General features: G+C 41.6%; 8 protein-coding genes and 1 long non-coding RNA gene across 21 annotated transcripts; 4 read left to right on the top strand and 5 right to left on the bottom strand.

The window, feature by feature from the left end:
• Positions 1-23,126: 23,126 nt before the first annotated feature.
• Positions 23,127-30,391, top strand: ercc1 (excision repair cross-complementation group 1). Of its 2 annotated transcripts, none has more exons than XM_083681364.1 (9): positions 23,127-23,287; positions 24,280-24,726; positions 24,925-25,028; positions 25,522-25,621; positions 25,869-25,945; positions 26,278-26,377; positions 26,724-26,795; positions 29,258-29,340; positions 29,619-30,391. In XM_083681364.1, exons 1-9 carry the CDS (start codon positions 23,225-23,227, stop codon positions 29,725-29,727), a joined length of 1,155 nt encoding a protein of 384 aa, XP_083537490.1. In that variant the 5' UTR covers positions 23,127-23,224; the 3' UTR covers positions 29,728-30,391. The 2 variants fall into 2 exon arrangements, with proteins under 2 accessions (XP_083537490.1, XP_083537491.1); XM_083681365.1 differs by having other exon boundaries at positions 29,258-29,326.
• Positions 30,392-30,528: 137 nt separating this feature from the next.
• On the top strand, positions 30,529-42,100 carry LOC310812629 (guanylate-binding protein 1-like; the record flags this gene model as incomplete). Of its 3 annotated transcripts, XM_083681259.1 has the most annotated exons (12): positions 30,529-30,648; positions 30,940-31,139; positions 34,237-34,364; positions 35,241-35,350; positions 36,214-36,407; positions 37,323-37,565; positions 38,996-39,150; positions 39,366-39,506; positions 39,675-39,887; positions 40,224-40,326; positions 40,763-40,956; positions 41,966-42,100. In XM_083681259.1, the coding sequence occupies exons 2-12, from the start codon at positions 30,944-30,946 to the stop codon at positions 42,098-42,100; spliced, it is 1,812 nt and encodes a 603-aa protein (XP_083537385.1). In that variant the 5' UTR covers positions 30,529-30,648; positions 30,940-30,943. The 3 variants fall into 3 exon arrangements, with proteins under 3 accessions (XP_083537385.1, XP_083537384.1, XP_083537386.1); XM_083681258.1 differs by having other exon boundaries at positions 39,366-39,887; XM_083681260.1 differs by lacking the exons at positions 30,529-30,648; positions 30,940-31,139; positions 34,237-34,364; positions 35,241-35,350 and adding an exon at positions 35,444-35,698 and having other exon boundaries at positions 39,366-39,887.
• Positions 42,101-42,123: 23 nt separating this feature from the next.
• On the bottom strand, positions 42,124-52,513 carry LOC310812630 (guanylate-binding protein 1-like). 3 transcript variants are annotated; one of them, XM_083681261.1, is made up of 12 exons: positions 52,429-52,513; positions 52,136-52,177; positions 51,708-51,907; positions 51,482-51,609; positions 50,896-51,005; positions 47,091-47,284; positions 46,617-46,877; positions 45,211-45,491; positions 44,837-45,049; positions 44,505-44,607; positions 43,865-44,058; positions 42,124-43,532 (listed from the first exon to the last, which is right to left on the bottom strand). In XM_083681261.1, the coding sequence occupies exons 3-12, from the start codon at positions 51,901-51,903 to the stop codon at positions 43,281-43,283; spliced, it is 1,932 nt and encodes a 643-aa protein (XP_083537387.1). In that variant the 5' UTR covers positions 51,904-51,907; positions 52,136-52,177; positions 52,429-52,513; the 3' UTR covers positions 42,124-43,280. The 3 variants fall into 3 exon arrangements, with proteins under 3 accessions (XP_083537387.1, XP_083537388.1, XP_083537389.1); XM_083681262.1 differs by having other exon boundaries at positions 52,136-52,180; positions 52,429-52,512; XM_083681263.1 differs by having other exon boundaries at positions 52,445-52,463.
• Positions 47,850-50,517, bottom strand: LOC310812634. Its single transcript, XR_014554524.1, has 2 exons — positions 50,287-50,517; positions 47,850-49,345 (listed from the first exon to the last, which is right to left on the bottom strand). It is a non-coding gene; the product is annotated as an uncharacterized lncRNA (long non-coding RNA).
• Positions 52,514-58,010: 5,497 nt separating the features above from the next.
• LOC310812631 (guanylate-binding protein 1-like) lies at positions 58,011-66,052 on the top strand. Its single transcript, XM_083681264.1, has 11 exons — positions 58,011-58,141; positions 59,116-59,315; positions 59,422-59,549; positions 60,495-60,604; positions 61,486-61,679; positions 62,600-62,842; positions 63,337-63,617; positions 63,778-63,990; positions 64,235-64,337; positions 64,495-64,688; positions 65,397-66,052. The coding sequence occupies exons 2-11, from the start codon at positions 59,141-59,143 to the stop codon at positions 65,526-65,528; spliced, it is 1,773 nt and encodes a 590-aa protein (XP_083537390.1). The 5' UTR covers positions 58,011-58,141; positions 59,116-59,140; the 3' UTR covers positions 65,529-66,052.
• A 647-nt stretch (positions 66,053-66,699) lies between these two features.
• On the bottom strand, positions 66,700-74,102 carry LOC310812632 (guanylate-binding protein 1-like). Its single transcript, XM_083681265.1, has 8 exons — positions 74,031-74,102; positions 72,741-72,940; positions 72,497-72,624; positions 71,286-71,687; positions 70,737-70,997; positions 68,176-68,373; positions 66,992-68,021; positions 66,700-66,837 (listed from the first exon to the last, which is right to left on the bottom strand). Exons 2-4 carry the CDS (start codon positions 72,934-72,936, stop codon positions 71,508-71,510), a joined length of 504 nt encoding a protein of 167 aa, XP_083537391.1. The 5' UTR covers positions 72,937-72,940; positions 74,031-74,102; the 3' UTR covers positions 66,700-66,837; positions 66,992-68,021; positions 68,176-68,373; positions 70,737-70,997; positions 71,286-71,507.
• A 4,442-nt stretch (positions 74,103-78,544) lies between these two features.
• LOC310813431 (guanylate-binding protein 1-like) lies at positions 78,545-86,677 on the top strand. Of its 2 annotated transcripts, none has more exons than XM_083682439.1 (11): positions 78,545-78,610; positions 79,784-79,983; positions 80,098-80,225; positions 81,057-81,166; positions 81,289-81,482; positions 81,744-82,004; positions 83,816-84,096; positions 84,223-84,435; positions 84,680-84,782; positions 85,182-85,375; positions 85,524-86,677. In XM_083682439.1, exons 2-11 carry the CDS (start codon positions 79,788-79,790, stop codon positions 85,773-85,775), a joined length of 1,932 nt encoding a protein of 643 aa, XP_083538565.1. In that variant the 5' UTR covers positions 78,545-78,610; positions 79,784-79,787; the 3' UTR covers positions 85,776-86,677. The 2 variants fall into 2 exon arrangements, with proteins under 2 accessions (XP_083538565.1, XP_083538566.1); XM_083682440.1 differs by having other exon boundaries at positions 78,582-78,610; positions 79,795-79,983.
• A 118-nt stretch (positions 86,678-86,795) lies between these two features.
• Positions 86,796-95,257, bottom strand: LOC310813432 (guanylate-binding protein 6-like). 2 transcript variants are annotated; one of them, XM_083682441.1, is made up of 11 exons: positions 95,128-95,257; positions 93,778-93,977; positions 93,544-93,671; positions 92,483-92,592; positions 91,508-91,701; positions 90,351-90,593; positions 89,610-89,890; positions 89,231-89,443; positions 88,768-88,870; positions 88,216-88,409; positions 86,796-87,537 (listed from the first exon to the last, which is right to left on the bottom strand). In XM_083682441.1, the coding sequence occupies exons 2-11, from the start codon at positions 93,950-93,952 to the stop codon at positions 87,412-87,414; spliced, it is 1,767 nt and encodes a 588-aa protein (XP_083538567.1). In that variant the 5' UTR covers positions 93,953-93,977; positions 95,128-95,257; the 3' UTR covers positions 86,796-87,411. The 2 variants fall into 2 exon arrangements, with proteins under 2 accessions (XP_083538567.1, XP_083538568.1); XM_083682442.1 differs by lacking the exons at positions 92,483-92,592; positions 93,544-93,671; positions 93,778-93,977; positions 95,128-95,257 and adding an exon at positions 92,143-92,411.
• Positions 95,258-98,653: 3,396 nt separating this feature from the next.
• LOC310812881 (guanylate-binding protein 1-like) lies at positions 98,654-113,078 on the bottom strand. Of its 6 annotated transcripts, none has more exons than XM_083681620.1 (16): positions 110,804-112,975; positions 110,123-110,322; positions 109,874-110,001; positions 107,757-107,866; positions 107,253-107,446; positions 106,690-106,950; positions 105,658-105,938; positions 105,320-105,532; positions 104,137-104,239; positions 103,563-103,629; positions 103,326-103,465; positions 101,481-101,583; positions 101,244-101,383; positions 100,629-100,728; positions 100,392-100,531; positions 98,654-99,585 (listed from the first exon to the last, which is right to left on the bottom strand). In XM_083681620.1, exons 2-16 carry the CDS (start codon positions 110,316-110,318, stop codon positions 99,509-99,511), a joined length of 2,253 nt encoding a protein of 750 aa, XP_083537746.1. In that variant the 5' UTR covers positions 110,319-110,322; positions 110,804-112,975; the 3' UTR covers positions 98,654-99,508. The 6 variants fall into 6 exon arrangements, with proteins under 6 accessions (XP_083537746.1, XP_083537747.1, XP_083537748.1 ...); XM_083681619.1 differs by lacking the exon at positions 110,804-112,975 and adding an exon at positions 112,991-113,078 and having other exon boundaries at positions 98,655-99,585; XM_083681621.1 differs by having other exon boundaries at positions 98,654-99,741; positions 110,123-112,975.
• Between the last annotated feature and the right edge of the window lie 29,987 nt (positions 113,079-143,065).

The raw sequence follows: 143,065 nt of genomic DNA on the forward strand, positions 1-143,065 counted from the left end.
AATAATGGTCTGTAATGAGTTACAGATTCACACAAAACAATCTCAAGCAGTAGTCAGTCACCATTTCAAGTTATATTTAATAGTCTAGGACAGTTCAGATTAAAATACATGTTCATCTGGGTTTAAAGGTGAGAGCATAAAACCTCTTCTGATAGAGAGGGACTTCAAAAATGTAATTGGATATAGGGCCATTGCAGATTTTGTCCACAGCCACTCCCATGGCAGTCATAAAAAACAATTCAAAAAAACATTGCTAATGCTTATATGTGAAACACCAAATTTCCTGATTCATGGCTTATTCTGAGAATTGGAATCATATACCAGCTATATACTAACTATGTATAACTTTGGTTTGTGGTCTCACTGAGGTCCAGCTCTCCACCCAGGGCACTGCAGAGGGACACAGCACGCCTCACCGCCCCCCTCTCACCTCCCACAGGGACCAGGTACAGGAGCTGCAGGAGCAGGGCTTTGCTGGAGCTGAGGGGAGACAGAGGAGGGAGCATACATTGTACAATGACAAATCCTCCTCATCAGAGATCAGTGTGTCTGTCCTTACGCCAGACGGATTGTGTCTAAGTGGAATAACTGGTCTAGTCTGGCCTCCTCCACCTCACAGTCTTAGTTAAAGCTAAAGCTAACAATTCTACCACCGTTGCTACTGACGGACTAAGTCATGCCATTACACAGATGCATTTGTTTACTGTGTGTCTACTGTAAAATGTAATTAAACGTGACATACCTACCACCGAGGCATTTCTCAGTACCTTTCGTTGCTAATGCAAATGGCGTAGTAATGCTAGCGCTCAGAAGACCATATCTGAACGATAGTTAGGCAACCACTCGATACGTGTTGCTAAAACAACACAGCACAAGTCGAACATGCATGTTGGTGACGAGCAAGCGAGCTAGTTCAAGCTAAAGCTAACAATGCTACCACCGTGACAATTAAACGTGACATACCTGCTTCGAAGTCGCTGTACTCTCAAAAAGAAAACAAGAACAACAACCTGTCGTATAAATGGCAGTCCGCTATCCATGCACTCCCGCAGCCAAACCTGAAAAACACCGAGGCATTTCTCAGTACCTTTCGTTGCTAATGCTAATGGCGTAGTAATGCTAGCGCTCAGAAGACCAGCTGGGCCTAGTCAATGTCAACATTGCAGTCGCTGCCGCATGCACTCCCGCAGCCAATCGTGAAAAACACCGAGGCATTTTTCAGTACCTTTCGTTGCTAATGCTCATGGCTTAGTTATGCTAGCTCTCAGAAAACCAGCGGGTTCTCCTCAATGTAAACATCAACAGAAGTGTGTTCCTGCGTAGCGCTGGATCAACCATTCCATAGAATGCTGCTCATGTTCTATTTCTAGAGGTCACATGGTAACGCATTTTTGAAAAGTCTTTATGATACATGTCATCTATGATTATTATGAATTATTTTCAAAATGGTGTGTTGCTATGCAACCTTTCAATATAGAACATTAGCAGCATTCTATGGAATGTTCAATCCGCTCCAGATAACAACAAACTTGAGTTGATGTTTACATCGACACAAACCAGCTGATTTTCGGAGCAAAACGGGCTGAAAAATGCCTGTTTTTCAGGTTTTGACTGCGACCTGCCGTTTTTACTCCCGTGTTCTTTTTTGCTGGGTCCGCGATCGTGAAGAGGGAAGCGACAGCAGCGACTTCGGAGAGGGTATGTGACGATAGTTGGACCATATCTGAACGATAGTTAGACAACCACTCGATACGTGTTGCTAAAACAACACAGCACAAGTCGAACATGCATGTTGGTGACGAGCAAGCGAGCTAGTTCAAGCTAAAGCTAACAATGCTACCACCGTTGCTACTGACGGACTAACAGTCATGCCATTACACAGATGCATTTGTTTACCACGTGTCTACTGTAAAATGTAATTAAACGTGACATACCTGCTTCGAAGTCGCTGTACTCTCAAAAAGAAAACAGGAACAACAACCTGTCGTAGAAATGGCAGTCCGCTATCCATGTGTGTGGTCATTCATGTATGTTCCTATCCCTCAGACTGCGTTCAGAGGCTCTGCAGCAGCTGGCTGTAGTTGTGTAAGAAGCTCAGGACAAGGACTTGACTAAGTTGTTCCGAGAGAAGATTGGTGGTGACCTGACCTCCTGCACTCTGAACTGGGAAGTGCTTCTCTATCTGCTGCAGTGTTTAACCCAGAGCATCACTGTGGACCTCAGGAAGATCAGGCTTCAACAACATCACAGATCTTCTACCCTTTCTGCGTAGAGTCATTATCAAGAGGTTGGAGAAGTATAATTTGCTATTCATTTCAACAGTCTATTAATTTAAATGTTGTTTATTGTTGTCTAAAACACATGATAATACAATCGTATAGAGGTAGTTTATGCTGTAAAACCATGATAATACAATCATATAGAGGTAGTCTATACTGTAAAACCATGATAATACAGTCATAATATGACTGCCCTCAGGCACAGTCCCGGCTTCATGATGTCAGCCATCAGAGAGATATACGAGAGTCGTGCCAGTTGCTGTGTGTTTGTTGAGGTCATCAGACCATGTGATCAACCTGAACACCAGAGAGCTGGACAGAGTGGACTGTGCTGCTTTGCACTTCACCCTCCAGCAAAGAGAGTCCAACCCAACCTGCTGTGGACCTCCATACCACCTGGGGAGATGGAGAGCACCCTGCCTCTCCTGGACAAAGTCTCCCAACTCAGGTCAGTTAGCACTATCTGGCCGTGTGTGGTCAGAAGTACTGCCCTCTATGTATACTACTAAACCTAACCCATACAAACTACTAATCCTAACCCTAACTATGTTTTAATTCCTATGATATTGCCCTATTTCTCACTCTCTGACTACACATTAACAACAAAAAACCTCAACAGTGTAAAGCTGACTGATCGCTTATAATATACTTGCATTTTTGCCCCCACCTGACTCAACGTTGCCCTTTTATCACTGACGCTGCACTTTATAACAATTATTATGATTGTGTACCTGCATATTTGATTGTGTGTTTTTTATGTTGTGTTTTGTAATGTTTGATGTGTATTTTATACAGCTGCAAAACAAATGGTCCAAGAGGGGACCAATAAAGTTTTCAGAATCTGAATCTGATCTCCGAGTAATAAACCTTACCCTAACTTTACACCTAACCCCTTACTTACAACCAGTGCATAGTGAATGATGATTTATTGTTATGAATGGGTTGTTATGTAGTATTTTACTCCCCCTGCTCTGTGAATGACTCTGCTGTCTCTCTGTATCCCCTGCTGCAGTGTTGACAGGAGGCTGCTGCTGAGGTTCCTCCACTGCTGCACTGCCTCACACATCCAGCAGTAGGCAGCAGCAGAGCAACTCAGGGCTCTGCAGCACAGGCTGGATTTCTCCTCCTCCTCCTCCTCTGTGGACCTGTCAGCACAGGAGCAGAGGGACACAGCACAGAGCTCATCCTACGAGACTGTGGTGGAGGAGGACGGACTAGACCAGCTATTCCACTTAGACACTGTCCGTCTGGGGTGAGGACAGACAACACTGATTTCTGAGGAGGAGGGTGGAGGATTTCTCATTGTACAATGTATGCTCCCTTCTCTGTCTCCCCTCAGCTCCAGCAAAGCCCTCCTCCTGCAGCTCATGTACCTGGTCCCTGTGGGAGGTGAGAGGGGGTGGTGAGGCATGCTGTGTCCCTCAGTGAGACCACAAACGAAAGTTATACATAGTTAGTATGTAGCTGGTATATGATTCCAGTTCTCCAATTATAGTTTTGAAGTCCCTCTCTATCAGAATAGGTTTTATACTCTCGTCTTTAAGACACTTTCCTAAATTTCCATTTATATCTCTCCACTGGACGAAAATCATTCCTATGGGATTTCCCATAGAGTGAAATGTACAGGGCAGATTTCTTGTCATATGTCTTGACGCTAACATCATCTGAGGAGTCGTGCATATAATTTATTTAGTAGATACTAGAGTACCGATATACAGTATCGATACTAGAGAATAATAATATATAATTTTCTTCTTGTTTACATGTTACATATTGAAACTACCAAGAAAGCATGTCTATGTTTAGCACTATGCAGGCTGTGAATCGAACATTCTTAATTATGGTGAGCATTCTTCGGTCATCCACTGTAGTCTTCCTTGCCCTACCAGACTGTTTGTGATTGCTAAACTCAGAGGTACTTTTTTTTCTTTTTAATGATGTTCTTAACTGTTGATTTTGGGAAGCCTAAGGTATTGGCTAGATTTTCAGATTTTTCAATCATGGCTTCCTTGACTTTCATTGACACCTCCTTGGTCCTCATGTTGACACATCAATAGCAGACTCCAAAAGGCTAATGCAAAGCCTAGAATCAATAATAGACATCGCAGGTCTCCTGTGCCTGCACAAATGATGTGACAGAACACACCTGACTAACCAGAAACCACTGGCAAGCCAATTGTCACATTACTTTTGGTGCCCTGAAATAGGGGGACTACGTATACAAAGTGTTGGCATTTCTAAATTATTGAACCATTATGGACACATTAAATCTGAGAATCTCTACTTTAACCTTACAGTAATAGTTTGATTTCAAATGCAAACATTTGGAGTATAGAGCCAAAAGAAGAAAACATGCTGTAACATGGGAATCTTTTTCTCAGAGGGCCTCCATCGGTAATACATCATGAAAAGTGTGTCTCGTAACTATCTCCAGCTGCTCCTTTGCCAACCAGCGGTTATACATCGGCACTACATATGCCAGCTCCTGTTGTTTTTGAGTGTCATGGCCCATCATGCTTTGCGGCTGTACATTTTGTGATGTTACCTTGTTGTTATAACTGTTTTGGGTAACTAGGTTGGCTCATGGAGACTTAATGTTAATGTTGCTGACTGCGATTGGTGCCTCTTTGTGATGTGTTGATTGTGCCTACTGTGGTTGAGGAGAGACCGTTTATGTTGGGTTTTCTGTTAGCATTGTATTTCAGGTATGCATGCTCTGCCAGATTGCAGTCTCGTTGAAAACTGACTGAAGCGCAAGACATGAGTGTCCTGCATCTGTCTTCATGGAATATATGGCTTACCAGTTGTAACATTTCTCATTCTGTATCTGTTGCCATTTGGCTTGAAAGCCTGTATAGGTTTGCAATAAAAAAGTTGTCAATAAGTTAGTTTAGCAGTTTAGTATTCCGAGACTAGTAGGAACTGAGCATTGGTAACACGGAATATGTGGGCAATTGACATACATCAGGGTAACAGGAAATATGTGGGCAATTGACATCGGCACATGGTAGGATAAACAGTGCCTCTGTAGAAGAAAAAACTAGAACATTGGTAAGGGAGCTGGTATATGGAGTGCTGATGTTTAACTGATGGTCAGCAAAGGAGCGGCTGGAGATAGTTTTGAAACTACTTTTCCTGATGTATTACAGACAGACGCCCTTTCAGAAAAAGATCTCCATGCTACATCTATGCGACTGAAGTGCATCAGACATTACTCATCGATTAGATGTAGTGGCGATGTATCTCTCAGAGTATACTGTATTTGGGTAGCAGGATTTTGTGTGAGGACTGAAAAACAGACTTTATGGGAAGCTGTTGAGGCATATTTATGCTTACACAGTATAATTTCATAACAACAGTTTGTGTTCTCATCTACCCATCATGCTTCGACCACATCTCATGCACTGGGAATACCCCAAGTGCCTGTACCCTTTAATGCTGCTCTAAAGAAAGACTACTACTACTACATGACTGCTCGACAAGACAACTACTACACAGCCTTATTTGTAGCTGTGTATTCTATGTTGTCCTTACCACATAGACCTGTGATACCTGAATGTACAAAGTTGCACACTGTGTTCTCATGGAAATGGACTCCACCTAGTCAGAGCCATACAATAACTCGAGCATGCAGACTCAAGGGAGGCTGCTGTCTAAAATCTGTAAATGGTAGTGTGTCCGTTGGTCAGAGTGAGTGTAATCACACAGTCACAACTACGTCTCAACTACCCAGCTTAAGCATATTGAACAACACTTATTGGTTTTGTGGTCTAATGGCCTACTCTGTTACTGTCGTAGAATTTAAGTAATGGTATTTTGAAATAACATACCGTTAACCAGAGCTGTTGATTCATCCAAAGACTTTATTCACAGAGAACAAAGCCGTGTCAGATTTGCAAAGTTGACCCCCTTCCACTTTCGTTACCTGTCTTTTTATAGCCATCACATAGGTCAATGCCCTTCATTCAACTAACTTCTAGTTCCTGTCTACATACACCAATAACATTCAAGAACTACATTTCGTTATCCAGGGAGCTACTCCCACCTGACCTAGCGTCAGTCAGTCTGATGAAAGATCAATTGGCCCTGGCTGTTTACAACTGTGTTAATTACTCATCTATCCTGTTTCCGCAGTTGCTAATCCATTGTACTCATTGTATTTACACCCTCTAGTGGACTTCTCACTTTAACCTCACCCCTCATTTATTGCACGCTTCAACTATTCTAAGACTATCTGTTGTCCTTTGATCTCTTCACTGGGTGTGGAATTGCTAACCTTGCAATTGTCTTTAAATGTACCATATTACCTAGTGACTGGTTTGGGAATTGTTATCTGGGTTTTGTTCTTCCTGGGATTGTGGTCCACTTCTCTCTAGAATCAGTTATAGCTGTACATCATCTAGGACTACCTTCTGACTATGTGCAACACTCACACACGTGCTAGAAATTCTGCCCTATGGGAGGGCAGGACAGTGATGTCAGGTTTGTGTGGTCATTTGATCGTTGTTGTTGTAATGGCTTAAAAAAAGACACCTTATTTGGCTCTGTAACCTACCACTCTAGTCTTACACACGTTGCTAGGGAAACGACACAAGAAAGACGCAATCCTAGTAACGACAATGGTCAGTAACACTAATTATTCTGCTCTGCGTTTAATGCGTTGTTTTAGCGCTCCTCTGGCCAATGTTATATTTATTTTGTGTTTGTGGCTGTCTAATTTTGGTTAGATACACCATAAGGAGGACAGTACACTAGACGTTCACTTAAGACTGATGTAATATCCAAACTGTCTCTCATTGCAGGTATTGAAAATTTTCTTCTCTCTGTTGTAGCTTCTGTAGGTGTTTACTATGCCCTGACTGATATCAGGACTTTGGGAGAGGAGATAGATAAATTGACTAATGGTACTGCGTTATCACTAGAAATGTTGGGAAACGAGACTAGTAAAATGAGGAAAGTGGTACTTCAAAATTGAATGGGCCTAGATATGCTTTATGCTCAACAAGGAGGACAAATAAAAGATGTTGTGTCTGCCCTGCACATTCCACTGACCTCTGAGTGGGACCCCTGTTCTTGGGTCTCTCCTTTGCTACGGGGCCTACTGAAACTGTTCACTCATTTCGGTTGGTCTGTTGGTAATCTGTCATATTCATGTTCCTGAAATGTGTGATGCTCAAAATGTTTGCCTCAATGATTCAGCACAGTAAACTGTGAGTCATCAAAACTGACATGACGCATGCTTGGTAAGAGCTTGGTATGCCTTAAGTTTGAGAACCCTGGTATTTGTTAGAAGTATCAGTGATTAATTTTGATATGACATTGCTTGCTGTTTTTGTATTTTTTATTATTCATTTCTGTATTTTCTTATTTTCTATTATTATACCTTGTTTCCCACTGAAGAATAATCAACTGTCATAACTAGCTGAAGTGGCCTCTACTCCTCCCTGGGTTTAATGGTATTAAGTCCAGAATCTAACGGCGATTCTGTTTGAGGATGTTGTCCTAGAGACAAAAGGGGGGTGTCAAGTAAATGAAAGAATGTAATCACTTGTTATTCTTGCTGGTTTTATATTTCCTGTTGTTACTTTTATATTTGTTCATGTTTTTATTATTCATTTAGGTAATTCTTGATTATTATACTTTGTTTAAAATAAACAAAGAGGGGACTGTTGGAATTGTACAATATTCTGTGCCTCTCGACCTTTTACCTAGTGGTAAAAGGCTGTAATCAGTACACAATGCAGAGACATGACATCAGATGCTAGGGAAAGGGGGGCCTAGGGCCTGTAGCCCTCCAAGGCCAAATTCCATTGCAAGCCTATATATTCTAGTAGTAGTATTATTACACTGGTATAGGATACACAGTACACAATGTATCTTTATTCTTGATGTAAAGTTGGAGGATATTACATATGAATTAGTTTAGTTGTGTTTGCTTAATGTGGGGATGAAATATGTTCCTCTGACACTAGACACGAAAATCACTACTATAGAGAGTGAAATATTTGATTCTGTTTGAGATTCTTATAGCCCAATGTTGTGCAATAATATCTATTTACTCAAATCTGATCTTAAAGAAAGATGTTTTTCTCCCTCTTGATGCAGTTTTGGATATTGCTCTCTTAAAGAGGAACAATGTTTCTTCTGGAACTTGTTTTTCAAGTTTAATTGTGAATATGATTAAATATTTAAGGATTTCTGAGTAGTTTCTTGACTATTAAAGTGATGCTACAAGATAATTTCTATAATCTCAGCCTACAGTTCTCAACGTAGTGCTAATGAGCTGGAAACGGGTCCCTGTTACATGCCCTCTGTGGTGCGTATGTGTGTGGATTCCACGAAGACCAATGACATCGACACACAAAACAAAATGAAAGTGACACTTAACAGTAATGCTCCTTCTAAAGTTTGCGATGATAAACTAGGGAATCTGTGGCTGAATGAGATAAAACAGTGATTCAATTGATTATATTTGTACAAACTATGCATTGATAATTCAGACACAAAACAAGAGGTTAAATAATACAGAAATAGTTGTTGCCATATCCCGTAGCTTCTCTTTCATAATTCATTTGTAGATAGTGACAATTCAAATAGTTTGAAAATATGTGGCTGCACTGTTACTAATGCTATAAATGCAACACATGCGTATAATGTGCAAACTGAATTATAAACCCATTATAAAAGGAAACCTTGGTTTTAAGTGTCACCAAAAGAAAAGAAAACACATTAAATCAATTTGAGCTACTCTATCACTCATTTATTTGCAAATATATATAATAAGTGTCTGTAGGATCAAAGTAAAGACAGTGAGACTCCTGTGGCCCTGCATTTCAGAGAGAGAGAGAGAGAGGGGAAAGGGAGAGAGGGGGGAGACATAACAAGAAGGCATGTGAGGTTATTGTTTAAACTAGAATACTTATTGGGTTTCACTGAAGTACTTCCCATCTTTTGCGATAACCGATGGAGTCTGACCCTGTGGAATTCCTAAAAAAGAAAGGGAGAAAAAAAGAGAAATACAGAAAGAGGGGAGGGGGAAGTGCAACATTAGTGGTAAGAATAAAATTACTTCCAATCATTTAAAAATGACTTATTCCGATTACTTAATAGCAAGCGTGCGTGTGTGTGTGTGGACCCTCAGAAGGACGCCATGAGGAGCTGGAGGTGGTGCTCCAAGGAGGCTCGAGACTCCAACGACCAGAGACTCTGTGTTGAAGTACCAGGGAACCAAACATGTCGTCCAGAAGCATCATCAGCCCTACAATTATTTTCTTTTCAAAAATCTACCTCAAGGATGCTCTGCACATCGTGGACCTCATCAAGGATGCTCTGCACATCGTGGACATCCTCAAGGATGAGTGGCATATCCTCCACGACCACACCCTGCTCAACGTCCACCAACAGCACAACTAAGGCCTCCACCTGGACCCGTCAGTCCTCTCTACATAAGGACAATAATGACATAGAACCACTCAACATGTGTTGCTAGAATACAAAACAACATAGCACAAGCCCAAAATGTACATGCCTTGCCAAAATGCATGGAGGTGGCTAGCAAGCTAGCTAGTTCAAGCTAAAGGTAACTCTTAGCTTCTAACTGGCAAAATAATCATTGTACACACAATTTGTGAGATATGTGTGTAGCGCCCCTTTGCTGTTCTGGGCAATTAATAGGGGTGGCTAACCTGAATTCTTTAAATAAAATGTTATCTCTAACTATTATTGTATCCTTTCTTTGTCTGTTCACTACAGGTATCAGTAATAACTATCTTGCAATACTTTTATAACGTACAGTCCATAAGTCATCTAACCATATGGATTCCCACTTAATCTACCGTATCATGCAATTAAATGTTTACCCTCTATGTAGAAGCCATAGCTATGTGTTCAAGCTTAAATGCAAATAATCATTCACATTAACAGTCCCACCAATTCCATGTCTTTTGTTAATTTATTTAAATCAGTCTTCTTTCACTGATCTTCAATCCCCAAAATAGCTTGCATGAAATGAAAATACAATACCACTCAAAGTGCACATTCAAATATCCAAATTCAAATGGTAAACACTGTAAACCTCAATGAAATGAAATAAAACCTATTCTAAAGCCGGCAATGATAACTATGATAACTATACCAAAGTCCAGTGCGTTGCAGGCCTGGCGCGTGTAGCTTGCGTGCGTTGTAGCTCACCTAAAATGGCGGCTCCTTCACTCTCACGAGCTACAAGACAAAAACGAAACTCCCAGTTCCTTGAGCAGGCAGCCGCGCGAAGCTCCTCTCTCGGCAACTGGTGCAGTTTTCTCGAACGGCAGGAATCTTGTGTGCTACTGTCTCTCCCGGTTGCTATAGACGTCTTGAGCTCCCGTGTTGGTCGATCACAGTCCATAAGCACTCCGAAAAAAGCTAGCTATCTCACTGTTGAGCTAGGCTAGGCTAAGCAAGGTGGCTGACCGTCTGAACGGTTACTCCTCTGCAGAGAAATTGTTCCAAAACAGTTCATCCGCCGAACGTAATAACTTTTGTTTAACGGGTTGTGCACTCGCATTATTACCTTGTTCTAAACACAGAAATAAGTGGGCTACGTATTTCCACATTATTAACCTTCACTAGACAGCACAGCAGCACATTCCATGCGCTCTCCTCGTTCGCCTTCCCCAATCTAACTAACTTCTCATCCACCTGACACCTGACCTTCAACTCACATTTTCATTGGCTCATGAAAATAAACAAAATGCACAAACTTTACATTTGAATCTTTTCTCACAGAAATCAAAAGTAAATTCCTTTACAATATTGCCAGCATTGTGAACATGCTGGCAAGAAAACAAAATACATTTTACATCATGTAAATAATTCAATACATGAACTTAACCCATGAAACTCTATTCAATATCAAACATAGTAATAGTTTTACTCTTTTAAGTCCTATGTATTCTATTAATGAACTTATTCTATTTATACTTCTATTTATTAATCAATGAACTTTTAATAGTTAGGCCTAATTTTCCATAGGGCTACATGTGTTTACTGTAAAATGTAATTAAATGTCACATACCCTCTTCGAAGTCGCTGTCGCTTTCCTCTTCACGATCGCGAACCCTGCAAAAAAGAAAACACGAACAACCCCAATTTTTCAGTCCGTTTTGCTCAGAAAATCAGCAGGTTTGTGTCGATGTAACATTTTTGATATTTTTTTTGAAAATAATTAGTAATAAAGACAATTGACGTGTATTTTCAACACTTTTCAAAAATACGTCACCTCTAGAAATAGATCATGAGCAGCATTCTATGGAATGTTTCATCCAGCGCTACACAGCAACACACTTGATGTTGATGTTTACATTGAGACCAGCTGGTTTTCTGAGAGTTAGCATTGCTAAGCCATTAGCATTAGCAAAGAAGGACTGAAAAATGCCTTCGTGTTTTTCAGGATTGGCTGCGCGAGTGCGTGGACTGGGGCAGCCGTTTCTACGACAGGTTGTTGTTCTTGTTTTCTTTTTTGCAGGGCTCCCGTTGGGAGGACAGCGACTTCGAAGCGGGGATGTCACGTTTGCTTACATTTTACAGTAGTAGGCACATAGTCAACAAATGTATCTGGGTAATGGCATGACTATTTGTCAGTTAGTAGCAATGGTAGCATTGTTAGCTAGCTTGCTAGTCACCTACATGCATTTTGGACTTGTGCAGTGTTGTTTCACAACAAATATTGAGTGGTTCTCTAACTGTCGTTCAGAGAGAGTCTAACTATTGTTATTGCTCATACTTATTCTTCTTTTTCTTATCATTATTATTCCAATTCTTCCGATTTTTTGGTATGCTACTCCCAGGGCCGTATCTAGGCTTAGGCAGACTAGGCAGCTGCCTAGGGCCCTCTCGCCACTAGGGGGCCCAGACAGCGAGCAGTAAGAACATCAACATCTGCCAAAATAATGTTAAACATATATTTATGTTTATTTAAAGTGTATACTTTAAAAAGATATAAAAATCCGATCTTAAACTTGAAATCAATGTTTATCTATTTATTAATTCATTTATTTTTTAAAACATGCACAACGTTAAATCAGCGCCAATAGGCGGGAAAAAAAATATTTTCGGTCGAGTGGAGATAACGGTCATCAGCTAGCAACATCAACACATCTTTTCATGTACATTTACATTCATATTTCCAAAATGCTTTCGGGTGCAGCAAAGCGCAAAAAAAGGAAGAATATAGAGGAGGGCTGTATTTAACAGCCAATCAGAAGGCTATATTTAACAGCCAATCAAAGGGCTCTATTTAACAGCCAATCAGAGGGCTCTATTTAACAGCCAATCAGAGGGCTCGATATTATAGCCAATCAGAGGGCTCAGTATTAACAGCCAATCAGAGGGCTGTATTTAACAGCCAATCAGAGGGCTGTATTTAACAGCCAATCAGAGGGCAGTATTTAACAGCCAATCAGAGGGCTCTATTTAACAGCCAATCAGAGGGCAGTATTTAACAGCCAATCAAAGGGATCTATTTAACAGCCAATCAGAATGCTCTATTTAACAGCCAATCAGAGGGCAGTATTTAACAGCCAATCAGAAGGCTCGATATTACAGCCAATCAGAGGGCTGTATTTAACAGCTAATCAAAGGGCTCTATTTAACAGCCAATCAGAGGGCAGGATTTAACAGCCAATCAGAGGGCAGTATTTAACCTTTAAGAATGTAGTTTTTTTTTTTACCATTGTATTCAACTGGGTGGGTTTTTTTAGGCCGTTTCACGAGTGTTCTATAGTAGCATTCTATAGTCATTGTTAGAGCAGCCGACTGGGGATATGCAGAGCTAGCATGGACTGATTTGCTGTCTTTTCAATTTAATCATTAATTTTCATCCAAAATATGTTACAATATTTGTTTAGCAAGCCTACTAATTAACAAGTGGTTCTGTCAAGACAGTATGACGTCATGGTAACAACGTAACGTGTACTGATTATTGCCGCAAAGATCAAAGAGAGACACTGAGAGGACGGCTGCACGTGAATTTGTCCTTACCTCAGTCAGATTTCTCACCCAACAAATGTTTGTCGCCGACTATTCCCCCCTTCACATGGTCCATGGATTTTACAAATGGTAAGTGAACTTATTTATATATCAAATAGTAGAAAACATCAGAGTTGTAATTTATACCAATCGATGTTTTATGCCTACAGACTTTACATAGCGTTAGCCTATAGCCCCTGCCTGTTCACGGTGTATTCAAGACAAAACAACAGGATTTGTTGACAAATTGGTATCTGTAAAGTAGTCTGAGTTAGTACCCTATATCTATTTCAGAGCTTGGTGGAAAACACACTCCTAAAAATAAACGTGAATTTCATATCCCATCTACTCAGTAAACAAGCCCACAGCCAGGCAGATGATGAAGTAGTCCACTTTTTTAATTATCTGAATAAGGCTTGAAGTGTTAGCCTGTTTTGACTGCACAGATAATATCACATAGCCTACGTATCAGAATTTTACTTTGTGTAGGTTGTCAATCTCAGATAGACTCAGTTTAGGTTTTGGGAAAAAAGGTAAATGGCAAAAAAGTAATGTCTGAAACTGTGAGTGTTAAGATTTTTAATCCAAATCATTTGCGTGCATGTGAACTATGCATATGAACTGAACAGATGAAAACATTATGATAATTGCACTCTTATTGATAATGAATGACAAAGAGTTTCAGAAAACATTAGTATTTTCAACAGCAAAATATTTCATTCATGGACCCATTACTATTGGTAGGATCAAGATGCAAATAATGACATGTACTGATGTGGGCATGGACACACACACACACACACACACACACACACACTTGCTCATGCACACCTGCACAGACATACTGGAACAGAAACAATAGAATGAGTTTTGATTTGCGTACTTTGAATCGCAGATTTCTTGAATTAAATTGTACTTTTATGTCTTTTCCAGACAGGAACAGTCAGAAGTGCTTGAGGGTGTGGTATTCCTCAAAGCAGGGAGTCACGCACAGTGGTACGTCACAGGGGACACACATGTACTTTGTGGCCTGCCGCAGCTGTGGACGCCTGGTTGTTGTCTGGCAGACCCTGCAACGGCGCCTTGTTCGACCACCTTGCTGAGCTGTCTGGGGCACAAGTGATGGGAAGTGGCGAGCCGAGAGACGGACTGGGTTGTCCAGCGTTGGACGTCGACCACAGGAAGGCCTTCTGGCAGTGTGGAATTCCTCAATCAACTGTTGCGCCAAGTTCTCCCTGAACCTAGCATATGTCATCTCCTCTCGTGTGAGCTGACGGTGGACCACATAGCTGTTGAATACAGCCACATCCAACACATAAAAAAAGAGCTTTTTGTACCATTTGAAGGTTTTCCGCGCACACTTAACAAAGGTGTTGCGTCTGTCCAAATTGTCCACAGAGCCCATATTTTTGTTGTAATCCCGCACACAGAGGGGTTTGATGACACTTTCCCCTGTGGCATAGTTGACTTTGCCAGTCGGTACCATGCCCTCACAATGCACAGTGGACAAAGTATGGACGTCCCGCTTATCGTGCCATTTTGTGGCCAGAATTTCCCCGTTGTTGAAAGACTCAACCTCACCCTTCTGCATTTTGTCCCTAAATTTTGGCATTCCTTTCCTGTTCGACCTCACTGTACCACAGGCACCCGTTCCATGTCGTTGTAGATGGGAAAAAAGGGAAGGGCTGCTATACCAATTATCTATGTACAAAACATGGCCCTTGCCAAGAAAAGGCTTCATCAGTGCATGCACTACTGACCCTGACATTCCCAGACCCCTGATTGTGGTGACATCAGTTGATTTCCCTGTATATATTATGAGGTCCTGGACATATCCCGTTGTTACATCACATAATACAAACAGTTTGATGCCAAAGCGATGACGTTTTGATGGTATAAACTGTTTAAAGGACAGCCTTCCTTTCCACGTCACCATTGACTCATCAATGCATACATTTTGGTGGGGATAAAAAATTTGATAAAAAGCCTGAATAATTGGGGTCAAAACCGAACGGATTTTCTGGAGGGGGTCAGTAGACGTTGTAGGCGTGAAATGCAGGGCTCTCATTAGCAGGAGGAAGCGGTCCTGGGAGAAGATGGTACCAAAGAAGGGGGTCGATAGCATTGGATTGGTGGTAAAGTAGTCTCTAACATTCTGTTTTCATGAGACCTATGAGAAAAAGTATAGAGAAAAAGACATACAACTCTGCCACAGTTGTATCCACCCATTTAGCTAGCTTCCCAGCATTATTGAAACGTTCCCTCAGTGACTGGGCATAGCAGTTTGTTTCAGTCACTATAGACTGAATACTGGAGGGGGTGATAAACATTTTGAAGCATTCTGCATCTGTGCTATTTCCTGGCTGCCTCCTTAACCCTGACAACCCCCTTGAAAGCCTGATGGCCTTTGGCCTGAAATCCCCCTTCCTCCAAGAAAACACCTCACTGTCCTCTGGCTCTGGCGCTTCATCAAGGGCCGTCAGGTTCTCTGGCAGCTCCTCATCGTCCGATGACTGCTCGTCTGGTTCAACTTCATTTAGCGCAGGTTCGTCAGCAGTATCTTCAGCATCCACGTCCAAAAATATCTCCCTTATTTCCTCGTCGGTAAGCTGACGTCTTTTTGTTCGCCCGGACATGTTCCCTTTCTATACTTTATTCTACGTTTTTATTATTACCTTAGATTACGTTCGCTACTTGTGTTTATTCTGTATCACCGAATGAATGAATGAGATGCCGGGTATGTGACAGCCGCTATGTGTTTCAAACTGTGGATGCGCTGATATTGCGCAAATAAAGTTGCAATTATAATGGGACAAGTTGGAGGTGTCTGCGCAGTTATTGTGCATGAATGATACGGAGGATGTAGCGAGTGACGTTTACCGAGCCCTCAGTTTTTGCCATGCATAGTCGAGTATCACACAAGCATAAGACAAACTAGACCAAGTAAACAAAATGATAACGACAAGATCATATGGAGAGAGTCAATTATTGACGGAAGGAGAACAATGTTAGCTTGTGTTAGCAATCGAGCCATAGTGCTAGCCCACACAGCGTCATTGTTGCGCTGCGATTGGAATACTCAGGTAGCGACATTCTAAACACACCCGTGTACGGTACGGTACGCTTTTATGGAAAAGCAGGGGCCATCACACCAGTGTGACGCTACGTTCTTAAAGGTTAACAGCCAATCAAAGGGATCTATTTCACAGCCAATCAGAGGGCTCGATATTACAGCCAATCAGAAGGCTGTATTTAACAGCCAATCAGAGGGCTCTATTTAACAGCCAATCAGAGGGCAGTATTTAACAGCCAATCAGAGGGCTCTATTTAACAGCCAATCAGAGGGCAGTATTTAACAGCCAATCAAAGGGATCTATTTAACAGCCAATCAGAGGGCTCTATTTAACAGCCAATCAGAGGGCAGTATTTAACAGCCAATCAGAAGGCTCGATATTACAGCCAATCAGAGGGCAGTATTTAACAGCCAATCAGAGGGCTGTATTTAACAGCCAATCAAAGCGATCTATTTAACAGCCAATTAGAAGGCTCGATATTACAGCCAATCAGAAGGCTGTTTTTAACAGCCAATCAGAAGGCTCGATATTACAGCCAATCAGAAGGCTGTATTTAACAGCCAATCAGAGGGCTGTATTTAACAGCCAATCAGAGGGCAGTATTTAACAGCCAATCAAAGCGATCTATTTAACAGCAAATCAGAGGGCAGTATTTAAGAGCCAATCAGAGTGCTCTATTTAACAGCCAATCAGAGGGCTGTATTTAACAGCCAATCAGAAGGCTCGATATTACAGCCAATCAGAAGGCTGTATTTAACAGCCAATCAGAGGGCTCTATTTAACAGCCAATCAGAGGGCAGTATTTAACAGGCAATCAAAGCGATCTATTTAACAGCCAATCAGAAGGCTCGATATTACAGCCAATCAGAGGGCTCTATGTAACAGCCAATCAGAGGGCAGTATTTAAGAGCCAATCAGAGGGCTCTATTTAACAGCCAATCAGAGGGCTGTATTTAACAGCCAATCAGAAGGCTCGATATTACAGCCAATCAGAAGGCTGTATTTAACAGCCAATCAGAGGGCTCTATTTAACAGCCAATCAAAGCGATCTATTTAACAGCCAATCAGAAGGCTCGATATTACAGCCAATCAGAAGGCTGTATTTAACAGCCAATCAGAGGGCTATATTTAACAGCCAATCAGAAGGCTCGATATTACAGCCAATCAGAAGGTTGTATTTAACAGCCAATCAGAGGGCTCTATTTAACAGCCAATCAGAGGACAGTATTAAATAGCCAATCAAAGGGATCTATTAAACAGCCAATCAGAGGGCTGTATTTAACAGCCAATCAAAGGGAATTTGAAACCCACCGTATTTAGACCGACAGTAATTACTTATCATCCTTCTTTCTATAGTATTTTTATTCTTTTACTATTAAATCATTTTATTGATATCATGTATTATCCTGCTGACCTGTTTTATGCTTGAATAAAGAACAACTCTGAAAACCAAGTTAAAGTTTTTGCAGATTTATATTGTTTGTGACCTTTTTTTTTGCTGTTTTGACAACATTCTCATGACTATAAAGAACACAAGGCTGTCTGCTGAAGGACGCTTGACTGTTGATTTTCGCTTCGTGTCAAAAGTCCCTGACGCACACTTTTTCAATGTAAGTGAATTCATCAGATCTGTTTGAAACATTGCATTTTATCCATTCACGATGACTGTTTAGATACTCACAGCACAGTTGGTTCATATAAATTGCTGATGAGTGCAGAACTTATCTTTGTATATGTAACAACTTTGCTCCATCGGGGGAGACGCCGTTTCGAGTCCCCTGTAGGCACATGTTTCTCCAATTCCTTTGTGTTTCAGGCATGCCACTGTGACATATGACGCCTTTACGCATACAGCTTTTCAAAGCTTAGACAGTAATGACATAATTCATGTTTACATTTCATTCATTTTTGACGCATCAATTGATTACAGGCAATGCAATGAAAAATGTGCGTGGAAACAGCCGTTAATGATAGATTTGAGAAACACATTTCTTCAATGGTGGCCGCATGGCATTTCTGTGCAGGTAACAATGGTCATTTTTCAAAACGACAAGGATATTTAAACACCTGATGATTTGTTTGGTGTGCTGTATGGCCTCGGCTACAGACCTCATCGAAATGACACTTAGATCTTAGGGTGCAGATATCACATCTTCCCAAATGGTCTAGCGGATAGAAGTCTGCCTTCTTACCCTGGCGACCCCGGTTCGATTCCCGTCATGGCAAATGATTCTTCTAGAAAAATAAAATGAGTCCCAACGTGTGCAACAGAACAGTTCGAAATCTCTTTAGATTTGCATCACCATGAACATTAGTTATATGACGTATGATGCCTTTACGCATACAGCTTTTCAAAGCTTAGACAGTAATGACATGATTCATGTTGACATTTCTTTAATTTTTGATGCATTATCGTTATTCGTGACGCATCAATAGCCAATTGATTACATGGCAATGCAATAAACAAAGCGTTTCAAAATAGCCGTTGATGAATGATTTCAGAAACACATTTCTTCAATAGCAGACGCATGGCATTTCTGTGCAGGTCACAATGGTCATTTTTCATTCTCATGACGATGAAGAACACAAGGCTGTCTGCTGAAAGACGCTTTACTGTAGATTTTGGCTTCGTGTCAATAGGACTCCCTGACGCACACTTTTTCAAAGTAATAGTATTCGTCAGATCTGTTTAGAACATTACATTACATTTACATTCATGGCATTTAGCAGACGCCTTTATCCAAAGTGATTTACAACACATACATTTGTTTAAGTAAGTGAATCATCTATCTGTCAGTCTTCATAAGATAAAGTAATCAATGCTCAGACCGCAGGCCATTGGCAGTCACAATGCTAGAAGAAAATGCGAGCTGCTACCGGGAGCCAGTGGAGGGTGCGGAGGAGGGGAGTGACATGGGAGAATTTAGGGAGATTGAACACCAGGCGGGTGGCAGCGTTCTGGATGAGCTGCAGAGGCCTGATGGTGGAGGTGGGGAGTCCGGCCAAGAGTGCGTTGCAGTAGTCAAAGCGAGAGAGGAATGGATGTGTCCTTCTGATGTTGTAGAGCAGGGGTTCTCAACCTTTTGCAAGCTGGGCCCCCCCAAAGCTGGTTCATTGCAGTTGGGGCCCCCCCTCCTCCCGGCGCCACCCCCTTCCCGGCGCCACCCCCACTACACCACCTTGCATAGATAGATAGATAGATAGATAGATAGATAGATAGATAGATAGATAGATAGATAGATAGATAGATAGATAGATAGATAGATAGATAGATAGATAGCCCTAGGCTAGGTTATTATTGTTAGGCCCACACTATTATTATTATTATTATTATCATCATCAGTAGCGGTAGGTAGGCCTATTATTATCATTACTAGGCTAATTGTTATAATTGGCAGTAGCACCAGACTTCTAATGTGAGCTTGCAGACATTATTATTATTATTATGAGTAGTGGTAGGCCTATTATCATTGCTATATAATTATATGAGGTTACATGCTTTATTGTTGTTGTTGTTGTTGTTGTTGTTATTATTATTATTATTATTATTATTATTATTATTATTATTATTATTATTATTATTATTATTATTATTATTATTATCATCATCATTATCATCATCAGTAGGCCTATTATCATTACTAGGCTATTGCTATAATTGGGAATTGGCACCAGACCTCTGATATGAATTTATGCTTTATTATTGTTATTATTACTAGGCCTAATAGTAGGCATATCATCTGCATTTTTTACAGAAGCTTGCAGGTAGGCGATGTTAATGTGAGACCTGAGCCTGCTTTGCCTTGCAAAGATCCTCAATTCTTGGCGCAATGTCTGATAAACATAGCCTCAAATCATCCTCGATTTGTGCACGATTGCGGTATTTCGTTTTGAGTGCAGTAATTTTTGAGAATCCTGCCTCACACAAATATGTAGACGCGAAAGGGAGGAGAATCTTCAAGGCGACGTCACAGAGTTGAGGGTATTCCTGCATCAATGCCCGTTTGCTGTGCACACAAATGGATCTCGAACCCACGCAAAAGCGCGATAATCCTCTTTAAAGTACGTCGCAAATTATTTTCTCATTGCTGACAGGTGCTCAGACGCTGATCGAAATAGAGAGGAGAAATCGTGTGACGTGCCTGCATCAGTGATAAAGTCTGCAAGGCTGGGGAACATGTCGCAGTTCCCTCGACTGATGCGGCCATGCCAGAGGTCAAGTTTTTGTGTGAAGGCGTCCACTCTGTCTGCGAGGATCAGAATATGAGTTTCGCGGCCTTGCAAAGACAGGTTGAGGCCATTCAAGCGGTCAAATATATCGACCAAATAGGACAGAGACGCAAGCCACATAGTGTCATCCAGATGCTTCGCCAGATCTGATTTCTGTCAAAAACCACTTCACCTCCTCTCGCAGCTCATACAACCGCTGTAACACCCGCCCCCTGGAGAGCCAGCGAACTTCAGTGTGCAGAAGCGGCTGTTCGTGCCCTGACCCCATCTCCTGGCAGAGGACCCCAAACAAGCGAGAGTTTAGCGGCCGTGATTTGATGAGATTTATCATTTTCACGGATTGGTTCAGCACAGAGTCAAAGAGAACCGGCATTTTTTTAGCAGCTAGTGCTTCGCGATGGACCATGCAATGTGTCCATTTCACAAGTGGAGCTACTTGCTGAACGCGAGCAGCTAGGCCACGCTCACGGCCCGTCATTGCCCGCGCACCATCCGTGCATAGGCCAACGCATCGGTCCCAAGCCAAACCATTTTCATGGATAAATATATCGAGGACATTGAAGATGACTTCTCCTGTAGTGTGCGACTGAAGAGGCCGGCAAAACAGGACATCATCCTCAATCGCCTTGTCCCGCAGATACCTGACATAGGTGAGGAGCTGGACCTGCCCAGCAATATCAGTGGATTCGTCCAGCTGCAGCGCGTAGTAAGGACTCTTTTTTATGAACTCTATCAGTTGCTCTCTGATATCATTAGACATGTCTGAAATTCTCCTAGCAACTGTGTCATTGGACAGTGGTACTGTACCGAGTTTGGCTGCTGCACTATCTCCTATCATTATTCTGCACATGTCTTGCGCGGCCGGCAAAATGAGAGTCTCGGCAATTGTATGCGGTTTACCCAGTTTACCTATTCTTTTGGCCACTGCATACGATGCCTCGAAACACTGTTTAGACACAGTGCTGTGCACTGAAATGGTTGCCTGTTGCTGATGGAGGCCATCAAGCTTTCTTTTAAAATATTCAGCCGGTTTATCCTTAATGCCAGCATGCTTTGTTTCGAGGTGCCTTTTTAGTTTGCAGGGCTTCATGCTGTCGTTTGCCAGCACCTCGGCACACACGACACACTGAGGTCTCAGATCAGCCGTGACTGTAAACCCAAACTGCAGGTATGCTTCATCGTACCTTCGAATCTTTTTTGCAGCTGGTGGTGCGTCGGTTGCCTTGTTGGTCCTCACTAGAAATCTCTCCATTTTTGTTTGGTTTTGAAATAATTTGGATGTGGATTAGTTGTGTTTTCAATAAAGTTTAGGCTATGATGTAACGATGTGTGCGTGTGTGGCTATGTTGAGAGACTAGTATCGGGGGCTAATCAGTCGGGACTTAGGCACGATCTTTAATACAACAGTACACAATAACGATTTTGCAGGCAATGCAGATTTTATTTTAAGACTTAACAATTGTAGTCCTTTGTGAGTGGGTGAGTGTGTGTGTGTCTTAGTCGCGTGGGTCGTATAGTTGTGTTGCAACACGGTGAAAAAGTTGTTAGCTAAGTGCACGCCTAGCAGTTAAAAAATTACTGGCTAGGGCTGAGATGGGGATAATCTTTAAAAAGACTGTTTGTGCGGTTAGTCTTTAAAAAGACTGTTTGGGTTTTGAAGTATAGGCCTAAGTAAATCGATATCGAGATTGATAACAGATAGACTAGCGAGAGCTGGCACAAGCGAACTTGGCAAGAGACTAGACTAGAGTGAATGGAGCTACGACGCGTGTGCGGACGCTTATATAGTAGCACTTACGTGACGTCGCGTCACAGGCTCAAAATACTACCCCCTGTATTGGTAGATTTGAAATGAAACTGTGTGGTTGATTTGTTTGTGTTATAATAGTCCAACCACTTGCATTTTGACATGGGGGGGGAATCAGTTGCATCTCCTTTGTAGGTCTACTAATAGCCAGTGAGTCCGTGATTTTTCTTTTTTTTCTTTTCCCTCCCATCCTGTAGCCTACTCGCGCCCCCCCCCAGAGAGTGTCCTGCTCTCATGGATTTAAATGAAAGGAATGGTGTGAGAAGTGTGATAGAAGTCTGGGAGAGCAGAGATTCCCTCTAAGTTGCCTCCAATAGAGCATACTGATCATGACAAAACGTTACTGCTCTCTTATGGCAAGGCACAGCTTCAGAATGGTAATGGTCCCATACATTGACACACCAGAGAGATACTTCAAGCTCAGATTCCTTACACATTTGTGAGAATTAGTGAAGAGTTGGTATCGACTGCCCTCTAGTGGCAGAGCTGCATCATCACAGTTACCGCTATATTACACTTTTCTTAGTCAGATCAGAGATTGTGTATATTGAGGAGATATTCGACTTCAAGTACACTATGTTGGACAGCAATGAAAACAGTCAGTATTTAGGATCTTGTAGCATTGGTTTGGCATGCATGACGTGCATCTGACGGACATAATATTAGAATCGATTACTCCATGATCATTTTTTTATGCCTGATTGCGAGATCTCGACATTCCCGGTTCAAAACAAAGCGGCAGTGAGTGTTCAAATTGGCTCCATGAACCCTCTGCAATATCAGCTAACTTTTATTTGGATATTCTAAGAGCAAGCCTTTATTCAGAAATGGAAAAGAAGAGGTTTAACATCAACTTAGACGATTCTGCCTTCACAAGAGAGAGAGCCCCGGTTGGTAATTGTATCACATGTTAGCCAGCTGTGAGTGATACTAGGTAGCTAGCTAGAATAGAATCTGGACGCGGAGTTGAGCCGCTAAAGGTGTGTGTGTGTGTGTGTGTGTGTGTGTGTGTGTGTGTGTGTGTGTGTGTGTGTGTGTGTGTGTGTGTGTGTGTGTGTGTGTGTGTGTGTGTGTGTGTGTGTGTGTGTGTGCGCGCGCGCGCGGGCCAGCCAGACAGCTAGCTAACGTTGTGATGAATTCAACTCGTTGATAACGGTTTAGCTACAACCTCCCCATGGTCTCTAGCTGACCTACTACTCACTACTACAGTAACTAACTTCTGTCGTGGAAATCTATTACTTATCAATAAAGAGAGTACTGACAAATGACTTCAAACTTCTATAAGCTTTATTTTAATGTTGCCGCAGAGAACACAGTTAAAACACGCTATGTAAGCATACCCCAAATGACCCCCTGAACATCAGTGAGAGGCCTCTTTTTATAGTTAGTTCTGCTCATACATTATTTTGAGATACAACAGGGTCAGGTTAGATGATTCCCAGCGTTACATGGCCCTTAATGCCAGCAGTTTATGATCAAACGTATCTGGTTGCACAGTATCTTGTTTTGGTTGGACAGTCTCCAAATATTAATTAAGGAGTACAGTAGGACAGTAAGCACTTCAAAGACCATCTTTTGCACACGACTCTTGCATTCAGCACGCTCTGCATATAATGGAAATTACAGCAGTTCTACATTACAGTATTTTAAGTTAACCTTTCCTACAATCTATCATCTAACATTCATTTTTCTATCACACTTAGCTTTGATTATATAAGTATGTGGAATTACACCATATCAGTCTGAAACAGCCCAATCTGTGACAAGGAGTATATTCATATTAACATTAAATATGACTATAGTCCTAGTCACAGATGGGGTATTTGAAACACACCATGTTCATGAACCTCACCAGTATTCATGTCACTGAATTCTCTTGCAGGCAAAGCCCCTGTTCCAGCCCTCCTCGAAGACAGACCAAAGTATCTCCTCCACCTCCACCTCCACCCCAGCATCCTCTTCAGCTCAGCCTGCACCTCAGTCTACCGGTCAGCCATTATCCTATGCACAGTTCATTGTCCAGAGCAAAGGACATGACGCGCCCCCACAACGGCTCCCCTCGGCTCCACAGACAGAGGGTCCCTCTAGGGTGGCTGCTGGGACTGGGGCAGGGTCTGGGACTGGTACAGGAGCTGGGAATGGGTCTGGGACAGGGACAGAGACTGGGTCAGAGGTCAGGGACAGAGACTGGGAGGTGGAGGAGCAACATGAGGGGCGGAGGACTGTGAATGTGAGTGAGCAGAAGCAGGAAGGTCAGAGGTCAGAGGGCGGAATCAGCCTGCCTAAAGCAGTGGGCTCAGGGAGCAGCATCGTAGTCAACCCCCGCCAGGTAAGGATGAAGGATATTGAACATGTCATGATGTGTCTTGTAAACTCATTAATGCCTAGGCCTTGTTAGCCTAGGCCTTGTTTTTTTACAATGTTCGATAAAAAAAGTACAATAATGGATTTTATCCATAATCCAATTATGGATTTAAAAAGGGACTACAGCAAGCATCACATGATCATTTTGTCCTTTTCTGTGCAGAGGGGCAACCCCATTCTGAAGTTTGTGAGGAGTGTACCATGGGAGTTTGGAGAGGTGGTCCCTGACTACGTTCTGGGACAGACCACTTGTGCTCTCTTCCTCAGGTGTGTGTGTGTGTGTGTGTGTGTGTGTGTGTGTGTGTGTGTGTGTGTGTGTGTGTGTGTGTGTGTGTGTGTGTGTATGTCTTCATTGGTGGTTGCATGGACTTTTGACTCCATTTGTCTGCATTTCTCTGTTCCATTTCTCACCTATCAGGCAAGTTATCTAAAACCATCCCCCTCAACCCCCCGCCCTCGTGTCGCTTCTCTGTGAATGTCTGTGTGTGCCTTCTCAAAACAGGATAGGATCTCAAAACCATAAAGCTGCACCTCATGGTCTCTGTTTCTATACAAAGTGTAGTGTCAACCTTACAATGTGGTGACACTTGCTGGTTTGTAATGTACCAAAGAAAGACTTTCTCACACCAATCCTCTCTCTCTTTATCTCTCTCTTTATCTCTCTCTCTCTCTCTCTCTCTCTCTCTCTCTCTCCTATCCCTCTCTCTCCCATCCTCCCTCTCCCTTTCTCTTTCTCTGGGTACTGGTTGTGGCCTGTTAGTCTGAGGTACCACAACCTGAACCCCAACTACGTCCACGACCGTCTGAAGCACCTGGGACAGACCTTCACTCTTAGGGTTCTACTGGTGCAGGTTGATGTGGTGAGAAAACAGACACACACACACACACACACACACACACACACACACACACACACACACACACACACACACACACACCTGAGGAAGAGAGCACAGGTTGTCTATCCCAGAACATAGTCAGGGATAATAATTTAAATAATAGTGATAATATGGCAGACTCTCTCTGTGGTTGCATGAGAAACCTTGCCACTCGGCTTCATACTCTCACCTTCTCCTAATTTGCTCCCTCATTGGCTGCGCCTTGTAGAAAGACCCCCACCATTCGCTGAAAGAGCTGGCTCGTATCTGCATCATGGCCGACTGCACTCTGATCCTGGCCTGGAGGTAAGACTGGTATTATGTGGTGACGGCAGCGTCAGAGAATGATGCCAATGATCAGGTGCCATCTTGGCCATTGGCATAAAACACACATACAGCAATAGGCAATACAGTGACATCAGCGTATTCAGCAGGTGGTGATGATGATGATGTCTTTGTCAACTAGCATTCAGTTGCATGTGTTCAATTGGACATACATACATCCAACACATCAATACAATACAACAGAGTTCACAGACGTGATAGTCAGGTCAACAGCACAATAATACAGAGTGAATTAGCAGTGATTTGGGTTGCATCCTATTTGATCAGATCTCTCTCTCTCTCTCTCCTGACAGTCCAGAAGAGGCGGGACGTTACCTGGAGACGTACAAGTCCTATGAGAAGAAACCAGCGGACCTCCTGAAGGAGCACGTAGAGAAAGACTACCTGTCTAAGGTATGACACGAAAGGCAGGACAGGAGACGGACCACCTGTCTAAGGTATGTCCTATAGTCACTAAGGTCTGGGACAGGACAGGAGACGGACCACCTGTCTAAGGTATGTCCTATAGTCACTAAGTTCTGGGGTAGATACATGGGAAACTTTAAACAGACACATTAGATAACCATGTGTGATATTTCCACAACACCTCAACTGTCAGTATTAATCATTTGATACCACCTGTGTGTGTGTGTGTGTGTGTGTGTGTGTGTGTGTGTGTGTGTGTGTGTGTGTGTGTGTGTCACGAACACTGTTTCTGTGACCTGAACTGTGACCTAAGTGTGTCTCTGTCGCTCTACAGGTGACTGACTGTCTGACCACAGTCAAGTCTGTCAACAAGACCGACGCAATCACTCTACTCTCCACCTTCTCAGTAAGAACCCTAACCCTAAACATACCCCTTCAGACACTCTACTCTCCACCTCCTCAGTAAGAACCCTAGCCCTAACCCTAACCCTTCAATCACTTTACTCTCCACCTCAGTAAGAACCCTAACCCTAACCCTTCAGTCACTCTACTGTCCACTTTCTCAGTCAAGACCCTAACCCTAACCCGTCAGTGACTCTACTGTCCACCCCTCCAGTCAGGCCTTCCTTCAATCACGGGGAGGCTGTGGAGTATCACGTATCATGTGTCTGAAAAATTCCATGCAGGAAATACAATGACAAAGAAAAAATGGAAGTGCCACAGGGAATTACCCAGCTCAAAAAAAGAGGGAATATTACACAATACAACTGTTCTCCATGTGCAAACCCATGAGTGCTATCCCATTCTCTGTCATTGTGTTTCTTGCATGGACATTTTTTTATCATATTGGGGGAATTTTTCAGTCACTGTTACTGATTTCAATCATATGGATCCATGGTTACTCATAAGGGGAACATCACACAGCGCTTTTTAAATAAATTGGCAAACATTTCTACAAACCTGTTTTCGCTTTATCATTATGGGGTATTGTGTGTAGATTGGTGAGGGAAAAAATTAATTGAATCCATTTTGGAATAAGGCTGTAACATAATGTGGAAAAAGTGAAGAGGTCTGAATACTTTCCAAATGTACTGTACAGTCATGAGAAAAAATTAGGACACCCTATGAAAACCTTTGTCTTCTTCAACATATTCAAACATATGGACATTTGATATTCATTTGAACAATATTGAAAAATTGAGGTAATATAACTAAACAAATACAACTGAAACAAATTATTTAAAAAATTATTGGTAAAATGTAATTAATAGAAATGCAATCTTCTTGTGAGGAAAAAGTTAGGACACCCCTACATTTAGTTCCACTTAAAATGCCTAAAATTATAATAAAGAGCACCACATCAGGTGCAAATGATTAGAACATCGTTACAGAGGAGTTTGGAGGAGCCTGTCCTATTTAAACCTCAGATATTTAGTTTGGTTTGCTCTTGATTGTTGAAGTGAGTTGCATCACCATGGCGAGATCAAAAGAGCTCTCTGAGGCCTTCAGAAGAAAAATTGTAGATGCATATGAGTCTGGGAAGGGATATAAAAAGATCTCCAAACTATTCGAAATTGGCCATTCCACTGTCCGGAAAATAATTTACAAGTGGAGAACATTTAAAACCACCACCAACATGGCCAGGTCAGGCCGCCCAAGCAAGTTCAGCCTAAGAGCTGACCGAAAGATGCTTAAAGAAGTCTCCAACAATCCCAGAATGTCATCACGAGACCTACAGGTATCTCTTGCCACAATTGATGTCAAAGTACATGCATCCACCATAAGAAAGAGACTGAACAAGTTTGCATTACATGGGAGGTGTGCAAGGAGGAAACCCCTGCTGTCAGGGCAAGACTAAAGTTTGCCAGAGAACACCTAGAGAAAGACCAGAACTTCTGGAACAATGTGCTTTGGACAGATGAATCCAAAGTTGAACTATTTGGGCACAGTAAGAGTAGACATGTTTGGCGCAAAACCAAGACAGCATTTGAGAACAAGAACCTCATACCAACTGTGAAGCATGGGGGTGGAAATGTCATGGTTTGGGGCTGCTTTTCTGCAGCAGGGCCTGGTCAGCTCACCATCATAGAATCCACTATGAATTTTGTATTGTATCAGAGGGTGCTTGAGGAAAATGTGAGACCATCTGTTCGAAAGTTGAAGCTGAAGCAGATGTGGACCATGCAACATGACAATGACCCAAAACATTCCAGTAAATCTACCAAGGAATGACTCAAGAAAAATAAATTGAGAGTTCTGGAATGGTCAAGTCAAAGCCCGGATCTTAATCTTATTGAGATGCTGTGGATTGATTTGAAACTGGCTGTGCATGCAAGACACCCCTCGAACATCACACAGCTGAAAGAATTCTGCAAGGAGGAGTGGGAAAAACTTTCTCCCAATTGATGTCAGAGACCTGTAGACAGTTATAAGAAACGTCTAATTGAGGTTATTTCAGCCAAGGGGGGCAATACTAGCTATTAGGGCATAGGGTGTCCTAACTTTTTCCTCAGTAGGAATTGGCATTATTGTTAATTTTTCGTTAAATAAATGATTACAAAGTTACATTTTCATAGTTTTTTGTTCAATTACATCCCCTTTATCTATAGACATTGTTAGAAAGAAGATAACATATTGATATGTCCATATTTTTAAGAGAATAACTTAATATTTTGGGGGGTGTCCTAACTTTTTCTCATGACTGTATATGAGTATGTCTACTGAACGTGTGATTTAGTCCAGAACTCTACTTAATTTGTGTCTGGGAAACCACTCCCTATTGTATAATAACACTCTGACATGATGGATAGTATTGTCATTAGTAGGATGAGATGGTGATGAAGTGTGCTGTTGTCTTTTCTGTTTCAGTCCCTAGAGGGGATCATCAACGCATCTAAAGAAGACCTGGTTCTGTGTCCAGGGCTGGGGCCACAGAAGGTGGGTGTGGGTGTGTAAGTAACTTGTTGTAAGTTGCTTTGGATAAAAGCGTCGGCTAAATGTAAAAAATGTAAAAATGGTGTGTGTCACGGATAATACACATTACAATAATATTCAAAATATACTTATACTGTATATATTTCAGTACTACACATGACTACTATCATTGTCCATTTTTGACAAAAGATGACCTTGCATTGTCCTGGCATCATTGAGAGCTTGTGTGTGTGTGTGTGTGTGTGTGTGTGTGTGTCGTCTTGCTGTCGTGTATGTGTTTGTCATGACCCTACAGGCGAGGCGCCTCCACGATGTGCTACACCAGCCTTTCCTCAAGTCCAGGAAGAAAGACAGTTGACACACACACAAATAATATCAAATACATACAATTAATCAAACAGTAAGGCCAAACAGTAACATTTTTAATCCTATGGCTGATTGATATTTCAAAACCTAGAGAGAGCATACATACCCTATAACATTCCTCAGTATGTCACATGCTTAGTTGTTATTGTCCACAGAGTTGTAACTTTTACCCTTGATGTGTGTCAATTTAAGTCCAAAAGTTGGGTACCTAATGTATGGTCTTAATCAATACTTCAATTCTTCACCTTAATCAATCAATGCTTGGACAACCATGCTAGAGATGTGTCAGTTGGAAACATCAAGGTCTCACAAGTGGGTTATTGTGTACAGTATGTATTTAAATGTGCCACTGTCTTGAGTGCTGTACTTTGGGTCCCAATTTGATTCAGCAAAGAGTGCTGAGCAGAGAAAAAACATACAGTACTTTACAACTCAGAAAGCATGATTTGTTCTATTGGAGCATAATTTTATGTCCAAAAAAGGTAGTTATTTAATCAGAGTTTTTGTAAACAGTTTGAACATGCATTGCATGTCATGGAAACCCTATATTCAGTATTAAAAAAAATCCATTTTCTCATTGCGTCTATTAGAAATATTATGGTAAGGGTGGAGCAAGTGAAAGAGAAACTCACAGTGAAATTGCTACTTTTACTGTATTGCTCAATCCAGTACTATTCTACATGGTGAAATAAAGAAACAAATGCTGAGGTTACAGTAGAACATGTGTTGTGTTTTATGCAAACTGGCATTTGAACCTATAGCTACTGATAAGCCTGTTTATTTTTTCATCGATCGTTACGAAAATGAAAGTGAAATCATTTGTCTGTACTTTCCGGGACAAGAAAGGTACTTTCCAGTATTTCTCTTTCCTTTTGCTTTGTCTTTGCTCTCAGTTAGAGATGCTTAAATCAACAGCTCCATTTTATTCAACCTTCTTACTGAAATAATCTGATCTCAAGGTAGGTCTCTGCATGTGTAATCGACTACATTCGTACCTCTATTGGAACATTCTGATTTGACTAAATAGTAGCTTTATGTCGAGAAGGAGAATCAAAATGTATGTAAGCACTGTACATTTGTGTGAATTATTACAGATTATGAAGTCAACGTAACATAGTAATTGGGTTTAGAACCTCTATTGAAGTAACTACTGGTCATGACATGTATTTGTATACTAACTAAATTAATTGTAGTTATCAGTAATCAGATCTGTCCTGTAGTCATGTGTTCGTGGTGATTTTGCTGGCCAGGGTAATGGCAGCTTCTACAGTGAAGATGGAGGAACCAGTGTGTCTGATTGAGAACGACCCAGAGGGAAACCTCAGAGTCGTGTCTGACTCTGTGACGATTCTGAAGCGGATCCAGCAGCCTGTTGTGGTTGTGGCGGTAGTCGGGATGTATCGCACCGGCAAATCCTACCTCATGAACAAACTCGCTTTAAAGCAAAAAGGTGAGATTGTCTAACTAGACAATTTTTTTTTTTTTACATTTATGGCATTTAGCAGACGCCTTTATCCAAAGCGACGTACAACAATACATTTGTTTAAGTAAGTGAATCATCTATCCAACAGTCATCATAAGACAAAGTAATCAATGCTCACACCAGGGGCCATTGGCAGTCGTAATGCCAGTAGGCTAAAACAATTGTTTTATTATTATTTTATTTTTTTTAAATATATTTTATTAGCAGGAGAGAACTTGTACAGGGGGGTAGCAGGGGAGAAGAGGTCTCGGGTTTAGGCTTAGTATAGGGGGGGTAGTGAGGGTGAAGCGGTCTTTAGGAGGGACAGTTCAAGATTCAAGATTCTTTATTTGTCACGTGCATACAAGAATACAGTGAAATGCAAAAGTGATAGTGCCACAGAGTAGTGCAACAATAAGTTTTAAAATAGAATAAAATAAAATAGAAGTACTAAAAAATATAAACAGTATAAGCAGTATAAACAGTGGTGAAGCAATGTACGCAATGGAATGGCAATATACAATGCCAATGACAGGTTGACAGTACAGATAATTACAGTGGAGGATGAGTCTGCAATGGATGATTATGTGTGTGCATATGTGTTATGATGTCAATGAGTGTGTGAGTGACTTGAGGGGGGCACTGGTGGGGTCATCGTTGATGATCCTGATGGCATGGGGGAAGAAACTCAGTCTTAGTCTCTCTGTTCTTGCTGCATGACAGGGAAGGCGTTTGCCTGACCGCGGCAGCTGGAACAGTCCATTTTTCGGGTGGTGAGGGTCCTTCATTATCCTGTAGGCTCTGGTCCTACACCTCCTGGTGTACAGGACATGGAGAGGGGGGGTTGGAGCTCCCATGGTCTTTTCTGCCAGGCGTACCACCCTTTGCAGAGCTCGCCTGTCCTGGGCCGTGCTGTTACCGTACCAGACGGTGATGTTGCCAGCCAGGATGCTCTCTACAGCTCCAGAGTAGAAGGACTGAAGGATTCTCCGGGAGACTTTGAATTTCCTCAGCTGCCTGAGATGGAACAGGCGTTGCCTTGCCTTTCCCACCAGTGTACTGATGTGGGTAGTCCAGGTCAGGTCTTCTGTGGTGTGAACTCCCAGGTATTTAAAACTGCTCACCCTGTCCACAGCAGTCCCACCGATGTCCAGCGGCATGTAGATCCTTGGATGTTGTGCTCTCCTGAAGTCCACAATCAGCTCCTTTGTCTTGGAGACATTCAGGATGAGGCTATTCTCCTGACACCAGAGTGACAGGTCCGCCACCTCGTCCAGATAGGCTTCCTCATTGTTATCTGAGATCAGCCCCACCACAACTGTGTCGTCCACAAACTTGATGATGGAGTTGTTGCTGGATTTAGCCACACAGTCATGGGTGTACAGGGAGTAGAGGAGGGGGCTAAGGACGCAGCCCTGGGGGGACCCTGTGCTCAGGATGAGTATGCAGTTAAGATGTAGCCTGAAGAGGCAGGCAGGCAGGCAGCCGAGGTGGACGAGCGGAGTGATCTTGCAGGGGTTTGGTGGCTAACCATTGCTTGCAAGTAGGGAGGGGCTGTTACCTTTGCCGCCCGGTAAGCAAGCACCAGGGTCTTGAATTTGATGCAAGCTGCTACCGGGAGCCAGTGGAGGGTGCGGAGGAGGGGCGTGACATGGGAGAATTTGGGGAGGTGCGGCACCACCAGAGGAGCAGCAGCGTTCTGGATGAGCTGCAGAGGCCTGATGGAGGAGGCGGGGAGTCCGGCCAAGAGTGCATTGCAGTAGTCAAGGCGAGAGATTTCAAGTGCTTGGACCAAAAGTTGTGCTGCTTCTCTGGTGAGGAATGGACGTATCCTTTTGATGTTGTAGAGGAAGAATCTACAGGAGCGTGCTGTCGCTGTGATGTTCGCCACACAGGATAGGCGGTTGTCAAGGATCACTCCAAGGTTCTTGCCTGTATGGGAGGAGGTCACAGTAGAGTTTTCTACTGTGATGGAGAAGTCTTGGAGAGGGCAGGCTTTCCCTGGGAGGAAGAGCAGCTCAGTCTTGTCAAGGTTGAGCTTTAGGTGGTGGGCTGACATCCAAGCAGAGATGTCTGCAAGACATGCCGAGACACGTGTTGCCACCTGTGAGTCAGAAGGGGGGAAGGAGTCACTTTTGCATTTCACTGTATACTTGTATGCACGTGACAAATAAAGAATCTTGAATCTTGAGAGAAAAAGTTGAGTGTCATCTGCGTAGGTGTGGTAGGAGAAACCATGTGAAGAAATTACATAGCCGAGAGATTTGATATAGAGAGAGAACAGTAAAGGCCCAAGGACAGAGCCCTGGGGCACACCAGTGGTGAGGGGTCGTGGAGAGGACAGCGATCCTCTCCACGTCACCTGGTAGGAGCGATCGGCCAGGTAGGATGCAAACCAGTAGAGTGCAGAGCCAGAGATGCCCAATTCTGAGAGGGTGGTTTACTGTGTCAAATGCAGCAGACAGGTCCAGAAGAATGAGAACAGAGGAGAGCGAGGAAGCTTGAGCGGAGTGGAGAGCCTCCGTGACAGCGAGGAGAGCAGTTTCAGTAGTGCCCAGCTTTAAAGCCGGATTGGTGAGGGTCAAGGAAGTTGTTTTGAAGGAGGTAGTTAGACAGTTGGTTAGAGACAGCACGTTCAAAGGTTTTAGATAAGAAGGAGAGAAGGGATACCGGTCTGTAGTTATGGACAGCAGACGGGTCAAGAGTTGGTTTCTTTAGAAGAGGCTTGACTCTGGCTGTCTTGAAGGCAGCTGGGACAGATCCTGTGGATAGAGAGGAATTTATTAAGGTGGTAAGGAACGGAAGGAGGTCTTTGCAGAGGGATTGGAGAAAGGGGAGGGGATAGGATCGAGGGGGCAGGTGGTTGCCCACTTGGATGTGACCAGCTTTAGAACATCCTCAGGGGAGAGGGGGGAGAAATCTGATAAACCAGGGACTGGGAGTTGCACAGCGGGTTTGGGAGGAGAGGTAGCATTGTTGGTGAGAGCTAGAGGGAAGGAGCTGCTAATGTCTAGACATTGTCGGCCAATTGTTTTTAAAGAAATGTTTTCTAGATTTTCTTTAAGACTTATTTGTCTCTATTTAGGTTTTGCCCTGGGAAGCACCATACAGTCTAAAACTAAAGGTATCTGGATGTGGTGTGTGCCTCACCCCTCTAAACGTGGACACACTCTGGTGCTGCTGGACACTGAAGAACTGGGGGATGTTATGAAGGTAGTAGGGTCAGCACACTGCAATATACACCATATACATCCTTCAGAAACACAACCAAGGCAATCTCAAAACCACCCAATAGCAACATGTGTGTTCACACAATAGGTTTATGTATCTACACTGAACAACTCAAGCAATGCAACCTACACAACTGCTGAACAGTGCAAATACACAACACACCATTACAGTAGTTGCAACAACACAGTGCCTACCCAATATACGTAACACTTAACATTAGATGCCCTTTATAAAGTGTTTATAGATCATTCATAACTTGTTAAACAATATTGAGTATTTGTTTTTAGATCCTTTTAAACAATTAACAGGCAGTTATAAAACGTTAAAGCGATGCTCCACTATAAGTACATGTTATACTGTTAGTTGTCTAGTATTAGATTGGTACCCCACCAAAGACAGTTTTTACGTGAATTGATCGTATTTTCGCAATACGATTTTCTCAATGAGTAAATGTTATTATTACAATTACTCTTCAGAATCGCCATAATCCAAAATCAACTCAGAAATACTTGTCCAACTGTACTGTAAAATGTGTCCGTTTTAGTTTCCAGATAACATGCCACGTTCTGTTTTAACTGTAGTAAATACATTGGGGATCTAAATAACGATAGAGGCGAGACATGCACCTAAAAACTACCTGAGGTGATCACATCATATCTTAATGCAAAACAACTATCAGATGTAAATATAGCGGAACATGATTTGAATAAATATGTAAGCTCACCACAGTATTTGGTAGTAGTGTGATTGAGCACATACCTTATACGCCATTTGATCCATTTCATAAATGAATTACCAAAAAAAAAATACAGTACAGTATATATAATTACTTCCCAAACACATTGGTGTGTGTTTCAGGGAGATGAAAAGAACGACACCTGGATCTTCTGCCTAGCTGTGTTACTGAGTAGCGTCCTTGTGTACAACAGTATGGGGACTATTGATAACAAGGCCTTGGAAAACATAAAGTATCCTTTGGTGTGTGTGTGTGTGTGTGTGTCTGTGTCTGTGTGTGTGTGTGTGTGTGTGTGTCTGTGTCTGTGTGTGTGTGTCTAGTTGTGTATGTGTGTGTATGTGTTAAGGCAAGCATGATTAAACAATTTCATTAGTCAACCATCAGTACTTTTCAGAAAATGTATCAACTGATGGATTAAATAATGTGTCTAACAAAATATACAGAGGCTACATACAACCCAAGGCGGTACTTGCTGTATCAACTGATCGATTAACATTTGATATCCCTCGTGTTTGTGTATGTGTACTAGTGTATGTCGTTCATTTGGAAATAGTTTTCCTCCTGAACAGCACCCCCTTAAGTATCCTTTGGAGTGTGTGTGTGCTCGGGCATGCACAATTACAGTGATGTGACAGGATGTTGGTATATTTCCAGCCACTCGTTCTAAAATTAGCACTCATAAGCAAAAACTGGTCCCTGTGATAAAAAAACAAAAAATGTGTCAAGAAATTACCTGATTGGACAGAGAGGGGCACACCTCCACACTACCTTGAGCAAAAGCCTATTTTGCAAAGGTTTGTTGGCCTTAAACTGAGGACTGCGAAACAAGATAAGAAATTGATAAAACATTATATGAACCATGTAATCAACACTTAAGCCAGAATTTGATATATAGAGAATTTACGACAGTAATAGCATCTCTTTAAGCAATTTCATAAAACAATTGATGCATTAATTGTATGAAATATCCATAGGACGCAAATGTTTTGAGACAGCCCTAGTGAATGCTACCTCTAGTGTGTGTGTACATGTACAGTGTCTGTTAGCTTTATGTCATTTGGGAACAGTTTAAATCCTGAACAGCGCCCCCTACAGCTATGTGACTGAACTGACAGAGCACATCAAGGTGAAGACTAAGGCCAAGGGAGAGGAGGCCAAGTCCAATGAGTTCATGAAGATCTTCCCTTCCTTCATCTGGACCGTCAGAGATTTCTACCTGGATCTAGAGATTGACGGACAGCCCATCACGGCAGATGAGTACCTGGAGCGTTCGCTCCAACTGGAGAAAGGTCAGAATGAGAGAGGTTTGATCATGACTTGCAGACAGGGGTGAAAGTAGTTCTATATCTAATTGGAAAACCCAGCCCACTCCTCTTCTAGATCAGCAAAGTTCTTAATTTAACAAATTTCATTCGCACAGAAGATTGACCTGGATTGATTTTACAATTGTAATTCTCTCAGCTTTGCGGCTAGGGGCCATACTTTAGGGAGACTGACCCCTGTTCAAAACTCCAAAGCTTCCTGTTAGTGTCTCAGCACTCTAATTTGTTCATGATCAGCAGCTAAAACATGATACAGCAAAAAGGGTGAATGGTAATGTCAGGATTACAACAACCTGAAGTAATCATTAAACTGTGTTGTTCGATCAATCTCAAACATTTTACATGAATAAAATAGCAGTTATTTCATTGTCAGCTTAACTTTCTTGTAGGACATTTAACATTTACTAAACATCGCTCTTTTCTCTATTGCTTACCCAAATTACAAAATCACATATTTGGTTACTTACCTTAGTAGGAGTCTATGGACAAGGACAGATTTCAATCCGCACTTTGGTCTTGTTCATTTGGGGCGCTGACCACTAACAGTTTGCAGGTTTTTACCAAAAACCAATGGTACCTAAATTAGCATGTTTGAAATGTCATGCCTGAATCATCTTAAATCATTTAAATGGAGTCATAGAGTCTATTCATAGAATCTGGGATGATTGAGGTATGGCATTTTAAACATGCTATTTTAGGTACTATTGACTTCCACTGTTGTTTTGGTTAAAAATGCTAACTGTTAGCGGTTAGTGACAGCAATAAACAGTAAACAGAACGTGTGGATTGAAGTCTGTTCTTGTCCAGAGACTTCTTTCAGGGTAAGGAACCAAATATGTAACTTTTGGGTGAACTATTTCTTTAACTTGCTGATTTCAAAAGGAACATCACCAAAGATTGAGCAACACAACCACCCTCGGCTGTGTCTGAGGAAATTCTTCCCGGTAAGGAAGTGCTTCGTGTTCGAGCGTCCAGCCAACACAAAGAAGATGAAAAGGATGGAGGAGCTGATGGATGCAGACCTGGATCCCAGTTTTGTCGAGCAGGCCAAGGAGTTCTGTGATTACATCTTCACCAGTGCTCAGATCAAGACCATGATAGGAGGCCTGATGGTCACTGGCAGCAGTGAGTAACCTGCATCTATCAAAATACATTGATAGAACTGTTTAGAAGAATATTGGCAGCATGTTTTGATTGCTTTTACATGGTTTATATAGCTGATTCTTTGTCTTGGTGGTGGGTAGATCAGGGCCAGATGTATCCTGCAAAAGCTAAACAGGAAGGCGAGCTAAGTGTGCAGAGGTGGGGTGCATAAGCGTAAACTTCCGACTACCAAAGTGTTGATTGATGTCTGTCCTTGTCCATAGACTCATTTCAAGGTAAAGAACCAAATAAAGTTAATGCCTAATGTTCTAGAAAATACATTGATAGAACTGTTTAGAAGAATATTGCCAGCATGTTTTGATTGCTTTTACATGGTTTATACTGCTTATGTGTGTTAATGGACATTTTGAAGGCCCATAGCTGTTGTGGTTACCATAGATAACACTATAAGAATTACTGTGTGTCACCGTATTACTGAATTATAGCTGATTCTTTGTCTTGGTGGTGGGTAGATCAGGGCCAGATGTATCCTGCAAAAGCTAAACAGGAAGGCGAGTTAAGTGTGTGTGCAGAGGTGGGGTACATAAGCGTAAACTTCCGACTTCCGAAGAAAACGGTTTGCGATCGGTTTCTCAGACACCGCTCCGTCTCGCCCCGTATGTGGTACTTGGTGTTCTAACCACAAGACCAGTTGATGAACTATGTTGGACCTTTTATTGTTTTCTTCCCTTATAAGATGGGAGCTCTGAAGCTGCGTCTTTAGACATGCGCAGAATTACTGCTCAGACCTTTACTGGGTTACTGTTCTGTGTTTGTCTCTCACTTGCAAGTGATAATAATTACTCAACCAATATTGTGGCGTTGCAAGACTTTATTTCTTGAATCTCATCTCCAAAGTACAGAGTGGTTACCCTAGACTTCAACCACAGTAATACCTTTAATAATTGACAAGATACACATGTGGGCATTCTCAATGGGAATCATTGTCCGCCAACATGGACGGGGTAGGCTAATGAATATTAACAGTATTCATGAGCAGGAGCCAGTCAGTGAGCTTATTCAACATGCATCCAATTTCCTACATCACAAAGTTTGCATGATAAGGGGCATGCACTGCACTTATAGCCTCTTCTGTAATGGGGCACATTGTATTGTGAATGAAGCTGTTTGAGTTGGAAGGTTTCCAGTCATGGGATCATCTGCAGGTCTAGAATAGAGATTGTATTGGTCTATAGACCAGTAGTTGGATAACAGAGGAGGCTGGTGGATGTACATAGATATCAGAGGACAGGCTCATTGTAATACATGGAATGGAATGAGGAATGGTATCAAACACCCGATACCATTCCTCATTCCATTTCATGCATTTCAATGAGCATCTACCTCCACCAGCCTTCACTGTTGAATATATATCATTGTGTAAGGTCTACCATGTCTTCTGTCTCTGTCAGTGTTGGCGAACCTGGCTGTCATGTACACCGAGGCGATCAGCAGTGGTCAGATTCCCTGTCTGGACAGTGCGGTGGAGGCTCTAGCCAAGACCCAGAATCGTACTGCTGTAACCAAAGCAGTGAAGCACTACCAGACAGAGACCCACCTCTTGAGGGTACACCTGAGCTCTTCCTCCTCAGACCTCTGCACCCCCTACATTACCAGAACTTGGAATAAAAAGTACTGTAACTTGTTCTTATCGTAGGTTAAGTAATTACGATGGCTGTTGTATGCTTGATTCACTTACTTAGTCATATGTACTGTACTTATTGTAAGTCGCTTTGGATAAAGGCGTCTGCTAAATTGCTTAAATGTTAAATGTAAATGTAGATGGTCAGACAAGCTACCTTCCCTACGGAGACGCAGAATGTGCTGTATGATATCCATGGAGCCGCGGAGAAAGAAGCTATCAAGACCTTCATGAGTCTCAGCTTCAAGGACGAGAATCAGAGTCACCAGAAGGAGCTCAATGTATTGTACTATTTTATTTGGCAATTAACAAATCACAGGCAAACTGTTTTCTCTTGCTACCGCTCTCTATATATGTATAGCTGCCCATCTCTCTTTCTTGCACTCTTTCTCCCTCTGTCTCTCTCTCCCTATCTTCATCTCTCTCTCCACCCCCTCTTTCTTCTACAGAGTCAGCTGCAGACTATGTATGACCAGATATGTAAGAAGAACATTGGGGAGTCTCGGAGGGTGAGCAGAGCTGTTATCGCTTGTGTGTTTGGGCCCCTGGAGAATGCTGTGAGTCAGGGCTCCTACACATGTCGAGGAGGCTACACATACTACCGTGAAAACCTCAAGACGCTGACCCAGCAGTACAGATCTGTGAGAGGCAAAGGATTTATGGTACGCATCAGAAGATGGGGAGAAACGTTTAAAGAAAATAAACTGTTGTATTGAGAGTTGAAACGGAAGGAATGGCTGCGGTTCTGTTTACTTGCAATGGCCACTCATTTACATACATATGCTTGATAAAATAGAATGCAAAATGTAGGCTATAGCTGTAGTGCTCACTATGATCACTAGTTCATTAGCGGCCTCAAATGCGATGTTTGGGTGTATTAAGGTCTGTGTGTGTGTGTGTGTGTGTGTGTGTGTGTGTGTGTGTGTGTTTGTGTGTCTGTGTGTGTGTGTGTGTGTCTGTGTGCGTGTGTTCCCAAATACATGCTTGTGTGTTTTCAGAGTGAGGAGGTATTGAGGGAGTATCTGGATGGGAAGGCTAACGTAGGAGATTCTATCCTGGCAGCAGACCAGTCTCTCAGCAAAGAAGAACAGATGAGGGAAGGTAATGTCCCCTGTATCATTCCACTATGTCTAGGCAATGTCCTATTTCGTCAAAATAGAAGGTGTATATAGAAATTAAATACTGCATAGAAGTAACATGGTGGCATTAACTTAGAGTGTTTATGGTTACAGCTGGGCATTAACTGTATGTGCGTGCGCATGTGCGTGCGCATGTGCGTGCGCATGCGCGTGTGCGTGAGAGTGAGAGTGAGAAAGAATCGGGATAGCTTTGAGTGAGGTGCCTCAAAAGTGCCCCAAACCCATGTTTAAGGCCACATTAAAATAAATTGTTTGAGAACTTTTTTTTTTTTTATGATTCTAACAAGATTAAGACGTCAATGATTTGTATTTATTTTCCAAAATTGAATTTTTATCTCATTGCTCCGAGATCACCTGAGAGCCCTTTATTGACCCCCTCTCTCTCTCTCTCTCTACAGTGGAAAGGGTGAAGAGGGGGGCAGCAGAACAGGCTCAGAATGTGGCACAACAGCAGTATGCGTGGCAGCAACAGCAGAATGAGGACCTGAAGAAATCATATGACGAGCATGTGAAACAGCTGATGAAGAAGTCGGTGGAAGAACGACAGATCGCCAAACAAGAGAATGAACGAGTGCTGGAAGCCATGATGATGGTAAGGAGATAGAGAAAGAGAGTGAAAGCAACTTAAAGCTGCGTTCAAATTGGCTTCCTCATCCCAAACCCAAGAGTCCACCATTCCACCAAGAGGACATACTCTGTGGTTGTGTGGTGGAATACCATGTTAAAAATACAACAATGATAAAACAATGCCAATAACCAGAGCTGATGGTTTATCCAGAGACCTTTATTCACAAGTAATAAAAGTGAACAAGTTTGCAAAGAAGTTACTGTTATCATTTCAGTCCGCCATTTTATACTTTCAAATATAAGTGACCTCCCTCATATGCAAATCACTTATATCCACCAATATAATTAGTCTCCTACATCTCGTCACGTCCTGGTTTCCCCTCCCATTTCTAAAGACAGTTCTTGCGTTACTTCATATTGGTGATGAGCACATTGTGTTTATTACTGTGATTCTGGTGCCTGGCACGGTTGGCTTTATCTTCACCTACCAATCACACTGTTTATTCTATCCATGCATATCTGGTTTCCATAATCTGCTCTCAGCTTCTTTGTCCTGTCCACTTAGAATGTTCACAACTGGTTAAATTTATATCTGCTTCTCTTTTCTGTTTACCATTTCCTGCTTTCCCATGCCCTGGTCACCTGTTTTCTCCAAACTTTGCTCCCTCCTCGTAACCTTTAAAACATCTTCACTACTCTCCTCTCACAAATCAACCACTGGCCATCCTGGTCTTAATCCTCTCTCTACCTTTCCTTTGTGGAATTAGGAATCTTTATTTTCTATACAAATTTACCATAGTTGAGGGTGAAGGTTGAGCTTACAAGTCTCCAGGGAGTGAAGATAGTATCAGCAACACTGCCTCACTGATGAACATCTGCAACCATAGCAGTCACAATGCAAGAGAAAATCACTTTATTCACCACACAACCTCAAAATAATGATCCAAAAACATAAAAACAAAAGTTACATTTTAACTTTCCTGAAAAAAAAGCTTTAATAACAAACATATTTGTTTTTTATTATTCCGTTTCAGAACCAGAAGGATTTAATGGAGTGCAATGAGAAGAGAGCATATGAAATGCAGGCAAACATAAACAATCTCCAAAGACAGATTGTGGAGCTGTCACAGCCCCCACTAAGCCGCGGCAGCAACTGCACCATATCATAAATGAAGTCTACGAAAGTCCAGACGAGCACTTTAAGGAGAGTCTGCAGGGGACAGACAGCTGTTCCCATCATATCACATGTTCTTGGGACGAGGCTTTATAAGGCAAATTTTGTAGCACTCTTTCATGGCTAAGCAGTTCTCGCCACCGGCTATGAGAGGTGTATTCTTTGGTCTGTGTGTGTGTGTATATCGATGTTGTATATGGTACTGATGGCTCATAACATGAACCTGGCACTCCCATTTAGGATTTTGTTGTCTTTGTCATGAATACTATTTTTGTTACAGAATGAATGATTTATGTACTGTAACACAGTAGGTTCCAGTACAGGGGTCCTGAAAACAAATTGTAGTGCAACATGGAATTCTTCTACTGGAGGAGCCCGTCCTAGATCATCAAAGGAAGTCACTGAGGAAAGGTTCTGAACACTTGTGGTTCAATTCCTGCTGTGACAGGCCCCCATATAGCCCTGCAGTCAAAGGACAGTTGTTGCTGGTATAACAAGTGATACTGTTAGTGTTACTCTGAAAAATGTAGATAATTCATGGTGTTTTGATGGGATTGTTTACTTTATTAATACTCAAAAAATAGATGTGCTTAGGGAAATATGCATTTTGTGAAATGTGATCATAGAAAGTAGCTAAATGACATTTTAATCAAACACATTTTATTCTAAAGAAAGAAAGCCTTCTCTGTCTGTCAAGAGCTTGATGAAAACATGATCATTTTTAAAACAAACAAGAAAGTGTAAGCATGGGCTCATCATCAATATTATGCTTTTAAATATGTGTAGGGGAGTGGACACTTCAGTGATGGAGAATTATGGCACAAAGTTCAATAGTTTTAACAAACACTTCAGTATAAGGAGTGCATATAGAATATGTGGTTTACATAGTCATGAGGTTCCAACACAAACAATGTCATGTATCCTGGCACTATCAACAGACAGATATTTGCCTCTTCATTGCAATACAGCTGCAAAAAAATCTTGCTCCATTGATTACTTTAAATGTTGAATGAGGTATAGAAAGTGTGACTTTAAGGTAGTATATTTCATTAGTTAGTATGACTGAAAATGTATTTACAAGCTGTGGTAATAAAGCTGCACAGTCTAGAAAAACACTCAACAAAGTTTTCATCTTTGTCTTTTCAAACAATGTCAATGTACATGAAAGACACATTTTACCCAAACATCCACTTCCAAGCCTTGGGTCCATACTCCATAACTTTGGACGTGGCTAATAGACCGCCCCCAACCATTGTGCCATAAACAGGGACAGCCAATGCCCCTGTGCCTGCGACATCCATCCATTTGCAGATGGTCGGCTGTTGGGACTCCTGTTGTTCCTTAATCTCATCTTTGATGGTATTTATGTTATCCTCCATACCCTTTGCCTTCTTGTCAAAGCCCTCGTCCATGAGGGCCCTCTGCTCCTGAAATCAATAAAAAACAAATACATATTAACTCACCAACTGCCAAAGAATTCCGGAACACTCACCACCCAGAGTGTCGAGTGTTCTATGTGGTATTTTCCTAGTAACAATACTTTGATTGGCTACAAAACGAAGCATCGTAATAATTTATTTTTTATTAATAAAGTCACCCTTGGCACTCTAGCATGTTGACCACTGGGCGACTTTCTTTACCCTCGGCACTAGATGAGTTAAATGGAGATTCCAAAGAATCTGAATGGATTAACCCTAGCCAATTTGGTTCTCAGAGAATACTGTAACTAGAATTCTCTCTCTCCCTCGATACTACATACTGCAAGTTTGGCCTCCAGCAATTGTTGATTCTCCAGCCTGGCGATCTCTCGTTCTTCCTGTATCTTCTCTGCCAGTTGTTTCAAATGCTCTTTATTTGATTTCTCCTGGTCCTCAATCAGCTGTTTCTGGATCAACATCTGTTCCTCTGCCACTCTCTGAGCCTGTTCTGCTGCCTCCCTCTTCACCTTCTCCACTGCAGAGAGAGAGAGAGAGAGAGAGAGAAAGCATAACAGAGGCAGTTGGTCAATTAAGGGCTTTTGGTTGATTTTAAATTGGGTTTAATTATAATAATTTACAAAAATTACCAAAATACCTTCATAAGTAGAACAAGTGTTGTACCTCTTCATAACCAAATAAATAATGACTTATTACTGCATGTACTGTATGAATGCTGCATTACAGCCTCACAGTTATCCAAATGATAAATGTATATTTACTTCCTGGAAAAGTATTTGCATCATAAAATCATTGTTCCAGGAAGTAAATATAAGTTTGTCATCTATGAGGCACACAAAACAATGATATATACATTATATCCACATACTTTGAGTGAAGTACTCCTTTAATGCTGTCTTAATTGTGGTCAAGGGGCACTTTTTGAGGTGCCTCGTTGGGAGGAGGCATCTCTCCATCTCTTACCTTCCCTCTTCTGTTCTTCTTTGCTGAGAGACTCGTCTGCTGCCTGGATAGTTTCTCCTACGTTAGCCTTCCTATCCAGATACTCGCTCAATACCTCCTCACTCTGAAAACACACATTAAAGTGAATGAGCAAACATGAAACTTAGATAGACGTTCACAAATATGAGTTTGTCTCCATTAAAATGGGTAATTCTAAATCATGCTATTAGCCCGGTGGTTCAGTGAAAAATGATTCCATTTAAATGCATTTTTATTTTTGAATTTAAAAAATAAACTGTAAAAACAGTGATTTTACTATGCACTGAAAATGTTAAATGTCTCCACATGCATACCATAAATCCTTTGCCTTTCTCAGATTTGAATTGTTGGATCAGCTTCTTGAGGTTTTCACGGTAGTGTTTGTAGCCTCCTGAGCGCATGTAGGAGCCCTGACCCACAGCCTTCTCCAGGGGCCCAAACACACGTGTGATGACAGCTCTGCACACCCTCCGAGACTCCTCAATGTTCTTCTTACATATCTCATTATACTCAGTCCGCAGATCACTCTGTATAAAAGAGAGGGATTGGAGAGAGAGATAAAAGATTGAGAGAGAGAGAGACAGAGGGATCAACAGAATAAGAGAAAGGGATATATTTAAATGGAGAAGGAGAGAAAAGGATTTTTTTCTGTTATCTGATAAAGCAGGCCACATAAAGAATACAATACCATGAGCTTCTTCTGGTGACTTTCTTCCTCATCTTTGAAGCTGAGACTCATGAAGGTTTTGAGAGCTTCTTTCTCCACGTCCCCATGCATATCAGACAGCACCTTCTGGGTCTCCGTAGGGAAGGTAACTTTTCTGGCCATCTCTGTCTGGTACTGCTCCAGTGCTTTGGTTACAGCTGTACAATTCTGGATCTTGGCTAGAGCCTCTACCGCACTGTCCAGACAGGGAATCTGGTCACTGCTGATCGCCTTTGTGTACATGACAGCCAGGTTCGCCAACACTGACAGAGACAGAAGACATGATAGACCTTACACAGCAGCTTGTACATACACCAACATCATCCATCTACGGGTCATAAATCACTCATAATATCAAACCACCATTCTCTCCTAAAATATGAAACAAAGACTTTGACAATAATTGCAGATGTACATATGCCCATGAGAACATTTTTAGAATTATATCTTTATTTCTGGACTATCTGCATTTCACTGCAGCCAGTCCTAAATGAGAGGTGAGATTTCCCCTCACCCAATCATGATTGCGGCTGGGACCAGCGCGCATTTCAAACACGCCCAATCTCCTGCTGGCATGAGAAAGGCATAAAGAGCTGACTTAAAGGCATAAAGAGCAACTAAAACAAACCTTGGAAACTGATCAATTCCGTAAATATTGACAACAATCGTTTTCTTCCTCCTTGAACTATTATGGCATTGCAATGTTTCTCCAAACCATAACAATTAGGATTGAAGTCATCTTTATTAATTTTTCCAATCAAATTCCTGTGTGTTTCTTAGAATAGTAATAAAATTCCATCTTTATAAATAAGTGTTGTTTCTCTTGTTTTGACAAATGCTGGCTCTATGAACAATTAACAAACTTACGAAGATAGACATCAAATACCCTTCAGATTATTGATATGAGACTGACTGTTGAAGTAATTATTCTGTAAAAGAACAAATCCAGAGTTTTACTTAAGAATCTCTGCTTAAAATTGTTTGTAGTGCACTCAGGTAATTAAGTATTAATTTGAAATAATAGCCAAATTAATAATTCCAAGTAATTAATCAACAGTATTTAGATCCCTGTACCTGCTACAGGTCTAGAGACCAACACAATCTCTAGTTTAGATCTACAACAACAACTTCATGCACAATACCACAACACAATTCTGTGCTCTACACACAAGGTGAATAGCCATGGGTGATGTGTATGCCCCTAATCATACAAACTAATTTGTGAACGCATGGGAAATTAGATGTGTCAGGAAAACATATCCTTGCACTGCATAATTATGCATAAGAGAAAGGACAAAAAGTAGGCTAGTAAAGGCTGCATCAACAGTTGAATAGTAAACCAGTGCTTAAATAAAGGCTGTAGATGCTTAGTAGGTGAGGTTACTTACTGCTGCCAGTGACCTTCAGGCCTCCTATCATGGTCTTGGTCTCAGCTCTGGTGTAGATGTAATCACAGAACTCCTTAGACTGCTGGACAAACTTGGGTTCCAGGTCTGCATCTGTCAGCTCCTCCATTCTTTGCAAGTCCTCAGTAGTGGCCGGACGCTCAAACACAAAGCACTTCCTTAGCTGAAAGAATTTCCGTAGGCACTCCCGAGGGCGGTTGTATTCCTCAATCTTCTTGTATTGCTTAATCTTCTGGGGGTCTCCTGTTTAATCAGTAAATGAAGTATATAGACATTCAACTATAGTACATGTGAAATGTTCACAAGAAAGTTAAGCTAAGTGAAATCACTGCTATTTCATTAATAAACGATGTTGGAGACTGATGTGACGTTGTGTCCCACAATCCTGAAGTTTATTCTTTAGGACAATATGTAAAATGCTTATCATCATCTGCAAGTCATGATTCCACCTCTCACCTTTCAACAGTTTGAGGGAATTCTCCAGGTACTCATCTGCAGTGATGGCCTGTCCGTCAAGCTGTAGAAGCAGAGTGAAATCTCTGACAGTCCAAATGAAGGAAGGGAAGACCTTCATGAACTCATTGGACATGGCGTCCTCTCCCTTTGCCTTTGTCTTCACCTTGATGTGCTCTGTCAGTTCAGTCACGTAGCTGCAGGGGGCGGTGTTCAGGAGGAAAACCTCTTTCCAAATGAATAACATACACTAGTACAGTGTTTTTCAACCTTTTTTGAGCCACGGCACATTTTTTACATTGGAAGAATCTTGCGGCACACCACCAACCAAAAATGTTACAAAATGACACTCTGTAGCCTGATACAGTATATATAATTACAATATTATATACATTTCCTCTCCTGTTGTTTTTTCTGGCAGTGCCTTGCAAAATAGGAAGTTTTCTCTAATGGCGTTTAAGCTGCTTGGCACCATGGCGCTGTTGGAAGATAGCTTTCGCTGTATTGCCTCGAGCTCACCGTCTTTGCTTTCTTGTTACCACCACTCATACTAGGGCCTGCTACTTCACCTGGGTCAGAATCTTGTCCAGGGCCCAGTTCGGAGTTTACATTTTTTCCTTTTTAAAAACTTCTCCATCACTGTCACCACGACCTGTCGCATGCGTCACTAATTCTCTTGTCTCTAAGAAGGAACGAGGCAATTAGCCTGCTGCCACCCGGACGAATATTACATTACTCTGCCAGTCACTATATTACAGCACAGACACTCGACAATGGCATTTTATTTGCAGATAATAATTAATAAATGTTAATTTAAAAAAAAGTGAAATTGGATAATTTCTCACGGCACACCCAACGATCTTTCACGGCACACTAGTGTGCCGCGGCACAGCGGTTGGGAAACGCTGCACTAGTACACATATGCAAAAACTCTAACAAAGGTTAATCGATCAATTGATTAAGCTAATACTTATTCTTTAAGACTCACACACACACAAACATTTACATTTTACACATTTAGCAGACGCCTTTATCTACAGCAACTTACAACAGATAGATTTGTCTAAGTAAGTGAATCATCTATTCATCAGTCATCACAAGAAAAACTAATCTATGATAGGACCAGGGGCTATTGGCAGTCACAATGCTAGAAGATGAAGAAGAATTAACTTTTTTTTTTATTTTATTTTTTTTTATTTACAGTAGAGAAACTGTACAGGGGGGTAGTGGGGATGATATAATGTTTATTTTCCTGAGAGACCCTTGGAATGTTGTTTTACCACTCAAGGTACCCCAGCCCCACAGTCCCGGGTGACACAGGCCAGACTCACTTGCATAGACTGATGTGAACCATGTATCCTGGTTTGCAAACTCTTTGTGGGTGCCACTTCCCTGCTGCCAGTTCTCCTGGACAGTCATTTATTGTCCCAATTTGACTTAACTAATAAATTGTCTGTATTCAACTTTAAATTTGAGTATCCACTTTCTTCTACACATCACTGACTTTTCATCTTCAATATCGGAAACAGGGGATAATCATCATTACAGGGGATGAAGAGGTCTTTTGGAGGGACAGTCAAGATATATCCTGAAGAGATGGGTCTTCAGTCTACAGTGGAAGATAGGTAGTGACTCAGTCCTGACAGCAGTGGGAAGCTTGTTCCACCAGCAGGGTGCCAGGACAGTGAAAAGTCATGACTAAAAAGCACAACTGCTGCATCCACGTAGAGGCGGAGGTGCCAGGCGGCCAGCCGAGGTGGAAGAGTGGAGTGATTGGGCAGAGGTTTGGAAGTAGGGAGTGGCTGTTCCCTTTGCCACCCTTTAAGCGAGCACCAGGGTTTTGAATCTGATGCGAGCTGCTACCGGGAGCCAGTGAAGGGTGCGAAGGAGGGGGGTGACATAGGAGAATTTGGGGAGACTGAACACCAGACGAGTGAGGAGCCTGGCCAAGAGTGCGTTGCAGTAGTCATGGCGAGAGATCACAAATGACTGGACCAAGAGTTGTGCTGCTTCTCTTGTGAGGAAGGGACATATCCTTCTGATGTTGTAGAGGAAGAATCTTCAGAAGTGTGCTGTCGCTGTGATGGGTCGCCGCACAGGATATGTGGTTGTCAAGGATCGTGAGACAATTGGTTAGAGACAGCACGTTTAAGGGTTTTAGATAAGAATGAGAGAAGGGATACGGGTCTGTAGTTATGGAGTTGGTTTCTTGAGAAGAGGCTTGACTTTGGCTGTCTTAAAGGCAGCTGGGACAGATCCTGTGGATAGAGAGGAATTGATTATGGTGGTAAGGAATGGAAGGAGGTTTTGGAAATGGATTGGAGAAAAGGGGAGGGGATAGGATCGAGAGGCAGGTGGTTGCCCGCTTGGATGTGACCAGTTTTAGAATATCATCAGGGGAGCGGGGGGAAATAGCTGATAAACCAGAGACCGAGTGTAGCGCAGTGGGTTTGGGAGAAGTGGTAGCAGTGTTGGCGAGAGGTAAAGAGAAAGAGCTGCTAATGTCATCAACCTTCTTTTCAAAGGTGACAAAGTCATCTGCAGACAGTGAGGAGGGAGGAAGGGGAGGAGGTGGGTTGAGGAGTGAGGAAAATGTGGAGAACAGTTTCCTTTGGTCAGAGGCAGAGGATTGAATTTTGGAATGGTAGTAAGAAGCTTTAGCAGCTGATGCAGAGGTGGTGTAGTTGAGGAGAGAGAGATAAGGATTTAGGTCATCAGGGAGGCTGGTTTTTCTCCATTTCCTCTCAGCTGCCCGGAGCCCTATTCTACAAGCTTGCAGGGTTTCAGACAGCCAATGAGCGCGTGGAGAGGATCATGCTGGCCTTGAGGTCAGTGGACAAAGAGAGTCGAAGGATGAGGAAAGAGTGGACAGGAGGGTGGAAGAGGCTACATCAGTGGATAGAAGTGAGAAGGATTTAGAGGGTAGGGAGGATAAGACAGAGGAAGAGAGAGCGGTGAGGGAGAGGGTACGCAGGTTGCGACGAGAGGAAACAGTGTGGGTAGAGTCTGACTGGGAGGGGGTGGATTTGAGGGGAAGGGAGAAGGATACAAAATGATGATCAGAAACTGGAAGAGGGTTAACAGTAAGGTTGGAGGTATGGGAGGATCTGGTGAAAACAAGGTCGAGCTGATTGCCCGCTTTATGAGTCGGAAGAGAGTGGGACAGGGTAAGGTCGAAGGAGGAGAGAAGGTCAAGTACTCCGGACGATTGAAGCTTCTCTGAGTGGATGTTGAAGTCACCCAGTAGTCAGAGCAGTGTGCCGTCTTCAGGGTAGAAGCTGAGAAGGACATCCACCTCTTCCAAGAAGTCGCCAAGCTGGCCTGAGGGACGATTGATAACAACAATGTGAAGTTTGACAGGTGAGGTAACAGAAACAGCATTGGATTCAAAGGTGGATATGGACAGGTGTGACAGGGGAAGAACATTATGTGACCACTTAGATGAGATGAGGAGTCCTGTGCCTCCCTCTCAACCAGAGTCTAGGGGAATGAGAAAAGGAGTAGGCATCAGAGAGGCTTGCTGGAGTAGTTGTGTTTTCCGGTGAAATCCATGTCTCTGTGAGAGCAAGGAAATGGATGGAAGCAGGCGTAAGCTGAGATAGCATCCGCTTTCCACAACGCTGACTGGCAGTCTTCCTGTGACAATGAGGTCATGGTCAATTGAGCATGATGGGTAGATTAGATTTGATAGGTTGCGGTATAGAGATAGAGGGTTTGTGGGCAATACAAGGTGTAGGTCGGGCCTAATCACTCAGAGTAGTGAAAAAATAAATACTTAGTAGTTTGACACACATACACCAAAGGATACTTTATGTTTTCTAAGGCCTTGTTGTCAATAGTCCCCATACTGTTGTACACCAGGACGCTACTCAGTAACACAGCCAGGCAGAAGATCCAGGTGTCGTTCTTCTCATCTCCCTGAATAATACAAAAACAATAAGCAATCAATGTGATACTATAGAGGCAGCTGCCATAGCCCACTAAGCTAAAGCCTAGGCATTACCTCAGGGAGCCAAATAATAATAAAATAAAAAATAATACAACTACATTTATATTTTCCCCTATTACAACTGGGTCATGCCACCAATATGCTCTACATGGTTCGAGGAATGTGTAACAGAGGTGGTTTGGAGACGATGCTCACATGATGAGAAGCCTTGCCTGAGACCTGTACACTTGCATGTGCTCCATGGGCTTATAGTAAGGTTTAGCATTTGTGGTGTAAAGAGGACACAGGGTTAGGGTTAGGGTTAGGGTTCAACACCTGTCAGTCACATGTGCATCAAAAGATTGTGTTTGCCCACTGTGTCAGGCCTGTCAAATAAAGATGTCTAAATATTCAAAAGTAATTAAATATGTTCAAATATGCCCATGCCCAATGCCAGTTTTCCTACCTTCATAACATCCCCCAGTCCCTCAGTGTCCAGCAGCACCAGAGTGTGTCCAGGTTTAGAGGGGTGAGGCACACACCACATCCAGATACCTTTAGTCTCCGACTCTATAGTGGCTCCCAGGGCAAAACCTGAACACAATGAAACATGACAGAAAATTTCACTAAAAATAATATTTATTCAATGAAAACGATAGAAAACATAGTAATGTCTGCTTAGACAATCTCACCTTTTTGCTGTAAAGCGAGTTTGTTCATGAGGTAGGATTTGCCGGTGCGATACAGCCCGGCCACCGCCACAACCACAACAGGCTGCTGGATCCCTTCCAGAATCGTCAGAGCGTCAGACACGACTCGGAAGTTTCCCTCTGGGTCGTTCTCAATCAGACACACTGGTTTCTCCATCCTCACTGTAGAACCTGCCATTACCCTGGTCAGCAAAATCACCACAAACACATGACGACAGGACAGATCTGATTACTGCATGATAACTACAATCAAGTTATTTGGTTAGTTAGTATAATAACTTAATCTGTATCAAAACAGAATTACTTGTTTATTATTCAATCGTATTACCATTGTGGTTTGATAAAAGAAACATATAAAACGAAGAATGACAGAGGTGCTCCAATACCCTCCTACACATGCAGCGACCTACCTTGAAATCACAGACTGTCAGACGAGCGGGTTTTCGGTTCTGCTACTGGCACAATGAAGAACAGGTTGAGCCGCACAACTTTTACACGTGCTCTATCTTGACATAGTTTACGTATGTTTATGTCACTGTACAACTTAATCTGTACCGACTGTCTTGTTTATTATTCAATCTGATTCCCCTTCTGGTTTGATAAAATAAACATATATTACCGAGGATTTATGAAGCAGAAAGTTAGATGGTTTTCAATGCACCTTTACAGAGTTGTTTCAATAAAGATCTACAGATGTACTTACACAGACGGAGAACTACCTTAATATCACAGATTCTTTCGTTTGGGTTGGAGCCGTTTCAGTTGCTGCTTCTGAGATGGCTCACGATCCGACAATTACACCTTCGGTTTCGCGACTTCAAAATAAAAGCGCGAGGAAAGCGATCACTGGAAAGTGTTGGGATAACAATATTATATTTATCATCAAATAAGGAAATATTACGTAACAGGAAGTATGTACAATTTCAAAAAAAGTTATTTTTATCATAATAATGTACATATTTGTGCAATTGCATGTCATTTTACATAGGGCATATACAATTAGATTAGATTCAACTTTCATTGACTGTACACACATAATATTTAAAAGCTAAACTTGATTTTTAGTACCAGTCTACTCTGCAACACTTCTATAATATGAATCAAGTGAGTTTCAACCATGAGCGGTGTCATAAAGTGTTTTTTTTTTTTTTTTTTACGATGGCCAGCAGTTCAAAGTGCCCCATCTGGACTGCATAGGGCACACATAATGGATTTGATAAAACTAAGATTCTTAGAAGATAAAATCATTTTACCAAATAAAGAGTCCAAAACTGTGAGTGAAGTTCCAATTGTTTAATCCCAAAATGCATCAGCTGTATACACGATTCAAGATTCAAGATTCTTTATTTGTCACATACATTTGTCACATGCATACAGTGACAGTGCCACAGAGGAGTGCAACAATAAATTTTAAATAAATAGAATATAAACAGCAGTATAAACAGCAATGTAAGTAATGTACACAATGGAATGACTATATACAATGGCATTGACAGGTTGTCAGTACAGTTAATTACAGTGAAAGATGAGTCTGCAATGGGTAATTATGTGTGTGCAACCCATTATGTGTTCTCTATGCAGTCTAGATGGGGCACTTTGAACTGGTGGGTCACAGTAAAAAACTGTCAACACTTTGTATGACACCGCTCATGGTTGAAACTCACTTAATTCATATTCAAGAAGTGTTGCTGTGTAGAGTGGTAGTAAGAATCAAGTTTAGCCTTGGACATCTTCTTTGTACATTCCATTACATGTGTCCTATGCAATCTTTTATCGGGGGAATTCGGATATTAGACGAATTACAAACCCTTTAAAATACAAATAGACCTAATACATTGAGAGGATTAAATGTTTATTTTCTGAGATAAGTTAAACATAATTTGTGGTTCCTTGAGCCACATTGTTTATTTCTAAATGTTTAAAAAGTTTAACGTGGTGCTTTTATTTTGAAGAAATCCGTATTCACATACACCCGAGGTAGGCGGGCGTAAAAGTGAAAGTGAAACAGTTTATGTGAGGGTGTAACCAGCTGTGTTTCGCACGCATATTTTCAAACGAGCTTTATGTCTGAATTCACTGTTTTTTTCCCTTGTCCCACACCCTGAGTTTGAATCTTTCTGCAATGTATTTCAATACAAAGGTCAATGCATAGATAGTTTCCACCTTTCGAGAAGGACCCAATGATCAAGTATAATAGCTTAGTGATGGACTTTCATATAAAGCATTCATTGTGGTGACTTTATTGTAGGAACCATAATGTGGCTTATGCATTATTGAAGAGAAGTAATCACAAGTCATCTGTATTGTGTGACTATTTCAGAAAACTGAAGATTACCAACTATTGGGACACACATCCTATTTGGGTGTAGCAGTCTTTGCACACTTATAACACATGCTATGTTACTGAAAGGACATGGTTACTGTAAATGAAAATGAAAATGAAAGAGTTTGATCGTCCGTTCTGGGAAAGACTCCAAAATAGATTTCCTAGAATAGACAGTTAAACTCTTTCATTAAAGTGATAAACTCGTGACATTGAATGATATGCTGTTTGTATTCCATCGTGGTTCAGGCTTATAGGCCAATACTCAGTTGCCACTTTAGGGAATTTGCTACGGTTCGCCCTCCTAACCAACCCTCTGGCACCACCTCGAGGCCGCGGCGGTCATCACTGGAGCGTCCTCCTTCGAGTCGACGGCGCACATGGACCCGATCCCCAATCAACGTACCTACAACCCATCCCCAATCAACGCCCTACTTAAACACTGCTTGAGCTTCAGTCCAGTGCCAGAACGTACTGTGACCATACGGTAACTTTTGTGTATCTTCGCAACTACGCTTCAGCCCTCCAGTGAAATAAATATATGTTCTAATAAATAATATGAATGAATGAATGAATGACCTTGTATTTGTTTGGTCTCTACCTGTATTTTGTTCAGCCTTCAATGCCAGGACTGGACTGCTGTCTGAGATGGACCCTGGTGCCCAGTGTTCACAAAAGAGTTTGGTATGGTGAAAATAATTTGAATTCTGCTAACCAAGAACACTATGTTTTTCCTATGTTGCTAATTCTGCTAACCAAGAACACTATGTTTTTCCTATGTTGCTGCTTCCACAGCAGTTTCTGAAGAAATGCCATCTCTGCCAGTGCAGACAGCACATTATGCAGCTTCCTCTGCGCATGTAAGCATGTTGGGATGGATTGCATTCTCACATACAATGAATAGGGGGGGGGATGCATTGCAAAACAATGGTAGTTGGTATTGCATGTGTATTTCAAATGCTGGCCATTCTCTATAAGGTGTTTTGAATAACTGTATTCCATTCTTTGTTGTAATATTGTTTTAGTATAGTGTGAATAGCTACTATTAATTCATGTATGTGCTGACATATTTTGGCATACAGGCTAAAGGAGGACACCATGTATGTGGAGGGATGCTCATCAGGGAGGACTTTGTCCTGACTTCAGCACACTGCTTAGAGTGAGTCTTTGTCTTGAAGAGTCAAAATGAGCAATGATGCACTACAACGTTACAGTACGGTATGTCTCATGAGACTACAGTACTTTCTTCAAAACTATTCAATCTCAATGCCGACCATTCCTTTGGACCTGGATAACTGTTTATATTTAATTCCATGTCTTATCTTCAAACTCCATATGCAACCCTATTTGACCTGGTTTATTCCATAAGTAGGCATGAAACTGAAATTCTTATTTTTTTCATGTTGAATTCTTGTTTTGTGAACATTTAGAAATGATTATTGAATAAAATGGTATATGTAAACTATTATAATGGATTGATATGACGCGAAATCCATCTACTGTGTTTCTAAATTAATTATTGTCAGTAAAGGTTATAATATATAATATATGCCATTTAGCTGACGCTTTAATCCAAAACAACTTACATTGCAGTGAGTGCATACATTTCAGTATATATGGTCCCAGTGGGAGTCAAACCCACAACCTAAGCGTTGTTAGCACCATGCTCTACCAACTGAGCCACAGAGGACCAAATTTCAATGTTGAGGACCACCTGTTCACATTCTAAAAATATTCATATTCATTCATGGTATCGTCTATATTCACTTCATATATTCACTAGGTTCTTAACCAAACCTGAAACTAAAACGAAAACTGGCCATGAAAATACATATTCATAAAGGATAAAGCAGCAGGGCATAAGTTTGTCGGATATCTGCCAACTCTGGCCATCGCAGTGAAATTCAGTTCCAAGTTCCAAACAACAATATCCTCCCTCATAATAATATAAACCCCCGAAATGGACATTCAGTGTGGGACATTAGCTGTTGTGTTTTCCACTCCCCTAGAACACTCCTTGCCATATCAACATGTTTGTATATGTTACAGTGTAACTAGGGTGTAACAGTTACACCCTAGAGTGCAAGCTGACTCAAGGGGTGACATATTTTAGAAATTATTTATTCTGAAAAAATAAACGGAAAACACAATAGTGGTCCTCAGTGGCTTTACTGGTTCAGGTATTAACTGCCAACTGAGCTTAGTTGGAACAATACAAATGACAATGTAAAACAATAACAGTATTATATCAAAATCACAGTGTTATATCAAAATCTCAATATTTAAAAAATATGGTACAACCTGTGAGCTGCCTGGTTGCCTTGGCAACGGTAAACTTACAGCGCTGCTCATCAGCGGTTCGGGCTCTGGCTCTAACCGTCTACCTTCTCTTAACCGTTAGGAGAAAACGAATAAAAACAAAGAAAATGTAAACTACAAAACACTCTAACATTAAATCCTACCCATATATATGTATCAGTGGAGTCGTCCCAGTTTAGCATACCAAGCTAGCGCAAATACCGCTAACAAACTACAAACTACATATGCTACAATACATAACGGTACATTAATTAGAAAGGCAACATTACCGAAACACTGTATCAATGCCTATGTGACATTTGGGTAAATGTCACATACACCTGAAAGAATGAACGGAAAACACAATAGTGAGTCGGCTGGTCCACAGCGGCTTCTCTGGTTCAGGTATTAACCGCCAACTGAAGAACGCAGCGCAAGCCCACAGCTTATATACCCACACGAGATCTCGTGCCTTTTATACTCCAAGTAGAAATGCTTGAAATTGAATGGGGGATGTCTGTAAACATGCAAGATAAAGTACATACATATAAAGGAACATATATGTTTGCTAAAGGAACATATTTACGTAAGTGGGCAATTCCATATAAATATCCTGTGTGCCACATATACAAATTGATTATCTGGTAGGACACTCCATTTTAGAAAGCACTATCTTGGGACCAAAACAGCGTTCATAAATGAAATATTTCTTTCATGGATCTCATTCCCTGATTGCTACCGATTAAACATAACATATAACTTTTATCTTCTAGGAATCTTAGTTTTATCAAATTAAAGCTGAGAATCTCTACTTTAACCTCATAGTAATTGTTTGATTTCAAATCTAAACTGTTGGAGTATCGAGCTAAAAGAAGACAAAATGCTTCCTCTTTCCCATGTGTATGCAGGGCACTGTAGTACTGATGCTGGGACCAGTGCCAGGGGCAAGTCAAGTGCATGTACAAAGTTGGAATGTACAGTATTTGGACCTGCCAAACCCGCACAACAACAGGAATGACCTGAGTTTTTATGATACCTGTTCTTTAAACCTTTTCCACGACCAAAATAAGACTTTGCAAGCCCACAAAGTTTCTTCTGGAACTTATTTTTCTAGTTATTAGTGGGCTTGCAGGGAGAGGGGGAGATAAATTGTTATTAGCTTGGACCTGAATCAACAATTATTAAAGATGAAATATGAATGACTATGGCAGAAATCGGAAGACAGGCTCATTCCTCATGCATCTCTCCAGTAGAGGCTACGGATAGCCATGAGGGGTGTCATACAAACAATTATTAGCACATAATTGTTCGTATGACATATAATAGTTTGTGTACAGTCCATTATGTGTTCCCTATGCAATGTAGAGGTAGCACCTTTAACTGTTGGGACACAGTGTCAATAATTGTTCGTACGACACCCCTCATGGTTGAAACTTGATATCTATACAAGAAGTGTTGTCGAGTAGTAGTAAAAATCATGTTTAGCCTTGGAAAATATTTCGTGTACAGTCCATTATGTGTGTCCTACGCAGTGCAGATAGGGCACTTTGAAGTGTATGGCCGGAGTAAATAGCCAACAAAATTTGCTAAGACATCGCTTTAGACTCAAACTCATCTGATCCATAGTTTTTTGAGTAAGTCACAGGTTCTGAATTCCCCCTTTTTTGTTTCCTTCACTTTCGTTTTGCTCTCTATAAAAGTTGTGCGGCTCAATCTGTTCTTCACTGTGCCAATAGCAGATCCTGAAACTGCTCCAACAATTCAACCTGCTCGACTGACAGTCTGCGATTTCAAGGTAGGTCTGCATGTGTACGAAGGAACATCAGCACCTCTGTATTGGAACAGCTCTGTAAAGTCGCATTGTAAAACTATCCAACTTTCCGCTTCATTCATTCTCGGTTTTATATGTTTGTTTTATTAAACCAACTCATTCTGTTTTGATATTGATGAAGTTATTATATTAACTAACCAAATAACTTGATTGCACAACTCTTGGTCTGGACACTTGTGATCTCCCGCCCTGCCTACTGCAACGCACTCTTGGCCGGGCTCCCCGCCTCCGCTATCAGACCACTGCAGCTCAGCCAGAATGCTATCGCCCGTCTAGTGTTCAATCTCCCCAAATTCTCCCATGTCACCCCACTCCTTCGCACCCTTCACTGGCTCCCGGTAGCAGCTCGCATCAGATTCAAGACCCTGCCATTGCTTGCAACTAGGGAGGGGTTGGAAGTAAGTAGGGAGGGGCTGGAAGTTCCAGAAGAAACTTCCCCAAACCGCAAGCAATGGTCTGCCCCCAAACCGATCACTCCGCTCTTACACCTCGCTGGCCGCCTGGAACCACCGCCTCTACGTGGATGCAGCAGTCGCGCTACTCGGTCACGGCTGTCAGGACTGCAGAGTCACTACCTATCTTCCGCCGTAGACTGAAGACCCATCTCTTCAGCCTCTATCTTGACTGTCCCTCCTAAAGACCTCTTCATCCCCACTACCCCCCTGTACAGTTTCTCTACTGTAACAAAAATAAAAAAATAAAAAAGGAAGTAATTCTTCCTTCTTCTTGCACTGTGACTGCCAATGGCCCCTGGTCCGGGCATAGATTTGTTTTTCTTATGATGACTGATGTATAGATGATTCACTTGCTTAGACAAATGTACTTGTAAGTCGCTTTGGATAAAGGCGTCTGCTAAATGTCTGAAATGTAATGAAATTATTGTAGTAATCAAGCAGTAATCAGATCTGTCCTGTGTTTGTGGTGATTTTTCTGGCCAGGGTAACGGCAGATTCTACAGTGAGGATGGAGGAACCAGTGTGTCTGATTGAGAATGACAAAGATGGAAACCTCCGAATCGTGTCTGACTCTCTGACGATTCTGAAGCGGATCCAGCAGCCTGTTGTGGTTGTGGTGGTGGTCGGGATGTATCGCACCGGCAAATCCTACCTCATGAACAAACTCGCTTTGAAGCAAAAATGTGAGATTGTCAAACTAGACATTGTCGGCTTGTTTTTTTTTTCTTTTTCTTTTTCTTTTATAAATGTTTGCTAGATTTTCTTTAAGACTTATTTGTCTCTGTTTAGGTTTTGCCCTGGGAAGCACCATACAGTCTAAAACTAAAGGTATCTGGATGTGGTGTGTGCCTCACCCCTCTAAACCTGGACACACTCTGGTGCTGCTGGACACTGAAGGACTGGGGGATGTTATGAAGGTAGTAGGGTCAGCACACTGCAATATACACCATATAAATCCTCCAGAAACACAACCAAGGCAATCTCAAAACCACCCAATAGCAACATGTGTGTTCACACAATAGGTTTATGTATCTACACTGAACAACTCAAGCAATGCAACCTACACAACTGCTGAACAGTGCAAATACACAACACACCATTACAGTAGTTGCAACAACACAGTGCCTACCCAATATACGGTAACACTTAACATTAGGTGCCCTTTATAAAGGGTTTATAGATCATGTATAGTAGTTGTTTTTATATCATTTTAAACCGTTAACAAGCAGTTAAAAAACGTTACAGCGATGCTCCACTATAAGTAGGCTACATGTTATGCTGTTAGTTGTCTACCATTTGCATTCAATGTGGTACACCACCCAAGACAGTTTTTATGTGAATTGATCGTGTATTAGATTTTCTCAATACGATTTCCTCAATTAGTATATTTTATTATTACAATTACTATTCAGAATCGCCATGATCCGAAATCAACTCAGAAATACTTTTCCAACCTTAATGTAAAATGTCTCCTTTTTAGTTTCCAGATAAAATGCCACGTTCTGTTTTAACCGTAGTAAATACATTGGGCATTTAAATAACGGAAGAAGCGAGACATGCACCTAAAAACTACCTGAGGTGATCACATCATATCTTAACGCAAAACAACTATAAGATGTAAATATAGTGGAACATGATTTGAATAAATGTGTAAGCTACAGGATTTGGCAAACACCAAGGTGCTATTGAGCACATGCGTTATAACTGCTATGTTGTGTTGATGGATTACTAAGGCTTTATAAACAAATAATTAATAGTTTATAAAGTAGTTATAAACCATTTGATACATTTCATAAATGAGTTACCAGAAATACAGTACAGTATATATACTTACTTCCAAAGCACATTGGTGTGTGTTTCAGGGAGATGAAAAGAACGACACCTGGATCTTCTGCCTGTCTGTGTTATTGAGTAGCATCCTGGTGTACAACAGTATGGGGACTATTGATAACAAGGCCTTGGAAAACATAAAGTATCCTTTGGTGTGTGTGTGTGTGTGTGTGTGTGTGTGTGTGTGTGTGTGTGTGTGTGTGTGTGTGTGTGTGTGTGTGTGTGTGTGTGTGTCTAGTTGTGTATGTATGTGTGTGTATGTGTTAAGGCAAGCATGATTAAACAATTTCATTAGTCAACCATCAGTACTTTTCAGAAAATGTATCAACTGATGGATTAAATAATGTGTCTAACAAAATATACAGAGGCTACATACAACCCAAGGCGGTACTTGCTGTATCAACTGATCGATTAACATTTGATATCCCTCGTGTTTGTGTATGTGTACTAGTGTATGTCGTTCATTTGGAAATAGTTTTCCTCCTGAACAGCACCCCCTTAAGTATCCTTTGGAGTGTGTGTGTGCTCGGGCATGCACAATTACAGTGATGTGACAGGATGTTGGTATATTTCCAGCCACTCGTTCTAAAATTAGCACTCATAAGCAAAAACTGGTCCCTGTGATAAAAAAACAAAAAATGTGTCAAGAAATTACCTGATTGGACAGAGAGGGGCACACCTCCACACTACCTTGAGCAAAAGCCTATTTTGCAAAGGTTTGTTGGCCTTAAACTGAGGACTGCGAAACAAGATAAGAAATTGATAAAACATTATATGAACCATGTAATCAACACTTAAGCCAGAATTTGATATATAGAGAATTTGCGACAGTAATAGCATTTATTTAAGCAATTTCAAAAAACAATTGATGGATTAATTGTATGAAATATCCAGAGGACGCAAATGTTTTGAGACAACCCTAGTGAATGCTACCTCTCGTGTGTGTGTACATATACAGTATCTGTGTGTGTTAGATTTATGTAATTTGGGGACAGTTTTCCTCCTGAACAGCGCCCTCTACAGCTATGTGACTGAATTGACAGAGCACATCAAAGTGAAGACTAAGGAAAAGGGAGAGGATGCCAAGTCCAATGAGTTCATAAAGGTCTTCCCTTCCTTCATCTGGACCGTCAGAGATTTCTGCCTGGATCTAGAGATTGACGGAAAATCCATCACGGCAGATGAGTACCTGGAGAATTCCCTCAAACTGGTGAAAGGTGAGAGGTGTGAGAGGTTTGATCATGACTTGCAGACAGGGGTGAAAGTAGTTCTATATCTAATTTGACAACCCAGCCCACTCCTCTTCTAGATCAGCAAAGTTCTTAATTTAACAAATTTCATTTGCACAGAAGATTGACCTGGATTGATTTTACAATTGTAATTCTCTCAGCTTTGCGGCTAGGGGCCATACTTTAGGGAGACTGACCCCTGTTCAAAACTCCAAAGCTTCCTGTTAGTGTCTCAGCACTCTAATTTGTTCATGATCAGCAGCTAAAACACGATACACCAAAGAGGGTGCATAGTAATATGAAGTAAACCTGAAGTAATCATTAAACTGTGTTATTCTATCAATCTCAAACATCTTACATGAATAAAATAGCAGTTATTTCATTGTCAGCTTAACTTTCTTGTAGGACATTTTACATCTACTAAAAATCACTCTTTTCTCTATTGTTGAAAGGGAATTACAAAATCAAATATTTGGTTATTTACCCTAGAAGGAGTCTATGGACAGGGACAGATTTCAATCCGCACTTTGGTCTTGTTCATTTCGGGCGCTGTCTCTGACCACTTACAGTTTGCAAGTTTTTACCAAAAAACAATGGTACCTAAATGAGCATGTTTGAAGTTTCATGCCCGAATCATCTCAAATCATTTAAATCAAATCATTCAGTCTATTCATAGAATTTGGGATGATTGAGGTATGGAATTTTAAACATGCTAACATACCATTGACTTCCACTATTGTTTTGGTAAAAAAATATGCTCACTGTTAGCGGTTAGTGACAGTGATAAACAGAACCAAACATGTGGATTGAAGTCTGTCCTTGTCCATAGACTTCTTTCAGGGTAAGGAACAAAATATGTGATTTTGTAACTTGGGTGAACTATTTCTTTAATCTGCTGATTTCAAAAGGAACATCACCAAAGATTGAGCAACACAACCACCCTCGGCTGTGTCTGAAGACATTCTTCCCGGTAAGGAAGTGCTTTGTGTTCGAGCGTCCAGCCAACACAAAGAAGATGAAAAGGATGGAGGAGCTGACGGATGCAGACCTGGATCCCAGTTTTGTCGAGCAGGCCAAGGAGTTCTGTGATTACATCTTCACCAGTGCTCAGACCAAGACTATGATAGGAGGTCTGAAGGTCACTGGCAGCAGTGAGTAACCTGCATCTACAGCCTTTACCAAAGTACTGGTTTACTATTCAACTGTTGCTGTATAAAAAGCTCTGCTATAATACTTATGTCAGTTTTCATGATAGCCTACTTCTTGTTCGAGTTAGTGCCAAATAAAGTGTTTTTGGGTTCCATGTTAAACCCTTTTAGGTTGCCCCATCAACCTAAAACCACTTTTTTGTATGCCATGTTCAAGGTACAAGGTAATTTCTAAAGTATGTTTATAAAAATGAATCAACATTTTCATGCATTCAAAAACCAGGTTGCATGATTAGGGACATAAACTGCACCCATAGTAATTTTCATTTTATGGTGACCGTAGGATTGTATTGTGGTATTTTGCATGAAGTTGTTTAAATTGGATCACCTGTAGATCTAGACTAGAGATTTTGTTGGTATCTAGACCCTTGGATGGATGATGTTGGTGTATGTACAAGTTGCTCTGTAAGATCTACCATGTCTTCTGTCTCTGTCAGTGTTGGCGAACCTGGCTGCCATGTACACTGAGGCGATCAGCAGTGGTCAGATTCCCTGTCTGGACAGTGCGGTGGAGGCTCTAGCCAAGACCCAGAATCGTACTGCTGTAACCAAAGCAGTGGAGTACTACCAGACAGAGATGGCCAGACAAGTTACCTACCCTACGGCGACGCAGAATGTGCTGTCTGATATCCATGGAGCCATGGAGAAAGAAGCTATCAAGACCTTCATGAGTCTCACTTTCAAAGATGAGAATCAGAATCATCAGAAGGAGCTCAATGTATTGTACTATTTTATTTGTCAATTAACAAATTGCAGGAAAACCATTTTCTCTTGCTACCGCTCTCTATACATGTATAGCTGCCCATCTCTCTTTCTTGCACTCTTTCTCCCTGTCTCCCTATCTTTATCGCTCTCTCCACCCCCTCTTTCTTCTACAGAGTCAGCTGCAGACGATGTATGACCAGATACGTAAGAAGAACATTGAGGAGTCTCGGAGGGTGTGCAGAGCTGTCATCACACGTGTGTTTGGGCCCCTGGAGAAGGCTGTGGGTCAGGGCTCCTACATGCGTTCAGGAGGCCACACAGACTACTGTAAAAACCTCAAGACGCTGACCCAGCAGTACAAATCTGAGAAAGGCAAAGGATTTATGGTATGCATCAGAAGATGGGGAGAAACTTGTACATATTTTGGTGCCTTACATTTAAAGAAAACACACTGTTGTATTAACGGTTGAGAAGAAAATATTGGCTGTGGTTCTGTTTACTTGCACAGGATACAGCTATAGCTGTAGTGCTCACTATGATCACTAGTTCATTCGCGGCCTCAAATGCAATGTTTGGGTGTATTACGGTGTGCGTGTGTGTATTCCCAAATACATCCTTGTGTGTTTTCAGAGTGAGGAGGTATTGAGGGAGTATCTGGATGGGAAGGCTGACGTAGGAGATTCTATCCTGGCAGCAGACCAGTCTCTCAGCAAAGAAGAACAGAAGAGGGAAGGTAATGTCCCCTGTATCATTCCACTACTTCTAGGCAATGTCCTATTTCGTCAAAATAGAAGACGTATTTGTATAATTATATTTATTTTCCAAAATTGAATTTTTATCTCATCACCGAGATCACCTGAGTGCCCTTTTTTGACTCTCTCTCTCTCCAGTGGAGAGGGTGAAGAGGGAGGCAGCAGAACAGGCTCAGAGAGTGGCAGAAGAGCAGTATGCGAGGCAGCAACAGCAGAATGAGGACCTGAAGAAATCCTACGACGAGCATGTGAAACAGCTGGAGAAGAAGACGATAGAAGAACGACACATCGCCAAACAAGAGAATGAACGAGTGCTGGAAGCCATGACGAAGGTAAGGGGATAGAGAAAGAGAGTGAAAGAGAGTGAAAGCAACTTAAAGCTGTGTTCAAATTGGCTTTTCTACCACCTCTCTGTAAACACTGTGCTCTTTAGCTGTAGAAACCAAGACAGTTACGAAAGATGCAGACAGCATAGCTAACCTTCAGCTTTCTCCTCATAATTTCACATTTGAGGGCTGTTGTGTAGATACACTTTCTTACTTTTTCAAAGAGTAATGCAATGCTTTCTGCGTTGTTTACCCTGAATGATGGGCCAGTCAATTCGCCCTGCGGATCGCTGCCTTAAAGGGGATCACTGCTGCTTTATAGAGTGAGGTGCTTCCATCCAGACGAGATTTTCTCGTTCATTTGAGCATTGGCATTTTACAGTGCCAATTAATTCAATTTGAGAGCCGAAGCCAAACTAGGGTCTTCCTTGCCCCAAACCCAAGAGTCCACCATTCCACCAAGACGACATCCTCTCTGGTTGATGGTGAAGGTTGATTTTACAAGTCTCCAGGGAGTGACATCACATAATGATAGTATCAGCAACACTGCCTCACTGATGAAACGGTGTAAGAGAAAATCACTTTATTCACCCAAGTCCACACAGCCTCAAAATAATGATCCAAAAACATCAAAACAAATGTTACATTTGAACTTTCCTGAAAAAAAGCTTTAATAATAAACTCTAATGAACTATTTTTTTTCTTCTGTTTCAGAACCAGAAGGATTTAATGGAGTCCAATGAGAATAGAGCATCTAAAATGCAGGAAAACATAAACAATCTCCAAAAACAGATTTTGGAGCTGTCAAAGCCCCCACCCAAAAGAAAAAGGTGCACCATATCATAAATAAAGTCTACGAAAGTCCAGGCGGACACTTTAAGGAGAGTTTGCAGGGGATGGACAGCTGTTCCCATGTTATGTAAATCATATCACATGTTCTGAGGCTTTAAAAGACAAGTTTTGGAGCCTCTTTTATGGCTAAGCAGTTCTCGCCACTGGCTATGAGAGGTGTATTCTTTGGTCTGTGTGTGTGTTACTGTATGTCAGTGTTGTATATGGCACTGATGGCTCATTATAACATGAACCTGGCATTCCATTGAGGATTTTGTTGTCTGTCATGAATAATTGATTTATGTACTGTAACACAGTAGGTTCCAGTACAGGGGTCCTGAAAACAAATTGTAGTGCAACATGGAGTACTTCTACTGGAGGAGTCTGTCCTAGACAAGTGATACTCTTAAGTGTTACTCTGAAAAATTTAGATAATTCATGGTGTTTTGATGGAGTTATTTAGTTTATTAATACTCAATTAATACTCATTTTGTGAAATGTAATCATAGAAAGTAGCTAAATGACATTTTAATAAACACATTTTATTCTAAAGAAAAAAAGCCTTCTCTCTGTCAAGAGCTTGATGAAAACAAAGATCATTTTGAAACAAACAAGAAAGTGTAAGCATGGGCTCATCAATATTATGCCTTTAAATATGTGTAAGGGAGTGGACAAATGTACATTTCAGGGATGGAGAATTTGGGCACAGGGTTCAATAGTTTTAACAAATGCTTCAGTATAAGGAGTGCATACAGATTATGTGGTTTACATAGCCATGAGATTCCAAGACACACAAACAATGTCATGTATCCTGACACTACCAGCATTGCAATACATCTGCAAAAAAATCTTGCTCCATTGATTACTTTAAATGTTGAATGATGTATAGAAAGTGTGACTTTAAGGTAGTCATACTATTCAGAATCAGGGCGTATATTTCATTAGTTAGTGTAACTGAAAATGTCTTTACAAGCTGTAGTAATAAAGCTGCACAGTCTAGAAAAACAAACACTTCAACAAAGCCTTCATCTTTGTCTTTTCAAACAATGTCAACATACATGAAAGACACATTTTACCCAAACATCCAATTCCAAACCTTGGGTCCATACTCTATAACTTTGGACGTGGCTAATAGACCGCCCCCAACCATTGTGCCATAAACAGGGACAGCCAATGCCCCTGTGCCTGCGACATCCATCCATTTGCAGATGGTGGGCTGTTGGGACTCCTGTTGTTCCTTAATCTCATCTTTGAGGTTCTTTATGTTACCCTCCATACATTTTGCCTTCTTGCCAAAGCCCTGGTCAAAGAGGGCCTTCTGTTCCTGAAATCGATAAACATTTTTTAAAAAAAAGTATTAAAATGTAGATTAATTTCTCCTGAAACTGGCCAAAAGTCCTATCTCTCTTCCTCTCACCCCCTGTCTCTCTATCCTTATCTCTCCCCCCCCCCCCCCCCCCTTTCTCTCCAGTACATACCTTAAGTCTGGCATCCATTCTCCTGTCTGCCGATCTCTCGTTCTTCCTGAATCTTCTCTGCCAGTTGTTTCAAATGCTCCTTATTTGATTTCTTTTGGTCCTTAATCAGCTGTTTCTGGATCAACATATTTTCCTCTGCCACCCTCTGAGAGCCTGTTCTGCTGCCTTCCTCTTCACCCTCTCCACTGCAGAGAGAGAGAGAGAGAGAGGACTGTTGACAGTTTCAAGAGAGATTAATCTACATTTAAGAGAGCATAACAGGCAGTTGGTCAATTAAGGGCTTTTGGATGATTTTAAATTCTAATACAATAATTGACTGACTAATATGACTCCAAAATACCTTTATGAGTAGAACAAGTGTTGTATCTCTTCATAACCAAGTAAATAATGACTTATTACTGAATGTATTGTATGAATGCTGCTCTCAGGGAATGTAATTCCTTGAGCACTACAGATAGTTATCTAGTGCTATTCGAAATCTAGTGCTATTTGCATGTTAAAATACACTTTCTCCATTATTTATATTGAGTGCTTTACTCAAAAAACATTTTCAGATGTATTTCCCATCAGTCCACCATAAGTATGGTCCCAATTATTTGTATTACAGCCTCATAGATATCTTAATGACAAAGTTATATTTACGTCCTGGAATAGTATTTGTATCATCAAATCATTATTTCAGGAAGTAAATATACGTTTGTCATTAGGATATCTATGAGGCACACAAAATCATGATATATACACATACTTATATATACAAGTACTTGTGTTTTATCAAGGTAGACTTATGAGAAATATATTTTTAAATGATTGTTGAGTGAAGTACTCCTTTAATGCTGCCTTAATTATGGTCAAGGGGCACTTTTTGAGGACGCTTGTTCAAAACTATTCCTATTCAGAAAGAGAAGTGGATATGGGAGGAGGGATCTTCCCTCTTCTGTTCTTCTTTGCTGAGAGACTCGTCTGCTGCCTGGATAGTTTCTCCTACGTTAGCCTTCCTATCCAGATACTCGCTCAATACCTCCTCACTCTGAAAACACACATTAAAGTGAATGAGCAAACATGAAACTTCAGATAGACGTTCACAAAAGTTTGTCTCTACTAAAATAAGTAATTCTAAAGATCATATTAGCCCAATTGTGGCTTAAAGGTTCTTTTTGGAATTTAAGGAAGAGATAATTTGCCTCTCTCAGATTTGAATTGTTGGATCAGCTTCTTGAGGTTTTCACGGTAGTATTGTAGCCTCCTGAGCACATGTAGGAGCCCTGACCCACAGCCTTCTCCAGGGGCCCAAACACACGTGTGATGACAGCTCTGCACACCCTCCGAGACTCCTCAATGTTCTTCTTACATATCTCATTATACTCAGTCCGCAGCTGACACTGTAGAAAAGAGAGGGATTGGAGAGAGAGAAAGACAGAGGGATCAACAGAATAAGAGAAAGGGATAGATTTAAATGGAGAAGAAGAGAGAAGGATTTTTTTTCTGTCATCTGATAAAGGAGGCCACATAAAGAATACAATACCATGAGCTTCTTCTTAAACTCATGAAGGTCTTGAGAGCTACTTTATTCACGGCCCTGTGAATACCAGACAGCACCTTCTAGGTCTTTGTCGGGAAGGTAACTTGTCTGGCCATCTCTGTCTGATAGTGCTCCAGTGCTTTGGTTACAGCAGTACGATTATAGTATAAGTATAACTATAAGTATTATAGCAGAGCTTTTTATACAGCAACAGTTGAATAGTAAACCAGTACTTTGGTAAAGGCTGTAGATGCAGGTTACTGTTATCTCTGTCTGATAGTGCTCCAGTGCTTTGGTTACAGCAGTACGATTCTGGATCTTGGCTAGAGCCTCCACCGCACTGTCCAGACAGGGAATCTGATTACACCTGATCGCCTTTGTGTACATGACAGCCAGGTTCGCCAACACTGACAGAGACAGAAGACATGATAGACCTTTCACAGCAGCTTGTACATACACCAACATCATCCATCTACTGAATTGTGTTATTACCAGTCTTGCAACAATGCTTCAAATTGCAATCACTTATGATTTGATATCATTCTCTGCTAAAATACAAAGGTGGTCACACCTTCCCCTTTGTTCCTGTCGTAAACCATACACACACATTCTGGCTCCATTGGGGCCAGACAGACTAAACGGCAGACTCCTCAACAGACCCTAAACCATGGAGCACTGGCTTTGCATCAGAAAAAATGGCCAACCCCGCCCCCACACCCTCAGGAAGGTGTCAGGGAAGGCACTCATACACATAAACAAAACAGACAAAAGGGTCTGTGCACATGACTGACTCTGATCATTTCTTTACACCACACAGAAATGCCAATGTATTACCTGTGAATGTATTTCAATAGTAGTCCTTGCCATTTACTGATATTCATCCTGAATTGTGTTATTACCAGTCTTGCAACAATGCTTCAGGTTTATGGTTTGATATCATTCTCTCCGAAAATATTAAACAAAGACTTTGACAATAATTGCAGACGTGCATTTGCCCATGAGAACATTTTAGGAACAATATCTTTATTTCTGGACTATCTGCATTTGCAGGACTGCACCAGTTCTGAAGAAGAGGTGAGATTTCCCCTCACCCAATCGTGATTGTAGCTGGGACCAGCGTGCATTTCAAACATGCCCAATCTCCTGCTGGCATGAGAAAGGCATAAAGAGCTTTGGCTCAACTAACACAGTATTTTTTGTGGTCTTTGTTTTTCTTGAAGAGGCTCTGTCTATACTCTGTTCGAATTGTCCCCTCAAAGAGGGTCCTGAGATTTCCCCTTCCAGGATGAGTGATCAGCTCAACTGGAGACGAACGCAGCTTGCTCTCTACCTAGGAGAGACCCGACCATGGTACCGTCAGCACAACGAGCTCTATGACTGAAAACATCCAACAGGGTGTGTTGGAATCAAGCCTTGGAATCTGATCAATTCCGTAAATATTGACAACAATCGCTTTCTTCTTCCTTGAACTATTATGGCATTGCAATGTTTCTCCAAACCATAACAATTAGGATTGTCATCTTTATTAATCTTTCTAAATTCACTGTGTGTTTCTTAGTGTAGTAATACAATTCCATTTTTATAAATAAGTGTTGTTTCTCTTGCTTTGACAAATGCTGGCTCTATGAACAATTAAAGAACTTACTAAGATTGTTGATAGACATCAAATACCCTTCAGTTTATTGATATGAGACTGACTGTTGAAGTAGTTATTCTGTAAAAGAACAAATCCAGTTTAAATTAAGAATGCTCAAAATTGTTAGTGGTGCCCTCAGGTAATTACAGTATTGATTTTAAATAGTAGCCAAATTAATAATTCCAAGTAATTAATTATCAACAATATTTAGAGCCCAATACCCGCTACAGGTCTAGAGACCGACACAATCTCTAGTTTAGATCTACAACAACGACTTCAACAACTTCATGCACAATACCACAACACAATTCTGTGCTCTACACACAAGGTGAATTGCTATGGGTGAAGTGTATGACCCTAATCATGCAAACTAATTTGTGAACACATAGGAAATTAGATGTGTCAGGAAAACATATCCTTGCACTGCATTAATCATGCATAAGAGGAATGACAAGAAGTAGGCTATCACTTATAGTATTTATACGAATACTGACATCAGTAGTAGAGCAGTGCTTTTGTAAAGACTGCAGCAACAGTTGAATAGTAAACCAGTGCTTAAGTAAAGGCTGTAGATGCAGGTTACTCACTGCTGCCAGTGACCTCCAGGCCTCCTATCATGGTCTTGGTCTCAGCGCTGGTGTAGATGTAATCACAGAATTCCTTGGCCTGCTGGACAAACTTGGGTTCTAGGTCTGCATCTGTCAGCTCCTCCATCCTTTGCAAGTCCTCAGTAGTGGCCGGACGCTCAAACACAAAGCACTTCCTTAGCTGAAAGAATTCCCGTAGGCACTCCCGAGGGCGGTTGTATTCCTCAATCTTCTTGTACTGCTTAATCTTCTTGGGGTCTCCTTTTTAATCAGTAAATGAATATAGACATTCGTTCAACTACAGTAGATGTGAAATGTTCACAAGAGGGTTAAGCTAAGTGAAATCACTGCTATTTCATTAATAAACTATGTTGGAGACTGATGTGACTGATATCGAGATGTTGTGTTCCACAATCCTGAAGTTTATTCTTTTGGACAATATGTAAGAGTTTCCATACTGAGAGAGAGTTGTGCTCTATAAACAGATGAGCTGCTCCCATTGAATTTATTCATCATTTATCATCAGCAAGTCATGATCACACCTCTCACCTTTCACCAGTTTGAGGGAATTCTCCAGGTACTCATCTGCAGTGATTGGCTGTCCGTCAACCTCTAGAAGTAGAGTGAAATCTCTGACGGTCCAGACGAAGGAAGGGAAGACCTTCATGAACTCATTGGACTTGGCCTGCTTTACCTTTGCCTTTGTCTTCACCTTGATGTCCTCTGTCAGTTCAGTCACATAGCTGCAGGGGGTGCTGCTCAGGAGGAAAACTATTTCCAAACACGCACGCACGCACGCACGCACACACAGACAGACAGACAGACACACACCAAAGGATTCTTTATGTTTTCTAAGGCCTTGTTATCAATAGTCCCCATACTGTTGTACACCAGGACGCTACTCAGTAACACAGCCAGGCAGAAGATCCAGGTGTCGTTCTTCTCATCTCCCTGAATAATACAAAAACAATAAACAGTCATTGAGATACTGTAGAGGCTGCTGTTATAGCCCACTAAGCTAAAGCCTCGGCATTACCTCAGGGAGAAAAAAAGTGCTCAAGGTAAATGTTTACTCATCAGACAAATGTGGTTTCCTCTTTTTCTGTAAAGACACTTACTGGGTAGGCCTGGGAATTGCCTGGGATCTCTCTGTACGATATTATCTTATATTACTTAGGCTGCGATTCAATATATATTGCGATTACCATTATCTTAAGTATTGCGATTCGATATTGCCAAAATAAAAGTTGTTTTCATCTGATGATGGGAAACAATTGAATCATTGGCCTACCTCTAAGAACAACATTCTGTCCATTTTTAAACTTTTTGTAAGTTGTCCTTCAAAAGGGTGTGGAGGTGGGCTAAAAAAACTATATAATAAAAAATATATATTTTGCGACACTCAACTATATTTATATTTCCCCCTACTATTACAACTGTGTCATGGCACCAACGTGGTTCAAGGAATGTGTAACAGAGGTGGTCTGGAGACGATGCTCACATGATGAGAAGCCTTGCCTGAGACCTGGACACTTGCATGTGCTCCATGAGCTTATAGTAGGGTTTAGCTTTTGTGGTGTAAAGGGGACACAGATTCAACACCTGTCAGTCACATGTGCATCAGAAGATTGTGTTTGCCCCCTGTGTCATGCTTGTCAAATACAAATGCCTAAATCCTCAAAAGTAATTAAATATGTATTTAAAATACATGTACAGTAACAGAAATACTGTACTGCCCATCCCTAATGCCATTTTCCTACCTTCATAACATCCCCCAGTCCTTCAGTGTCCAGCAGCACCAGAGTGTGTCCAGGTTTAGAGGGGTGAGGCACACACCACAGCCAGATACCTTTAGTCTCCGACTCTATAGTGGCTCCCAGGGCAAAACCTAAACACAATGGAACATGAGAGAAAATGTGTCTAAAAGTAACATTTATTCAATGAAAACTATAGAAAAAAAAACAATAACAGTTGGCAAGACAATGTCTAGTTAGACAATCTCACCTTTTTGCTTTAAAGCGAGTTTGTTCATGAGGTAGGATTTGTTGGTGCAATACAGCCCGACCACCGCCACAACCACAACAGGCTGCTGGATCCGCTTCAGAATCGTCACAGTGTCAGACACGACTCTGAGGTTTCCCTCTGGGTCGTTCTCAATCAGACACACTGGTTCCTCCATCCTCACTGTTGAACCTGCCATTACCCTGGCCAGCAAAATCACCACAAACACATGACTACAGGACAGATCTGATTACTGCATGATAACTACAATCAAGTTATTTGGTTAGTTAGTATAATAACTTAATCTGTATCAAAACATTGATCAACGTTGTTCATTATTCAATCTGATTCCCTTTGTGTTTTGATAAAATAAACAGTGTTGGGGAAGCTACTCAGAAAATGTAGTTAACCAAATTACCAATTACTTTACAATTGAAGAAGTTAAACTACACCAAAGGTACCCTTGAGAGAAATATAGTTTGAAAAAGTAGTTCAATACATCAAAACTACTGGAAATGAATGAAATAATACAAAATTAACAAACAAGAACAGATCACTCTGGAGTCAAAGGTTAACAGGATGTGTAATTTATTACACAGAGGCAAATTGTTGAAACACTTTGAAGAACATGTTTCTAGGCCAATAACAAATGTTGTTAACAAATAGCTATGCTATCGAAAAGCTAGGAATTCGACAGCGCGGGTGGGGATATTTGAACTTGAGGAGTGCGTTTATCATCTCAACTCGGTTCCATTTGGATAATTATTTTATTACTGTTCTGACTGATCCTTCCCAATATTGAAGTGTTGCTCACATTAAGCAAGCAGGGACACTGTAAACAAGTTGGTATGTGTTAATAAGTTTGTGTTTTCACAGCTCACATGTAAACACATAAATATTTTCGGTGAAATTGGTTAGATTAGAAAATGTGCTGAAGTATTGCAAAGGTGTTTCTGTGTAGTTTTGGTCCTGGTCCATACTGTACCGCGACTCGTACAAAACCTTTGAAGTCCAAGGGCTGGAATATCTATTCATGTTATATTTCCTATTTATTTTCTGTGTTAATTTACTTTTTTTTTTTAATTCACACAGAAAATAAATAGGAAATTCACACCGAAAATATGTTATATATTTCCTATTTATTCCTATTTTCCTATTTATTTTCGGTGTGAATTTCTTTTTTCGGTGCGTAGTGACAGTAGTTTGCTACACCGCTACATGACAAAAAGAAGTTGAAAATAAACATATATTAGCGATAATTAATGCAGCAGAAAGTTAGATGGTTTTCAATACCTTAAATTCTATAATTTGAATTGTTTCAGGTTCTGCTTCTGAGATAGCAAAGACCTCTGAACGACAATAAGACTTTCGGTTTCGCAACAGGAAGTATGTGCAACTTAAAAAAAGTAATTTGGATCATAATAATGTCGGTTACGTAACAGGAAGTATGTACAATTTCAAAAAAGTTATTTTGATCATAATAATGTACATATTTTGGCATATATGGATAGGGCAAGAGATAAGACCCTTGAAGGAAAGGTACAATATAGTGAACAGAACACAGTCTCTTTGTCTGAGAGTGTAAGGTTATATGCCAGTCTAAACTAGTGACATTGAATGATATTCTGTTTGTATTCCATGGTTCAGGCTTATAGGCCTATACTAACTTGCCACTTTAGGGAATTTATAACAAATCATGTCACATATTATTATATATACTATTATACTTGATCATTGAGTACTTGTGTGGTCCTTCTTGAAAGGTGGAAACTATTCATGCATTCACCTTTGTATTGAAATACATTGCAGAAACATTAAAACTCAGGGTGTGGGACAAGGGGAAAAAAGAGTGAATTCAGACATAAAGCTTGTTTGAAAATATGCGTGTGAAACACAGCTGGTTACACCCTCACATAAACTGTTTATTCTTTCACTTTCACGCCCACCTACCTTGGGTGTATGTGAATACGGATTTCTTCAAAAGAAAAGACCCCACATTAAACTTGTTTAACCCTCCCGTTAGGGTAGGTATTCTGTAGACTTCCAGGTCAAAAGGTTGCGCACTCACCGACCCCATTGCCCTCACATTCTGTACACTTCCGGGTTGAAAGGTCGCGTGCTCACTAAACACTCAATCAATTAGCGCATCTCGGGCCGTGTGCAAGTGCACAGCCTTTTCAGATATATTTGTTACACTTACATTACCTTGTAAAAAAAAAGTCGCACGCTCACTAAACGCTCAATTGGCACATTTTGGACAGTATGCAAGCCTTTGCAGATATATCTGTTACATCTACAGCACATAGTCTGTATTTTTCAGTCCTTCTTCAATGGGCAGACCTGACACCTCTTCCTCTTAGTTGTTGAAGCAGCTGATGATGCGACCGATTCAGCTGCGGCAGTCACATCGCCAGATTGGTCACTTGATCTTGCCATCTGATCAGCTTTCACAACTGCTACCGAGGCATCTGTGCGGGGGAGATACTCCCGCCTTTCGATGAACGGGGTTACAAGGCTCTTGCCCAGCTGCTCTAGGAAAAACCTCCTCTTGTTGCGCTTACGCTGCATCCAGATGGGGTTGATCTCTCTCCATATCACAAATGCGTTGTATGCGGAAACATCAATGATGTTGTGGAAAATAACCAAAGGCCAGCGTGCAGTCATCCTTCTGCAGCTGTACGTTCCAATCACCTTATCTAGATTGCCTACACCTCCTTTGTTGCAGTTGTAGTCTAGTATGATGACCGGCTTCCTGTCATGTCTATCGCTGATTTCCGCCTCCTTGTGCAGTGTGCTCAGAAGTACAACATTCTTGTTCTTCTTTGGGAGGTAGGAAACTACAGCTGTGGTGGGGGTGAATGCGAACTTCAAAGAGAAGATCTCTCGTCCCTTTGACGCGAGAAGTGGAGGGGGGAGCTCGGGTTTGTTCTTTCGAACTGTGCCAACCATGGTGATGTTCCTCTTCAAGTTCATAGGATGTGAAGAAATTGTCACATGTCACATTGTGACCCATCAGCCCTTCTGTCACATCAAGGACAACCCGCATTCCCTGGTTCTTCTCCGGGCCTCCACTTGTCGACTTCCCAGTGTAGACTTGCATTTTCCAAGCGTAACTCGATCTCACGTCGCAGGCCACCCATGACTTGATGCCATATTTTGCTGGCTTGCTGGGCATATAAGGGACAGCGACCTGTTTGACAGAACAGATAAGGATTATATGTAATTGTTATTGTCGATGTCACAACATTGAGTAGTGGAGATTACTTTATTGTAGATGTGTGTATGTATTTTTATATACACTACCTCTAAATGGGACGAGTTGCTCATCCACTGTCACGTCAGGGCCTGGGTTGTAGAGGCGTGGCAGTGTCTCCACCCACTTGTCCCAGACGTCTCTTATGGCTGCCAGTTTGTCTGTCGCACGTCTCGCGGGTCTCGATTCACGGTCGTCGAATCTTAGCAAGGTGATATTGAGTACATGGGAAACAGCATATGCTGTAGGCCCTGGGGTGATCTCAATGACATTATCTTCTGCTATTCTACCACGTTTGTCATATGACACTGAGGACCATTTGACTTTGCGGTTTTTTGACATCAAAGTCTTTCTTTAGACTTGAGGCATCTCTTCTTCTTGCTCATCTTCCTCTTCTTCAGAGGATGTATCATGCTCTGGGTTGTATTCTTCTAGATCTTCTTCTTCTGACACATCCTCAGCTTCCTCTTCTGAATCAGAGTAGTCGTGCTGGGCATTTGAGAGGCTCTGTGCAGCAGTGAAATGCTGCACACTCATACTTATGGCTTCGCTTCCTCTGACAAGACCAACGCGAGGTGGCATGTCAAGAAGACACTATTACTGCCAACAGCTTAGATGGGTAATTGAATCAAGGCAACGTTTCAATTCTGTAATATTCGACTCCGAGGGAAATCTCATCACCTTCAAACATTCCGTAATACCATAGGGGTGTGAAATTACCCCACTTTCGGTTTGGCCCAGAATACTGTGAGTGCCTCTAAAAAGTAGAAACTCCATTTCAACACAGTGTGGGTAATTCTGACATGTTCACAGGCCGTGAGATCTACCAATAAAACCCAGCCAACACGGTGATGGACATCATGACCGGAAGACAGTGGAAGGGGTAAAAGCCCATCCAACACGGTGGGGGTCAGAATGACCCGAAGACAGTGGGAGGGTTAAGCATTTAGAAATAGATAATATGGATAAAGGAACCACAAATTATGTTTAACTTATCTACGGCAGGAGCCATATAGGTTGATGCTCCGTGTTGAGCTGGTGGCTTGGATGAAACTGCTGGTTTGGATGGAACTGCTTAATATGTATGGATAGTCTTGGCAATGACGCCAACTATTTACACTATCACGCAGGACTATTCTTATCTGGATTCGTCTTATTGAATGACTACACTCACCGGCCACTTTATTAGGTACACCTTGCTAGTACTGGGTTGGACCCCCTTTTGTAGCCCATCTGCTTCAAGGTTCGACGTGTTGTGCATTCAGAGATGGTCTTCTGCATATCTTGGTTGTATCAAGTGGTTATTTGAGTTACTGTTGCCTTTCTATCATCTCGAACCAGTCTGGCCATTCTCCTCTGACCTCTGGCATCAACAAGGCATTTTCGCCCAGAGAACTGCTGCTGACTGGATATTTTCTCTTTTTTGGACTGTATTATATATTTAATTTATAATTTAATTTATTTATATTATATTATATAATTATATATTTTCTTTTTTTTCTCTGTAAACCCTAGAGATGGTTGCGCATGAAAATTCCAGTAGATCAGCAGTTTCTGAAATACTCAGACCAGCCTGTCTGGCACCAACAACCATGCCACGTTCAAAGTCACTTAAATCACCTTTCTTCCCCATTCTGATGCTCGGTTTGAACTTCAGCAGGTCGTCTTGACCATGTCTACATGCCTAAATGCATTGAGTTGCTGCCATGTGATTGGCTGATTAGATATTTGCGTTACCGAGCAGTTGAACAGGTGTACCTAATAAAGTAGCCGGTGAATGTATAATGAGGTGCTAAATTTGACTCATTAGTACTGAGGGTAATTATGGTGTGCAAAGACGTTGGTTTGGAACTGAATTTGTAGCTTCTCTTTGTGTTCTACACATGCACTAATAAGGTCTTGTTTCCTCTCAATAAATTAAATTCCTTAATATGCTATTATCTATTTTGTTATCTTTGATCAGGACACAATCTAGATGATTTCAGGACATTGGACAGCACCTCAACAAGAAATAAACTTCGACAGCAGTAAAAAGCTGTCAACAATTTGTATGACAGCACGGTGGTTGAAACTCACTTGGTTTCATATTCTAGAAGTGTTGCTGAGTAGATTGGTAGTAAAAATCAAGTTTAGCCTTAGAAAAATATTTGTGTACAGTCTGATCGATTGCATAGAAACTGTGTGTGAACTGTGTTTCAAGTATGATGTGCTATTGCATCTCAAGTTTTCTCAAGGCTCTGCGGAACACTCTCCCGCGAGATAACATTGGGGAGTACAGCTTCCCTGGTGGACTGGCATCTAACCTTACACTCTCAGACAAAGAGACTGTGTTCTGTTCACTATATTGTACCTTTCCTTCAAGGGTCTTATCTCTTGCCCTATCCAGATTGCCATATGTAAAATGACTTGTAATTGCAAAATATGTACATTATTATGATCAAAATAACTTTTTTGAAATTGTACATACTTCCTGTTACGTAACCGACATTATTATGATCCAAATTACTTTTTTTAAGTTGCACATACTTCCCGTTGCGAAACCGAAAGTCTTATTGTCGTTCAGAGGTCTTTGCTATCTCAGAAGCAGAACCTGAAACGATTAAAAATTATAGAATTTAAGGTAGGTCTCCGTCTGTATAATGAGGTACATCTTTGATGTAATGAATGAAGTAGATCTTTATTAAAACTGCTATGTAAAGGTGCATTGAAAACCATCTAACTTTCTGCTGCATTAATTATCGCTAATATATGTTTATTTTCAACTTTTTTTTGTCATGTAGCGGTGTAGCAAACTACTGTCACTACGCACCGAAAAAAGAAATTCACACCGAAAATAAATAGGAAAATAGGAATAAATAGGAAATATATAATATATTTTCGGTGTGAATTTCCTATTTATTTTCTGTGTGAATTTTTGAAAAAAGGAAATTAACACAGAAAATAAATAGGAAATATAACATGAATAGATATTCCAGCCCTTGGACTTCAAAGGTTTTGTACGAGTCGCGGTACAGTATAGACCAGGACCAAAACTACACAGAAACACCTTTGTTGCAATACTTAAGCACATTTTCTAATCTAACCAATTCCACCGAAAATACTTATGTGTTTACATGTGAGCTGTGAAAACACAAACTTATTAACACATACCAACTTGTTTACAGTGTCTCTGCTTGCTTAATGTGAGCAACACTTCAATGTTGGGAAGGATCAGTCAGAACAGTAATAAAATAATTATCCAAATGGAACCGAGTTGAGATGATAAACGCACTCCTCATGTTCAAATATCCCCACCCGCGCTGTCGAATTCCTAGCTTTTCGATAGCATAGCTATTTGTTAACAACATTTGTTATTGGCCTAGAAACATGTTCTTCAAAGTGTTTCAACAATTTGCCTCTGTGTAATAAATTACACATCCTGTTAACCTTTGACTCCAGAGTGATCTGTTCTTGTTTGTTAATTTTGTATTATTTCATTCATTTCCAGTAGTTTTGATGTATTGAACTACTTTTTCAAACTATATTTCTCTCAAGGGTACCTTTGGTGTAGTTTAACTTCTTCAATTGTAAAGTAATTGGTAATTTGGTTAACTACATTTTCTGAGTAGCTTCCCCAACACTGTTTATTTTATCAAAACACAAAGGGAATCAGATTGAATAATGAACAACGTTGATCAATGTTTTGATACAGATTAAGTTATTATACTAACTAACCAAATAACTTGATTGTAGTTATCATGCAGTAATCAGATCTGTCCTGTAGTCATGTGTTTGTGGTGATTTTGCTGGCCAGGGTAATGGCAGGTTCAACAGTGAGGATGGAGGAACCAGTGTGTCTGATTGAGAACGACCCAGAGGGAAACCTCAGAGTCGTGTCTGACTCTGTGACGATTCTGAAGCGGATCCAGCAGCCTGTTGTGGTTGTGGCGGTGGTCGGGCTGTATCGCACCGGCAAATCCTACCTCATGAACAAACTCGCTTTAAAGCAAAAAGGTGAGATTGTCTAACTAGACATTGTCTTGCCAACTGTTATTGTTTTTTTCTGTAGTTTTCATTGAATAAATGTTACTTTTAGACAAATTTTCTCTCATGTTTCATTGTGTTTAGGTTTTGCCCTGGGAGCCACTATAGAGTCGGAGACTAAAGGTATCTGGATGTGGTGTGTGCCTCACCCCTCTAAACCTGGACACACTCTGGTGCTGCTGGACACTGAGGGACTGGGGGATGTTATGAAGGTAGGAAAATGGCATTAGGGATGGGCAGTACAGTATTTCTGTTACTGTACATGTATTTTAAATACATATTTAATTACTTTTGAGTATTTTGAGGCATTTGTATTTGACAAGCCTGACACAGGGGGCAAACACAATCTTCTGATGCACATGTGACTGACAGGTGTTGAATCTGTGTCCCCTTTACACCACAAAAGCTAAACCCTACTATAAGCTCATGGAGCACATGCAAACGTCCAGGTGTCAGGCAAGGCTTCTCATCATGTGAGCATCGTCTCCAAACCACCTCTGTTACACATTCCTCAAACCACGTAGAGCACATTGGTGCCATGACACAGTTGTAATAGTAGGGGAAAATATAAATATAGTTGATTGTCGCAATATATACATTTTTTATTATATTGTTTTTTTAGCCCACCTCCACACCCTTTTGAAGGACAACTTAAAAAAAGTTTAAAAATGGACAGAATGTTGTTCTTAGAGGTAGGCCTATGATTCAATTGTTTCCCATCATCAGATGAAAACAACTTTTATTTTGGCAATATTGAATCGCAATACTTAAGATAATGGTAATACATAGAGTATCGCAATATGTATTGAATCGCAGCCTAAGTAATATAAGATAATATCGTACAGTGAGAGCCCAGGCAATTCCCAGGCCTACCCAGTTAGTGTCTTTACAGAAAAAGAGGAAACCACACTTGCATGATGAGTAAACATTTACCTTCAACACTTTTTTGCTCCCTGAGGTAATGCCTAGGCTTTAGCTTAGTGGGCTATAGCAGCAGCCTCTACAGTATCACATTGACTGTTTATTGTTTTTGTATTATTCAGGGAGATGAGAAGAACGACACCTGGATCTTCTGCCTGGCTGTGTTACTGAGTAGCGTCCTGGTGTACAACAGTATGGGGACTATTGATAACAAGGCCTTAGAAAACATAAAGTATCCTTTGGTGTGTGTGTGTGTGCGTGCGTGCGTGCGTGCGTGCGTGCGTGCGTGCGTGCGTGCGTGCGTGCGTGCGTGCATTTGAAAATTGTTTTCCTCCTGAGCAGCACCCCCTGCAGCTATGTGACTGAACTGACAGAGCACATCAAGGTGAAGACAAAAGCAAAGGTAAAGCAGGCCAAGTCCAATGAGTTCATGAAGGTCTTCCCTTCCTTCGTCTGGACTGTCAGAGATTTCACTCTGCTTCTAGAGGTTGATGGACAGCCAATCACTGCAGATGAGTACCTGGAGAATTCCCTCAAACTGGTGAAAGGTGAGAGGTGTGATCATGACTTGCTGATGATAAAAGGTATTAAATGGGAGCAGCTCATATGTTTATAGACAGCTCTCTCTGAATACTGAAACTCTTACATATTGTCCAAAAGAATAAACTTCAGGATTGTGGAACACAACATCTCGATATCAGTCACATCAGTCTCCAACATAGTTTATTAATGAAATAACCTTCTTGTGAACATTTCACATCTACTGTAGTTGAACGAATGTCTATATGCTTCATTTACTGATTAAAAAGGAGACCCCAAGAAGATTAAGCAGTACAAGAAGATTGAGGAATTCAACCGCCCTCGGGAGTGCCTACGGGAATTCTTTCCGGTAAGGAAGTGCTTTGTGTTTGAGCGTCCGGCCACTACTGAGGACTTGCAAAGGATGGAGGAGCTGATAGATGCAGACCTGGAACCCAAGTTTGTCCAGCAGGCCAAGGAGTTCTGTGATTACATCTACACCAGCACTGAGACCAAGACCATGACAGGAGGCCTGGAGGTCACTGGCAGCAGTGAGTAACCTGCATCTATAGCCTTTACTTAAGCATTGGATTACTATTCAACTGTTGCTGCCGCCTTTACAAAAGCACTGCTCTACTCCGAATACTGTCAGTATTAGTATAAATACTATAAGTGATAGCCTACTTCTTGTCCTTACCTTTATGCATGATTAATGCAGTGCAAGGATATGTTTTCCTGACATACATATAATTTCCCATGTGTTCACAAATTACTTTGCATGATTAGGGTCATACACTTCACCCATAGCTATTCACCTTGTGTGTAGAGCACAGAATTGTGTTGTGGTATTGTGCATGAAGTTGTTGAAGTCGTTGTAGATCTAAACTAGAGATTGTGTGGGTCTCTAGACCTGTAGCGGGTATAGGGCTCTAAATATTGTTGATAATTAATTACTTGGAATTATTAATTTGGCTACTATTTAAAATCAATACTGTAATTACCTGAGGGCACCACTAACAATTTTGAGCATTCTTAATTTAAACTGGATTTGTTCTTTTACAGAATAACTACTTCAACAGTCAGTCTCATATCAATAATCTGAAGGGTATTTGATGTCTATCAACAATCTTAGTAAGTTCTTTAATTGTTCATAGAGCCAGCATTTGTCAAAGCAAGAGAAACAATACTTATTTATAAAAATGGAATTGTATTACTACACTAAGAAACACACAGTGAATTTAGAAAGATTAATAAAGATGACAATCCTAATTGTTATGGTTTGGAGAAACATTGCAATGCCATAATAGTTCAAGGAAGAAGAAAGCGATTGTTGTCAATATTTACGGAATTGATCAGATTCCAAGGCTTGATTCCAACACACCCTGTTGGATGTTTTCAGTCATAGAGCTCGTTGTGCTGACGGTACCATGGTCGGGTCTCTCCTAGGTAGAGAGCAAGCTGCGTTCGTCTCCAGTTGAGCTGATCACTCATCCTGAAAGGGATAATCTCAGGACCCTCTTTGAAGGGACAATTCGAACATAGAATTCGAGTATAGACAGAGCCACTTCAAGAAAAACAAAGACCACAAAAAACACTGTTTTAGTTGAGCCAAGCCTCTTTATGCCTTTCTCATGCCAGCAGGAGATTGGGCATGTTTGAAATGCACGCTGGTCCCAGCCACAATCACGATTGGGTGAGGGGAAATCTCACCTCTTCTTCAGAACTGGTGCAGTCCTGCAAATGCAGATAGTCCAGAAATAAAGATATCATTCCTAAAATGTTCTCATGGGCATATGTACGTCTGCAATTATTGTCAAAGTCTTTGTTTAATATTTTCGGAGAGAATGATATCAAACCATAAGTGATTGCAATCTGAAGCATTGTTGCAAGACTAGTAATAACACAATTCAGGATAAATATAAGTAAATGGCAAGGACTACTATTGAAATACATTCACAGGTAATACATTGTCAGTCATGTGCACAGACCCTTTTGTCTGTTTTGTTCATGTGTATGAGTGCCTTCCCTGACACCTTCCTGAGGGTGTGGGGGTGGGGTTGGCCATTTTTTCTAACCTTCTGATGCAAAGCCAGTGCTCCATGGTTTAGGGTCTGTTGAGGAGTCTGCCGTTTAGTCTGTTTTGGCCCCAATAGAGCCAGAATGTGTGTGTATGGTTTACGACAGGAACAAAGGGGAAGGTGTGACCACCTTTGTATTTTAGGAGAGAATGATATCAAACCATAAATGATTGCAATCTGAAGCATTGTTGCAAGACTGGTGATAACACAATTCAGTAGATGGATGATGTTGGTGTATGTACAAGCTGCTGTAAAAGGTCTATCATGTCTTCTGTCTCTGTCAGTGTTGGCGAACCTGGCTGTCATGTACACAAAGGCGATCAGGCGTAATCAGATTCCCTGTCTGGACAGTGCGGTGGAGGCTCTAGCCAAGATCCAGAATCGTACTGCTGTAACCAAAGCACTGGAGCACTACCAGACAGAGATGGCCAGACAAGTTACCTTCCCGACAAAGACCCAGAAGGTGCTGTCTGGTATTCACAGGGCCGTGAATAAAGAAGCTCTCAAGACCTTCATGAGTTTAAGCTTCAAAGACGAGGAAGAAAATCACCAGAAGAAGCTCATGGTATTGTATTCTTTATGTGGCCTCCTTTATCAGATGACAGAAAAATCTCAATTTAAATCTATCCCTTTCTCTTATTCTGTTGATCCCTCTGTCTTTCTCTCTCTCCAATCCCTCTCTTTTCTACAGTGTCAGCTGCGGACTGAGTATAATGAGATATGTAAGAAGAACATTGAGGAGTCTCGGAGGGTGTGCAGAGCTGTCATCACACGTGTGTTTGGGCCCCTGGAGAAGGCTGTGGGTCAGGGCTCCTACATGCGCTCAGGAGGCTACAAACACTACCGTGAGAACCTCAAGAAGCTGATCCAACAATTCAAATCTGAGAGAGGCAAAGGATTTATGGTATGCATGTGGAGACATTTAACATTTTCAGTGCATAGTGAAATTACTTACACACTGTTTATACAGTTTCTTCCATAAATTCCAAAATAAAAATGCATTTAATTGGAATCATTTTTCACTGAACCTTTAAGCCACAATTGGGCTAATATGATCTTTAGAATTACTGATTTTAGTAGAGACAAACTTTTGTGAACGTCTATCTGAAGTTTCATGTTTGCTCATTCACTTTAATGTGTGTTTTCAGAGTGAGGAGGTATTGAGCGAGTATCTGGATAGGAAGGCTAACGTAGGAGAAACTATCCAGGCAGCAGACGAGTCTCTCAGCAAAGAAGAACAGAAGAGGGAAGGTAAGAGATGGAGAGATGCCTCCTCCCATATCCACTTCTCTTTCTGAATAGGAATAGTTTTGAACAAGCGTCCTCAAAAAGTGCCCCTTGACCATAATTAAGGCAGCATTAAAGGAGTACTTCACTCAAAAATCATTTTAAAATATATTTCTCATCAGTCTACTTTGATAAAACACAAGTACTTGTATATATAAGTATGTGTATCTATCATGATTTTGTGTGCCTCATAGATATCCAAACGTATATTTACTTCCTGAAATAATGATTTGATGATACAAATACTATTCCAGGACGTAAATATAACTTTGTCATTAAGATACCTATGAGGCTGTTATGCCCTCTTAAATGTAGATTAATCTCTCTTGAAACTGGCCAACAGTCCTCTCTCTCTCTCTGCAGTGGAGAGGGTGAAGAGGAAGGCAGCAGAACAGGCGCAGAGAGTGGCAGAGGAAAATATGTTGATCCAGAAACAGCTGATTAAGGACCAAAAGAAATCAAATAAGGAGCATTTGAAACAACTGGCAGAGAAGATTCAGGAAGAACGAGAAATCGCCAGACAGGAGAATGAAGAAGTGTTGGATGCCAGACTTAAGGTATGTACTGGAGAGAGAGAGAGGGAGGGGGGGGGAGAGATAGGGACAGAGGGACAGAGGGAGAGAGGAAGAGAGATAGGACTGTTGGCCAGTTTCAGGAGAGATTAATCTACATTTTAATAATAAAAAAAATTGTTATCGATTTCAGGAACAGAAGGCCCTCTTTGACCAGGACTTTGGCAAGAAGGCAAAGCGTATGGAGGGTAACATAAAGAACCTCAAAGATGAGATTAAGGAACAACAGGAATCCCAACAGTCCACCATCTGCAAATGGATGGATGTCGCAGGCACAGGGGCATTGGCTGTCCCTGTTTATGGCACAGTGGTTGGGGGCGGTCTATTAGCCACGTCCAAAGTTATAGAGTATGGACCCAAGGTTTGGAATTGGATGTTTGGGTAAAATGTGTCTTTTATGTACAATGACATTGTTTGAAAAGACAAAGATGAAAACTTTAGAGAGTTTTTTTTTTCCCCGAGACTGTGCAGCTTTATTACCAGTCTGTCAAGAGGTTTTCAGTCACACTAACTAATGAAATATACCCCCTGATTCTGAATAGTTTGACTAACTTAAAGCCACACTTTCTATACACCATTCAACAATAAAAGTAATCAACGGAGCAAGATTTTTTTGCAATGTATTGCAATGAAGAGGCAAATATCTATCTGCTGGTAGTGTCAAGATACATGACATTGTTTGTGTGTGTGTGGGAACCTCATGGCTCTGTAAACCACATATTCTATATGCACTTCTTATACTGAAGCGTTTGTTAAAACTATTGAACCCTGTGCCACAATTCTCCATCCCTGTGTACATGTGTACATGTGTCCACTCCCTTACACATATTTAAAAGCATAGTATTGAGGATGATGTCACGCCCTCCACTTCTCTCCCTCTTCCCAGCCTGGGTGTTTTGATGTGGGCGTGGCTGCCGATAGATCACGTCATCATCTACACACCTGCGGCTCGTCTCCTTATCACCCTTCTGTGTTTATACTCCGGTTTTCCATTCATTCCCCGCCAGTTCGTTATCGTGCTTATCCCTATACATCCCAGCAATTCCTCACCTGCTGTTTTTCCTGGTTTTTGACTCTGTGTGCCTTATCATGCTTCGACCTCCACCTGAAAACCCGGATTATCTGCCTGTCTCTGGACTTCCTTCTCGTGTACAGACCGCTGCCTGATCTACTCGCCTGCCTGCCCTGCCCTCCTGCCCTGTCTGCCCTGCCCACCTGCCTACCCAGTCACCCCGTTACCCTTTCCCTGTTTTGTTCCTTATTAAATATCTATATTATTTTATACCTGTGTCCCGACTCTGTGTGCTACACTTAGGTTCACTAGTTCTGATACTTGACAGATGAGCCCATGCTTACACTTTCTTGTTTGTTTCAAAATTATCTTTGTTTTCATCAAGCTCTTGACAGACAGAGATAGCTTTCTTTCTTTAGAATAAAATGTGTTTATTAAAATGTAATTTAGCTACTTTCTATGATCACATTTCACAAAATCCAACACCATGAATTATCTGCATTTTTCCAGAGTAAATCTCTCTTATCACTTGTTATACCAGGAACAAATGTCCTTTGACTGCAGGGCTATATGGGGGCCTGTCACAGCAGGAATTGAACCTCAAGTGTTCAGAACTTTTCCTCAGTGACTTCCTTTGATGATCTAGGACGGGCTCCTCCAGTAGAAGAACTCCATGTTGCACTACAATGTTTTCAGGACCCCTGTACTGGAACCTACTGTGTTACAGTACATAAATCAATCATTCTGTAACAAAAAAAAAGTATTCATGACAAAGACAACAAAATCCTCAATGGAATGCCAGGTTCATGTTATGAGCCATCAATACCATATACAACACCGATATACACACACACACACAGACCAAAGAATACACCTCTCATAGCCAGTGGCGAGAACTGCTTAGCCATAAAAGAGTCCCAAGAACATGTGATATGATTTACATAACGTGGGAACAGCTGTCTGTGCAGACTCTCCTTAAAGTGCCCGTCTGGACTTTCGTAGACTTCATTTATAATATGGCGCAGCTACTTGGTGGGGGCTGTGACAGCTCCACAATCTGTCTTTGGAGATTGTTCATGTTTGCCTGCATTTCAGATGCTCTCTTCTCGTTGGACTCCATTAAATCCTTCTGGTTCTGAGATGGAATAATAAAAACAAATGTGTGTATTAGTGTCAAAACCTTTTTGCATTTTTTCAGGAAAATTAAAGTGTAACATTTGTTTTTATGTTTTTGGATCATTATTTTGAGGTTGTGTGGACTTTGGTGAATAAAGTGATTTTCTCTTGCACTGTGACTGCTATGGTTCATCAGTGAGGCAGTGTTGCTGATACTATCGTTATGTGATGTCACTCCCTGGAGACATGTAAGACTCTTGGGTTTGGGACGAGGAAGACCCCAGTTTGGTTTCGGCTCTTGTTTCAAATTTAGTAAATTGCCATTATAAAATGCCAATGCTCAAATGAACAAGGAAATCTCGTCTGGACGGAAGCAACTCACTACTCTATAAAGCAGCAGCGATCCCCTTTAAGGCAGCGATCCGCAGGGCGAATTGACTGGCCCATCATTCAGGGTAAACAACGCAGAAAGCATTGCATTACTCTTTGAAAAAGTAAGAAAGTGTATCTACACAACAGCCCTCAAATGTGAAATTAGAAGGAGAAAGCTGAATATATGGTTAGCTCTGCTGTCTGCATCTTTAGTAACTGTCTTGGTTTCTCCAGCTAAAGAGCACAGTGTTTACAGAGAGGTGGTGGAAAAGCCAATTTGAATGCAGCTTTAAGTTGCTTTCACTCTCTTTCTCTATCCCCTTACCTTCATCACGGCTTCCAGCACTCGTTCATTCTCTTGTTTGGCGATCTGTCGTTCTTCTATCGTCTTCTTCTCCAGCTGTTTCACATGCTCGTCGTAGGATTTCTTCAGGTCCTCGTTCTGCTGTTGTTGCCTTGCATACTGCTCTTCTGCCACTCTCTGAGCCTGTTCTGCTGCCTCCCTCTTCACCCTCTCCACTGCAGAGAGAGAGAGAGAGAGCGAGAGAGAGAGCAAGAGAGTGTCAAAAAAGGTGTCTTGTTACAATCATTTTTAAAAATTCTAAAAGTTCTCAAACAATTTATTTTAATGTGGCCTTAAACATGGTTTTGGGGCACTTTTCAGGCACCTCACTCAAAGCTATCCCGATTCTCTCTCACTCGCACATGCACACGCACATGCACACACAGTTAATGCCCAACTGTAACCATAACCATACCCACTCTAAGTTAATGCCACCATGTTACTTCTATGCAGTATTTAATTTATATATACATCTTCTATTTTGAAGAAATAGGACATTGCCTACACGTAGTAGAATGATACAGGGGACATTACCTTCCCTCATCTGTTCTTCTTTGCTGAGAGACTGGTCTGCTGCCAGGATAGAATCTCCTACGTTAGCCTTCCCATCCAGATACTCGCTCAATACCTCCTCACTCTGAAAACACACAAGCACGTATTTGGAAATACACACACGCACACAGACACACACACAAACACACACACACACACACACACACACACACACACACACACACACACACACACACACACACACACACACACACACACACACACACACATACACACCTTAATACACCCAAACATCGCATTTGAGGCCACGAATGAACTAGTGATCATAGTGAGCACTACAGCTATAGCCTACATTCTGCATCCTGTGCAAGTAAACAGAACCACAGCCATTCCTTCCTTCTCAACTCTCAATACAACAGTGTGTTTTCTTTAAAAGTAAGGCATCAAAATATGTACAAGTTTCTCCCCATCTTCTGATGCATACCATAAATCCTTTGCCTTTCTCAGATTTGTACTGCTGGGTCAGCGTCTTGAGGTTTTTACAGTAGTCTGTGTGGCCTCCTGAACGCATGTAGGAGCCCTGACCCACAGCCTTCTCCAGGGGCCCAAACACACGTGTGATGACAGCTCTGCACACCCTCCGAGACTCCTCAATGTTCTTCTTACGTATCTGGTCATACTTCGTCTGCAGCTGACTCTTGAGAAGAAAGAGGGGGTGGAGAGAGCGATAAAGATAGGGAGACAGAGACAGGGAGAAAGAGTGCAAGAAAGAGAGATAGGCAGCTATACATGTATAGAGAGCGGTAGCAAGAGAAAATGGTTTTCCTGCAATTTGTTAATTGACAAATAAAAGAGTAGAATACATTGAGCTCCTTCTGGTGATTCTGATTCTCATCTCTAAAGCTGAGACTCATGAAGGTCTTGATAGCTTCTTTCTCCACGGCTCCATGGATATCAGACAGCACATTCTGCGTCGCCGTAGGGAAGGTAACTTGTCTGGCCATCTCTGTCTGGTAGTACTCCACTGCTTTGGTTACAGCAGTACGATTCTGGGTCTTGGCTAGAGCCTCCACCGCACTGTCCAGACAGGGAATCTGACCACTGCTGATCGCCTCGGTGTACATGACAGCCAGGTTCGCCAACACTGACAGAGACAGAAGACATGGTAGATCTTACAGAGCAGCTTGTACATACACCAACATCATCCATCCAAGGGTCTAGATACCAACAAAATCTCTAGTCTAGATGTCTACAGTCTACAGATGATCCAATTTAAACAACTTCATGCAAAATACCACAATACAATCCTACGCTCGCCATAAAATGAAAATGAATATGGGTGCAGTTTAATCTAGTTTTTGAATGCATGAAAATTACCTTGTACCTTGAACATGGCATACATTCTTAGAAAAAAGGGTTGATGGGGCAACCTAAAAGGGTTTAACATGGAACCCAAAAACACTTTATTTGGTGCTAACTAGAACAAGAAGTAGGCTATCACTAAACCTGACATAAGTATTATAGTGGAGCTTTTTATACAGCAACAGTTGAATAGTAAACCAGTACTTTAGTAGTACTTTAGGCTGTAGATGCAGGTTACTCACTGCTGCCAGTGATCGTCAGGCCTCCTATCATAGTCTTGGTCTGAGCACTGGTGAAGATGTAATCACAGAACTCCTTGGCCTGCTCGACAAAACTGGGATCCATGTCTGCATCCGTCAGCTCCTCCATCCTTTTCATCTTCTTTGCATTGGCTGGACGCTCGAACACAAAGCACTTCCTTACCGGGAAGAATGTCTTCAGACACAGCCGAGGGTGGTTGTGTTGCTCAGACTTTGGTGATGTTCCTTTTGAAATCAGCAAATTAAAGAAATAGTTCACCTAAGTTACAAAGTCACATATTTGGTTCCTTACCATGAAAGAAGTCTATGGACAAGGACAGACTTCAATCCACACATTTGGTTCTGTTTATCACTGTCACTAACCGCTAACAGTGAGCATATTTTTTTACCAAAACAACAGTGGAAGTCAATGGTATATTAGCATGTTTAAAATTCCATACCTCAATCATCCCAAATTCTATGAATAGACTGAATGATTTGATTTAAATGATTTGAGATGATTCGGGCATGAAACTTCAAACATGCTCATTTAGGTACCATTGTTTTTTGGTAAAAACTTGCAAACCATTAGTGGTCAGAGACAGCGCCCCAAATGAACAAGACCAAAGTGCGGATTGAAATCTGTCCCTGTCCATAGACTCCTTCTAGGGTAAATAACCAAATATTTGATTTTGTAATTCCATTTAAACAATAGAGAAAAGAGCGATTTTTAGTAAATGTAAAATGTCCTACAAGAAACTGACAATGAAATAACTGCTATTTTATTCATGTAAAATGTTTGAGATTGATAGAATAACACAGTTTAATGATTACTTCAGGTTTACTTCATATTACTATGCACCCTCTTTGGTGTATCGTGTTTTAGCTGCTGATCATGAACAAATTAGAGTGCTGAGACACTAACAGGAAGCTTTGGAGTTTTGAACAGGGGTCAGTCTCCTTAAAGTATGGCCTATAGCCGCAAAGCAGAGAGAATTACAATTGTAAAATCAATGCAGGTCAATCTTCTGTGCAAATGAAATTTGTTAAATTAAGAACTTTGCTGATCTAGAAGAGGAGTGGGCTGGGTTGTCAAATTAGATATAGAACTACTTTCACCCCTGTCTGCAAGTCATGATCAAACCTCTCACACCTCTCACCTTTCACCAGTTTGAGGGAATTCTCCAGGTACTCATCTGCCGTGATGGATTTTCCGTCAATCTCTAGATCCAGGCAGAAATCTCTGACGGTCCAGATGAAGGAAGGGAAGACCTTTATGAACTCATTGGACTTGGCATCCTCTCCCTTTTCCTTAGTCTTCACTTTGATGTGCTCTGTCAATTCAGTCACATAGCTGTAGAGGGCGCTGTTCAGGAGGAAAACTGTCCCCAAATTACATAAAGCTAACACACACAGATACTGTATATGTACACACACACACGAGAGGTAGCTATTACTGTCGCAAATTATTTATATATCAAATTCTGGCTTAAGTGTTGATTACATGGTTAATGATATAATGTTAATCAATTTCTTATCTCGTTTCCCAGTCCTCAGTTTAAGGCCAACAAACCTTTGCAAAATAGGCTTTTGTTCAAGGTAATGTGGAGGTGTGTCCCTCTCTGTCAAATCAGGTAATTTCTTGACACATTTTTTGTTAGTTTTTTATCACAGGGACCTGTTTTGCTTATGAGTGCTAATTTTAGAACTAGTGGTTGAAAATATACCAAAATCCTGTCGCATCACTGTAATTGTGCATGCCCGAGCACACACACACACACACTCCAAAGGATACTTAAGGGGGCGCTGTTCAGGAAGAAAACTATTTCCAAATGAACAACATACACTAGTACACATTCGCAAACACGAGGGATATCAAATGTTAATCGATCAGTTGATACAGCAAATACCGCCTTGGGTTGTATGTAGCCTCTGTATATTTTGTTAGACACATTATTTAATCCATCAGTTGATACATTTTCTAAAAAGTACTGATGGTTGACTAATGAAATTGTTTAATCATGCTTGCCTTAACACATACACACACACATACATACACAACTAGACACACACACACACACACACACACACACACACACACACACACACACACACACACACACACCAAAGGATACTTTATGTTTTCCAAGGCCTTGTTATCAATAGTCCCCATACTGTTGTACACCAGGACGCTACTCAATAACACAGACAGGCAGAAGATCCAGGTGTCGTTCTTTTCATCTCCCTGAAACACACACCAATGTGTTTTGGAAGTAAGTATATATACTGTACTGTATTTCTGGTAACTAATTTATGAAATGTATCAAATGGTTTATAACTACTTTATAAACTATTAATTATTTGTTTATAAAGCCTTAGTAATCCATCAACATTAACATAGCAGTTATAACGCATGTGCTCAATAGTACCTTGGTGTTTGCCAAATCCTGTATCTTACATATTTATTCAAATCATGTTCCTCTATATTTACATCTTATAGTTGTTTTGCGTTAAGATATGATGTGATCACCTCAGGTAGTTTTTAGGTGCATGTCTCGCTTCTTCCGTTATTTAAATGCCCAATGTATTTATTTAATTTACTGCGGTTAAAACAGAACGTGGCATTTTATCTGGAAACTAAAACGGAGACATTTTACATTAAGGTTGGAAAAGTATTTCTGAGTTGATTTCGGATCATGGCGATTCTGAATAGTAATTGTAATAATAAAATATACTAAGGAAATCGTATTGAGAAAATCTAATATACGATCAATTCACATAAAAACTGTCTTGGGTGGTGTACCACATTAAATGCTAATGGTAGACAACTAACAGCATAACATGTAGCCTACTTATAGTGGAGCATCGCTGTAACGTTTTTTAACTGCTTGTTAACGGTTTAAAATGATATAAAAACAACTACTATACATGATCTATAAACCCTTTATAAAGGGCACCTAATGTTAAGTGTTACCGTATATTGGGTAGGCACTGTGTTGTTGCAACTACTGTAATGGTGTGTTGTGTATTTGCACTGTTCAGCAGTTGTGTAGGTTGCATTGCTTGAGTTGTTCAGTGTAGATACATAAACCTATTGTGTGAACACACATGTTGCTATTGGGTGGTTTTGAGATTGCCTTGGTTGTGTTTCTGGAGGATTTATATGGTGTATATTGCAGTGTGCTGACCCTACTACCTTCATAACATCCCCCAGTCCTTCAGTGTCCAGCAGCACCAGAGTGTGTCCAGGTTTAGAGGGGTGAGGCACACACCACATCCAGATACCTTTAGTTTTAGACTGTATGGTGCTTCCCAGGGCAAAACCTAAACAGAGACAAATAAGTCTTAAAGAAAATCTAGCAAACATTTATAAAAGAAAAAGAAAAAGAAAAAAAAAACAAGCCGACAATGTCTAGTTTGACAATCTCACATTTTTGCTTCAAAGCGAGTTTGTTCATGAGGTAGGATTTGCCGGTGCGATACATCCCGACCACCACCACAACCACAACAGGCTGCTGGATCCGCTTCAGAATCGTCAGAGAGTCAGACACGATTCGGAGGTTTCCATCTTTGTCATTCTCAATCAGACACACTGGTTCCTCCATCCTCACTGTAGAATCTGCCGTTACCCTGGCCAGAAAAATCACCACAAACACAGGACAGATCTGATTACTGCTTGATTACTACAATAATTTTCATTACATTTCAGACATTTAGCAGACGCCTTTATCCAAAGCGACTTACAAGTACATTTGTCTAAGCAAGTGAATCATCTATACATCAGTCATCATAAGAAAAACAAATCTATGCCCGGACCAGGGGCCATTGGCAGTCACAGTGCAAGAAGAAGGAAGAATTACTTCCTTTTTTATTTTTTTATTTTTGTTACAGTAGAGAAACTGTACAGGGGGGTAGTGGGGATGAAGAGGTCTTTAGGAGGGACAGTCAAGATAGAGGCTGAAGAGATGGGTCTTCAGTCTACGGCGGAAGATAGGTAGTGACTCTGCAGTCCTGACAGCCGTGACCGAGTAGCGCGACTGCTGCATCCACGTAGAGGCGGTGGTTCCAGGCGGCCAGCGAGGTGTAAGAGCGGAGTGATCGGTTTGGGGGCAGACCATTGCTTGCGGTTTGGGGAAGTTTCTTCTGGAACTTCCAGCCCCTCCCTACTTACTTCCAACCCCTCCCTAGTTGCAAGCAATGGCAGGGTCTTGAATCTAATGCGAGCTGCTACCGGGAGCCAGTGAAGGGTGCGAAGGAGTGGGGTGACATGGGAGAATTTGGGGAGATTGAACACTAGACGGGCGATAGCATTCTGGCTGAGCTGCAGTGGTCTGATAGCGGAGGCGGGGAGCCCGGCCAAGAGTGCGTTGCAGTAGGCAGGGCGGGAGATCACAAGTGTCCAGACCAAGAGTTGTGGTCTTTATCACTTTATCACTCCTTTGACAGTGGAGTGATAAAGTCTATAAATATTCCGATCACAGTCTAATTTTAACAGACACTTTAGGTGAAGGGGATAATTATATCCAGTATTGTCCAGTTGTTGATTAGCCTACTTAAAACAGGCCTTGGTTTTTAGTCATGTTTACTGAATATTTTGGGTTAGGGTAAGTAATTATCCGAAATCCAAATTATTTACATTTTTTCCCCATTATTTTACTGACAAAAATTGCCAATAAGTATCGGTATCGGTATCGATATCGATGAAAATGCAAGAAAAAGTATCGGTATCGTATCGAATCCTAAAAGTGTGGTATCGCCCATCCCTAATGCAGAGACCTACCTTGAAATCGCAGACTGTCAGTCGAGCAGGTTGAATTGTTGGAGCAGTTTCAGGATCTGCTATTGGCACAGTGAAGAACAGATTGAGCCGCACAACTTTTATAGAGAGCAAAACGAAAGTGAAGGAAACAAAAAAGGGGGAATTCAGAACCTGTGACTTACTCAAAAAACTATGGATCAGATGAGTTTGAGTCTAAAGCGATGTCTTAGCAAATGTTGTTGGCTATTTACTCCGGCAATACACTTCAAAGTGCCCTATCTGCACTGCGTAGGACACACATAATGGACTGTACACGAAATATTTTCCAAGGCTAAACATGATTTTTACTACTACTCGACAACACTTCTTGTATAGATATCACGTTTCAACCATGAGGGGTGTCGTACGAACAATTATTGACACTGTGTCCCAACAGTTAAAGGTGCTACCTCTACATTGCATAGGGAACACATCATGGACTGTACACAAACTATTATGTGTCATACGAACAATTATGTGCTAATAATTGTTTGTATGACACCCCTCATGGCTATCCGTAGCCTCCACTGGAGAGATGCATGAGGAATGCGTCTTCCGATTTCTGCCATAGTCATTCATAATTCATCTTTAATAATTGTTGATTCAGGCCTAAGCTAATAACAATTTATCTCCCCCTCTCCTTGCAAGCCCACTAATAACTAGAAAAATAAGTTCCAGAAGAAACTTTGTGGGCTTGCAAAGTCTTATTTTGGTCGTGGAAAAGGTTTAAAGAACAGGTATCATAAAAACTCAGATCATTCCTGTTGTTGGGCGGGTTTGGCAGGTCCAAATACTGTACATTCCAACTTTGTACATGCACTTGACTTGCCCCTGGCACTGGTCCCAGCATCAGTACTAAAGTGCCCTGCATACACATGGGAAAGAGGAAGCATTTTGTCTTCTTTTAGCTCGATACTCCAACAGTTTAGATTTGAAATCAAACAATTACTATGAGGTTAAAGTAGAGATTCTCAGCTTTAATTTGATAAAACTAAGATTCCTAGAAGATAAAAGTTATATGTTATGTTTAATCGGTAGCAATCAGGGAATGACATCCATGAAAGAAATATTTCATTTATGAACGCTGTTTTGGTCCCAAGATAGTGCTTTCTAAAATGGAGTGTCCTACCAGATACTCAATTTGTATATGTGGCACACAGGATATTTATATGGAATTGCCCACTTACGTAAATGTGTTCCTTTATATGTATGTACTTTATCTTGCATGTTTACAGACATCCCCCATTCAATTTCAAGCATTTCTATTTGGAGTATAAAAGGCACGAGATCTCGTGTGGGTATATAGGCTGTGGGCTTGCGCTGCGTTCTTCAGTTGGCAGTTAATACCTGAACCAGAGAAGCCGCTGTCAAATGTCACATAAGCATTGATACAGTGTTTCGGTAATGTTGCCTTTCTATTTAATGTACCGTTATGTATTGTAGCATATGTAGTTTGTAGTTTGTTAGCGGTATTTGCGCTAGCTTGGTATGCTAAACTGGGACGACTCCACTGATACATATATATGGGTAGGATTTAATGTTAGAGTGTTTTGTAGTTTACATTTTCTTTGTTTTTATTCGTTTTCTCCTAACGGTTAAGAGAAGGTAGACGGTTAGAGCCAGAGCCCAAACCGCTGATGAGCAGCGCTGTAAGTTTACCGTTGCCAAGGCAACCAGGCAGCTCACAGGTTGTACCATATTTTTAAATATTGAGATTTTGATATAACACTGTGATTTTGATATAATACTGTTATTGTTTTACATTGTCATTTGTATTGTTCCAACTAAGTTCAGTTGGCAGTTAATACCTGAACCAGTAAAGCCACTGAGGACCACTATTGTGTTTTCCGTTTATTTTTTCAGAATAAATAATTTCTAAAATATGTCACCCCTTGAGTCAGCTTGCACTCTAGGGTGTAACATATACAAACATGTTGATAAGGCAAGGAGTGTTCTAGGGGAGTGGAAAACACAACAGCTAATGTCCCACACTGAATGTCCATTTCGGGGGTTTATATTATTATGAGGGAGGATATTGTTGTTTGGAACTTGGAACTGAATTTCACTGCGATGGCCAGAGTTGGCAGATATCCGACAAACTTATGCCCTGCTGCTTTATCCTTTATGAATATGTATTTTCATGGCCAGTTTTAGTTTCAGGTTTGGTTAAGAACCTAGTGAATATATGAAGTGAATATAGACGATACCATGAATGAATATGAATATTTTTAGAATGTGAACAGGTGGTCCTCAACATTGAAATCCTCTGTGGCTCAGTTGGTAGAGCATGGTGCTAACAACGCTTAGGTTGTGGGTTTGACTCCCACTGGGACCATATATACTGAAATGTATGCACTCACTGCAATGTAAGTTGTTTTGGATTAAAGCGTCAGCTAAATGGCACATATTATATATTATAACCTTTACTGACAATAATTAATTTAGAAACACAGTAGATGGATTTCACGTCATATCAATCCATTATAATAGTTTACATATAACATTTTATTCAATAATCATTTCTAAATGTTCACAAAACAAGAATTCAACATGAAAAAATAAGAATTTCAGTTTCATGCCTACTTATGGAATAAACCAGGTCAAATAGGGTTGCATATGGAGTTTGAAGATAAGACATGGAATTAAATATAAACAGTTATCCAGGTCCAAAGGAATGGTCGGCATTGAGATTAAATAGTTTTGAAGAAAGTACTGTAGTCTCATGAGACATACTGTACTGTAACGTTGTAGTGCATCATTGCTCATTTTGACTCTTCAAGACAAAGACTCACTCTAAGCAGTGTGCTGAAGTCAGGACAAAGTCCTCCCTGATGAGCATCCCTCCACATACATGGTGTCCTCCTTTAGCCTGGACAGAGACCATGTAAGGTCTGGAGTGTGGCTTTGCTTTCTCACCTCCTATAATGCCACTCTCAGATGCCCCTTGCATTGGAAAAGAACATGCCATTACCAGCCCATTCACACAACTAAAAGTGCAAAGATGTATTGCTATAGAACTGTTGATAGATGTGTTGTGAGCAGAATGATTAATGCTAAAGCAGCTTGATGCTCTTATTCCCAGGTATGTCAATGCCGTAAAGTCAAAATCTTACCGGTGAGGGAGAGGAGCTGGCAGAGGCAGATGACATACAGGTACATGATGGTTTCACTTGGACGTGCTGAAAGAGACTGCTGGTTCTTGGGCTCTGTGTCACCTTTTCTACCTCCCACCCGCCACACAGGAAATCATGAGGGGTTGTCGTGCCAAAGGTGGTTCATGTAGACTGCAGAGATAAGTCTTACACCATTTCAACCAAGACTCAAAATGTCTCTCTCGATTCCAGTTAACCTGACCCCCCCCCCTATCTGAAATTGATGGAATTGGGGCCTTAGGTCATAGAAAAGATACCACCAGAGACCCAAGTCAAGTATGTTTTTGTACTTATGTCTCCTTTATAAACAAAGGAAATTGGTTGCGCTATGTTGATGCCATTACCTAATATCTGGTCTCAGATGATTCATACTGAGAGCAGAAGTGTTCTGGGAATATCACATCTTGTAAACAGTGATATGAACTCTGTCCATACTCTCCCCCTTATTACAAGAAAGACTCGAAGTTACGAAGAAAAAGCAACAGGTATTGTAGAGTGGGATACTTACATCTTACCACTAGGGGCAGTAGTGCTGTTGCTGTGTACATTAACCTACACTCTCCATCCTGAGCGTAGGCAGTTGAAGTTTGGTCGCTATGCCAGAAAGCCACGTTTTGGGTTCTCAATAAAGAAGTCGTATAAGTAAAGTCTGTGGCAGTCCATTTAATACCCAAGATACTACAGGTATAATCAATCAACAGTATTTATTATTTAATACAAGTTGCAACAAAGGAACAACAATCAGGTCCTTTTACAATGAGCAGAAAAGTTGTCAAGCAAAGATTATTTCTTATCTACAGAAAATACTGAGCTGACAGCTGAGCAGTATTATGGCCTGCGGGTAGAAGCTGTCCCAGAACCTGTTGGTCCAGTTCTGGATAGTCATTTGCCAGACGGTAGCCAAGAGAACAGGCCGTAGCTGGGAAGGCTGCGGTCCCTGTAAAAGCAACAACACCCTGTGGTTTGTTGTTGCAAACAAGAGGTTCATCTGAATCACCCTGTGGGGTAAACACACACACACACACACACACAATTAAGCGTCTGTGCACTAAAAATGGATAGCAGATGACAATAGTTAGATACATGAATAACAATGAAATGTACGCGTGAACAACAACCGCAACAACTACACTTGTGTGGACACAATGACACAGGTAGGTCTGTTGTTCACAGGTAGGTCTGTTGTTCACAGGTAGTTGGCAGGTCTGTTGTTAACAGGTAGTTGGCATGGCAGGTCTGTTGTTCACAGGTAGTTGGTAGGTCTGTTGTTCACAGGTAGTTGGTAGGTCTGTTGTTAACAGGTAGTTGGCAGGTCTGTTGTTAACAGGTAGTTGGCAGGTCTGTTGTTAACAGGTAGTTGGGAGAAACAGGAGATATGGGCTCCTTTCTCAGCCGTTGGTCTGAGTGGCAGATGACTCATGGCTTGTAGTGATACTGTAAGAGGCTATGCTGAAAAAAGACTCTATTTACAACTCATGCAATTTTTATTGAACTACAAAACAATGCAAACATAAAAAAATGTTTTATGCATTCACACACCATCCAATACTACATGCAATAACTACTACATTACTCGCAATAACTAACATGTGCAATTAACAATATGTGCAATAACTAACGTGCAAATTTGAATCACTTTTATACTCTGAGAAATGTATCTGTTGTGTCCTGTCCTATGCCTTGGAAATGTTTGGTGTTTGATGCTTATGTAATGTACGTTTTTATTGTAACTGTTTACCTGCCCAGGAACTGTAAATGAAAATAAGCTGTTCAGCTATAACTGATACAACAGATCTTGACAGCAGGGTTTCTGCAATTGCTGGCTTTTGGCCCAAAAATAATAATGAAAAGCTGGTAAATTCAATTGTTGCTGGTCATATTGTCCAGGAGAAGAAAAATCCTATTGCAAAATCATGCCTTTGATAAATCGATGGAAATACCAGTCAATGTGAAGCATTTTTTCTTCTTTTGACTCTATACTCCAAAGGTTATACTACACACACACACACACACACACACACACACACACACACACACACACACACACACACACAAATACAAGAGTACTTAGTCTGAGAATAGTCTGTGACTGACCTGGTACATTGATCATGCCAAAGGAGTGCCTGGTATTGTGTTTGCGGGTTTTGAAGCACTTCTCACAGAAGTCAAAGTCATCACAGTTTCTGCATTTGAATCTGGGGCCTTGGATGGGGAACATCTGGCAGCCATCACACCTTAGGGCAACAACAACAGAGTGTTCAGAGTTGATGGCCAGTGTTACTGGGTACCGTGATTAACATGGTGAACGTGATATCATTCATGCGGCCATACTGAGTTCGTGGGTGAACACTGGGCACGAGCTCCATCTCAGACAGCAGTCCAGTCCAGTGATACAGTGGAGAGAAGTCCACGATCATCTTCCCATTAAGGGCTGAACAAATCACAGGTTCATTAGTCAAAACAAATACATTGTAATTTATTCATATTATTTATTTAGACATACTCTTATTTGGACTTACAGCTGAAATTGCTTCAAAGTGAAGCCTGTGTCCAATGTAGCAATGTACTTTTCAATTATTAGCTTGCACTGCGAAACCAAAGACTCTATTTAGATACTCAAAGAGGTTAAAAGAGCAGGGTGTAAGTCTGTTGTAAATCTGCCACCTTCTTTCAAGGGATCTCATTCCCGGATCGCTACTGATTAAACAGTCATTACAGCCATTAGGAAGCTTTTAGAAAGCTTGAATATTACATATTGCACCTTGAAGTAGTTTCAACATCTTTGATATACACGTTATACAGTAGCTAAACATACATAGCCATTACATTACATTGGCGGGGGGGGGGGGGGATATCAGCCTTTTGAACTGTGACAGCGCACATCCTTGGGTAAAAGTCATTATTCACCACTCTTCAATACTTGTCTGGGAATAGTCTGTGACTGACCTGGTTCATTGATCATGCCAAAGGAGTGCCTGGTAATGTGTTTGCAGGTTTTGAAGCACTTCTCACAGAAGTCAAAGTTATCACAGTTTCTACATTTGAATCTGTGGCCTTGGATGGGGACCGTCCAGCAGCCATTACACCTTAGGGCAACAACAACAGAGTGTTCAGAGTTGATAACCAGCATCACTTGGTACCGTGATTAATAGGGTGAACGTGATGTCATTCATGTGGTCATACCAAACTCCTTTGTGCACCAGCTCCATCTTAGACAGCAAGCCAGTTGAATGATGCAGCTGAGGGTTAGGATCCATGATCACATCCTTCCAAGCAGCACTGAAGGCTGAAGAAAACACAGGCCCATTAGTCAAAACAAATACAAGATAATTTAGTTAGATTATTTATTTGGACATACACTAATTTGGATTTACATCTGAAAACTTTCCATTGCCTGCATAGTCCCTCACGGAGTGACATTCCACAGTGGCCACACCCCTCTACTGGGGTACGGAAGGGGTCCTCTGTGACCTGTCGGTTGTGGGTTCGATTCACGCTGGGACCATATATACTGTAAAATGTATGCACTCACTGCAATGTAAGTCGCTTTGGATAAAAGCGTTAGCTAAATGGCATATATAATTGCGGTTGCCAATGGGCTTTTGTTCTACCAATATCACCAGTAGATGCTGTGCAATAAATTATGCTCATCAAATAATCAAGGATAGAAATTCTTCACAATCCCAAGAGGATCTCATTCCTTCCAAAGAAATCGATGAATATTAGTAACAGTTAGGTACAGGCTATTTACGAAAAGTGTACAAGCCAGCTAACATAAGATGAGTATAACTTAGTAACTGCTAGCTCAACACGACAAAACAGGTAGCTAGCTAGGTTGCTAGCTAGCTCAAAGCAATTGAATTGAATCAACAACTAACTTAGGTATATGCCGGTGTGCTCCCATATTTAACATTCAATGTCCTTGGACATTATTTAGAAGAAATAATATCTTCATGGACACTCTATAAAATCATGTCAGACACAACATGACATATGTGCAGGGCTTTGTTTTCAGTGTCAATTGTGAAGATCTGTTCACTTTTTCTTTGCTCACATCCTGCTCATCACTTGGTAAACTCAGTTACAGTATTTCCCACAAAACACAGAGATGTCTATTCGCATTGGATTCATTTTACCTGAGGTTATTTTTACAGGCCAAAAGACAGGAGGTAAAATAGGTCGTAATTATTAGATTATTATCTGCATCGGAGGGGCTGAAGTGGACAGAATTGACAGCTTCAACTTCCTTGGTGTCCACATCACAGAGGACTTAACCACACCCACTCTGTGATCAAGAGAGCGCGTCAGCGCCTGTTTTTCCTAAGGCGGCTGAGGAAATTTGGTATGGACCCCCAGATCACCGCCCTAGACCATAAGGCTCTACAGAGGGTGGTGAAAACGGCCCAGTTCATCACGGGCCACAAGCTACTTACCATTCAGGACATTTACTCAAAGAGGTGCAAGAGAAAAGCCAGGAAGATCAGGGATCCCAGCCATGCCCTGTTCTCTCTGATTTGATTTGAAGAACCAAATTTTACATTTTGGCAATATGAAAGTACATGTCAAATGACGAACAATTGGATGTCACCCATTGGCCTATAGGTGGTGATGTAATAAGCACCTTAATTCTAAGGCTCAGCCCCACTGTCACATTTGAGTTAGTTATGAAAGGTGGTATCCTGGTCCCTCTCCTCACAAGGAACATATTTGCCTCAAGATTTTCAAGATTCTTTGATTTTGTGAAAAACCTTAAAAATACGTATTTTAATTAACCGTAATACCGATACTGGTTTAATGGGTACACATGCTCATGGCTCAGTGATGAGTCAAAAATTACAGAATGGCACGCTACTCAAACATTCCAATTTCATATAAAAAAAAAAACTACAGTGTAAATACTACTTTTCCTGTCTTTTGTATGGTATGTACACTATAGGATATTGAATAAACACGGTGAAAATGAATACACACACACACACACGCACACACACACATAAGTACTTAGTCTGAGAATAGTCTGTGACTGACCTGGTTCATTGATCATGCCAAAGGAGTGCCTGGTATTGTGTTTGCAGGTTTTGAAGCACTTCTCACAGAAGTCAAAGTTATCACAGTTTCTGCATTTGAATCTGGGGCCTTGGATGGGGAACATCTGGCAGCCATCACACCTTAGGGCAACAACAACACAGTGTTCATAGTTGATGACCAGTGTCACTGGGTACCGTGATTAACATGGTGAACGTGATGTCATTCATGCGGTCATACCGAACTGTTTTGTGAACACTGGGCACCAGGTCCATCTCAGTCAGCAGTCCAGCCCTGGTACTCAAGGCTGAACAAAACACAGATAGAGACAAAACAAATACAAGGTCATTCATTCATATTATTTATTTAGATATATATGTATTTGGACTTATAGCTGCAAACTTAAGCCTAAACTCCATGGCCTGCATTGTTTCAAACTATAGTTTAATGTATAGTATAATGGAAGCCACAGAAAATGTTGCAATGTGTCTATCTATCTATCTATAGATATATCAACCTTTTCTCATCTATCTGGTCCCTATCTATCTTACCCTCTGACCATCTGTCCATCCTACTATCTCACAGAAAACTAACTCATGTGGGAGAGGACCAGCAATGGAAACAAGTTCAGTCAGGACACTTACGTTGTTTTAACATTGTTTAACGAAAATGGTAATACATTAAGTTTGACGTAATTGGATGGCTCTGCTCTGTATAGCAAAGGTAGGGCTCCCTCATCACACACACAGGCACACGCGCACGCGCACACGCACACACTCTAAAATGCTTACAGTAATGACAGAGGGGGCCTTACCTTCCATCTTATGTTGTTCTTTGCTGAGATACTGATCTGCTGCCAGGATAGCACCTCCTTCATTAGCCTTCCCTTCCAGATACTCATTCAATACCTCCTCACTCTGAAAACACACACACACACACACACACACACATACACTTCTGTTTCCTCATACCTGTATACCTTCAAAATAGTTATAGTATGTCAGTGTATGCGGTATTGTAGTTATGATCATTTTGACCCATTTCACAGTTGCATGATAGCAAGTCGCTTGCAGTTCCCCCGGAGGATAGTACATTAAGTACATTAAATGCAAACATCAAGCTTCAGATGTACGTTCACAAAAGGTAATTGTCACCAGAAGGTTCTCATCTACAGATTGAAAATTATAATCATGAAAAACATGTTATTAGCCTAATGTCACTGTTGTGAAGGGTCATGGCTCTCACTCACATTCCCCAATGACCTGGCCACTCCCCTCCTTCCCTGTAACTAGCCACACCTGATCCCACTTTCACTGACTGACATTCTTCTGCTCACCACACGATGTATTAGCCTGACTCTCCCTAAATAGTCTTTGGTGCTGATTATGGGCATCCAGCTAATGCAACCTACTGACCTAAACCTTGTTGTGTGTGACCAACAAATAAGTGCTTTGTATTGTATAATGATATTGCTTATCAGCAATTGTGTTACATCCAAGGCCTTTTTAGTTTGCACTAAACTGTTTCCTTGTTTCTCTTTAAACCTAATTACCCCGTGCAATTACCCTTTGTTGCTTGTGTGTAAAATGATTCTCTTTAGTTTAGTTTGTAGTCAGCAGTGTGGGTCATGCCTGTTTTGTTACCCTTCACTGTTTCTTCCCTGTGTCTCACCAGACAAACACAACCTTACAACTAATTACCACCAATTATGACTTACTTCATGGATTTTCTCCTCCTGATTAATACCCCATAGTGGCAGCTTGTATACCTTAACCAACCATTGTTAATGCAGTCCTAACCTACCTAATTTTAGTTATCATTCTTTATTTCGTTTCAAGAAAATAGCTGATTTCTTCATCATTGCCAAAATTGTTAGACTAGGTTAATCACTGAAAGAAAGTGTATCAAAATGTGAGGCAACCAAAATTAGGGTGGGTACTTTCACCAGAAACAAATTCAATACTGAATGAAAGACTTGAATGTCTCCTCATGCATACCATAAATCCTTTGCCCCTCTCAGATTTGTATTGTTGGATCAGCTCCATGATGTTTTCACAGTAGTCTGTGTAGCCCCCTGGTGGTCTGTAGGAGCCACGTCTCAAAGCCCTCTCCAGGGGTCGAAACACACGTGTGATGACAGCTCTGCACACCCTCCGAGACTCCTCAATGTTCTTCTTACATATCTGGTCATAGTCAGACTGGAGCTGCCTCTGTAGATGATAAAGATGGGTAGAAAGAGAGAAGGATATATATGAATACAGAAGAAATGAGAGGTAGCTACAGACAGCATTTACCTGTCACCTTAAAACATAAGCTAAATAAGAAAAAACAATACCATGAGCTGTTTATGGTGACTCTGATTCTCGTCTTTGAAGCTGAGACTCATGAAGATGTTGAGAGCTTCTTTATTCACGGCTGCATGAATACCAGAAAGCACCTTCTGGTTCTGTGTAGGGAAGGTAACTTGTCTGGCCATCTCTGTCTGGTAGTGCTCCACTGCTTTGGTTACAGCAGTACAATTCTGGGTCTTGGCTAGAGCCTCCACTGCACTGTCCAGACAGGGAATCTGACCACTGCTGATCGCCTCGGTGTACATGACAGCCAGATTCGCCAACACTGACAGAGACAGAAGACATGGTGGATCTTACAGAGCAGCTTGTACATACACCAACATCTCTAGTCTAGACGTACATATGCTCCAATGCCAACAACAGAAGAGAGGAATGGATATGGGTGCAGTGTAAACTGTATAATAAGTGATAGGACAACATACTATTGATCCTAAAAATTACCTGCATAATAAATGCACTAAAGATGGTATTATCTTTATCATATTGGTATTCATAGTACAGAAGTTGGTAGTTGTAACATTATACAATGGTTTGATCCGGTCACCACATTATTTAAAAAGGCTGCAAGTAGCAGTGGGAGTGCTTTGTTAAAGCAGTAGGGAGTTGTAATAGACTACAGTGGTGTAGTGATTTAGTTAAAGGGGTAATCTGGGATTCAAACAACAACAAATCAGTCACCCCGCCACTTCAGTCACCCCGCCACACTGGGCCTAGAGAAATATAACCTCTCTCAAATTCAGAGACAGAGCTATGGACCACCCATGAGGTCAAAATGATACCTTTTAACCATGTTTTGAAGCTATACAGGGTTTGTTTACAGTTACATTGTTTACAAACAATGGAGTACAACAAGCTTATATTTTGGGTTCTGATGGGGTAAGACCCTAACCCTAACCCTAACCCTAAATTGAACCAAACTGAGGCAAAAATAAACGTGTTATTTTTTAAGAATCAATTGATATATATATATCAATCATTTAAAAGTAAAAAAAAGGCTGTAGATGCAGGTTACTCACTGATGCCAGTGACCTTCAGGCCTCCTATCATAGTCTTGGTCTCAGTGCTGGTGTAGATGTAATCACAGAACTCCGTGGCCTGCTTGACAAAACTGGGATCCAGGTCTGCATCCGTCAGCTCCTCCATCCTTCTCAGGTCCTTTGTGTTGGCTGGACGCTCGAACACAAAGCACTTTCGTCTCGGGAAGAATGTCCTCAGACATAGCCGAGGGCGGTTGTATTCCTCAATCTTCTTGTATTGCTTAATCTTCTGGGGGTCTCCTTTTTAATCAGTAAATGAAATGAAGTAAATGAAGCATATGAACGTAAATGAAGCATGTGAACGTACATCTGAAGCTTGATGTTTGCACTTAATGTACCTAATGTACTAACCAGCTATAGTAGATGTGAAATGTTCACAAGAAGGTTAAGCTAAGCTAAGCTAAGTGCTATTTCATTAATAAACTATGTTGGAGACTGATGTGACTGATATCTAGTTGCTGTGTCCCACAATCCTGAAGTTTATTCTTTCGGACAATATGTAAGATATTTATCATCATCTGCAAGTCATGATCACACCTCACCTTTCACCAGTAGGAGCGAATTCTCCAGGTACTCATCTGCGGTGATGGGCTGTCCGTCAATCTCTAGATCCAGGTAGAAATCTCTGATGGTCCAGATGAAGGAAGGGAAGACCTTCATGAACTCATTGGACTTGGCCTCCTCTCCCTTTGCTTTTGTCTTCACCTTGATGTGCTCTGTCAGTTCTGTCATGTAGCTGCAGGGGGCGCTGTTCAGGAGGAAAACTATTTCCAGATGAATAACATACCCTCGTACACATACGCAAACACTTGGCATATCAAATGTTAATCGATCAGTTGATACAACAAATACCGCCTTGGGCTGTATGTAGCATCTATATATTTTGTTAGACACATTATTTAATCCATCAGTTAGATCCATAGATTTTCTGAAAAGTAATGATGGTTGACTAATAAAATTGCTTAATCATGTTTGCCTTAACACACACACAAACACACACACAACTAGACACACACACACACACACACACACACACCAAAGGATACTTTATGTTTTCTAAGGCCTTGTTATCAATAGTCCCCATACTGTTGTACACCAGGACGCTACTCAGTAACACAGCCAGGCAGAAGATCCATGTGTCGTTCTTTTCATCTCCCTGAAACACACAAAAACAATAAACTGTATCACTGGAGATCCCATTTAACAAGTGGGCCACTAGGCCTAGGCTGTAGTATGATATCAGCAGCCATAATAAGTAATGCCATTGCTTTTCTGAGCGTGTCCCATTTACACCAATTGAGTGAGTGCAACAAATTCAACAGGAGTGATTAGATTTTGGAGGGTGAACATCACTGAGACAAGTCATAATAGCCTAATCATGTAGTCACAACTGTGTTAGCCTGCTGAGCATTTGAACCACCTCTGTAACATTTCAAGCCCCTTTAACCTCCTCCATACAGAGACCCATCCAGGTCAGGGCACCAATGTGACAGAGGGGGGTTGAATCCAGGTCTCCTGCAAGCCATATCACAGTCATAGCCCACTAAGCTAAAGCCTAGGCATTAGCTCAGAGGGCAAAACAACAACTGGAACAACTGGCTCATACCAATGTGTTCTATGAGGTACTAAGAAGGATGTGTAATAGAGGTGGTTTGGAGACTGCAATCACATGATGAGTAACCTTGCCTGCAGTCCTGGACACTTACCGTACAGTAGCTCCATGAGCTAAAAGCAGGCTTTAGCTTAAAGAGCTATGGGCGGTGTTGTGGTGTAAAGGGGACACATGTCATCAAAACATTGTGTTGCCCCATTGTATCAGGCTTGTCCAACACAAATAAAAAATACTGAAGCAAATAAAATATGTATTTCAAATATTATGAATGTGTTCATTATTAATATGTTAATTTCTTATGTGAATGTACAACTTGGGACTGATGCTGAAAATTAGCACAAGCTAAAGCATTGCTCTGCTCTTGATTTTTTAATGTGTCAATGTTGTAATTGTATCTATCTCTTCTGAAATAAACAACTGGTAAAACAACGGGACTGAGGTGGAGCGAGTCACCAGCTTCAAGTTTCTGGGTGTCCACATCTCTGAGGACCTCTCCTGGACCCTCAACACCTCCACCCTGATAAAGAAGGCTCACCAGCGTCTCTTCTTCCTGAGGAGACTAAAGAAGGTCCATCTGTCTCCTCAGATCCTGGTGAACTTCTACCGCTGCACCATCGAGAGTATCCTTACCAACTGTGTCACAGTATGGTATGGCAACTGCTCGGCATCGGACCGGAAAGCACTGCAGAGGGTGGTGAAAACTGCCCAACGCATCACCGGTTCCTCACTCCCCTCCATCGAGGCTGTCCAGGGCAAACGATGCTTGCGTAAGGCACGCAGCATCGTCAAGGACATTTCTCACCCCAACCATAGACTTTTCACCCCACTCCCCTCCGGGAGGCGCTACAGGTCTCTCCGCACCCGAACCAGCAGGTTCAGAGGCAGCTTCTTCCCTGCGGCTGTCACCCTACTGAACTTGAACACTGCACCTACCTGACAACCTACCAACCCCTGCAACCCCTGCAACCCCCCCCCCCCCACCCGGACAATTGCACTATTACTCCCCTCCCCTGCTCTTACTCAATACCACTGCTCTTCTGTACATACCTGTCCATACTGTTCATACTGTTCATAATGCACATAATGCACATATCCTTATATTTTCTTTAATACTACTGCACATACTGTACATACCTGTTTATACGGCATTCCATATTTATATTTATTCTGCTATCTACCTCATGTTACTGTTAATACATATATACTGCTAGACTGCATTACCTATACAGCTCATATGCTGCTACACTGTTCATACTGTAACTTATTTATTCTGCTATAATGCTACTGCTACTCATATACTGCTTATACTGCACTGCTAATATTATACTGCACTACTTACTGCTCATATATTGCACTACCTGTAAATACTGTTCATTGCACTTTCTGCTATTTTGCACTTCTGGTTAGTGCATTTCGTTGTCTCTGTACTTGTACTCTGCACAATGACAATAAAGTTGAATCTAATCTAATCTAATCTAAATACATTAACAGAACAGTACTAGTAAGTAAAGCAATACAAATACTTCTCATCCCTAATGCCAGTGTCCCTACCTTCATAACATCCCCCAGTCCCTCAGTGTCCAGCAGCACCAGAGTGTGTCCAGGTTTAGAGGGGTGAGGCACACACCACATCCAGATACCTTTAGTCTCTGACTCAATAGTGGCTCCCAGGGCAAAACCTAAACACAATTTAAATATTAGGGAAAACAATTCATAAATGAATCCAAGTAAATAAAGTATAACGAACTGTGTAAAACTAGTCCAATCCAAAACAGGCTATGTCAAGTTGAACAATCTCACCTTTTTGCTTTAAAGCGAGTTTGTTCATGAGGTAGGATTTGCCGGTGCGATACAACCCGACCACTGCCACAACCACAACAGGCTGCTGGATCCGCTTCAGAATCGTCACAGAGTCAGACACGACTCGGAGGTTTCCCTCTGGGTCGTTCTCAATCAGACACACTGGTTCCTCCATCCTCACTGTAGAACCTGCCATTACCCTGGCCAGCAAAATCACCACAAACACATGACTACAGGACAGATCTGATCTGTGGACTGCGGGCCGGTGAGCAACGTGATCTGTGGATGAGCTATCCCCTACAAGGAGGAGGACCTCAGTGGCTCACTTTAGTGAGTTTATCACTTTAATGAAAGTGAAAGAGTTTAACTGTCTATTCTAGGAAATCTATTTTGGAGTCTTTCCCAGAACTGACTATCAAACTCTTTCATTTTCATTTACAGTAACCATGTCCTTTGAGTAACATAGCATGTGTTATAAATGTGCATTGCATGTAATTTGACTTTACAAAAAAGGGAAAGGACTGCTACACCCAAGTAGGATGTGTGTCCCAATAGTTGGTGGTCTTCAGTTATCTGAAATAGTCACACAATACAGATGACACAGTAAACCACCCAATCCTTCTCTCCACCCTCTCAGAATTGGGCATCTCTGGCTCTGCACTCTCTTGGTTTGCAGCCTACCTGGCCGGTCGCTCCTACCAGGTGACCCCTCACCACTGGTGTCCCCCAGGGCTCTGTCCTTGGGCCTTTACTGTTCTCTCTCTATACCAAATCTCTCGGCTCTATAATTTCTTCACATGGTTTCTACTGTGACCTCCTCCCATACAGCCAAGAACCTTGGGGTAATCCTTGACAACTACTTATCCTGTGTGGCGAACAGCACAGCGACAGCACGCTCCTGTAGATTCTTCCTCTACAACATCTGGATAAGTCCATTCATCACCAGAGAAGCAGCACAACTTTTGGTCCAAACACTTGTGATCTCCCGCCTTGACTACTGCAATGCACTCTTGGCCGGACTCGCCGCCTCCTCCATCAGGCCTCTGCAGCTCATCCAGAACGCTGCCGCTCGTCTGGTGTTCAATCTCCCCAAATTCTTCCATGTCACGCCCCTCCTCCGCACCCTCCACTGGCTCCCGGTAGCAGCTCGCATCAAATTCAAGACCCTGGTGCTTGCCTACTGGGCAGCAAAGGGAACAGCCCCTCCCTACTTGCAAGCAATGGTTAGCCCCCAAACCCCTGCAAGATCACTCCGCTCGTCCACCTCGGCTGCCCGCCTGGCACCGCCGCCTCTACGTGGATGCAGTGGCCGCGCTACTCGGTCACAGCTTTTCACTGTCCTGGCGCCCCGCTGGTGGAATGAGCTTCCCACTACTGTCAGGACTGCAGAGTCACTTCCGATCTTTTGCCGTAGATTGAAATCTCTTCAGGCTACATCTTAACAGTCCCTCCTAAAGACCGCTTCACCCTCACTACCCCCCCTATACTAACCCTAACCCCAACCCTAGAGACCTCTTCATCCCCGCCATCCCCCCTGTACAAGTTCTCTCCTGCTAATAAAAATAAATAAATAAAGGCATGCAGCATCGTCAAGGACAGTTCTCACCCCAATTCATAATGCACATACCCTTATTTTTTTACTAATCTTATAATGCTACTGTTAATACACTGCACATATCTGTATATACTGTACATATCTGTTTATACTGTTCGTACTGCATTCCATATTTATTCTGCTTATTTACTCTACTTATAATGTTACTGTTAATACATATACTGCTTATACTGCACTACTTATACTGCTCATATACTGCACTACCTGTATATATTGTTCACATTGCACTTTTCTGCTTTTTTTGCACTTCTGGTTAGACGCTAACTGTATTTCGTTGTCTCTGTACTTGTACTTTGCACAATGACAATAAAATTGAATCTAATCTAATCTAATCTAATCTAAAAAACCGCTGGACTGCATAGGACACATGTAATGGAATATACAAAAAAAACGTTGAAGGCTAAATTTGATTTTTACTACCACTCTACACAGCAACACTTCTTGAATATGAATCAAGTGAGTTTCAACCATGCCATCAGGATCATCAACGATGACCCCAACAGTGCCCCCCTCAAGTCACTCACACACTCACTGACACCATAACACATATTCACTCACATAATTATCCATTGCACTCATCTTCCACTGTAATTATCTTTCCTGTCAACCTGTCATTGCCATTGTATATATCCATTGTGCCATTGTGTACATTGCTTCACCGCTGTTTATACTGCTTATACTGTTTATCTTTTTTTATTATTTCTATTTTATTTTATTTTGTTCTATTTGAAAATGTATTGCTGCACTACTCTGTGGCACTGTCACTTTTGCATTTCACTGTATACTTGTATGCACGTGACAAATAAAGAATCTTGAATCTTGAGCGGTGTCATACAAAGTGTTGACAGCTTTTTACTGTGCCCCACCAGTTCAAAGTGCCCCATCTAGACTGCATAGAAGACACATAATGGACTGTAAACAAATACATTTTTGCAATTTCAGCAATGTATCTCAGCCCCATCTGTGTTGCCACTGCATGCTACTATTTGGCCAGCAGATCCTGCGACTCTCATTCTTTATGTATACAGCTGATGCATCTTGGGATTAAACAATTGGAACTTCACTCAGGGTTTTGGACTCTTTATTTGGTAAAAGGCACATTTTATCTTCTAAGAATCTAAGTTTTATCAAATCCATTATGTGTGCCCTATGCAGTCCAGATGGGGCACTTTGAACTGTTGGGCCACAGTAAATAAAAAACGCTAACACTTCGTACCCTACTGATGTACCCTAGTACACATGCAGAGACCTACCTTGAAATCGCAGACTGTCAGTCGAGCAGGTTGAATTGTTGGAGCCGTTTCAGGATCTGCTATTGGCACAGTGAAGAACAGATTGAGCCGCACAACTTTTATAGAGAGCAAAACGAAAGTGAAGGAAACAAAAAAGGGGGAATTCAGAACCTGTGACTTACTCAAAAAACTATGGATCAGATGAGTTTGAGTCTAAAGCGATGTCTTAACAAATGTTGTTGGCTATTTACTCCGGCCATACACTTCAAAGTGCCCTATCTGCACTGCGTAGGACACACATAATGGACTGTACACGAAATATTTTCCAAGGCTAAACATGATTTTTACTACTACTCGACAACACTTCTTGTATAGATATCAAGTTTCAACCATGAGGGGTGTTGTACGAACAATTATTGACACTGTGTCCCAACAGTTAAAGGTGCTACCTCTACATTGCATAGGGAACACATAATGGACTGTACACGAACTATTATATGTCATACGAACAATTATGTGCTAATAATTGTTTGTATGACACCCCTCATGGCTATCCGTAGCCTCCACTGGAGAGATGCATGATGCAAGTCGTTTCAGGTTCTGCTTCTGGCACAGTGAATAATAGATTGAGCCGCACAACTTTTATAGAGACCAAAATAAATAAATAAAGGGAGAATTCCCCGTGGACCGGTAGATCTAGTTTTCAGGACCTGTGACTTTAACTCCAAAAACTATAGATCAGATGAGTTATATACACTTCAAAGTGTCCTATCTGCACTGCGTAAGACACACATAATGGACTGTACACTAAATATTTTCCAAGGCTAAACATGATTTTACTAACACTTCTAGTATTCGCTGAAGCAACTACGCCAAAGCAAGAATTCCTCTGACATGGTGCCATGTCATCACTACACAGGTATCTTAAAAACTCAAATCATTCCGGTTGTTGGGCGGGTTGTAAATACTGTACATTCCAACTTCGTACATGCACATAAGCATGCACTCGGTGGCTTGCCCCTGGTACTACAGTGCCCTCCATACACATTGGAAAGAGGAAGCATTTTGTCTTCTTTTAGCTCTATAGTTTAGATTTGAAATCAAACAATTACTATGAGGTTACAGTAGAGATTCTCAGATTTAATTTGATAAAACTAAGACTCCTAGAAGTAGGGGCGGCGCTAGAGATTTTGGGCCCTATTTTGCCCCCCCCCCCCCCACCACCACCACCACCACCACCCATTTGACGACCCGTAGTTTAATAGACTGGTAGCTCTAGTGTAGTCTAGTGTTAATTACCCAATACTTAGCCTCCTGTCATGTATGAATGTCAGAGGTACATGAGTGGCATCTCTCATTACTGTTGTTTTCTGGCAAAAAGACATGTGAATTCAAAATCAGTTTTGAGGAGTTCATTGAAATTCAATGGTATTTGACATTTTGTGTTTCCAATATGTTTCCAAACGCCAGTAATGCCCCACTGGCTCTAAACACCTCTGTAAAATGTCACAGAACAGACACAGATGTACTTCATACCCTGCTATTACTTTTCACCACTAGGTGTCAGTATTTAGTTAGAGACCTACCCTATAGCTAGTAGATAACTATAAGAAATTGAGTGTAGGCCTTGCTACTGCAAACTTCCTCAGTAAACAAACTTCCCAGTTCATCCACTTGTCTCCTTCATTTATTGATTCATATACAGTACCAGTCAAACGTTTGGACACACCTTCTCATTCAATGATTTTTCATTATTTTCATTATTTTCTACATTGTAGATTAATATTGAAGACATCAAAACTATGAAGGAACACATGGAATTATGTAGTAAACAAAAAAGTGTTATAACAAACAAACCAGAATATGTTTTATATTTTAGATTCTTCAAAGTAGTAGAATGAAGATTTGAACAACACAAGCAACAACAATGCAACACAAACAACACAAAAATGTCAAATGGGAGAGAACACAACCCCTTAACCTCAAAAAAGTGCACTCGAACAGCTCTAAATGAGCTACATAAACACTGTTCAACAGCCCCAAATGAGGCAGATATAAATATACAGTTTCAATGACTTAAATGCCAAAATCAGGGCAATGCAAGGGCAATGCAAACCTCTCCAAAAATGCTCTGGAGTTGCATTTTATAAATTGCATTTAGGAGAGCAAGAGAGGTACAGTCAGAGGGGAAAGTGGCAGAAAATATCAAATTGAGATGCCTGACTTCACTCTCAAACTGAGGTGTTATCAATGGCTGACACACAGAAGCAATAGTACTGTCACTCAACTGCCCAACTTTAAGTATGGCCGCAAATTCCTCGACAATATTTGCTGTGGTTTGGAACCGAGTGTCCAAGTCACTTATTATCTGGTCCATGGCATTGAAAAACAGTGTTACGAAATGTTGTTTCTGTCCTGTCCTCCTGACCTGTTTATTCAGGTGTCTCGTCATGGAACCTCTTCCTCCTCCTCTCGCGGCTAAGTTCTTTTTTAAATTGAAGTGGAACCCCCATTTGATTAGCAATCAATGATGCCTCAGAGAAGAGAGCATCCCATCCATTTCTCAGAGCCTGCAATCACCTATGTCTATTCCTAGATCTGAAAGCACACCCTCTATTATCCCTGTTATTTCGCTTCCAGTTTTTCTGTTGACATTTTTGAATTCAACGAACCTTTCAGTAATCTCCCATTCCTCTGTGTCGTTATTATAATGAACATATCGTATGAGCACAACATTTTGCTCAGTGTGGGAAATGTCTGGCGTAGCGTCACAGATAATTCCATAGTAGATTGCATCCTCCCTTTCCTTCAGAATGGTTTTCAAAAACCATTGCCACACAATTCAATAAACTCATTCTGTATGTCTGAGATCAAATAATGAGTTAGCCGGGTTTCTTTTTTTTTATGTCCTGATTTTCTGTAAGTGGTCTTTCAGCAGAGGATCATAATGTGCCAAAAGATCTAGCGTGCCTAGGAAATTTCCATTGTGGACATCGCCTAAATCTTTAGTTTTACCTATAAAAGGTAAATTCCTTGATGCCAAGTGCAGAGTGACATGAAGGAGTCTCTTCAAGAGAGCCTTATTTCTCTCCATTTCAGATTGTAGTTCTCTTTGCAACTGATGGTCGATGCCAGTTGCAGCCATAACAGAACACTGCAGATCATCTTCTTCTGACACCAGTACATGTGGCTCAGTATCTAATGCATCCTTATTATCTGAGCCTCACTTTGTCCCTTGCACTGGATGTTCTTCTCTGCTGCTTCCTCCTCCTCATCTGTGCTGCTGTAACTGTTGGCACTCTCCATTGCCTCTTCTGTTTCAAACCCGGTGGTTCTGCTTGTCTCCTCTCTGGCTGCATGGCTTGAAGAGGGCCCTGGCTCTGTAGTAACCATAAGGTACATAATTCACAATCTGTCCTATAACAGTATTAACATAGTAATAATACATGGAAATAGAGTTATCATAATACATTAACATTCTGCCGATTGATCTGGAATGAGCTGGGCTGCATACTTGATTAGTAGCAGTGGTTGATTGAAAAAAATTATAAATCATTAAAATGGTAACAAAAGTGGCAATACCCCCTTTACACCACATGAGCTAGCTTAAATGTTGTCCAGAAAGCTAACAATGTTATTTTAATGGGCCAGTTGTCAATGTACATTACTGGAAGAATTTAATAAGCTAAATGTTACCATTAGCTAAAGTTATATTCCATGCTTGCTAGCCAGCTAGCTGCTCACATGGTAATAGGGCATACATTAAAATATTCAAAATCTGTCGGTATGAGCCTTAACCCCAAAAAACTTCAGCTTCATGGATTGCACTGCTGTAAACATATTATCAACAAAATACTACTCACCTCCTTCTACTACAACTGGGAGGTGTGTTGAAGGAAGGGTTTCTAACCCTGAAGCTGCATCTGTGCACGATGAGGGGAGATCTGATTAGTGAACAAGCTAGTTAGCATGTATGCTAGTTAGCTAGCTATAGCAAGAGTGTGCACTAGCTGGCTACAGATTCACTGAGCTCTATTAATTATTAGGACCAAAATTGCACTCATCTCATTTTCGGTGGCGATAAAGGTAACCTACCAAATATTTAAGTGAAATGACACTGACACTGCGCTGTAAGTTAACTTAACTTGTTAGTTGGCTAGATCATCCAGCCATCATAAACCAGAGTAATGTTGGTTAGGTAGCTACGTGTAACTCATAAACTCATGTTAAACTTATATAATTATATAATGAGTAGTTTTAAACATGTCTGAGGTACTGGTTTAGTCTTTGTGACAAATAATAATTCCAAGATATTGAATGAGACAAGAAGACAAACCACGAGTGCTTCTAACCTTCAGATCATCTTAGGTTTACTCACATCAATACTCGTACCTCTCTACTCAGACTGACAAAGCTTTGATCTCATTTAATTTTCCCTTTTTGGCGCTCAATGACAAATATTTCCTATAAATAAAAATGTGCTGTATATTTTGAATAATTTTGTAAAATATAGACTAGTTGTATTTTTAAAACAGGTAGTGCTACAGGTAGAACAGTGCTATTTCCAATTATTCCAACACAATTTTGTAATCTGTTAGTAAGGATGTCATGATCAACTGTATCAAATGCAGCGCTTAAATCTAAGAGTACTAATATTGTGAGTTTATTGTCATCCATATTCATTCTTAAGTCATTTACGACCTTAACTAGTGCTGTCTCCGTACTCTGGTGGGGACGAAAACCAGATTGAAATTTCTCAAGTGTACTCATGAAGGTAATCATTTAGCTGTCTGAATACTAGTTTCTCAAGAATTTTATTTAAAAAGGAAAGGTTTGAAAGAACTTCATCCTCCAGGCAATTAAACACAGTCTTAAAAAAGGTGGTGGGGATGGGGTCAAGTGAGCAGGTAGAGGGTTTTAGTTCCATAACTTCTTTCCTCAGCATTTCTTTATCAATAGCAGCAAAACCATTCATAGTGATGTTAGCCACTTAGTAGTGTTCGAAGACAGGGGCTCACGCACATTCTGAAAAACATGTTTGAGGTCCAGCCTGATTTTTGATATCTTGTCCCTGAAAAATGTGCAAATTCTTCGCTTGTTGATACTGAGGAGAATAAAGCATGTTTTTTTGGGGCTGGATCTATGAGGCTGTCAATAATTGAGAAAAGTATTCTAGGATTATTAAGATTATTAGAAATCAGCTTTGAGAAATTAGCTTGCTTGCATTTCTAATTGCTCTGTTGAAGTTGTCAAAAAAAAATATGTCAAAATGGACTTGCAGCTTAGTTTTTCCCCATTGACGTTCAGCTCAGTTTTTCTTTAAGTTAATTATATCCCCTGTTCTCCATGGTGGTTTCTGTTTAGATTTAGTCTTCTTAAATTTGGTTGGTGCTACAGTGTCAATGGTAGTCTTTAACTTATTATTATTGACTAGGTCATCACAAGAGGACGGAAGGATCTGTGCGGGTATGTTATTAAAATGATTAACAAAAGTTTCAGCAACTTCCGGGGTAAGATAGCGTTTTGTAACAACCTACTCAGTAGTAAAGCTAGAAGATAATAATAATGCAGTGAAAAAGATACAGTAATGGTCTGAGAGTGCCAAGTCAATAAGGATTAGGGGGTACACATCAACCCTTAGGCCATGAGTAATAATTAGATCTAGCATGTGACCTTGGTTGTGTGTCGGCTCATTAACATGTTAAATGAAGTCCATGGAACTCAACATTTTCAGGAACCCAGCAGCTCTAGAGTCGGCCACGTTATCTACATGTAGATTAAAATCACCCAAAAGCATAATGTTGTCATAATTTGTACTGACAATGGACAACAATTCAGAGAATTCATCCAGGAAGATAGGACACTGTAGCCTTGGCTACAGACCTCATCTAAATGACACTTCGATCTTAGGGTGCAGATATCACGTCTTCCCAAATGGTCTAGCGGATAGGAATCTGCCGCTTCTTAAGCAGGGGGGCAGGTTCGATTCCCGTCATGGCAAATGATTCTTGTAGAAAAATAAAATGAGTCCCAACGTGTGCAACAGAACAGTTCGAAATCTCTTTACATTTTCTTTGTTCATTTTAAGTGTAGAAAAAATATTTCGTTTGTGACCATTTTTTTCTGCCGTTTTGACAACATTCTCATGACTAGAAAGAACACAAGGCTGTCTGCTGAAGGACGCTTGACTGTAGATTTTCGCTTCGTGTCAAAAGGACTCCCTGACGCACACTTTTTCAAAGTAGGTGAATTCATCAGATCTGTTTGAAACATTGCATTTTATCCATTCACGACGACTGCTTAGATACTGCAGCACACTTGCTCCATATACATTGCCCATGAGCGCAGAGCTTGTATTTGTCAATGTAACAACTTTGCTCCATCACGCCGGTTCGACGCCCCTGTAGGCACATGTTTCTCCAATTCCTTTGTGTTTCAGGCAAGTGTTAGAAATTATTTTTATAAAAACTGTTTATTATTGCTATAATAAAAATACATTACTGCAGTGTGCTAAATTGACTAATGTGATGGCCTGTTGATAAATGAGAGATGAATCAAGCATTAGTCCCATGGTACATTGGATTAATACATGGAGAGGTTAAGCCAGGTCATCAGGAAAGATGTTGCAACACACGCTTACACAAAGAGCTATAGTGGAAAGTACCAGGCTAGGGAGGACAGGCTAGGGAGGACATACCAGAGTAGGTATCTTATCTCTTACAGGGTGCTGACTCCGCAGCTGGGATGAATGGTGTGACCAGCCCGTGAACAACAAGGGATGCCAAGTCTAAACCATGGTTCCTCCCCAACCAAATAGCCAATCATAATCATTTTGTATTCTGTAAATACTTTGTTTGACTGTTTGAATGCATCCATTTTTGGAAGGTTGGTTACAGATTAACAGCTTGCTGACTGTGATTTTCTTCGCCAAAAGTGGTCCTTGTACAAGCCTAGAATTTTGACATATAAATAAATAGCTAAAAGTAAGAAGTAGTTTGTCTTCTCCTTCAAATAAAGAACACGTTTTCTCACACAAGCCACTGTGATGTAAGACGCCTTTACGCATACATCTTTTCGATGCTTAGACAGTAATGACATAATTCATGTTTACATTTCTTTAATTTTCTATGCATTGTCGTTATTCGTGACGCATCAATGACCAATTGATTATATGGCAATGCAATGAAAAAAGCGTGTGGAAACAGCCGTTAATAATAGATTTGAGAAACACATTTTTTCAATGGTGGCCGCATGGCATTCCTGTGCAGGTTACAATGGTCATTTTTCAAAACGACAAAGATATTTAAACACCTGATTATTTGTTTGGTGTGCTCTATGGCCTCGGCTACAGACCTCATCGAAATGACACTAAGATCTTAGGGTGCAGATATCACGTCTTCCCAAATGGTGTAGCGGATAGGAATCTGCTTTTTTTTACCCCGGCTACCACGGTTCGAATCCCGTCATGGCAAATGATTCTTGTAGAAAAAGAAAATGAGTCCCAACGCGTGCAACAGAACAGTTCGAAATCTCTTTAGATTTGCATCGCCATGAACATTGACGTATGATGCCTTTACGCATACAGCTTTTCAAAGCTTAGACAGTAATGACATGATTCATGTTGACATTTCTTTCATTTTTGATGCATTATCGTTATTCGTGACGCATTTTTACGCATTTTACATTTTGACGCATGATTACATGGCAATGCAATGAACAAAGCGTTTCCAAATAGCCGTTGATGAAAGATTTCAGAAACACATTTCTTCAATAGCAGACGCATGGCATTTCTGTGCAGGTCGCAATGGTCATTTTTCATTCTCATGACGATGAAGAACACAAGGCTGTCTGCTGAAAGACGCTTTACTGTAGATTTTCGCTTTGTGTCAATAGGACTCCCTGACGCACACTTTTTCAAATTAATAGTATTCGTCAGATCTTTTTATAATATTACATTACATTTACATTCATGGCATTTAGCAGACGCCTTTATCCAAAGTGATTTACAACACATACATTTGTTTAAGTAAGTGAATCATCTATCTGTCAGTCTTCATAAGATAAAGTAATCAATGCTCAGACTGCAGGCCATTGGCAGTCACAATGCTAGAAGAAGATTTTTTTTTTTTTAACAAGAGAAAAACAGGGGGATGGTGGGGGTGAAGAGATCTCTAGGGTTGGGGTTATGGTTAGTACAGGGGGGTAGTCGGGGTGAAGAGGTCTTTAGAAGGTTAAGATGTATCCTGAAGAGATGGTTTCAATCTACGGCTGAAGATTGGTAGTGACTCTGCAGTCCTGACAGCAGCGGGAAGCTCATTCCACCAGCGGGGCGTCAGGACAGTGAAAAGCTGTGACCGAGTAGTGCGGCTGCTGCATCCAGCCGAGGTGGAAGAGTGGAGTGATTGTGCAGGGGTTTGGGGGCTAACCATTGCTTGCAAGTAGGGAGGGGCTGTTCCCTTTGCAGCCCCGTTGGCAAGCACCAGGCTCTTGAATCTGATGCGAGCTGCTACCGGGAGCCAGTGGAGGGTGCGGAGGAGGGGAGTGACATGGGAGAATTTAGGGAGATTGAACACCAGACGGGTGGCAGCGTTCTGGATGAGCTGCAGAGGCCTGATGGTGGAGGTGGGGAGTCCGGCCAAGAGTGCGTTGCAGTAGTCAAGGTGAGAGATCACACATGTTTGGACCAAAAGTTGTGCTGCTTCTCTTGTGAGGAATGGACGTGTCTTTCTGATGTTGTAGAGGAATCATTTATTGCCAGTTATACATAAGACAATGAAAAAGTTACTGTCTAGTGCTCAGTTCAGGCAATGTGTCTCATTGGTCAAATTAGAAAGTGTTATTCATGATAGTTTGTCATTGGGAGGAACTTCAGTTCCCTGGCCCACAGTATAATAGCTTTGTAATACAATGTTCAGGAGACAGAGGTCAGAGACAGAACCTAAAATTGTCCTCCATCACCATCTCCATCCCTCCTTGTAGGGCTCTTCTTCTGGGTAGCTGCTGTTTTCCTGGATAGAGACAGGTATGAGAGTCACATGACTGACTACAGTCATGATCACCTAAAAGCCAGTGTTCAGAATACAGATCAAAGGATCTCTTGGAAGTCCTTTTTAAGGAGAATATAAGATCACAATACAATCCTAACCCTTCTAAAGAATGTGTTATGTACAAAAATCACAGAAGCCTTAGCTCATAAGACCAAATATATGTGAAGATAGTACCACTTAGTGGGACATGGAGCATATGAATAGATGGTATATCTGTTATATCTGTTGGTTGTATGACTTCCCCCTTGATGTCATACAACCAACGATACCAAGATGGCGGCGCGTGCACACGCAGCGACCACTCGCGCTCCAGAGAATGCGGTGTTTTGTTTGTTTAATAAGTGTTTGCCCGAAAGTTTGTCGTGTTCGTCTCGTCTGTCTGCGTCGAAATACAAGTACAGTCGACAGGCTCTGCTAGACATCTGCGAGAGCAAGATTTACAACGTTTTGGACACCACAACAGAGACACTCAAAGAGCTCGGATTACTTCGCCGGCCCGCGACTACTCGACCCGACCCGACTCGACTCGACTCGACTGCCAACACTCCCCCGGAAAGGAGAGGTCGGAAGCGGTGCGCGAGGAAGCAGAAGAGGGGCAAGCGCGGAGGTATCCGGGCTAGGCTAGCGGCTAGTCCAACTCGCCCAGCCATACCATCCATCATCCTGGCCAACGTACGATCCTTGGACAACAAAATGGATCATATACGATTGCTGAGGTCAGCGAATCGGACAGTGAGTAACTGCTGTGTACTTGTTTTCACTGAAACATGGCTGAACGACAACATCCCCGACTCCGCTGTACAACTTGAGCAGCTGACATGCTATCGAGCGGACAGAGCCCTCGTCAACGGAGGTAAACAGCGTGGCGGCGGAGTTTGTGTTTACATTCGTGATGCGTGGTGCCGGGACGCTGTGGTAGTATGCAGACACTGTTCACCACTGGCGGAGTTTATGATCATAAAGTGCCGTCCTTTCTATCTGCCGAGGGAGTTTACTGCGGTCTTGCTAGCCGCAGTATACATCCCTCCAACCTCCAGCAACAGTGACAGGAATGCGGCACTTTGTGAACTGTACCAGGCCATCAGTGAACAACAGACAGCACACCCAGATGGATTTACCATCCTCGCTGGAGATTTTAATCATGCTGACCTTAAGACTGTCCTACCAAAACTCCATCAGCATGTCAATTTCCCAACAAGAGGGGAAAACACCTTGGACTTGGTCTACACTTCTCACAAAGGAGCATACAAGGCCTCCCCCCTCCCCCACATCGGACTCTCTGATCACATCACTGTCATGCTAATGCCAGCATATAGGCCCAGAGTGAAAGTCGGAAAACCGGTCCGGAAAGAGATAACTGTGTGGCCGGAGGGGTCCAGGTCTGCTCTCAAGGACTGTCTTGCAACAACAGACTGGGACATGTTCAAGCAAGCAGCCACACAGAACAACCATACGGACAATGAGGAGCTCACAGACACTGTCCTCTCCTACATCCGTAAGTGCTCTGATGATGTGACCCACAAAAAGACCATCATCACTCGGGCTAACCAGAAGCCATGGCTGACAGGGGCAGTCCATCGGCTGCTGAGGGCCAGAGACAAAGCCTTCAGAGCCGGGGATGAAAATGGCCTAAGAACAGCGAGAGCCAGCCTGTCCCGTGGCATCAGGAAAGCAAAACGGGACTACACCAACAAGATTACCTGCCACTTCAAGGACAGCAGAGACACGCGGAGCCTGTGGCAGGGCATTCAGACCATAACGGACTACAAGCCCGCGCCACAGACCTGCGACAACAACATCTCTCTGCTCAACAACCTCAACAGCTTCTTTGCACGGTTTGAAGCAACAAACACAACAAGCCCACAGAAAACCCCACCCCCCCCCCACGATCAGGTCCTGTGCCTGTCTGCTGCCAGTGTGAAGAGGACACTCTCTACCATCAACCCCCGCAAAGCAACAGGCCCAGACAACATCCCAGGCCGTGTGCTGAGGGACTGCGCAGAGGAGCTTAAGGATGTCTTCACGGACATCTTTAACACTTCTTTGCGTCAAGCTGCTGTCCCATCACATTTCAAGACCTCCATCATCATACCTGTGCCAAAAAAATCCGCTCCATCCTGCTTCAATGACTATCGCCCTGTAGCACTGACCCCCATCATCATGAAGTGCTTTGAACGGCTAGTCATGTCTCACATTAAGTCCATCCTCCCCCCCACCCTGGACCCCTTTCAGTTTGCATACCGAGCAAAACGTTCCACAGAGGACGCAATCTGCTCTGCTCTCCACCCAGCCCTCACCCACCTGGAAAAAGCAGACTCATATGTGAGAATGCTTTTCATAGACTTTAGCTCAGCATTTAACACCATAATCCCGCAACAACTGATCTGTAAACTGGACCAGCTGGGGCTCAACACCTCCCTCTGCAACTGGCTGCTGGACTTCCTCAGCGAGAGACCACAAGCAGTACGAGTCGGCAACAACACCTCGAGCAGCATCACACTCAGCACAGGGGCCCCCCAAGGCTGTGTGCTCAGTCCCCTGCTCTTCACCCTGCTGACTCACGACTGCACATCAACCCACAGCACCAATCACATGGTGAAGTTTGCGGACGACACAACTCTGGTGGGTCTCATCTCCAAGAACGACGAGACCCACTATAGAAAGGAGGTCAACCTTCTGACCACGTGGTGCAGAGACAACAACCTCCTGCTGAATGTCAGCAAAACGAAGGAGATTGTGGTCGACTTCCGGAGAGGGCACACCGAACACCCACCACTGACCATTGATGGTGCTGCTGTGGAGAGAGTGAGCAGCACCAAATTCCTGGGGGTGCACATCAGTGAGGACCTCTCCTGGACCACCAACACCGCATCACTGGCGAAGACAGCCCAGCGGCGCCTCTACTTCCTCCGCAAGCTGAAGCGAGCGAAAGCTCCCACACCTATCCTGACAACATTCTACCGAGGCACCATTGAAAGCATCCTGTCCAGCTGCATCACTGTGTGGGGCGGTAGCTGCACCGAACACAGTAGGAAAGCACTGCAACGCATTGTGAACACAGCTGCTAAGATCATTGGTGCCCCACTCCCTTCCCTGCAAGAGACTTACTCCACCCGCCTCACCCGCAAAGCTACCTCGATTGTGAGCGACGCAAGCCACCCCGCACACAGTCTGTTCAGCCTCCTGCCTTCTGGAAGAAGGTATAGGAGCCTCCGTGCCCACACCACCAGACTCACGAAAAGCTTCATACCCCAAGCTGTCAGGAAGCTAAATTCTCTCCCCTCACTTCCCCCAGCCACATCCTCCAAGCTGTCAAGAAGCTGAAACCACCACCCCCCCTCCCAACCCTTCAGCGCCCCCCCCCAAAAAAACACTACGGACCCTGGACAATCCACTATTCTATTGCTACAATGCACTATTGCACTATTATTATTTTTTTTATACAGAATACACAGTATTTGGCTGCTACTTACTGTCTTTACTGACTGCTCTTTTTGCACTGTTTAAATTATTTTTATTGAATGTTTTACTTTTAGTATGTGTTATCTGTTGTGCCTGGGCACTTTATCTGTCTCACCGTGGGAGAGTGAGAAACGTCCTCTCGATTCCTTTGTATGTCTTGACATGTGAAGAATTGACAATAAAGCCACTTTGACTTTGACTTTGACTTTGATGTCTGGCGGTTCCTGGGGTCCAGACTCCAGTCCTGCATCGAGCACTCTGATTGGCTGTTAAATACAGCCCTCTGATTGGCTGTAATATCGAGCCCTCTGATTGGCTGTAATATCGAGCCTTCTGATTGGCTGTTAAATAGAGCCCCCTGATTGGCTGTTAATATCGAGCTTTCTGATTGGCTGTTAAATACAGCCCTCTGATTGGCTGTTAAATAGAGCCATCTGATTGGCTGTTAATATCGAACCTTCTGATTGGCTGTTAAATACAGCCCTCTGATTGGCTGTTAAATACAGCCCTCTGATTGGCTGTTAATATCGAGCCTTCTGATTGGCTGTTAAATACAGCCCTCTGATTGGCTGTTAAATACAGCACTCTGATTGGCTGTAATATCGAGCCTTCTGATTGGCTGTTAAATAGAGCCTTTTGATTGGCTGTTAATATCGAGCTTTCTTTTTTTTATTTTTTATATATGTTTTTACGGCATTTCTGCTTTATTGGGATAGAGACAGTAGAGATTGACAGGAAGGATGGGAGAGAGAGAGGAGGGATGACATGCAAGATAGGTCGAGGGTCGGAATCGAACCAGGAACCTTGCGATTACATGGTAAGCGCATTAGTGTGCTACGCCACTAAGCGCCCCAATATCGAGCTTTCTGATTGGCTGTTAAATACAGCCCTCTGATTGGCTGTTAATTAGAGCCATCTGATTGGCTGTTAATATCGAGCCTTCTGATTGGCTGTTAAATACAGCCCTCTGATTGGCTGTTAAATGTGCGTAAGGACTCCCTAACACACTTTTTTAAATAGGTGAATTCATCAGATCTGTTTGAAACATTGCATTTTATCCATGCACGACGACTGCTTAGATACTCGCAGCACAGTTGCCCCATATAAATTGCCCATGAGCGCGGAGCTTGTCTTTGTCAATGTAACAACTTTGCTCCATCAGGGGGAGATGCCGGTTCGACGCCCCTGTAAGCACATGTTTCTCTAATTCCTTTGTTTCAGGCAAGCCACTGTGACGTCAGCCGCCTTTCCGCATACAGCTTTGCGATGCTTAGACAGTAATGACATAATTCATGTTTACATTTCTTTAATTTTCGACGCATTGTCGTTATTCGTGACGCATCAATGACCAATTGATTATATGGCAGTGCAATGAAAAAAGCGTGTGGAAACAGTCGTTAATGATAGATTCGAGAAGCACATTTCTTCAATGGTGGCCGCATGGCATTCCTGTGCAGGTGACAATGATCATTTTTCAAAACGACAAAGATATTTAAACACCTGATTATTTGTTTGGTGTGCTCTATGGCCTCGGCTACAGACCTCATCGAAATGACACTTAGATCTTAGGGTGCAGATATCACGTCTTCCCAAATGGTCTTTAGGAGAAGAAGTGCTACGTGGGCGAAAGTGCAAATATAGGCCTGCCTATATAAATAGATAATAACAATTATAAGATAAAAAGAAAATACTGGGGACATGTAATAAATTAGTAATAAGCATAGTGATAAGACAATTAGAGATAACAGGACGTAAAACCCCATAATAAAGTGGCCATGCGTAAGTGTCGTGATATATTAACAAACATTTTCGAAAAATGGTAGACGGTAATAAGTGCTGATGTCCTACAATTCGAGAAAATCACACACTATATATACATACATATGTAAACCACACACAGAGACACAAATACATGTACATGAAAGTGATAAAGTATAATACATGCTTTAGTATAATAAATACAAATATATATATATATATATATATATATATATATATATATATATATTATATATACACTCAACAAACACTTTATTAGGAACACCTGTACACATTCTCATGGTGGAGGTGGTGTAATGGTGTGGAGAATGTTTTTTTGGCACACTTTGGGCCTGTTAATACTAATCAATCATATTGCTTGAATGCCACAGCCTATTTGAGTATTGTTGCTGACCATGTGCATGCCTTCATGGCCACAATTTACCCATCTTCTAATGGCTACTTACAGCATGATAATGCACCATGTCGCAAAGCAAAAGTCGTCTCAAACTGGTTTCAGAAACATAACAATGAGTTCTGTGTTCTTCAGTGGCCTTCCCAGCCACCAGATCTGAATCAAATAGAACACCTTTGGGATGTGGTAGAACGGGACATTCACAGCTTGGAAGTGCACCTGAAAAATCTACAGCAATCGCGTGATGCAATCATGTCATCATGGACCAGAATGTCAAAGAAATGTTATAAACATCTTGTGGAATCAATGCCACAATAAATTGAGGCTGTTTTCAGAGCAAAGGGAGGCCCTACCCAGTATAGTATAGTGTTCCTCATAACATGCTCAGTGAGTGTGTATATACAGTGGGGGAAATAAGTATTCAACACATCAACAAATGTTTAATTCAACATATTTCCATTGCAGCCATTTACATGAAATTTAGATCAGACATAGGTATTAACTCAGTAAAACTACTCAGCTAAAGAATTTGTAACACTCCAATCTATAAAAAAAAGTTGTGCAATTCTCCAGGGGAAGGAGAAGGACTGGAGAGGAGGGGGAGCCCAACGGGCCTGCCGAGCCAGAAAAGAGCCACTCCAACAGCAGCACGCTGTCCGGCTGGCGGGACAACATCATCTTCGTCAACGAGGTCTTCCACCAGGTACAGCTGACCCTGTATCCTTTGCTGCAGTGTTGACAGGAGGCTGCTGCTGAGGTTCCTCCACTGCTGCACTGCCTCACACATCCAGCAGGGGGCAGCAGCAGAGCAGCTCAGGGCTCTGCAGCACAGGCAGGATTTCTCCTGCTCCTCCTTTTTGGACCTGTAAGCATAGGAGCAGAGGGACACAGCACAGAGCTCATCCTACAAGACTGTGAGGTGGAGGAGGCCAAACTAGACCAGCTATTCCACTTAGACACAGTCCGTCTGGGGTAAGGACAGACACACTGATCTCTGATGAGGAGGAGGGAGGAAGATTTCTCATTGTACAATGTACGCTCCCTCCTCTGTCTCCCCTCAGCTCCAGCAAAGCCCTCCTCTTGCAGCTCCTGTACCTGGTCCCTGTGGGAGGTGAGAGGGGGGTGGTGAGGCGTGCTGTGTTCCTCTGCAGTGCCCTGGGTGGAGAGCTGGACCTCAGTGAGACCACAAACCAAAGTTATACATAGGTAGTATATAGCTGGTATATGATTCCAATTCTCAGAATGAGCCATGAATCAGGAAATTTGGTGTTTCACATAAATAGCAATGTTTTTTTTAATTGTTTTTTATGACTGCCATGGGAGTGGCTGTGGACAAAATCTGCGATGGCCCTATATCCAATTACATTTTTGAAGTCCCTCTCTATCAGAAGAGGTCTTATGCTCTCATCTTTAAACCCAGATGAACATGTATTTTAATCTGAACTGTCTTAGTCTAAAATATATTATATTATAATATATTATATGTTATATCTTAAATATAACTTGAAATGGTGACTGAATACTGCTTGAGTTTGTTTTGTGTGAATCTGTAATGACACCAACTCTCATTACAGACCATTATTGACCAATAAGACACTTTGCTAAATTTCTATTTCTATCTCTCCACTGGACGAAAATCATTCCTATGGGATTTCCCATAGAGTGAAATAGGGCAGATTTCTTGACAGATTTCATGTTGACAGAATAGCAGACTCCAAAGTCTCAACTACCCAGCTTAAGCATATTGAACAACACTTATTGGATTTGTGTTCTAATGGCCTACTCTATGTTACTACTCTAACTCTATGTGATAGGTGTTGGGTTTTAATAACGGAGACTGAAGCCAGAGCTAACTTCGGAGCGTGCTCTCCATTTTATTAACCAAAATGCCACTAATTAAAAAACAGGTACGGTCACGTGAATCACACGCTGCCGTAAAACACATTGCACTGACGCAGCAGTGCCAGATGTAACAATAGGTTTAGGAATTGTTATCTGGGTTTCGTTCTTCCTGGTACATCATCTAGGAGTACCTTCTGACTATGTGCAACACTCACACACACATGCTAGATATTCTGCCCGATGGGAGGGCAGGACAGTGATGTCAGGTTTGTGTGGACATTTGATTGTTGTTGTTGTAATGCCTTAATTACACCTTATGTAGTAGAATTTAAATCATGGTATTTTGAAATAACATACCGTTAACCAGAGCTGTTGATTCATTCAGAGACTTTATTCACAGAGAACGAAGCCGGGTCAGGTTTGCAAAGTTGAACCCCTTTCACTTCCGTTACCTGTCCTTTTATAAACATCACACAGGTTAACGCCGTTCATTCAAATTCCTGTCTACTTACACCAATGATATTTAAGAACTACATTTCGTCATCCAGGGGCTACTCCCACCTGACGGGGGAGATCAATTGACCTAGGCTGTTTACAAAAGCCATCTGTCCTGGCTGTTTACAACTGTGTTTATTACTCATCTATCCTGTTTTTGCAGGTTTGATCTATTGTACTCCATTGTGTTCATACCCTCTAGTCAACCCCCACTTATCTGATCTCACCCCTTCTGAGATGTTCCAGGACCATCTGGTGTCCTTGTGACCTTTTCCCCTAGGTTTGGGATTACAACCCTTATATTGTCTTTAAATTTACCATACTTATTTGGCTCTGTTCTAACCTACCACTCTAGTCTTACACACACGTTGCTAGGGAAATGGCACAAGAAAAACGCAATCCTAGCAATGACAATTGTCAGGAGCACTAATTATTCTGCTCTGCATTTAATGCGTTGTTTTTAGCACTCAATGTTTTATTTATTTTGTGTTTGCGTGTCTGTCTAATTTTTTGGCTGTCTAATTTATTTTCTGTTTGTGGCTATCTAATTTTGGTTAGATACACTTGAAGGAGGACAGTACACTAGACGTTTACTTAAGACTGATGTAATATTCAAACCGTCTCACACTACAGGAGGTGTTTACTATGCCCTGACTGATATCAGGACTTTGGCAGAGGAGATGGATAAATTGGCTAATGGTACCACGTAATCACGAGAAATGTTGGGAAATGAGACTAATATATAATAATATATGCAATTTAGCTACCGCTTTTATCCAAAGCGACTTACATTGCAGTGAGTGCATACTTTTTTCAGTATGTATGGTCCCAGCAGAAATCTAACCCACAACCTAAGCGTTGTTTGCGCCATGCTCTACCAACTGAGCCACAGAGGACCAGGAATAAAGTCCCAGAGACCCAAATTGTCAACATTCTAGAGCACCAAGGGCGACTTCATTTTGTAGCCAATCCAAGTATTATTGCTAGGTGAATACCACATAAAACACTTGGCACTCCAGGTGGTGAGTGTACCGGAATTCTTTGGCAGTGAGTGAGTTAAACGCAGATGACGGTTCAAGATACAGCATCAGTAGACAAACATGTTTTGCAGCGCTCACTCAGTCCTGTACATCATGCATGCTCATGGTGTCAACTCAACGTATTGTATGTGTGAAATAGGACAAGCAGATCTCACTCACTAGTAAGATGAGGAAAGTGGTTCTTTTATATTTCCTGTTGTTACTTTTATATTTTTTCATGTTTTTATTATTCATTTAGGTAATTCTTGATTATTATACTTTGTTTAAAATAATCAAAGAGGGGACTGTTGGAATTGTGCAATATTCTATGTGCCTCTCGACCTTTCACCTAGTGGTACCATGCCATAACCAGTACACAATGCAGAGACATGAAATCAGATGCTAGGGAATGGGGGGCCTAGGACCTGTAGCCCTCCAAGGCCAAATTCCATTGCAAGTCTATATATTCTAGTAGTAGTGTTACTATACTGGTACACAGTACACAGTGTGTCTTTATTCTTGATGTAAAGTTGGAGGACATTACATATGAATTAGTTTAGTTGTGTTTACTTAATGTGGGGATGAAATATGTTCCTCTGACACTAGACACCAAAATCACTACTATAGAGAGTGAAATGTTTGATTCTGTCTTTGAGATTCTTATAGCCCAATTTTGTGCAATAATATCTATTTACTAAAATCTGATCTTTAAGAAAGATATTTTTCTCCCTCTTTACGCAGTCTTGGATATTGCTCTGTTAAAGAGAAACAATGTTTCTTCTGGAACTTTTTCAAGTTTAATTGTGGTATGATTTCTGAGTAGTTTCTTGACTATTGAAGTGATTCTACGAGATCATTTCTATAATCTCAGCCTACAGTTCTCAACGTAGCGCTAATGAGTTGGAAACGGGTCCCTGTTACATGCCCTCAGTGTGGTGCGTATGTGTGTGGATTCCACGTAGACCAATGACATCGACACACTTAACAGTAATGCTGCTTCTAAAGTTGGCGATGATAAACTAGGGAGTCTGTGGCTGAATGAGATAAAACAGTGATTCAATTGATTATATTTGTACAAACTATGCATTGATAATTTAGACACAAAATAAGAGGTTAAATAATACAGAAATAGTTATTGCCATATCCCGTAGCTTCTCTTTAATGATTCATTCATAGATAGTGACAATTCAAATAATTTGAAAATATGTGGCTGCACTGTTACTAATGCTATAAATGCAACACATGCTTATAATGTGCAAACTGAATTATAAACCCATTATAAAAGGAAACCTTAGTGTTAAGTGTCACCAAAAGAAAAGAAAACACAGAGACATTAAATCAATTTGAGATACTCTATCACTCATTTATTTGCAAATATATGTAATAAGTGTCTGTAAGTAAAGATAATGAGACTCCGGTGGCCCTGCATATCAGAGAGAGAGAGGGGAAAGGGAGAGAGGGGGGGACATAACAAGAAGGCATGTGAGGTTATTATTTAAACTTTAACTAGAATACTTATTGGATTTCACTGAAGTATCCTTTGCGGTTACCGATGGAGTCTGACCCTGTGGAATTCCTAAAAAAGAGAGAGAAAAAAAGAGAAAGAGAGGGGGAGGGGGAGTGCAACATTAGTGGTAAGAATAAAATTACTTCCAATCATTTAAAATGACTTATTCCGATTACTTAATAGCAAGTGTGTGTGTGTGCCCCCTCAGAAGGACGCCATGAGAAGCTGAAGGTGGTGCTCCAGGAGGCTCGAGACTCCAACGACCAGAGACTCCGTGTTGAAGTACCAGGGAACCTCCTGACCAAACATGTCGTCCAGAAGCATCATCAGCCCGCCCTGAGGTAAGGCTCTGAGTTACTGCTAGTTCACAGTACTCATTTAAACTGAACAATAGATTGGATGCTAAATACTAGAGAGAAGGAACAGTAACAACATCAGAACTTGTCTGTACCTTCAGGTGCAGCAGGCATCTCTCAGCCTCTGGTTTCATGTTGCTGGCAGGCAGGCAGGAGTGTAGGAGAGAGTACAGACGCTCCACAAAACCACCAGGTTGTTGCTCTGGCCCAGCAAACATAGGAGGAGAGAGCAGAGAGTCATATGAACTTGTCAACAAAGTCACCCTGTAACAGTCTTCAGTATAAGAACAGTATTCACCACCACCAGGGGCCTCCCCACCATCACCCCAAACAGAACCAGCTCATAGAGGATGTCTATGAGGTTGACATGGCTAATCTATCAAAAGACAAAAACATTTACAACAAAATAGCAATGATGTTAAAAAGAAGGACCCAATACAGGCACAGGTAATCAATGTGAGACTATTGAAGTGAATGAACTAACCTGATGTTCTGCCAGCTCCATCTCAATGTCACCCTGTTTGGAGGGATCACTCAGGTACCCAACAAGGTCATCATAGGCACGGATGAACTGTGCCTCGTCCTATACAGAACAAGAGAGACAATGTCAGTAAACGGTTGTTACATTTTCTCTTGATAATTCACTCTGTTGGAGGAAGCCAATGTCTTACCTTGTGATTGGCCTGAACCAGTGCTCCCAGCAGGACCTTCCCAGCCACGTACAGCTGGTTCTTGCTCTGGGTGGAATTGAGCAGGGTCTGGTAAAGGGGGAAAAAATAGTGAGACACCATCTGACAGAAGACAGAAGAGAGAAAGCACAGAGAAAGGGTGGTTGACTCACTGTGAAGGCCTGGCGTAGGGTGGTGACCCTCAGGGAAATGTCCTCAGTCCTCTTGGTGGTCAGGTAGAGGCTGTGGGAGAGAATGGCGTATGTAAACCGGTGGAGTTACTAAGTGATAATATGGTAAAGGCTTGATAATATGGTAAAGGCTTAAGTGTTAAGTTTGACCTCATAGCAGTTCTGGCCCTGTGGCTCAGGCTCAGTGTACTGCTGCTGAGCGGGTGTGGAGAAAGAGGCAGCCCCCGACCACGCAGTGGAGGACAGCTGCCCATCCGGTCCCATACGCAGGACGGTATTCACCACACACACACATACACACATACACACATCTCTTTAGCTAAAATGCATGGAGGTGGCTAGCAAGCTAGCTAGTTCAAGCTAAAGGTAACTCTTAGCAACGCCCTTAGACACTGTCAACGGGTTACATAGCCACCTAGTAGCTAACAATGCTATCATTGCTTCTAACTGGCAAAATAATCATTGCACACACAATTTGTGAGATATGTGTCTAGTGTAAAATGTAATTAAATGTCACATACCCTCTGCAAAGTCGCTGTCGCTTTCCTCTTCACGATCGCGAATCTTGCAAAAAAGAAAACACGAACAACCCGTCGTAGAGACTGCAGACCGCAGTCCACGCACTCGCGCAGCCAATCCTGAAAAACACCGAGGCATTTTTCAGTCCGTTTTGCTCAGAAAATCAGCAGGTTTGTGTCGATGTAAACATCAACTGAAGTCTGTTGTTATCTGGAGCGGACTGAACATTCCATAGAATGTTGCTAATGTTCTATATTGAAAGGTTGCATAGCAACACACCGTTTTGAAAATAATGAGTAATAATGATGCATGACATGTATCATGAACACTTTTCTGAATTTCAAAATGCGTTACCATGTGACCTCAAGAAATAGAACATGAGCAGCCTTCTAGGTTTGATCCAGCGCTACGCAGCAACACACCTCTGATGATGTTGACATTCACGAGACCCAGCTAGTCTTCTGAGCGCTAGCATTACTACGCCACTAGCATTAGCAACGAACGGTACTGAGAAACGCAGGTTTGGCTGCGGGAGTGCATGGATAGCGGACTGCCATTTCTACAACAGGTTGTTGTTCCTGTTTTCTTTTTGAGAGTACAGCGACTTCGAAGCAGGTATGTCACGTTTAATTACATTTTACAGTAGACACGTGGTAAACAATTGCATCTGTGTAATGGCATGACTGTTAGTCCGTCAGTAGCAACGGTGGTAGCATTGTTAGCTTTAGCTTGAACTAGCTCGCTTGCTCGTCACCAACATGCATGTTCGACTTGTGCCGTGTTGTTTTAGCAAGACGCATCGAGTGGTTGTCTAACTATCGTTCAGATATGGTCCAACTATCGTCACATACCCTCTCCGAAGTCGCTGCCGTCGCTTCCCTCTTCACGATCGCGGACCCAGCAAAAAAAGAAAACACGGAAGTAAAAACGGCAGGCCGCAGTCAAAACCTGAAAAACACTGAGGCATTTTTCGGCCCGTTTTGCTCCGAAAATCAGCTGGTTTGTGTCGATGTAAACATCAACTCAAGTTTGTTGTTATCTGGAGTGGATTGAACATTCCATAGAATGTTGCTAATGTTCTATATTGAAAGGTTGCATAGCAACATACCATTTTGAAAATAATTCATAATAATCATAGATGACATGCATCATAAAGACTTTTCAAAAATGCGTTACCATGTGACCTCTCGAAATAGAACATGAGCAGCATTCTATGGAATGGTTGATCCAGCGCTACGCAGGAACACACTTCTGTTGATGTTTACATTGAGGAGAACCCGCTGGTTTTCTGAGAGCTAGCATAACTAAGCCATGAGCATTAGCAACGAAAGGTACTGAAAAATGCCTCGGTGTTTTTCACGATTGGCTGCGGGAGTGCATGCGGCAGCGACTGCGATGTTGACATTGACTAGGCCCAGCTGGTCTTCTGAGCGCTAGCATTACTACGCCATTAGCATTAGCAACGAAAGGTACTGAGAAATGCCTCGGTGTTTTTCAGGTTTGGCTGCGGGAGTGCATGGATAGCGGACTGCCATTTCTACGACAGGTTGTTGTTCCTGTTTTCTTTTTGAGAGTACAGCGACTTCGAAGCAGGTATGTCACGTTTAATTGTCACGGTGGTAGCATTGTTAGCTTTAGCTTGAACTAGCTCGCTTGCTCGTCACCAACATGCATGTTCGACTTGTGCTGTGTTGTTTTAGCAACACGTATCGAGTGGTTGTCTAACTATCGTTCAGATATGGTCTTCTGAGCGCTAGCATTACTACGCCATTTGCATTAGCAACGAAAGGTACTGATAAATGCCTCGGTAGTAGGTATGTCACGTTTAATTACATTTTACAGTAGACACATAGTAAACAAATGCATCTGTGTAATGGCATGACTGTTAGTCCATCAGTAGCAACGGTGGTAGCATTGTTAGCTTTAGCTTTAACTAAGACTGTGAGGTGGAGGAGGCCAGACTAGACCAGCTATTCCACTTAGACACAGTCTGTCTGGCGTAAGGACAGACACACTGATCTCTGATGAGGAGGATTTCTCATTGTACGCTCCCTCCTCTGTCTCCCCTCAGCTCCAGCAAAGCCCTCCTCCTGCAGCTCCTGTACCTGGTCCCTGTGAGAGGTGGGCGGTGAGGCGTGCTGTCTCCCTCTGCAGTGCCCTGGGTGGAGAGCTGGACCTCAGTGAGACCACAAACCAAAGTTATACATAGTTAGTATATGATTCCAATTCTCAGAATGAGCCATGAATCAGGAAATTTGATGTTTCACATATAAGCATTAGCAATGTTTTTTTGAATTGTTTTTTACGACTGCCATGGGAGTGGCTGTGGACAAAATCTGCGATGGCCCTATATCCAATTACATTTCTGAAGTCCCTCTCTATCAGAAGAGGTTTTATGCTCTCACCTTTAAACCCAGATGAACATGTATTTTAATCTGAACTGTCCTAGACTATTAAATATAACTTGAAATGGTGACTACTACTTGAGTTTGTTTTGTGTGAACCTGTAATGACACCAACTCTCATTACAGACCATTATTGACCAATAAGACACTTTACTACATTTCTATTTCTATCTCTCCACTGGGTGAAAATCATTCCTATGGGATTTCCCATAGAGTGAAATAAGGCAGATTTCTTGACAGATTTCACGTTGACAGACATCAATAGCAGACTCCAAAGTCACTAGGTCTCAACTACCCAGCTTAAGCATATTGAACAACACTTATTGGATTTGTGTTCTAATGGCCTACTCTATGTTACCTAGTGTTAGGTTTGGGAATTGTTATCTGGGTTTCGTTCTTCCTGGTACATCATCTAGGACTACCTTCTGACTATGTACAACACTCACACACACATGCTAGATATTCTGCCTGATGGGAGGGCAGGACAGTGATGTCAGGTTTGTGTGGTCATTTGATTGTTATTGTTGTAATGGCTTAATTACACCTTATTTGGCTCTGTTCTAACCTACCACTCTACTCTTACACACATGTTGCTGGGGAAATGGCACAAGAAAGACGCAATCCTAGCAACGACAATTGTCAGTAGCACTAATTATTCTGTAATAATGATGCATGACATGTATTTTCAACACTTTTCAAAAATACGTCACTGTAATGTACACAAAAATACGTCACTGTAATGTATTGGCATTATTACAACTTTGTGTTTCCAATGTATTAATAAGGGCTTTCCCTATTGGCTGTGTAAGAGTCCTTAGCTGTTGTGCACATGCGCTGTACTCTGTCTTAAAATTGATCAGTAAACGAGCATCCACGTAATGTTCTGTCTCCGTGAATATATATAACTCTAAATATATTACAATTTGGCGACGAGGATTGGATATCTAATGAAAGATGATCCCAGTGACGAGAGACAACTTTGCAGCAAGTAGAACGCAATAAACGAACTTTGTAGCTCGAAAGAAAGAGGCTAGCAAACGGAAGCTAAGGCGACTACAAGCTAGCAAGATAGCTAGTTTCCAAATCGGTGCGTTAGCTGAATACAAAGAAGGACAGGAAGATTTCGAATCTTACTTGGAAAGACTGGAACAGTGGATGATCGCAAACGAGGTGGACACTGACAAAAAGGTCAGCGTGTTTCTGTCGGTAATCGGAGCGGATGCCTACAGACTTTTAAAGAATTTAGTCAGTCCTGAAAAACCTAGCACACAAACCTACGAGGAGCTAAGCGAGGCGCTCAGTGAGAATTACAAGTCGAAACCGCTTGTCATCGCGGAACGTTTCCGTTTTCAAAAAAAAAAATCAACAAGACGGTGAGTCTATGTCTGATTACATAGTAGCTTTGAAGCAACTTTCAACTCATTGTGAGTTTGGTGCACATCTTAATGATGCACTCCGTGACTGTTTTGTTAGTGGGTTAAAAGCTGAGGCTGTGCAGAGGAAACTTTTATCGCAACCAAGACTAACATTCAAGACTAAGACTATTAAGTAATAAACAAAGTCAAACAGTCAGAACAAAAGGCCTGATTAGACAAAACTTGATGACGAAATGTAGTTCTTGAATGTTATTGGTGTATGCAGACAGGAATTAACCTGTGTGAAATCTATAAAGACAGGTGACTGAGGAGATAACGGGGTCGGCTCTCATGTTCTGCGGGAATAAAGTCTTTGAATGAATCAACAGCTCTGGTTAACGGTATTTTATTTTTAAGTATTATAACTTAAATTCTACGACACTAGCATTAGCAAGGAAGGCCTGAAAAATGCCTTCGTGTTTTTCAGGATTGGCTGTGCGTGGACTGGGGCAGCCGTTTCTACGACAGGTTGTTGTTGTTTTCTTTTTTGCAGGGCTCCCGTTGGGAGGACAGCGAGAGCGACTTCGAAGCGGGTATGTGACGTTTAATTACATTTTACAGTAGTAGACACAGTCAACAAATGTATCTGGGTAATGGCATGACTATTTGTCAGTTAGTAGCAATGGAAGCATTGTTAGCTTTAGCTTGAACTAGCTAGCTTGCTAGTCACCTACATGCATTTTGGACTTGTGCTGTGTTGTTTCACAACAAATATTGAGTGGTTCAGAGTAGTGATGGGCAAATGAAGCTTTTGTGAAGCACTGAACCACTTGAGCCAATTGTTTCGGAAATGGGTTCATTACTCGAAGCTTCAGTTACAGCGACCTCTCCTGGCAAAGTGCAAGGCTGCAGTCAAATTAGGCAGGCTAGTTGGTGGACAGGAGGCTTTTAATTGCACGCACACACACACACACACACACACACACACACACACACACACACACACACACACACACCTCAATGAGCAGTGTTGGAGAAACTACTTTACTTTTGTAGAAAAGATCTTTTGTTCTGAAGCATCTTTGCTTTGATCACCCTTGGATTTAAAGTATTGTAACGACCCTGTGAAAGGCCCGTTAGCAATTCCGCCAAGGGAGTTACCGCTCTTGGTGTTGTGGCTAGCGCGGCCGGTTTGTAAGCGAAAGATTGCGAGTTCGATACCCGCTTAAGACAAGCTGCTCTACCCCGCCGTTCGCTACAGTATCTTTGCTTTGATGAAATTCTTTGATGCACACACACACTAAGACTGAATATCATGTTCTATTTACAAATAAAGATTGATGAATGTGTGTATTGTGTTATTGAGGAGAGAGTGCTGGGGAAAATATGGCATAGGTTGGGTGTGTTTGTGTAACTATGGCAGGGGGTGATTATGTGAGATGGGGAACACTCAAAGATTACAAGAAGAACACTCAGAGAATACAAACGCAATACCAACAACTCAACAGCAACAACGCACCTACTACGACAATCCACAAATTGTGCATTGTTTAGAGCGGTTATAAAGTGTTGAGGCACTCAAATTCAAAACTGTCGCAACCTATCACCTGTCAGAATCGAGACGAGGCAGTGCCAGTGAATCACCTGATTGGACCGCGAACCAGTCAGGTGATTCATTCAGGCAAAGAAGCAGTTGCTGCTTCGACGTCATATGTCACGTGATTTTTTTCGCACCAAAGCAAGCTTTGAAGCAGTGCTTCGATGGAATTGTTGTTCAGTGTTTGAAGCACGTATCGAAGCTTCAGTGTCAAACTGCCATCACTAGTTCAGAGAGAGTCTAACTATTGTTATTGCTCATACTTATTCTTCTTTTTCTTATCATTATTATTCCAATTCTTCCGATGTTTTGGTATGCTACTCCTCCTACAGCGTTCAAGCTATTTAGACTAATCAAACTTTAAAATACCTCTCCGCACGTTTTAAAGTCATGATATTTATTCCGATTCCGAACCCTAGCACATATTCCTGACCAATCAGCGGGCAATGCCGCCATTAGCCTTCCTTCTCCACATACCCAATAGTAATCTGCCACTGGCTCATTCTGGCTAAGATATATATCGATTAGAGGTATGCCTCCTGGTGCCCCAGGAGCCCCTAATCTCAGTACCAGTGGTCCAGAACAGTTTCTTTGCCTATCTTGTTTTATCCTGCGCCTCTCATTGGATACTTCTTCTTCTGTCTCAAACATGTTAGGGCTACTTTAGTACTACCTTACGGGTCGCATTCGTATATTGCTTGGTTATAAGCTACTTTTGGCCTAGGTTGTTCCATATTCCAAGGTACAATACGCCACGTGACGTGACAGTCCCCTTTAAATTTCCCCAGGTTTGCGGTGCCATATGTTATGTTAAGTGGTTTGTCGAAGCATTCAAACTTTTGCTTCCAATCAATTGAATGCGGGGATCTCCCTCTTTTTCTCATCTATTCTCACATCTATTTTTCTGCATTGGTCTCTAAAAGTTTGATCATAAAACGGATGGTATCTGGTGTTGCTTAAGATACCCAAACATTCGGCTGGACAATATGGTCGTTTTGATTCTTCTATGGGACAGGACTTTTTATATAACTGTGCACATGCCTGGTATGTGTGTGGGTTAGGTACAACTCGTAGTTTTTTAAGTGGTGATGGACTACACATGAGGCAATCTCCTTCTGTTACTGACTGGGCTGTAAACTCTCCCCATTTATACCAATAATTTTGCTTTGCCTGTTCCCATAATGTATTTACCTTATATTCTCTGTCCCTATCTCTTTTGGTTTCAACCTGTGTTTGCTTCACTTCCTGACTCAATTCTCTAGGCAGGGCCTGTTCTATTTGGGACAGCATATAGATTAGTATTATTACTTTATATATCACTAGTCACTTCCCTAGGATCCCCCAGGCTCTACTGTCCTTCCCGTTCGGCTGGGAGCTGGATTTCCGGCCCCTGTTCAGCCTCTGTACCTGTTCCTTCATTTCCTCTGTGCTCCTGTACGATCTTACCCGTTCCTTCGTCTTCTTCTTTGGTTTGCTTTTTCTTCTTGCCTCGGGACCCTGGTGCAGTGGTTCAAGTGGTACCAGGTTAGACTCCCTCGGACTTGTATTGCAGTGGGGGTGGCTCGCACTACCTCGTACGGTCCCTCTCTCCTTGGCTCGTTCCACTTCCTCCGGAAGACTTTGATGTACACCTGGTCTCCTGGAGTTATCGGATTGGGCAGGGGTGGCTCCGGCTCCGGCTGCTAGTCTTTTTCCTGTGAATATATAACTTTATGTATCTCAGTTAGTTGTTTCATGTACTGCTTTAGTTCCATCTGGAGTTGTTCCAGTGGTGGTCCTTTGTAAGGTATATATTATAAGGCACATATCTTATTCAGCTTTGTTTTGAGGGTACCATTTATTCTTTCTACCATTCCTTGTGATTGTGGATGGTAGACACAACTCAATCTTTGCTTTATCCTTAACTGCTGTATGACTTGTTTCACAGTTTTCTGAATAAATGCTGCACCATTATCTGAGCTAATCTCATTAGGTATTCCAAATCTGGGTATTACTTCTCTTGTTAGACATTTAACCACTGTTCCTGCCCCTAATTCTGCCGATGGTGTTGCTTCTACCCATCTGCTAAATCTATCTATGACAACAAGCATGTATCTTTTCCATTGACCTTTTTTATCCTGTCTACATAGTCCATTACCAAATGTTTAAATGGTCCGTCTGGAACCGGTATGTGTCCTAAGGGTGTTTTGATTCCTTTCTCACATTGTTTTGTGCGCATACTGTGCATTCTGCCAATGCATTTTCTACCATTGCCTGTAAATAGGGTGACCAATACCCTTGGAGTTTTATCTTTCTCACAACTTCCCCCCTTGCGCAATGGTCAAAACCATACGCATCAGCGATCAAAATCCCCAGTAGCACCGTAGGTGCCACTATAGTACCCTCATGCGATCTCCACAATCCTGTAGAGTCTCCTTTTGCCCCCCTTTGGAGCCACATGGATTGCTCATACGGCCCTGCAATCTGTTGCATGCGTATTATATCCGCTAGCTGCGTTATTGGTTCTATTAATACCATTGGGGCCAACACGGCCACCTCACACTTCGAGGCTCGCTTTGCCGCTTCATCAGCAGCATTATTGCCCTGAATAATGTAATCATTGCCTTTCTGGTGCGCCTGACATTTGATGATCGCTAACCGTTTTGGTTTCATCATAGTCGACATCAATTCCTTAATTTGCTCACAATGCTGTATGGGTGACCCATCACTTTTCAAAAAGCCTCTCTGTTTCCATACTGCCCCAAACAGATGACAGACTCCATGCGCATACGCTGAGTCATTAAAAATGTTCACTGATTTGCCTTCCCCCATTTTACAGGCTTCTGTCAGTGCCCTTAGTTCTGCCAACTGGGCAGAACACGGTTGTGGACAGCTGAATGTCTGCCCTATTGTTTGACTATGCCGTACCCTGCATGATTTCCTAAATGATCTCTATAACATGAACCATCTACAAAATATGTCTCTTCTGCATATAGTAAGGGTGTTGATTCTAAATCTGGTCTTAACCTGGTGAATGTTAGCGAGTGTGCTATACAATCATGTTCTTCCCCTTCATCTGCCAGTGGTATTAACTCAGCTGGATTTACTGTGCTACATCTCTTGATAGTGATGTCTGGGTATGTTAATAACGACAAATATGACAGGTTCCTAGCTTGTGTTAGAACAAACCTTCCCTGTTCTAACAGTTCCACTGTCTTGTGATGTGTGTGTATATTGTTATTGGGTAGCCCATTGTGATTGACGAGGCCTTCTCATAGGCATAGTGCATAGCTGCTGAAAACAGGGCAGGTACCCCTGGGCAACACTGTCTAGTTTGGTGCTATAGTAGGCTAACGCTTGCTTTTTCCTACCACTACACGTTTCCTGTACTAACACTGCTGAAGCATACCCACTCCTTCTGTTTGCCACATACAATAGGAATGGTTTGTTATAATCGGGCACAGCCAATGCTGGTGCCCGT

This window comes from Argentina silus, assembly GCF_951799395.1.
Source record: "Argentina silus genome assembly, chromosome: 12".
Classification (NCBI taxonomy): domain Eukaryota; kingdom Metazoa; phylum Chordata; class Actinopteri; order Argentiniformes; family Argentinidae; genus Argentina; species Argentina silus.

What these genes read in the sequence shown, in the direction of transcription:
- LOC310812630 (XM_083681261.1), bottom strand. Translation starts at nt 51,903, where the DNA reads ATGGCAGGTTCTACAGTGAGGATGGAGAAACCAGTGTGTCTGATTGAG. An exon ending in AAGGCCTTAGAAAACATAAA is followed by an intron (nt 47,285 to 50,895) that starts GTATCCTTTGGT and finishes CGCCCCCTGCAG; the next exon opens with CTACGTGACTGAACTGACAG. An exon ending in AGAAGAACAGAAGAGGGAAG is followed by an intron (nt 44,059 to 44,504) that starts GTAAGAGATGGA and finishes CTCTCTCTGCAG; the next exon opens with TGGAGAAGGTGAAGAGGGAG.
- LOC310813432 (XM_083682441.1), bottom strand. Translation starts at nt 93,952, where the DNA reads ATGGAGGAACCAGTGTGTCTGATTGAGAATGACAAAGATGGAAACCTC. An exon ending in ACTCGCTTTGAAGCAAAAAT is followed by an intron (nt 93,672 to 93,777) that starts GTGAGATTGTCA and finishes GTCTCTGTTTAG; the next exon opens with GTTTTGCCCTGGGAAGCACC. An exon ending in AAGGCCTTGGAAAACATAAA is followed by an intron (nt 91,702 to 92,482) that starts GTATCCTTTGGT and finishes CGCCCTCTACAG; the next exon opens with CTATGTGACTGAATTGACAG.
- LOC310812632 (XM_083681265.1), bottom strand. Translation starts at nt 72,936, where the DNA reads ATGGCAGGTTCAACAGTGAGGATGGAGGAACCAGTGTGTCTGATTGAG. An exon ending in ACTCGCTTTAAAGCAAAAAG is followed by an intron (nt 72,625 to 72,740) that starts GTGAGATTGTCT and finishes CATTGTGTTTAG; the next exon opens with GTTTTGCCCTGGGAGCCACT. An exon ending in GACTGGGGGATGTTATGAAG is followed by an intron (nt 71,688 to 72,496) that starts GTAGGAAAATGG and finishes TGTATTATTCAG; the next exon opens with GGAGATGAGAAGAACGACAC.
- LOC310813431 (XM_083682439.1), top strand. Translation starts at nt 79,788, where the DNA reads ATGGCAGGTTCAACAGTGAGGATGGAGGAACCAGTGTGTCTGATTGAG. An exon ending in TTCCCTCAAACTGGTGAAAG is followed by an intron (nt 81,483 to 81,743) that starts GTGAGAGGTGTG and finishes CTGATTAAAAAG; the next exon opens with GAGACCCCAAGAAGATTAAG. An exon ending in CCTGGAGGTCACTGGCAGCA is followed by an intron (nt 82,005 to 83,815) that starts GTGAGTAACCTG and finishes TGTCTCTGTCAG; the next exon opens with TGTTGGCGAACCTGGCTGTC.
- LOC310812631 (XM_083681264.1), top strand. Translation starts at nt 59,141, where the DNA reads ATGGAGGAACCAGTGTGTCTGATTGAGAATGACAAAGATGGAAACCTC. An exon ending in GACTGGGGGATGTTATGAAG is followed by an intron (nt 59,550 to 60,494) that starts GTAGTAGGGTCA and finishes TGTGTGTTTCAG; the next exon opens with GGAGATGAAAAGAACGACAC. An exon ending in ATCATCAGAAGGAGCTCAAT is followed by an intron (nt 63,618 to 63,777) that starts GTATTGTACTAT and finishes TTTCTTCTACAG; the next exon opens with AGTCAGCTGCAGACGATGTA.
- LOC310812881 (XM_083681620.1), bottom strand. Translation starts at nt 110,318, where the DNA reads ATGGCAGGTTCTACAGTGAGGATGGAGGAACCAGTGTGTCTGATTGAG. An exon ending in TGGCATGATCAATGAACCAG is followed by an intron (nt 101,584 to 103,325) that starts GTCAGTCACAGA and finishes TGTTTTCTTCAG; the next exon opens with CCTTCAGTGCTGCTTGGAAG. An exon ending in AGTGTTCACCCACGAACTCA is followed by an intron (nt 100,532 to 100,628) that starts GTATGGCCGCAT and finishes TGTTGCCCTAAG; the next exon opens with GTGTGATGGCTGCCAGATGT.
- ercc1 (XM_083681364.1), top strand. Translation starts at nt 23,225, where the DNA reads ATGGAAAAGAAGAGGTTTAACATCAACTTAGACGATTCTGCCTTCACA. An exon ending in AGAAAGACTACCTGTCTAAG is followed by an intron (nt 26,378 to 26,723) that starts GTATGACACGAA and finishes GTCGCTCTACAG; the next exon opens with GTGACTGACTGTCTGACCAC. An exon ending in CAGAAGGTGGGTGTGGGTGT is followed by an intron (nt 29,341 to 29,618) that starts GTAAGTAACTTG and finishes ATGACCCTACAG; the next exon opens with GCGAGGCGCCTCCACGATGT.